At 38.9% G+C, this 136,760-nt stretch overlaps 1 protein-coding gene across 1 annotated transcript; it reads right to left on the reverse strand.

Annotated features, from left to right (window-relative positions):
• Window positions 1-889: 889 nt before the first annotated feature.
• On the reverse strand, window positions 890-112,483 carry LOC124237626 (glutaredoxin domain-containing cysteine-rich protein 1). Its single transcript, XM_046657491.1, has 4 exons — window positions 112,067-112,483; window positions 51,999-52,241; window positions 11,998-12,063; window positions 890-1,080 (listed from the first exon to the last, which is right to left on the reverse strand). The coding sequence occupies exons 1-4, from the start codon at window positions 112,466-112,468 to the stop codon at window positions 901-903; spliced, it is 891 nt and encodes a 296-aa protein (XP_046513447.1). The 5' UTR covers window positions 112,469-112,483; the 3' UTR covers window positions 890-900.
• Between the last annotated feature and the right edge of the window lie 24,277 nt (window positions 112,484-136,760).

Here is a 136,760-nt window from a genome sequence, read left to right on the forward strand (position 1 = left end):
CCCTTCCCCACACCTTGCCCCATCTGACTTCCTGAGTTATGTCCTTTTATAATAAACTGGTGGTCTAGTAGGTACAATGTGTCTCTAAATTCTCTGAGCCGTTCCAGCAAATTAATCAAGTCCAAAAGAGGGGGTTTGGGAACCTCCAATATATAGCTGGTTGGTCAGAAGCACAGGTGATAACATTGCCTAGTACGTGTTCAATCTACATAGTGCTCTCATGTCCAGCTCAAGACGACAATGCTAGCACCTTTTGGGAGCACTTTCAATGGCAATAGCACAAGACAGATGTTTAAAAAACAAACCCAGACAACTCTTTTGACAACTTTTGTATCATCACCAAGAAATCCATCTGATAACATTAATGATTTATCATCAATATCATCAGCTCCAAGACTATGCTATAGCTTTTTAAAAAATTCTACTGCCTAAGTATAAATATGATCATATTCTTCCCCACTATCCACAGATCGCTCTTTCCCTGCAGCTGAGGCACACATAGAAACAAGTCATGCCTCTAGAGATTTGAATCAACTCATTCTAGACAATAGGGTAACATTACAATAGGCATCATTAGATATATTTTGTTTTTTCTTCAGAAAGTCAAACACATTTAGGGAATCAGAATTTGGCTATCTTGTGATGGTACTGGATAGGCCACAAATTCCAATTATACAGACCACAGTCTAGCATGGGGCTTGGCACATAGTAGTTGTTAAATAGATGTTTATTTACTAAATTAATGAAAATAATCACAGCAAAATTCAAAACAAACGCAATTGTAATAAACAAAGTTTATTGATTAATCCATAAACATGACCATTTCTTTTAAAAAAAAGTATAAACCAAATTACTGCCTTCGGTTAACAAAATGAAGCTTTCCCTGGGTGGAAGCTCTGCCTAACGAGCACAACTCTTACAGCGCTGAAGACCATTCTCGTTGCAAGCTGTACACTTCAGGGCTTTGAAAGAGTCTGTAAAGCAGTTTCGAAACACTGACATCTTGCTCCCATGGCACATGGAGCATGGAAGAAAGCCAAAGCCTCCACAGGAGGGGCACTCGTGTGGATGCTGCACTCTCTGTAGAGGGTGGAGGGGGACAAGAGAGGAGAGGAAATTTTAGTGTGAACAACTCAATCAGCCCTTCTGTCCTTCTGAACTGTGGGTAGTCGTAAAACAATATTGGCACAATATGGCTATGGACACGAAATCACCTCCCACTCATATGTTAGATCCAGGGGAAAAGCTGACTGAAATTTCCTTCATTGCCCCATTGATGGCTATTGAAAGCACAAGATTGGTTTGGAAAGGCTGGAAACCCATCATATGAAAACACATATTTACAAAACAAATAATTCAGGAACTGGTTACTTACATTAAGGGAAAACACTGTAACTTTCCCTTTAGCATCTCTTAACAGTTATATGTCTTTGTTTATGTAGGGGAGGAAGACATTTTCTCTACCCTCTCTGGGTTCTTCTGGCCAGAGAACGAATTAAATTCACATGAGACAGAATAGCAGGAGAAAATTAAACAAAGCTTTATAACATGTATACATGGGAGAGGCTCAGGCAAGCTGAGCAACTCGCCAAAATGGCTGAAGATCCCACCTTAAATATAATCTTCAGCTAAGGACAAAGGAGGATGTTGGGGGTGGAGGGGGAGGCAATCATGGGAGATTACCCCAAAAGTACAGTAAACAAATGCAGATTTAAGTCCTTGCCTTTGGCATTAAGAGTTTCTAGAGATAAGGTCATCCCCCTCTTCTTCCTGGTACAGAGAGGGAGACACCTTTACAGATGGAGATTTCCTTTACAATGTAAATGTCTCCTAACAAAGGGCAAGCAAGTTCCACTTCTCAGAGCCTCCTTCCTGTCTGCAGTTTATTAAAAGTAACCAGCCCCAAATAATCCTCATGTCAAAGAGACATATCTTGGGGTGGCCAACTCCAGGCCCCCACATTTATATGATAGTATCACTAATAGTGAGTCTGGAAAATCAGAAACCTAAAAGCTGAAGTGTGGAGGAGCCACTATCAACTGAAGCTCCATTGTTGTAATGCACGTTTGAATAACACTTTGTTTTTTAAAAGCACTTTCAAATGCATTACAGAATAGAATCTTCCCTCATCCCTCCCTTCACACAAGCAGAGACCTTCTGTGAAGCAGATAATTCAAGCATCATTATCCTCATTTTATATTTAAGGAAACAAGAATAGAAATCTCAAGACATTTACCCAAGTCTATAAAACTTCTCACAGTAGCTATCAGCCTTTCTACCTCAAGTAACAGTAGAATAAAAATAACTACATAGTGTGTTGAGGATAATATATTGAAAATTATTCATATGCACTTCTGATTGCTTTTTTTTTTAGCATAGAACCTTTGCCAGAGTCCACTAGTAGCATCCATCAGCTGGGAGGAGATTAGGAGCCTTTACAGAATGAATACAAAGAGAAAAGTGACTTAATTCCAAGCTTCTGATTTGCAAAATGGGAGTTTGCAGCAATGTTTAAAAGCCAGCTTTGTGAAGAGAATAATTACTAAAATAAGATTGGGAAATGTGGATACACACACAGAAACACACTCAGATAAACGTACCTAACATACACATATGCATAGCTTTTCTCAGGAGATTCACAATTGAACATATTAAAGTCTTAAAAAATCCAACTAAAAAGGAACCTGATTAATTGAGTTTAACCCACCATTTCCCCTGTATACATGCTATGAAACACTTTTCCCACAAAACAGCTATAATTCTCTCATTATTAATAACTTATGGAATGTACTTTGGGAAATAAACATTAAGGACATGATTATCTTAAAATTTATGTATTCCTAGACCACTTTTCAGATATGCATTTTCTGTATATAGCAAGACACACTTGCAATTACAGTTTGACTTAGCTATTCTATCAACATCCATGTAATACCTCATTTTTAGTGGCACAGAATTACTTTGATGAAAAGTAGTGGTTGCCAATCTGGATGACACAAATAAGGAATGCTGTCAAGATCGTAGAGATTCAAAACTCTTCCCAAAAGTTAGAGTGAGTTTGTGCAGCAATTTAATTACTTTGTAGGTAGTTTTTTGTCATTTATTTGTGCAAGAATTGACCAAAAAACGAGGTACTAGACTTGCTATTTTTCATAATATTAAAATGCCTTTAGAAAAAACAAACTTTGAGTAAAAAAGAAATCCAGTGATGGAAAAGAGGGTAGTTTAAAAGCAAAATATAAGAGAATTAGTAAGTAATGATGTTCTTATCAAATTTTAGAAAGAATATAAGATAGACAGACTTTTGACATTCACTAGAGCTATGCCAGAAGGTTTTATTAAAAATATTTAGTAATTTGTACAGCAAGAGCACCAACTAGGCAGAATAGATGCTGGGTGAGCCCAGTCCTGGAGGAAGGAACTGCAGGGCCCCTGAGGCCAGGACTTCACCCATTAGTGCTGGATCGTAAATAGTCTCGGTTCCAAGTGGAGAAGGGTTCTCAAATTTTGCAATTAAAAATATGAGATGGCCAGGTAATTTGAATTTCAGATAGGCCACAAATAAATTTTTGTATTGGCGTGTCCCAAATATTGCATGGGACATACCTAAACTAAAAAATTATTCATAATTTCTCTGAGGTTTAGCTGTAAGGGGGCATCCTATGTTTTATCTGGTAGCTCTTATAGGAGAGTTGCTGACAGGGGAGAAGAGAGATGCTTATGTGTCTTGGGGCAGCAGCTGTTTACCAACCAGGATAAACTATTTCAGTATCTTAACAACCAGTACAAACATGTTTCAATATTTTCAATAACCAGTACAGCCGCAAGAGTGCACACTCACTAAATACCAACTCCCGCTGCTAGAACCCAAGACACCTGTGAATGACCAAACTCTTGAATAGCATACAGTTTTCCCATAAGATATATTTGTGATGACAAGCTTAGAATAACAAAGCTGGAATGAATGTGAGTGCTAGGCAGCTTCCTACGCCTGTTTACCAGCTACGTCACTCACTCCAGACACTAGGCTCTCAGCATGGAGAATTCAAAACGGTAACTGAACAACATTAAAAATTCCTTTACATTCATAGACCTCCAACATGGCTTACAGACATTATTTTCAGTGGGTCAAAATATCAAATGTTAAATCTATTTGATGAGTCTACTGTTTCTTAATAATTTATCCACAAGTCCAAACAGATTTCCTAAAATAAGATTAATATATAAATACTAAAAGCTACATTGACATTTTTTCTTTTTTCTTTTCTTTTTTTTAAAGATTGGCACCTGAGCTAACAACTGTTGCCAATCTTTTTTTTTTTTTAAAGGGAATCACAAACAGACCAAGGCCACCTAAAACAATGTCCTCAGAATCTAGACCATGCTCTGATGAGATCTGTCTTTTACTCAGAGGTGTTGAGAGTATTCAACGCGTTAATTCACGTAAGATGAATAGAACATTGCTTGACACATAGTAGCCACTCAATAAGGTTTGTCATTATTAGCCATTATTTCATTAATAAATCCTTATTTGAAGGGATTTTTATTATCTGCTACCTCAAGCTAAATTGTTTGTGGTCACATGACACAATCATTTTCTGTAATTCCTGTAGTCATTTTAGTTAAACATCTCTCCTGTATTTGGCCTTTTGGTGCAAGGTCTTGCCACTGTAAGAAAGGGAGACTAAATGTGTTTCAATTCACATGCCAATTCTGACTTCTTGGAACAGTGTTGGAAAGATTCTGAAGCCACTTCTATTCTCGAGAAAAATTAGCTGTTTCGGCCATAAAATCATGGGAGGAAAATGATGGCTTATAGAGCAAATAGAGTCTATACCCAATTCTCACACTAATCTGATGTGATAGAGACTGCCTCATTTTACAAATGAGGAAACAAGACTTTTAATGAGCAAAAAAATGTTCAGGTCACAGGGGGATTAGAAAATTGGAAATTGGAGACCTCCCTCCAAGAGCAAAATCCATGGTCTTTCTTCTTTAATAGTGATTTTCAACCTTTATTTACACGCATCTTTCCCAAATAATATATTACATGGGATCACCAAATCTAAAACAGTTAAAAGGCTAAATGCTACCATTAAAGCAGAAGTGAGGCTAGGGCCGGGAGTGGTCTTAAGGTCAACCCCTAACACTCTCCCAGTGCTCCATTAACCTCCAGGAATCCCATTCCTCTTATATCATCCATAACAGTCCACTCCACTTGTTCTTCTAATAAAAATAAATAACTCAGTCATTCCTAGCTATCTCCTTCAAAGAGTACTTTTGTTATAGTGGAACTACAGTTGGCTTATATTAGATGCTCCTATGTCCTAAGGTCAGCACCTCAGTAGATAGCTTTGCCCTCAAGGTAAGATGGAAAAAGAGCGAAGGAATTCCCCCAAACTTGGGCAGTGTTCCAGGCTGGAAGAAGAAGGAATAACTGAAGTCAACAATAGTCATTATTGGCAATAAAACAGACTTCCACTTTCAATGAAGAGGTTCACTACAGAAACTTTGACCTTCAAGTAATTAAGGAATCCAGGGTAGCTCTTCAGGGCCCTGGCACCCTGCAAAGCCAGAAATCATGCAGACTTGGTTGAGAATAAAACACAGAGTCCTGAATCTACAGAAGGTTCCTCCTCTGAATAGCGGTTTGGGTAGAGGCCGATTTCTTTAGGGTAGAATTCAAGAAAAAAGGAGTGAGAAATCGTCCTCCTTTCATCTCTTTCTATTCACATATTCTTGGTGAAGGGCTTTTAAAAAATAGATACTCAGTGGGTGAGACTCTTTCACTTATTCATTCATTCCACAAATATTTATTGGTTGTCCACTTGCCAGGCATTGGAGATATAGCAGACACGTCCCTGTTCTGTTACTGGTGGCCCTTAGCCCTGCCATAAGGTCTTTGAATAGGTCCACTCCATACTGCAGTCATCTCAGTTGAAGCACACAAGAAGTCCTGAGTCTCTAACAAAGGACAAGGGACAATGATGCAAGGATGGAGCTCATGAATGATTGTCAGATGGATTTCCTTTGGAGCACAAACTCAAATTTCAGAAATGTAGAGTTTTTCCCATTATCTAATATAGAAACTAGGAAGAAAGCCTGGCCCCCTACATCCAAAAAGATTGGTCATGAAAACCCTGTGAATAGCAGTGGAGCAATGTCTGATATAGCACCAGAAGATGAACGGATGGGGCAAAAAGACCAGGCAGGGTTCCGCTCTGCTGTACACAAGGTCGCTAGGAGTCAGAATGGATTCGATGGCACTAACAACAACAAAATATAGAAACAGCATGCTAAAATCAAGAGTCTTCAGTGTCTTCTTCAAGATCAGGAAATGAATGTACTTCTTATTTTTAACTTCACATCATCTAATCCTATTTCAAAAGAGCTTGAAAGTCTCTTAAATATTCTACCAAAGAGGAATTAACTTATGTGAGTCTCTGTGACCATAAACCTCATCATCCAGATTGTCTATGAAGCAGACTCAATTGACATAACAAACTGTCAGAGTGCACACTTGGCATATAATCATCTCTGACAGTTCGCCTCTATGTATTTTGTTTTAAACTATACTCAACAATTTAATTCAACAAATACTTGTTACGTGCCTGTTAATAAACACCTCTCTGTCTGATCAAGCTGATAATAAACAGGATTTTTCCTGATAATTAAAGTTTCTAGCATCCTCAATTTGCAGGGTTGGGAAAGAAGCCACTGAACAAAATGCAGACACAAAGAAAATTTGGAGCTTATAATCCTAAATGTATAAGCCTGAACCTATGAGTCTGATTCTTGAGCCCAGTGGGATGTACTGCCATAAACCTACTTAAAAACATGTTCAGATTTCAGAGAGAGGCCGACCGAGCACACGGCCTGATTTCCCAGAGGAGTAGGTGGTTGCCTGCTGTTGTAGTCTCTGAACATGCCGTGACCACCCCCCACGGAGAGAGGCTGTCATCCAGATTGGCGCTTCTCCAGGGAGGGTCAGGACAGGCTCTGATAGCTCCAATGGACAGGCAGCCTGTGCCATTTCCAGCATCCTCAGTGTAGCTGGGAATCTTACCTCTGTTCTTCATGAACAACAAATAAGTAGTCACCAGCCCTCAGGGGAGAATCAGGCTTTACGAGAAAACAAGTATAGAAAATGGACACTGTGTTGGCAATCTTACTAGAAATGACAACAAAATGTTTTCTCACATCTTTAAAAAGCATTGCAAGGCAATAGCTTACTTAGAGCTTCTCTACTGTATAGGATCTTTAATCCAGTCTCTGCCATAACCAGGTGTTTGTTAATACATCTCAGGACTCCCCTGCTTTCTCTGTGCGGACACAGCAGGATCAGTTATTCATCTTGGTTATTGTTTTGAAGGAATCCTTAGACACCTCTTTGCTTCTAATCTTTAGCCTGTTTATTAACATAAATAAATACATAAATATATAAATAAATAAATTTTACCAAAAAATGTTTTCATTCATCATTTTCACCCAAGCATTTTCCTACATAAAACAATAATTTTTCTTTTCTTTTTCATCAACTAATTGCTTTGCCTTCTCCAAAAAACCTTGGACCAAAAAGGATTCATTCATCTATTCACTCAACAAATATTTGAGTGCCCATTATTTGACCATCCCTGTTCTAGACACTAGAGGTAAAGAAGAGAACAAAATTGACAAGAATCTGTGTCCACATGGAGTTCGTATCTCATTGGGAGGCTCCCCTGCACACTGCCTCAGGAGCAGAATCCCCATTGGGGCAGCTAGCTCTATTGAACCCAAGCCTCCATACCAGCCATATTTCACTTGCTTCTGCTGCCTTTGGTCAGCTCCTCATGTCTGAGGCCACTGACAATCTTCATCCACGACTCAGGCCTACTCAGCTTCCCAGAGCAATTTTCAGTTGAGCAGGATGTAAAATATGATTCTCGGACCAGAAAACTTGAAATTACTTGTTGACTCCATTTCTGAGGGCCCATCCGCAACTGCCAGGCCTCTTTCCCCATCTTCACTGGGGATAACTGCTGACAATTGGAGCCTGAATTAGGAGGACCAGAGCAGTCATGGTCTACTATGTAGCACCCAAGTAACAAGAAACTAGAAGTTATTGGGATCTGCTTGGTGTCTCTCTAAAGTTATCACCAATTTGCCTATCTTCCAAGATTAATCAAAGCCCAGTGTTAAAACCCAGTCTGTTCCCTGGACCTAATAGCCTGCCCACCTCCCAGGAAACTTCTCACCCAAGCCTTGGGTCTTGCCATGTATGGTCAGATTTCCCAGACACCTACATGCCACTTAATTTGAGTGATGGCAGTATAGACTCATGTTTAAGATCATGAACTTTGGAGTCAGGCTGATTAGAATTAGGAATCAAACGCTATCTATAAGGGTTTGAGCAAGTGAATTCATCCTCTCTGCCTCTGTTCCCTTGTCTGTCAAATGGGGATAATAATAAAACCCATCTTGCAGAGTTGTTGTAAGATTTTAATGACTTAATACAAATGATACTAAGAACATTACTTGCTACACGGTAAGGACTCCAGTGTTTCCTGTGTTATGAATATTTAACTCCTGCTCCATTGCCAAAAGCCAACCAGAAGAATGAGATGGGTTTGGATCTGAATCCTGCATCCCTTACCCGCTTTGCTTGGCTCTTCCAACTTCTCCAGGACTAGTCTCTTTTCCTGGGTTAGTTTACCTTAAACCCCAGTCTCCTCTCAGGTAGAGTTCAGTGCTTTCTTGGGTGGCTTCAAACTCTCTACTAGCTTTGTTATATGGGAAAAGCAGTCCAATGGAGTTATAGCAACTTGCAACTCCTATAACATTAGAAGCCAGTATCATACCATTGTTTTAAACATTAAGAATAGTCTTAAATGTTTGCACCTTATTTGTGTCATCTGTAGAAAGAGACAGACTTAATGAAGAGAACAAAATCTTCTTTCCAAAATTCTTTGAGCTGAGAGAGAGGGAGGGCTATGTTAAGATAACATGGTGATGTTAGTCAAGTTGCAGAATTAAAGAATTATAGACTCAAAAGAATAAAAGTCCATGAATAGCTAAGTCAATTGTCAGTCTTTAAACAGAGCAACAAGGGTGATTCACCCTATAAGAATCTAAAAGTTGCTATTAACCACAGAAATGAAAACAGTATGATATTGGTACATCAAGAAACAGATAGATCAATGGAACTTACTAGAGAGCTCAGACAAAGACCCAAGTATATATGGGGATTTTAGTATAATATAAAATTGGCACAACAAAGCAATAAAGAAATAATAGATTATTTAGTAAATGATGTTAGAAAACTAGCCCACTATATGTAAGAAAACAGAATTGGATTCTGTATGAATTAAAGACCTGGGTGTGAAAAATTATAAAGTTAATGGAAGAAAATGTAGGATAATAGGGTACTTCATAAATAAATGTTCAAAAGCAAGGGATGGCCCCGTGGTTGAGTGGTTAAGTTCACGAGCTCCACTTTCACAGCCCAGGATTTTGCCGGTTCGGATCCCAGGCGAGGACCTAGCACCGCTCATCAGGCCATGCTGAGAGGGTGTCCCACATAGCACACCCAGAAGGCCCTACATCTAGAATATACAACTATGTACTGGAGGGCTTTGGGGAGAAGAAGAAGAAGGAAAAAAAGAAAAAAAGAGTGGCAACAGATGTTAGCTCAGATGCCAATCTTTGAAAAAAAAAAAGTTCGAAAGCACAAAACATAAGGAAAAATGATGGCTTTGATTATATCAAAGGGTTCCTATTGGGTGAATGGCACCAGGAAAGAAGATGAAAAAAAGGGAAGGAAATATTGGCAATGACTAAAACCCACTAAAATTTAATATCTAGAATATAGAAGGATCTTCTAAAAATTACCTGCCCCCCCCCCCCACCAAAAAAGAGAAAGAGACAATTCCAGGACTTTTAATGGGCAAGGCATAAGAACACACAATTTACAGAAAAAATGTAAAAATCTAATAGGCATACAATGAGATGCCCAAACTCAGTGGTAATCAGAAAATTGTAAATTAAAACAGTAGTACAATATCCCTCTCTACCTGCTATCCTGGCAAAAATTAGAGAACTGTAAATCAGAGAACAATGTAAAATATTGTCAGGAATGTGGAAACATACGAAACCTCCTTCTCTACAGGAGGGAGCGTTGAATGGTGAGCCGGAGAGCCATCTGGCACCTCCTGGAAAACTAAGTATATGCACAAGCTAGGATCCGGCAATTTTCCCTCACAGAGAAAGCCATAAGGGAACATGTTCAAGGTTGTTCCTTGCAGCACTGTTTGTCTGAGGAGGGAGTTAGAGGCCATCTGGGTGTCCATCAGTGGAAAAGGGGGTAGATAAAAAATAGTGGCTGGGCTCCATACAGCTGACTGTCCAAAACAGGGGCCACTAGCCACATGTGGCTATTTGACTTTAAATTTAAGTCAAGTAAAATTAAATAAAATTAAAAATCCAGTTCCTCAGTCACACTAGCCACATTTTAAGTGCTCAATAGCTACATGCAGCCAGTGTCTACTATTTTGGATAGTATAGATATAAAACATTTCCATCATCAAAGAAAGTTCTTTTGAGCGGTACTGCCATGGAGAAGTATGCAGCAGTTAGAAGAAAGGGATTCAATGTTCACATAGCAATGAGGCGGTTCTTAAAAATATAGTGCCTAGAGAAAATAATCAGAAACAAAATTAGATATATTACATAACACTACAAAAATTAAAAATGTGCACAGAAAATAATAATACACATTAACTAAGTTCAATCACTTAAATAAAAAGATAGACATTAACCCAAATTAATGGTTTCACGGGATTGGAGTAAAATATAGGAACAAAAGGAAAGAAAGAAACCCATCCACATAGATTTTGAGCTGTAAGGAGTTTTAGACTATCAAATACACACCCTCATTGTATTTGTCCTTCTGGGCAAGATCGCAATATAAATAAAACATGATTCCTAAAACCAAGAGGCATATAGCTCATTTGGGACAAGAGGCAAATACCCACAGAAAAGTAATATGAGGAAAATTTCAATAAGCACCCAACAAAAAGAGGATTATAGGAATTCAAAGGTGAGAGAAATCAGAATAATTTTAGGAAGAAGTGATATGCAGATGGGCCTAGAAGATGCTGGAAGGAAATGAGGAATTAAACAATAGCATTCTGGGCAGACTGAACAGCTTGCACAAAGGAATGGTAGTAAGAAACCACAAATAGTTCTTTCTTTCAAGTGAAGTGGAAAGAACGGTACAGAATCAGAAACGAGATCAGCCAAGGAGACCAGACCAAGAAGAGCAGGTAGAGACATACAGATCCTGGGTGAGCATGTTCACTAGTTCACCTGGGAAAGTCCTGGTTCATGTTTGCTGTCCCAGAACAATTATTAATGCCCCCTTTCCACCCTCAAAGTGTACCAGTTGGACCATAAAATATTTTAGCTTCCTTAACATAGATAGAAACAGGCTGATACAATAGTTTAGCAAAGACTATTAAGGGATTCCTGGTTGCAAACTGATTTGATACATTATATATTTGAATAAGTTTTTCTCTCATGTTGTAATTGTAAGTATTGGAACAAAATTAAAATGTGCGCTTTTGCAGAGATAACTTTTTCTGGAACCTTCAGAAATGATGAGCTGGTCCATGGGAAAAATAAAATAATTTAAACGAAATATTTAAATGTGCTTAAAAGACAATTGCCTCGCTAGAAACCCCTCATCAACATCTCTATTATGGACAATTAGGATCTAGCAAAGCTGATTGGAATTCTCACCTAATAGCATGAGGTTGTTAGAAGCTAACACTATAGTCACTCTAGCTGGAGCAAACCTAAAGGCAGGTGACATCAAATTAAAACTGCCACATGTATCCTGTTACATATTTGTAAGAACACGGTGGTTGGGGAGGGAAATTCAATTAGGAAAACTCAATTACAATCAGAATGTGTTTAACATTTTGATTACTAAAAGTAAGGTGCTAAAAGCACAATTACCTCAATTTTGGTTAAAAGGTCTTGCAGTTCTCCTGATTCATTCATTGACAAAATTTTCTCAGCACCCTATTAACAAGAAGAGGGTAGGGGGGAAAGAAAAATCCATTTTGTTAGTATTTGAGAAAACAAAGTTCTAGCCAGGAAAGCTTAACCCACAAAATACTGAACACAATTCTTCCCTTCAGATCCAAGCAAACTTGCAGCCCAGAGGCCAAAGAGGAGAAGACATTTCTCTCTCCTTTCACATAGTCTCTCATGAGATAAGGTTTACTGCAGACAAGGGAAAGACTGCCAGCTGGAGGTGAGTGCCGGGAAGCCCACAGCTGTCAGATTAAGTCCAGATATGGAAGGTTCCAGCACATCCTTTAGAGTTGTTCAGGGAGCCTGAAAACAGCTCTACCATCCGGGAAAGGACAACTTTGAGCAAATTCCCAGCCTGGGCTGTCTCTGCCCTATTCCAAGAAGTCCTGGACATGGCCCTCCTTAGCCTCACGCCTGTAAAGATAACAGCAGCTGATAATAATAATAATAAAAATAGCCACCAACACTAATTAAACACATATTGTGGGCTAGGCATCCAACGTCATCTAACTGGATGTGGTAGACTCTATTAATAGCAGAAACTGACCCTCAGTGAGATTAAATAACAATCCCAAGGTCACCCAGAGAGGAAGCAGGGTGGGAATTTGAACACCAGGACAGGACTTACTCCAGAGTCAATGTTTTAATTTCTCTATCTTTACTGTGGAAATGAGAATGGGGACAATGTATGTGCTTTTCAACAAATTCATCACGTTTCTTCAAAGTACCTCATTTTCCTTTCTTTTCCAGCCTCTTACTTTCTTCCAGTCTACTTCCCAAGGTATAGCCATAGACGAGGAAGAAGGAAAACTTGGAGTAACTGTTTCTAATCCAAGGCAGAGACCACGTCTGCCTTGCTCACATCATATTCCTGGCACAGAATAACAGTTGCCAGCACACAGGTGTTGAATCCATTCTGATTAGTCAACAAGACAGGGAGAAATATCATCACATAAAAAATACTTTTTGGATTTCTATTTGTGCTAGGCAGGGTGGAAAACACAAGGACTCATGTAAAAAACAAAAAAATCCTAGTTCTTAAGGAGGTTACAATATATTTCTATGTAAACACACATCAAAGTAACCCACAAGGTAGAATGGAAAATAAGTGTCAATGAGTGATGCCAAAGAAGAGTAAGCTCAGGAATGACAGCAGCGGGGAAAGATCTGCTTCCTGAGGCTAGAGAAGGCTTTCTGAAGTTGATAGCATTTGATCTTGACCTTGAAGATTAGGTGAGGTGTCTAAGACAGGGGAGGTAATCCCTGTGGTGAGGTACAGGAACCTTCAGTTCTGAGTGTCATTTACTTCAGTGTATCTTGTATAACCCTCATCAAGAAACGTCGACTTGATATATTTAAACGCACTATGAATGAATGCACAGAGCCACAGAGGATCTATGTAGGTTTTAGTCTTTCATTTGTAGGTGGTTTTGCTAGGAATACAGACATGACGCACCTAAAGTGAGACACTGAAATCTAAAACATGGTAATAACTGGTGATGTTTTACTTTTGCTACAGTCTATTTCTTTTCAGAGTTAACTAAGACAAAATGGGAAAAGCCTCTAGGGAATTTGGTACATGAGCTAAAGCAGCAAGGAGAATATATGACCCATTTTTCTTCAGGGAAAGAAAACACACTGTAATGACTCCAGACAAAATGAATGTACCAGAGACACCATCACAAATCTCTGTCCCAGATCATGTCTTATCTTGGCAGTCAGCGTGTCATAGACAGTTGTTTAGAATTCAACGCATAGGCCGAATTACCCTTAAATACATGAAATTTGCTCTGCCTTGGCCAAATAATTCCAGCACCATCAGTACTACCAAAAGAGACTCCACGTTTTGGGAAAAATGCAGGCTTTGCTCCCATCATCAATGTACCTAAAGACATGGGAGCCTCTGCTCTTCAAGACACCTGGGTGTGTAGAGCTCAGGGGGTGCACTAAGTGCTTAAGGTGGGAAAAATTTTGCTTTGTAACAGAGACCTGAGAGCTGAGCACCTCTGTCCCTCTCTCAACTGTGGCCGCTCAACGTGGCCTCCACCCACAGCTCCACCTGGCTGGGCTTCAGATCAGTTCCTGGAACGGGTTCTCTGGTCCCTGTGCCACCTGCTGAGCAGAAACAGTACCAAAAGTCCTTGTTTCCCCACAGGGACCCACATCCCCACCCTCTACCTGACCCTGTCCTTGTTGAACCCGACAGCAAGATCCTGCAGGGCAAGACAAGGAAATCAGATGGTGCCCTCTCTGCTCCTGAGCAGCAGCGGCAGCAGGAGGGAATCGCAGTCCAGCCAGCAAGTTTCAGGATAGATTAGATTCCCCACATCCTGAGGCTAGAGACATTTACCAGGGTAGCTCTCCACCTGCCCGGCTCGGCACTGCATTTACATGTTCCAAAGGTCTCACTCCATGCAATTTTCTGTCAAGAGCATTCCAATTATTACCTAGCCTATAAAGAAACCCTATGTCCCCCAAAGAGAATGCATTTCCTTCAGAATTAGGAAATAATCTTTTCCTGCCTGGTGTTTGGCTAAGAATACGACATACGAGTGTGTTACTTTTTAAATATAACTCTACCATTCAATTCTATGCAAGTGGAAATTGATAATCATGCTACTATCTGGCGTAGTTTACCAAGACTTCCAGGACACCTACAGAAATATTTCTAGTATATTTTTCAATTGATTTAGAATCATTTTTTTCCAAAAATAATATAATTTATGTGCTTTACAGACATTGGCTCTTTGAATCATCAGTGCAAAGCAAGCAATGTTATCTCAATTCTTTTTCTTTTGAGAAAGATTGGCCCTGAGCTAACATCTTTGCCAACCTTCCTTTAGTTTTTTTTCATCTGTGGGACACTGCCATAGCATGGCTTGATGAGCAGTGCAGAGGTCTGAGCCCAGGATCCAAACCCACGAACCCCAGGACACAGAAGCGGAGGGCACGAACTTAACACCACACCATGCAGCGGGTCCCTTATCTCAATTTTTAAAATGAAGAAACTAAAGTGTGAAGAAAATAAGGAACATGCTCAGGGCCTTTCGGTTAATCACTACAAGTCCTGGCCAGATCTTGAATTCAGGTCACACTGATTCCAAAATCTACGCTCTTTCTATTGTACCGTGCATGCTCCCAATCACCGATATAACACAACTGTTTTAGTGAAAAACAAAATAAACGTACAGATAACTCCTGGCCTGGGGAACACGACAGTCTACAGTTAGGGCTCAGTGTTGACTAGGTGCCCAAGAAGCTCATGTGAACAAAAGCTTTCACTACAATGACTCCAAACAAAACGAATGTGCCAGAGAAGCTACAGAACATCCCCGTTCTTTTTGTATCTCAGCACCATGCCCTATTCAGTTATTTCAGATGTGTTGCATATGCCAGGAAAGGACCTATTTCATTACCCTTCAATACATGAAATTAGCTCTATTCTCAGTCAAATACTTCCCTTCTTAAAATTCTAAGCAGTGAGCTGGGACATGTGAACAAGCCACTTTATTTTACATGTCAAATAAAGCTTCTTAAAGATAAGACAGTCTATATAATTTTTCCTCATATATAGATCACCAAAGAAGAGACTCATACTTTCAAGGACTAAGAAAAAGGTGAGAAAAGAAATCAGCCCCCTGCTGACTAAGACTGTCAGAACACTTACCCACCATTGTTCTCCATGAACGTGCAGTGTGCCACCATGCTCATTCACACTCATTCCAATGTCCCTTTATTCATTTTCACATTCCCCCCTGTTTTCAGCCCCCATTATGGGTTAGGCACTAGGCTAAGTGTTATAAAATAATTTAAAAAAAGAAAACAATATGGTAACATAAACATAATTAAAGAAAAAGATATGCAACAATAAGCAAAAAAATGGCTCCCATCACTGAGGAAATGTAAAATCTTTTGGAGAAAATAGATGATTATACAAATAAATGAAAATTTCTAACTGTCATAAATACTGCAAAAGTGAAGTTGGCACAAGATGCTACGAAAGCATAGAATCGGGTGAATTTAACCTAATCGGGAGAGTTAGGGAAAGCATTCTCCATAAAGTGATGATGAAGTTATCTTTTAGGAAAAATAGTGGTTAACTGAGCATAGAGATAGAGTGAGGGAAGGAAATTAATTAGGACAACAAGGTTACCAAACATTATGTGTACTTGACCCTTTGTTGTCACCACTGCCTCTCATTCTAGATAAGTTTTGTTCAAGGAAACTTCCTATCAGATTCTACACTGTATTTTGGATCAGAGGCCTGGAGAAAACATAGGTGAGATGCCAGGCCACAGTGAAAGCAATCGATTTGATACAATAAGCCGAAGAAAACAGTAGATTGGTATAAATCAGCTTGTATTTAGCACACTCTTCTAGAGCTCTGGGAAGATTGCTAGGTCAAGAGTTTCCAAAAACCATTATAAAAAAAAATAAACAAATACAAACATTTAAGTATTTTCTTCTCGAAAATTATTGAAAATCCCACCCACAGATTTTAGCCATCCCTTCGTTGATATCCAGCTTCTGGAATTCCACACAAAACACTAATGTTTGAAAACTATTAACCTGACATTTCAAGGGGCCTGGAAAAACTTAAAAATTTTCTCATTAATCAAAACCAAACACGAATTTGAATGTATAATACAAATATACATACTGTGTGTCTGTGCATACATACTGTATATATTATTTTATTTTACTTTCTATTTACATTTATTCATACACCGCTTCATCTTACTGTGAAACCAGCTTGCAATAAAAGAGCCATACAATGGTATAATAAAATAAAATCTGAGGAGGAATTCAGGACATAGGAAATGTCCTAAATAAATCTCAAAATAATAGCTATGATAGAGCCTTAAATTTGATTCTGAGTCAGCTCCTCAGTTGAAACAAAATTTTTCTTAGTACATTAGTCTCAACAATGCAATGCCTTGCATAATATTTTAGATGAAGTGGCTAATATAATAAGGTCCTTGCTTTTTCATTAACTATAAAAATATAGTCTTCAGGGGCTAGCCTGGTGGTATGGTAGTTAAGTTCATGCTCCACTTTGGTGCACTGGGGTTCATGGTTGCAGATCCTAGCACCACTCGTCAGCCATGCTGTGGCGGCATGCCACATACAAAATAGAGGAAGGTTGGCACAGATGTTAGCTCAGTCACAATCTTCCTCAAGCAAAAAGAGGAAGATTGGCAACAAATGTCAGCTCAGGGTCAATCTTCCTCGCACATACACACACACACAGAAAATATATGTACATATATAGATAGTCTTCAAATAAATGCCATCACAGACATGTCTCTTGAATCAAACAGTAGAAGTTTTCATCTCTCCTCCTGGTTTAAACCAGGCTCCTTTTCCCTCTCACTTAAGTGCCGCCCTGCCATTTATTTATCTATCTCTGTCCATTTTATTGCATACTCTACACTGCTTGTTGGAGTATCTTCTAGTGACTGGGATGAGACCCACACCCTTTAGCATAGTCTACGAAGGCCTTCACTCGCTGGTTGCACCAACCTTCCCAGCCCTGTCCTTTAATACCATATGCTCTTGATACTCGGAATTTCTCCCCTTCTCCTGAACATACTCGGTCCTTCCATGAGATCACATGCCTTTGCACATGCTCCATTCTTTACTTCAAGTTTTTTCTATCCTCCATAAACTCTGTCCTGGAAAGCTCCTATACATTCTCCCAAACCCATTGAAATATTACTTTCTCAATGAAGCTTCTTCGATGTTCCCAGACAGAATCAGCTGTTCCCTCCTCTGTGCTCTCAGACCACATTTTGCCCCACTGCACAGCAAGCCCAGTGGTGATTACAGGACCCAGCACTTTGTGTGGTGCACCACAGACACTCAATAATAAGTATTTGCTGTATTAAAGTCCTGACTCTTTTTGTAAATACAGTAAATACAGGATTAAATTCCAAATGGCTGTTTCTTATAATGACTGCTGATTTTTAAAGGAAGGTATAAATTAAAGTGCACCTTTATGGAGGGAAACCTGCAAGACACTAAGCTGATGTGATCTGATGATAGAATGCCAGATACCTAGACGAATGAGAGGGACAAACACTGTGTAAATGATTTCCCCTAACCATCGCTTCTCTCGTTTGGCTGGAAAGTGAAGAGAAAACCCCTGGAGGCTGCGCTCTCTCATGCAGGCCAGGAGGCTAGGACTGTCTAGTGCTGGCTGCTAGGATCCTTCTGCTGTGTAATCAGCAGAGCAGATGGCGGGGTTGGCGTTCAAGGAGCTCAACCAGCACCTAGCATAACGCCTGCCAAAGGATGTGCTCAATAAATAAATGTTTGCTGCTCTGGCTGCCATGCCCACCAGAACGGGAGGTTACATCAACCCTGGAGGCGGGCCACCTGGGCCTGCTGACAGTGTCAGAATTTACTTCGGGATTCAGCTCTGGATCTGCTCCAGTACGTGAAAAAATTCCATTGAGGCCCTGGACTTCTACACCAAATTCTTAGGCTTGGAAAATGCTGAAAGCAGGTATAGCAATATCCCACTAGGGTCTTAAAAAACACAGTAAAGATTCCCATGGATAATCTATTCTAAAGAGCATAGTTTTCTTGTTCCTCTGGCAGGAAGAATTAACTGCAAAATTAAGTAAACTCATTGACTTATTTTACCCAACTATATAATACAGACCGTTGGGTGTTAGAAAATGCCTGCCAAAGACAATGATTTTAGTTGTACATAATTAATGCTGAGCCACTTTTTTTCAGAGTAGCTGTAAAGAACAATTTCCTGTGGAAGCCAATCTTGATTTTTTTATAATAAAGCCGTATCATCAAAATAGATGATCATGGGAATATATTATTCTCTTCTCTATTGCAGGAAGTCATCTCTCTTATTCCTTTAAAATTAATATTAAATCATACAAAAGTGGTATCAAGTCACCAGTTAAAAAAAAGATAGTGTTGGAGTTGAACTAGAAGAAGCCAGAAGACTCTTCTATTTAATAGATTTAAGATTGTCTGCTGTGTCACAAAATTCTCTTTGCATAAACTGATTTTCAGAATGCAGTGGTTAAGCTCACCAAAGGTTTTCTAAATAAGACCCCAGATTAAATCCTAGCACCTCCACTTATGAATTAATTTAACTAGAACAAGAAACATAAACTCTTTAAGGCTCAGTTTCCTCATTTGTAAATTGGGTATAATAATATTTACAGTGTTGTTGTAAGGATTACATGAGATGATATATAAGTCTAGAACCTTGCATGACACAGAATAGAAATTTAACAAATAGTATTTGTATTCTTATTCTTATTCTTATTATTAGACTCCCTGAGAGCGTTTATAACTTAGAATCAATGTCGAGCTCACAAAATTCGGTCCACAAACATTTTCTGTCTAGAGTCAATAAATAATAAAATATAAATAGAGATCTACAAAAGTTTTACATTGTTTTTAGATGATATGACCATAAAGTGAAAGACAACGTAGTTAAAAAAAAAAAAAGGAGGGGCTCATGCAAAATATTGGGATGAAAGACTCAATTTTGTGACTTATTAAAAAGAAAAGTTGGTATGAAATTTGAGGACTTTACAGACCATAAAGGTTCTCAGCTAAGTTGCAGAATGGCTAAAGCATTCTTCATTATGGGAAATTTAGCTAGCTTTCACCTAGGGCTCTCTGAAGAGTCAAAAACTGAGGACAGCTAGTGAACAATACTACTGAAGAAGATTGAGTAGATTGCTTTTCTGGGACAATATGGATATTTAATCATTCACCAGGAAAAATACTTGAGGAAAATTCACATCTTAAAAGTAATTGAGAAATATAGTTAGTTGATCAAAATATCAATTAAAATTCCATTAATAGGAGAGAGCTCCAACTTGAATGGGCCTTAATTTCAGACGGGATCCAAGGATGTTCGGACATGGATCGGTTACTGAAGACTCATCACTGCAGTTTATATAGTCAGTAAAAATGACTTTACCTTTCATATTTCTATCTTAGTAAAATTAGCAAAAGATGGAAGACATCACCCCCGGTTGCCACCTAGAAAGATTTCTCTGCAGTGTACTGAAGGTCATGGTCATGAAATGAAGCAGATATTCCATTCTTACAAGGCACAACAATACTAAAGAGTCATGGTTGTCTAATAGTGGTTCTTGTTAAACTTGAGAATCACCCAATGTATCTTTCAAGATCCCAGCAGGACAGAGATGGTATTTATTATTATTGCAGATATTATTATTTATTTATTATTATTTACTAGATGGACCTGATGAAGGGCCCTTATAAAGAAGTGTGGACAACATTAAGTAAACCAACAAGTTTGGTGAAGCACCCAGTGGCTGGCAATAACCGGAAACTGTTACTACCCCAGGTCTAATGTTCATGAGGAAGATGCAGAATCGCAGAATCTAACAAAAGATGTAGCTATGGGAAAGAGGCAGAGAGAAACTCAGCAACTGCCAGAAAGCATCTCAGAATGAAGGGAGCAGAGAAAATAAATACCTCCACCAGATAGAGACTCCTGCCTCGCTCAGATTTCCTACCCTAGCCTCCCCCTGAATGAAGGCAGAGGGTAAAGGCATCTGTGCGATACAGCCTGTAAAGTGGGCCTTCCTGAGGTTCAGACCCAGCCAGAGAGAGTGGATCTGGAAGGGAAAACAGAAAGTAACCAGTACAACCAGCAATGAAGCTGAAGATTTCTTTCATTCTATTGGGGTTGATGCCTGCTTGAGTCCATCTATTATGTATCTTCAGACCAAAAGAATAAGGATGATGAGAATCTTCCTATAACCTTAGGGTGAAGGAAAGTGAATCATGCAGGTAACAAGTTATGTCAGGAAGGCTGCCACGTTGGGGTTAAAATTGTGGGCTTAGCCAAACATCATATCCTCTCTCTGCTACTTTGTGTGTGAGCTGGGTAAGTTACTTAACCCCTCAAAACCTCAGTTTTCTCAGAAATAAAGTGAAGATAAAGATATCTCTATCAGGTAGGGCTGTAAGAAATAAATGAGATAATGCATGTTATATGCTTAGCATGGTGCCAGGCACACGCAGAGCCTTGGTAATGGGAATAATATTTGTTTATTCTTGTTGTTGTTTTCAGCAAACTAGGAGAAGTAATGGATTTTCCATGGAGCCTAATTCCAAAGATGTGTTTTGAAAAACTCATTGGCAACCACTTTCTTTTTTAAATCAACAGTAGTGACCTTCTCTTGTTGGGACTATCCTCCTTCTACTGAGAGTGTGGAGAAAATATTAATTACCCCCACCTCACTGCTCTATCCATTGTCCACTCTCCTTTTTAGTTAGAAAATCACCTGAAATTTATTTGGGAGTAACATTTATGAAATATTTGTTTCCTGACCTCCTGTGTGGTTAGATGTAGCCATGTGACTAAGTCCTTGCCAGTGAGATATGAGCAGAAGTAAAGCATACAGCTTCCAGGACATACTCTTAAAATCAAGCTGATCATCCTATATGTACTCTTGTTAACTTTTAACAAGCTGGAAAAAAATGTCATGGAGCTGAGCCATTTTTAACCATGAAGTGAGGACTCACTCTGAAGGAAGATGCAACAAGACAGAAGAATCATTCATGGGGCAAGACAATCTATACCCCTGGACCACTAACAACTCAGATTTATTTTTCAGACAAATAAATATCTACCTTGTTTGAACCAATAACCTATGATTCACATAGATGATAGATGAATACATAGATACATAGATAAATACATAACAGATATAGCTGTAAAGATACACATATATGTATAGATATATGTATGTATAGATACATAGTTAGATTTATGGAGAGAGAGACAGAGAGAGTGATAAGAAGAGGAGGACATTAGAGAGAGTGAGTTGGAGACCAGCACAAACTCCTGGGTACTTCCCAAAACTTAAGAATTTTTTTTAGGACAAGATTTAGGAAAAGTAAAACAGGGTGGCAATAGTAACCTTGTCCAAAGAGAGTTCTTGTTGATATTTTTAGACTCTTTCCTTCATTCCTCCAGGGACTCTCCCTGCCAGAACTGTCTCCTGTTCGGAGAAGCAAAAGGAGGAACTAATTGTGCAGGCAGGTTCAGGGAGGATGAATACACTCAGGTCTCTAAATCTGGACTGAGAACAAAGCCTGGTGCTCCTTTGTCATCTCCCTTTGTCCTGGCCTCTGTGGCCTCCAAACAAGCAAGGTTGGGATTTTCTGAAAGTTACAAGGTTCCCCTGATTCCTCTCTTGAGGACCTTGGCTGTTTCAGCAGGTAGGACAACGCCAGGAGGACAGTTCTTAAGGAGTGTGGGAGGAAGGAGTTTGAGCAGCGACACAGTAGCTGTCCTAGGGGAAGCCTCTAATAGTTTAATGAGGATCTGGCATTGACGACGTGCTCTACAAGCACCACTCATTTCATCTTCACTGCATCCCTGAAAGTTGTCTTTTAAAATCCTCAATTTTAAAAAGAGAGAATCTGAGACTCAAAGGTTTATAAAAGTACACGTATTCCGAGGATACTTGTTCCAGATCCTCATACAGCTGACAGTTGGCAGGGTCAAGATTCAAATCTAGGTGTACCTGGCTCTAAAATCCATGCTTTCCTTCATTGAACTTCACTCTTTTCAGTTCTGAATATATGTATATTGAAAAATAATATCTCCATCTAAGTGATACTAGGAGAATAAAGCATGATACTAGCACACGTTAAGCCACAGTTTAATGTAGAACGTAGTAAGTACTTAATAAATAATATCTATTACTACTGTTACTTTTATTACCATACTCAAACACCATGATAGCAATATATTATGTTTTCTCTAATGTTCAGTGATAGATGACAAAGAACATAGATTTTAGATCTTATCATTTCATACACCTCATAGACTGTTCCAGCATCTTATTTACGCCATCAGTGTAGGCAAACTTAGACTGTGAAAGTCTGACCTGTTTGTCTCCTGTCTTCCTTCCTGTGAAGCACACAAGCAAATGGACAGAAATAGAGGTCACTGGTTAAAGGATGTAGGCAGGTGTGTTTCAGGGCACCGAGAGTAAATACACAGTCCCCTGATTTAGAGGATGGGGTAATATAAAAACTATCCATGAAGTGATCATTCATCTTACCAACCATTTAATAAGGCAAAGCACAGTCACTGCAAAAGCATACCTGAAGCAGTAAAAAGAAAATAAAAAAGTAAACTGTGAGAATAAAACGAAGTTTAAAATAATCAATGAAAACTAGATAAAACTAAGCAAATAAAATCTAGGAAAAGATACTAGTGAAGTAAAATATTATAACCAAAGCCACAGCAGACTAAAACAATTAAAATAAAGAGAGCCTCAGAAACATTTTAAAAATAAAACAAAATGGGAAAAAATATTGGAAAATATAAAAGTAACCAGTTAAGATATTATGAGGTATGAGAATAAAAGTCAAAGAATTTTATTAGAATGTATAAATGAAGCAGTCTCTAAGACTCAAAACATAAACCCTCATATGGAAACTATCCAGGCTCTTAAAACCAAAGCACACACTTACTAAACTATAAATGGCACCATCAAATAGCCACTTACTCAAATCAGCATTCTAGCAGTTGACCTTGACTCCTCACTTTTCATCGCCCCACATCTAATCCATCAGTAAGTCCTGTTGATTCACCTGTAATGTTTATTTTGAATCCACCCATTTCTCATCACCACTACTGACAACATACTATTCCAAGGGTCCACCACTTCCCTGGTTTTATTCTTGCTTGCTACCAATCTCTTCTCCACGAAGAGACCAACACTGTATAAGACTGCCAGCTAGCATGGGACTAGACTCACATTAGTTTCTCATAAATATTTGCTGAATGAAAGACCATGCTGTAGCATTCCTTTCCAAAGCTTTAGCTCGACTAATGGACAAGAATCCTCAAGATTCAGAACCAAGGAAAGAAAGCAGGATGCTTCGTGTCCATGGCCTTCACCCACGTCTGGCACCTCACTCCCCCAGGCGTACTGCCTGCCTTAGATCGTAGTGTTAGGATAACTCAGTTCAACAAGGTGGAATTCTGTGGCCTGGCTCCTTGATACCTATAGTTTGCAATTTGGTCACAATCTCCCTTCCTCTGGTTGCTCTTTGTTCTGAAATAATATAAGATTGAACAACACAGCACTGCCATCATTCCTAAAAAGGAACAAACAAAGACAATTTGTTATGGTTCAACCTAATAAATACACACCAGTCCACCACAAAAAGGAGCATAGAATTAAAGCTAAAGAATGTGCTACAAATAATAAAATGCATCCAAGCACTCTTTCAAAGACTACCACAACATACAGGTACATTTCTAAATTAAAGATGCCAGAAAACACCGCAGCAACTAAACTCTGCTTCAATACAAGTCTTGTCTACATCAGATCATAAGTATCAGTATCTCCTTTTTCTATGGGACCAGAATAAACTATCATCTCTTTGCTCTGGGATTTGCAATCAGGATAAAAGAGACAGAAAGCAGGAAAATCATAGCATCAGTTCCTTGAGCCCAGCATTCAAGACAAATCAGCTAAAATGTAAGAAGGATATCACACACACGCCCAAATGATGACAAGCAAGCATTTGGAAGCTTCTAGTGAGGTACATACACTGCTGAGGACTTATGTTTGAGAGTTCAAATAAATAGATTTGTCCTCTAGAAAAACTCCACATAAATCCAGATACCTTTCCTCCCAGTGCAGAATAAATAACTGTCACTGATTCCTGAATCCAGTGTTTTAAATTGGATACTTTCCAAGAGTCAAAAATTCAATTAAGAGAACAAGCTGGACACTTTGCAGAGTCCAGCATCAAGCCCCATGCCAAGCTATCATCTACTGAGTGGTGATGGGCCTCAGCCTCTGTGCAAGGTGAATCAAAAACTAACTAATGCAATAAGACAACTGTATTCAGGACAAGCAAAATAAACAAAGTCGAGACTCTCTGCAAATGTAGTTAATTGAGGACCAAGGAAGGAAAATTTGACTGTGGTACAAAGGCATTCCAATAATCTCTGAGAAAGAGGTAAGGGTTGAATTGAAGAAGAAGGGAAACACCTATAGCTATACTTATTGTCCCTAGTTTATGGCTGAAAAAGTTATGAATTTATAATACAGTCCTTGCCACTTCTCCCCATATGTTTTGGTAATAATACAATCAGCATAGGCTTATATATCACAACAGTTAACAAAAAGTACATTAAGTAGAAGTTAAACTCCAGCAACCATCTCACATCAAACCATGTTAGGAATGTAGTGGGCTCATTGCCTCCCTACCAATGCTCACAGACTGCTGAGACAACTATATGCTTTGGGCTGGTTTAATCGTCTATTTTTTAGGAGCTGTTAGTGATTGACAGCTGTTTTCTTAATTCAGTGTATGATAGACTTTATATGAGTTTTTGAAAATTCCTAATCATTGCCTCAAGCAGGATACCTCTAAGGGAAAAAGTTGCTTGGGGGAAATGTCCTGATTTGGGGGGTATCTTGAGGGCAAAAGTGCATCTGAGGATGGGAGAGTGTTGGAGCCCAGAGGCAGTAAAGGAGAATGGCCTCACTGCTCTGTAGAAGACAAAGAAAGAGTCTTTGCTTTTGCTTCAAAGAGAGAGGACAGAGAGGCTGGGGACAAGGGGTGCTGTCAGTGCTAAGTGGGGCAATCTAAGGCTGTGTGGTGAAGACACCTGAAGGGCTGTGCCCACAAAACAACTTTGAAGAAACTCAGATTTAATTGGAAGCTGTCTGTCACAGCCAGTTTGTTTAGTGCAAAGTCCCTCCTTTCTCTCTCTCGCTTCATCTACCCCTCTGAGTCTGAAGTAAATTCTGCTCCGAAGTGCTTTGTAGGTATCGTGTACAGAGAAACCAGAAAGGGCTGAATTTCACAACAAGGGTAACTATGGTGCAGCAGAGAAACTGCAGGAAGAAGAAATACACCTGAGGCAGAAGCTATCGTAAGAACGCCAAACCTCTTTACCCTCCTCCCCCCTTTGCCCTCAAGAATTCATGAAAATCTTGGTGAGGATTTTGGACATGCACCAAGAATGCAGTTTTGCAGCTCACTTTAATGTCCCCCATATCCTAAGTGGTCAGAGGTCCCAGGAGTCATCTGGGTTGTGCTTCTGTTAGGCCATTTGTTCCTAAGTTGTCTGTTGATGTTAAAATACCTTTTGACAGCCCAGGAGAACCTAATGTAGCTACCAAATATCAAGTCAACAACTTGAGGTGTATTTCATTGCCAGGAAAGCCAAATCTACTAATTTGCTAATCATATTTTTTAAGCTAGTTCTCAGAATGTGTCTGTGGCAGACAATATTGAGCCAATGACTGTAGACAAGAAGAAGGATCAGAAAGGTGAAAAACATTTCTTCTGTTTAAATTTCCGTTTTCAGAGGGGATTATTCCTTGAAACAAGACCCTCTACATTATGGAGAAGTCAGGACACGTAAAATGTTTAGATCAGATGATTCTCTGTTGGGAAATGCCACAAATGTGAAATTCAAGCATGCCTGCCCAAATGTGACCTCTGTGGTATCTCCTTTTTTCTTTTTTTTTTATGAAAAGGCACAAACAGACATTTTCCCCCTTATAACAGCTACTTGGATGACTTTTTATTCAATCATTTATATTTTTACAATTTATCATTAACTTGTAGTTCTGTGATATTATCTTCAGAAATTAAAATTTTCCATTTTTTCAGGTACGTTGAAGTAGTCTTCATGCTCTACTTAATTACATGTACATGGAGAACATTGATTATACAATTAAAATGTGGAGCTCTCTTTTTATGGGATAGAAGTTTCAGTATATTCCTTTCAAGTTTATTGCCATATTAAGAAAATAATCAGCCAATGGATGAAAAGTATAAATGGAAATGAAGGGAATGAATTTGCTGTTTTTTTAGACAGAGTACAGCCAGGTGACAGGAGCATATTCAAGCTCGGCAGCTGACAGTAGAGACTAGTCTCAGAAAGCCCTGTTCTAAACTTCGCTCCACCACCTCCTGGCTATGGAATTTGAGTCGCTTTCCTAATCTCTCACAGCCTCAGTCCTTTTATTTGTAACATGGGGGTAATAATAGCATCTATGTCCTAAAGCTAGGAGGATTTAGTGAGATCCTGCACGTAAAGCGTTTGCCACTGTGCCTGTCATAAAGTACTCAATAAATGTAAGCTTTTAAAAAAGTATTAAATTCTCTCCTATTTTAAAATGTAGGCTTTATTATTATTATTCAGATATGGTGAGGCCAACAGATAAGTAGATAAAAGATAGCTGTTACACTCACAGCTCCCAAGAGGAGGGGGCAAGCCAGGCCACACAGGGGCCAAATAGGAAGAGGGGAGTGGGGGACACCTCCATTACGGTTTCCCCACTGGAAAGGCAAGCAGGGTAAGCAGGGTTGGGATTGGCTAATTTGAATAATTTCACCTGGCTGTGGGGTATAGGGGTTGTCTCTAGAGGCCTGGGACTTGGCCCTGAGATGATTAGGGCAGAGGGGTAGTGGCTGAGTGCTATCCCGAAGATGGTGGAGGGTGTGGGCTCTGGACTGTGGCTGGCATAGCAAAGCTGCACTCCAGGGCCAGATGTTTGCTGTTTCTTTCCAGTGTCAGCAAGGTCCCAGATGTCAAAGTATCAGAAAATGAAAGATTCTTAATACATCTTCAGCTACACATTTTTATGATTCTCTTCTGCCATAAATTTTGAACTTTAGCCAGGGCACTGACTGTAAATAGACACACAATGTTCCTGCTCATTAAAAGTGCAATTTGCCAATCTACTCTGTGATCAATAATAACCTTCACCATGAATGTATCAAGATAACATGTTGTACAACTTAAATTTACACAATGTTATGTGTCACATATATGTCAATTTGAAAATTTTTTTTAAATAATTACCTTCACCAAATATTTTGTTTCCCACAGATAGCAAAAAAAAGGAAAAAATATCATATAGATAATCCAAATTCCAACTTTCAGTAATCTATTTTAAGACATCACCTACCCAAAAGGTACCATAATTACAGGTAATAAACTCCTATTACTATAGAATATTTATATACATATATCAATTAAAATATTCATTTGCTCAACAAATTGTCAAAATGACTACAAACTAACCATGGTAAGAGACTGAATTAATGTAGTAGGAATTTAGGGAAAAGAACAGAAGCAAACAACATTCAGGAAATAGTATCCAGAGTACTAACATGGCCAAGGGACTACTACCAAGATGGCGTCCCATTGTGAGGGATGAGATAAAGAGAGGGATATACATGTATATTGTTAGATATTCATATTCTATTGTCTATTTTATTAATATAAAATATTAACATAAAATTTATAGTATTTACTGCAGTTTATATTTTCATACAGTCAGCATGCTGTTTTACCGTCCTTTATAACTGCACTTTGGGGAGTACATTACAGAGTCATCTTCAAAACACTATAATTAAAGATGACAGCTCTCCACAATAAATTTAAACTTGTAGAATTTATGGTTTTGCTGTATAAATTTACAACAAAATGAATAGTGACAATATTTAAGGCAAAAATAAAACTTGGTCACAGGTAAATTGGTTATTTTGCTAGAATGACAAAAATACATCTTCCAAATACATAGATTATTAGTCAAGATTTCTCCACTGTGCAAACCAAAGCCCACATATCAAAAAGCACAAGTTGGAAAAATCAAGATGATTTATTCTCCAAGTAACTTTGGGTCAAACTTAAAGATGATTTATTAGGGTCATAAAATAGCACTGGATGTAGCAAATTTATGGCTGTGCTTTGTTTCCCATCACTCTGTAACCAAAGCCATTTCTACCCTGCCGTAATGTGTATTTTTAATCCGACAGTATTAGCCACAGCAGAGCAAACCACGAGTCACAAGGACAGATGACTGCAACTCTACTTATGCTAGAGAGAGATTTCTGTGACATTGCATATAAAGCAGGATTTATAAACCAAATTACATTTACACTTCATTTCCATAATAATTTTGCTTCTAATGAAACCATTTTGACCCTAAATTTCATCTTTGAAAACATACTTGAAAAAATATATAAATTTTTCTGCAGGTTTCTAAAGTAACAACAGTAGTCCGAAAAAATAATATCTACTCTTTATTGATTAAATAGCGCCCGTGATAAAGTAGGATAATGAAGAAATCTGAAAGCTTCAGGATGTTTATATTTGAGGTGTTCTCCAGTAAGCCCAAATAGCAGTAGGTAAAGTCTGATTTTGTCTGACATCATTCCTGAGCAAGAATACCAGAGTTTTGTTTCAAACAACTGCCAAGTGCTCAGACTCAATGAGACCTTGTCCTGAACTGGCTGAGTGAGCCCCCCAATTCTTCAAAGATAAAACTTTGTTTATTCTGCACATTACCTTAGAAGGGAAGAACCATTAAAAATTTAAAATCTCATTTCCTAACTTACCAATTCACTGTATTGACCTAAGCGTCGCAGGCATATACTTCATGTTCTTTTTAAGGCAAGAACTGCATTGGCATTTTAGTAAGATTTGCACCATATGCGGGTTTCCTCAATACTGCTCAATTCAGCTGTGTGCAGGCGATTACAGGTATAAGCTCCTTACCGTGAGGATGTGGTAAACTAGCGTCTCCTAGTGGTTGGTACATAATTGTGCAAATATCTATTCCCAGCAAAGAAAAGAATAGGAAAAATAATATATATTGCTTCACTCCCTTCCACAAAAAAAAAGAGTTATTGCCACCAGAAGTATTCTTAAATAGATCATTTCTACACATGAAAAGAAAATATATGTAAATAAACATTTTTAAAACTCTATATTTAAAAAAGTACTTTGTAAATTGTCCAAAGCAGGAAAACTAAAATTTATTGAATAATATTATTAAAATACAACTATAGCTCAATAGTCTCACCTTTGGGATTTTGTCCTAAACACATAATTTAATTGGAATGAAAATATATAGCCAACACTATCCACAAAGCAAACCCCGAAACCAGAAACATTAATTTCCAACAAGAGAGAAATGTTTGAAAAAATTCAAGTGTCACCATGATGATATATAATAAAACCATTCTTGAGTTTAATTGTAAGTACTAGGGAAAAATGAAAAACATTTTTGATAAAATATTAGGCTTAACAGAGTAAAAATGGTCCATTTATTGTTTTAGGTTCACAGAAAAATTGAGAGGAATACACAGAGATATTTCATATTCGCCTAGCCCTACGTACACATAACCTCCCCCATCATCAACCTCCCCCACCAGAGTGGTACATTTGTGACAACTGGTGAACTTACACTGACACATCACATCACCCAAAGTCCATAGACTATATTACAGTTCACTCTTGGTGTTGTACATTCTGTGGGTTTGAACAAATGTATAATGACACATATCCATCATTATAGTATCATATAGAGTATTTCCCCTAAAACTCCTCTGTATATTATATATTTTTAATATCTAAAAAAATCCTTCATCTGCCCAATAAAAAAATGTTAAAGAAAAGAAAATATCTAAACTGCAATTTTATTTCAGAGTAACATGTAAAGATAAGCTAATAGTGAACTTTCCAAAACTCAAACCTAATCAGTTCTTTCTCTGCAGCATCTATCATCTTCATAGCTCACCTCCTCTCGCTTCCTCAGGAAAGTCTTCCCTAACCTCCCAGTCTGAGTAAAGGTACCCTATCAGGTATTCTCAAAAACCCTATTCCTTTCCTTCAGAACGTATCTCTCACTTTGTGATTATATACTCTTTAGGGTGATTGCTAAAGTTCATGACTTCCACTAGATTATGAAAGACTGTACATAGGAAACACTCAATAAAACTTGTGAAATAAATTGAATAGCAGCACATACTCAATGAGATACGTAACGTGCGCAACTTCCTTTCCCCACTACTGTAGGAGCGGGAGCAGAGCAAGGCATAGGTGCAGTCCTTCACTTATTTTGGCAATTTTTACCAATCCACATAAGAATTTTGATGATCTTAGAATTACCTAGTATTCCGTGGTAGCGTTCATTGGAATCTCTGTCTCTTAATCCTCATATCATCTTGAACGAGAGACATTGAAGGACTGAGAATTTTTCCCTTGGGTCTCCCTTATCCTTGTCTCCTGTAACTGTTTCTCTCCCATGCACTCTTGCACAAAACTTCAGCCCCTGACTAGTCCTCTCCATTCTTCTTGATACAATCCAAATTGACCAGCAGTTGTTGCTAATCTAGAAGAACAGTAGTCCCTCCTTCAAGAACCATCTTTGGCCAATATTCCTTACAGCTGGTGAACTTTCACTGACCTATTCTTGCTACAGTCGTATAAAACATTTCATCCTCCTTTTCCAAGTAATTAAGCTCGTTCTGAGCCCTCACATGATCCACATTATCAAATAAAGCTTTATGATTACAGCCCTCTGGTAGATTTTCTTCCACACTTGTTTATTTATGAACAAGATAGAGAAGACAACATATTTGTTCCACTCTTCAGAATATATGTAGCATCCAGCACAACCTACTTGGAGCCTAACAATATGTCTTAGTTGAAATTAAGTAAATGAAAACTAGAGTTGACCGTTCAGAAATTGATACAATAGGCTAAAGGTAAAAGTTTATATACCCTCACTATACTTTCCCACTTTTTCAGCTCAAGGCAGAGATATATCCAGGTTAATAACCCAGAGTCTAGGAAAAGCAGGAAAGAAACAGATAATGAAGAAGACGAGGGGGTGTTTCTGAGATGTTACACAAATGAATTGCTTCAATCGGGCCAGGAGCATATTTTCAGCTGTTCCTTTGATTTCATACACGTTTTGCCTGTGAGAGATAAAACACGCTTTAGTTGCAAGAAAGGAAAGGAGGAAGGGAGGAAATACAGCCATTGATTAAAGCAGCATTTGCCATTTTCAAAGCTGAAATGAAGTTTAGCGTGTGTGATGTTTACTAACAAAGGAAAGGAGAGGAAAAAAAGAGCTTTTAAGAAAAACTATATTTTTATTATTTTTCTCCCCAAATTGGCAATGTAATAAAGAAATGTAAGAAATTTTTAAAAATAGATAAACCGAAATAACTACAAAAATTTTAATATCTTTATGAAGATATTTTTAAATCTTTTTAAGAAACCCATTTTAATTATATTTTATATTTAAGTAATTATAATAAAATATGTTAACTTTGTCCCCACCCACAATCACCTCACTTTAATGTTCTGAATGTCCTGACAGCTATGAACAATGTGAAGTCATTTTCTCAGGACGCTATTTGCCTGGATCAAGCTACTAAACGTTATGAGCTTCTGGGTCCCAATATGAAAACAAAGACAAGAATTTTGAGGTTACTGAGGCAATTGCATGATGCACCATGAATTTATTGAATATAATGTAAGGAAATCTGATTTTCCACTCTATTCCACACTAATATTGGAGTTCTAAGCAGGAAAATTGCGACAAGAGAAAAAAAATGAAAATTTTGTATCTGAATAACAGTGTTAGCAATCTTCAAAGGTAGAATAAATAGCAGACAGCATCATACCTCTTCTGTTATAATATATAAAGCACAAAGTCACATTAAGGTAGTCATCTGTGTTCTAATTAATTTGAAGGGTGACTTTTGGTATGCAGAGAAATTAACATTTCCATAAAATGATTATCCCAGGCTTGACCTGTAGCACTCCTTTTTCTTCTGACTACTAATTATCAATCATGTTAAATTATTTATCTCTCTGAAGAAGGACATTTTCTCAGTTTCATTTTAAGGCCATGCCTATGGTTGTATTCTAGAATTTTCTTAGGAAACAGCCATGTAGGTTTCTAGGTAAGATGGTGACAAAAGCCCATGAGTCTAACTCCTCTATTCTCCACTACCAAATTTCCCCTGAAAAGGAAAATAAATGTAAGAGTTGGGGGGAAATTTGATTTAGTGATAAAAACTAGGACAGAGTAACATCCATATATCAGGTGCTTAAAGGAAATGCTGTAAAAGGAAGGGCTGACAGGACTGAATGTTCCACAAACTCCGCCATATCAAGGAGCCGCGTGCCTGGGGGAAAAGTGGGAAATATTTCAAACATATGACCAACACTTGCTCATTCAGGAGTGAGTGGCAGTCAGGACAGCTCCCTATACAGCATGTATTCTCAATAAGGACAATATTGTCTCAAAGGGAGAGAAAATTGATTCTTAGGGGTGGAAGAGAGTGAAAAAAATCCTACTCTTTTTTATATATAAAACACAGATATACACACAGTATTAAGCAGATAAGGGGCAATAACAAAAGATGAAAAGATTGTTGTACAGCATCAACTCCATAAAGAAGAGCTTCTGACACAAGAAACACTGAGCAGTGATGGTGGCATTTACACTCAGCTCACAAAGCTCTAAGTGCTTACTAGCTGCCCATTGAAAGAGGCAGTTTGTTGTTGCAAATACCTCACGAGCAATCCCCCTTCTTATTCTCCTTAGACCGACAAGAAAGCACAGTACATTTAGGGAAAGACAGAGTTGATTTCTTTTTTCAGGAAAACACAAAAAATACACAAAACGTAAAATAAAATGACAACACTAAGGAAAAAAATTCTAGCAAAAACAGTAAATTTAAATGGGTTAATTCTCTTCTTGAAACATGAAGATTCACAGATTATGTCAAATAAAATCCAATTTATGTTTTTGTTTACAAAAGAGATAGCTAAATCAAAATTACTAACCGAAGAAATATAGGCAAACTAAAACAAAATACATGAATGTAACATGGGACATGTGGAGTGGGCCGTGTGAGTAGTAATATAAGACAAGGAAAAATTCAAGCCCAAAGCGTTAACTTATCAAAGATGATTATGAGAAAGGCCATGAATATATCTCTACCTATTTAAATATAGGAAGCCAAATTGATAAAGACTAACTCACTATGAGTATTTGATGAAAAAAGAAATTAAAATAAGAATACAGAGTATTTAAATGATATAATTAAAACACAGTATCATATTTATGCATACATATATACATAAGTATATTTGTAAAAATAGATATTACATATTTTTTCCAAAGAGCCATGAAAATCTTACAAAACTTTATTGTGTATTAGACTACAAAGAAAATATCAATAAATTCCAAACAGCAACCCTCTCATAGGTCATATCATCTGACCACAATGCAATAAAATTAGAAATGAATAGTTAAATGTAAACCCAAAAAAACCAACTTCTTGGAAGTGAATAAATTCCCCCAAAACAATTAGATAGATCAAAGAGAAAAAAAATCCCTGAAATTACCAAATACTTTAACTGAAATAAAAGTTGAAATGTTACAAATCAAACTCAATATACAACAAAAATAGTTTTAAGTAAATTCATATCCATGAGCTTTTATTCCTTAAGAAAAAATAAAAATAAATGTACTAATAATTCAATTCAAGAAATTGCACAATGAACATGAAAAGTGTCCTACCAAAGCAAAAGGAAGAAAACAATTAAGATTGAAACAGAAATTGATTCATTAAAAGGCAGAAAAATCTTAGAGCTGGTGTATACTATGCTCAACTTGAAGTCAGTGAAGTTTGTCAAGCCATATTTTCTCCAATTATTAAACAAAAATTTTACATTATCTTAAAAACATTTAGAACATAAAAATAAAAAGATGGCAAACCTGGCACCAGAGTTTCTTTTAAGAAATAAACTATATTTAGTAAGAAAAATAAGTTGATAAATGCTTGCAGATAGAAGATAATAATTAGTCTAAGAGAACTAAGTATATATAGAACTCTTCTAAGAGACAAGAGGGAAAGCTTGCTTATTGCTCTAGAAAGAGTGGGAGGATGAGGAAGAAAGGGGGATTATATCTTCAAGAAGAAATAAAACTATGGGGTATAATATGACCCTTCTGTATATAATAAAATCTTGACACGGCTTGATAAAATGGATATATAGTGAAAGGCAATGAAGTTCTACATGTAGGATATTACAGGATGAAACAGAGATAGCCCACTATGAATCTAACAGCACAGAGGTAGAAGTAAACTCATGAAATAATATGGAGGGCTTTACATTGTTATACGTCATATAAACGAATAATTTAGAGCAAAGTTTAACTAGATAGCCAAGATGGTGGGCAGAGAATAGCAACAGTTCAAGTCCTGATTACACTAAAATGTATAATCATGCTCTTTGCTCCGAATTGAGTTATATTAAAATGTTCATGCCCTTGGCCTCAATTATTTCATTTTTAGAAACTTCTCTAAAAAGATAGTCTAACAATATAAAAATTACATTCACAAAGATGTTCACTGCAGTATTTTCTACAACAGTAAACCAAAATTCTCAACAGCAGGAGAAAGATGAAAAAAAAATATGTATGTATCCAAAAAACTGCAAAACTATTTTAAACACTTTATCATTATGGAGACTTTAAAATCCTTTTAGGGCAATTCACAGTGTGAGTGAGAAATAGAGGGCATGTTTCCTGATATCTACTTCCACCACAGCCTCGCTCTAGAAGCTCATAAGCAAAGCCAACCAGCTCCGTATAACAGAGCACAGCCTATGAGTTACTCCATCAACTGGCTCCAGCAACTTCTCCAATCTCATTTCCCACAACTCCCTGTAAACACTTGTATAATAATCTCCAATGATGGCCACCCTCACTTCCTTCACTCCCTGTAGATATATGTCACTCCACCCCGCAAAAAGTGGAGTCTATCCCCTCATCTTGAATCTGGGCTGGCCTTGTAACTTGTTTAAACCAACAGGAAGTTGGGGAAGTCATGTTCTGGAGCCCAGACCTTAAGAAGTCTGAGCCCAGACCTTAGGAAGCTTAGCATCTTCTGCTTCTTTCTTTTTGGAAGACAGATGACACATAAAATGTCTGACTACCCTGAGATCGTTATGTTGTGAAGAAATCCAAGATAGCCACCTGGAGAGGCCACATGGAGAAGCACCAACGTGCCAAACACTTAAGTGAAGGGTTCTTGTACTTCCCAGCCCAGTCAGCTGGCAGCAAAATGTACCTGAATGAGTGGCCCTAGTAGATGCCACATGGAGCAGAACACTCACCCAGCTAAGTTCCATCAATCCACGAAATTGTGAGAAATAATACATTGTTTTTTTTAAATGACTAAGTTTTGGGGTGATGTGTTACAAACAATTTGATAACAAACACATTTGATACTCTAGTCATACTAAACTACTTGGAGACTGTTATCTCTATGAGTTTGCACACTCAGCTTTTTGTCCTTGCTACTGCCTTTACCCACTTTATAAACTTCTAGTCAACTTGGCAGATCCAATCAAGCCTTTCATCCTCAGTGAGCCCTTCCCTGAGTATCTCAGGCAGGATTACTCTTGATGCCCTCAAGTCATAATATATTGACATAGTACTGACTGCTTTTACTGTACTTTCACTCTGTGAGACACTCTTGTTTCCATGTCTACCTGGAAGACATTGACTGTGAGGTCCTTGAGATTGTGGGCAGAGATTGTGATGTTATCATTTTTGCATTTCCACTGCTTAAAACAATACCTAAAAAACCCAATCCTGTGAAGCAGATAAAAGTGTTCCTCTTTCATATATATGAAAACTGAATGTACAGAGTGCTAAGTTAATATGCTCAAGGTCACTCAGTCAGAAAGGTGAGTTATATGTATAAACAGATGGATTATGAAAGAATGAAATTCTATGAGCTCAAGGAGTCTTTCCAGATAACTCCATCTTTCATTGATCTTTTTCTCCTCTGACGTCCTATAGCACTTATAGTCTGGAGAAAAAAAAAAAACAACTATATGTCACACAGAGTACTCCATATATACTCTTATCTTCACAGTCTTACTGCAAATTTCTAGTGTGGAAACATCACAGCTTATATTGCTGCTAAATCTTCTAAAAGTCCCGGCACAGTACATAATAGGTTCCCATTCATTTATTAACTGGTCATTTCAAAAGTATTAAACTAGTCAATAATGAAGAGAAGTTCAGGAAGATCTATCAAGGCTTTTTCTACAAAATGAAAATATAACTGAACGTTCAATTGTATTTTCAACCTCAATTTTCTAATAACTCATTATACTATGAATTGCAATGCATTTTTAAATATATGTTTTTGAAACTATGGAAAAAAGTGATCTTGAAAGAACATTTACTGTGAATAACCTCCCTTTAACTTGAGTTCTGTGCTACCCAAAGTGAAAGAGTCGACTGGACTTAGCAGTCTTCCGGAAAAATCATATTGTTATTTTCATTGTCTCCTCTGCCTGAGAAAGGACTGAGATTTGGTGTCACTCTGCATCAGTGCTCTCAGTCAGTGACAGAAGGGAATCTCATTTTGACTTGTAAAACTGAAAATGTAGATCTCACCTTTTTTCCCCAGAGACAAAACACAGTAGACAGAGTGGAGCCAGGATTCTCGGCAAGCATCCCACTGTCAGGACAGCACATTCCACTGTCAGGACAGCACTCTCCAGCACACACAGGCTGCAAGCCACCTTCTCACACCCTTTACTACATGTTTAAACTGTCTTGATTCACTCAAGAGAAATCCAAAAGGCTGAAGCTCAGACTAAGTTCATTTCAAGCTCCAGAGCACAGCACACTCCAAGAAATGTGTGACGTCTGAGGACCCCAATGAGAAGAAGGAGGAGGGATTCCCTTGCCCCCGGTGGACTCTGATGCCTTTGGGGCTTTTGATATGGCCGCCACAGTGGTAGGTGGATGGCAAGGAAACTGGATATCATCAGCATGGAGCTCAGCTGTATGTCACAGAAGGCTCATAAAAACTTGTTCCTTGGGTACTAACATTTTATAGAGATCTAAGTTCATCTACTATTCACTTAGGAAAACCCAATGAGCCCCTAGTTCTTTGACCCTGCATTTCATCACCTAGATCTCTCCCAGAACTGAACTGAATCACACCTCATCAGAAAGAATCAAAGATGTTCGCAAGTTAGGCATAGCACTAGATTTCTCTCTAGAAATCTCTTATGCTAGGAACACATGTGGCATAGAATTAGGGGCACAATCCCACTGCTTCCTGTTGAAATCTTACTCATTTTGCAAAGCACAGCTCAGATGTTGCCTCCCTCCTGGAAACTTGCTCATTGCCCCGATTGAAATATGTCTTTCTTCTCCTCCTTCTAAATAAACTTTGTTTGACCGTTAACTTAGCATTTAGCACAACTAGCTAAGACTGATATAGTTTGTGTCCATACTCCCCCCCGCATCTTCCTCCCAACACACACCCCTTACATTTTGAACCTAGATGGCAAGGACTGCACATTTAAAAATCTTTGAATCTCTAGAGCACTGCACAGTGCTTCGTACAGAGTGTGCTCAGTGTTTGCTCAATGACTGTTCCCCTTGTTCCTTCTCAGCTTTTCAGGGTAACTACTTTTACAATAGCCTGGAAGCTGTGCAAAAAGACAGATCCAAGCTCACCCTACCTGGCTGTGGATCACCGCTCCCACCTAGTATCTTAGCAACATGGCCCAAGTTCCAGAAAAATTCAAATAAAATAACGTTGCTGAAAAGAACTTTAGACCTTTGTTTCTCTGTTTTCCCAAGTCTTTCAACTGACCTTACCATTTATTTCAAATTTTTCAAGGTATAGTTTGACATTGGGAAGAGAGCTTGAAATTCTTCCCACTAGCATTGCCCAATTGGTACTCCTTAAAGTAAGGTTGAGGGAACCTCGAGGGCACCACAGAGAACAATTTGATGATCACTAATTCTGACTCAGCCTCGTCAGTCCCCCAGACAGGCCACTTGAGTCAGAGAGAGCCGCTGAAATTCACAACAAATGGCTGAGCCCTGGCCCCAGAGGCCCGCTGAGCCTTGTTGACTTCCTGCAAGACTGGCCTTGATTACAGCCGAAGAGAAAGCCCACGATGAGCATGCCTCGCTTGGGCACTTCAGGGCTCGGTGCTGGGCAGGTGGTTTGCTTCATTTTACTCATTCTGTTCAATCTTTGAGTCTAGTCCAGAGAATAAACACCATCAGGACCAAACATATGGTCAGGTCTTTAGCTTAATTTTTGTTTTTGGAGAGAGAGGCATCTTGGGCTGAGCTCAACCAAACTGGGAGTCCAAGGAGTGATTAAAAACAAAGCAGAACCACAGCACAATGTATCATAATCCTATCCGAGCATAAGGAAGCCCGCCACCTGGCACGGGAGCTATTTACTTTGTCAAACCCCTTTGTGAGATGTTCGCACAGTTGTAATCATATATAATACCATGGAAACAAAACTAGATGTTTAGAGAAAAAGAGATCCTAAGGGCCAGAAACTCTCAGAGAAAATACTTTCCCTTTATTTTTTTTCCAGTTAAAATACAAATGAATGGTATAAACATTTGATTCAGGATTAGGCCCCCAGAGAGTAAAATATTTGTTACATTAGATTTAAGTTTTTGAATAGTCAATTTAAAATTGTGCCTCCTAATTTTTTCTTGTCCTAAAAGGAAATGTGGATTGGAAACTTTGTTTATAATTCATATATTTAAGACATTTAACTTTGAGCTCTAAAAAAGGTATATCACAAATGACTTCTATTTGCACTTATTCTCTTATGTATTTAATACATTTTCTTATATTGAGAGAGCCCTCTGGTGGCTGAGAGGACACTAAATCTCTATGATTATAAGAACAGAACAAGTTCATTACCAACCAAAGCTTTTCTTTCCTGAGATACTGATTTCAAGTTCTATTAGAAATGGATGCTTATTAAAATTTCTATTAACTTTCACCTACTCATAGAATGGTACATTAATTTGTTTTTGTGCACTTTCTAGGATTAAAAAAAAGAACTTAGGGGCCAGCCCGGTGGCACAGCGGTTAAGTTCGCACGTTCTGCTTCGGTGGCCTGTGGTTCACCGGTTTGGATCCCGGGTGCTGACATGGCACCGCTTGGCAAGCCATGCTGTGGCAGGCGTCCCACATATAAAGCAGAGGAACGTGGGTACGGATGTTAGCTCAGGGCCAGTCTTCCTCAGCAAAAAGAGGAGGATTGGCAGCAGTTAGCTCAGGGCTAATCTTCCTCAAAAAAAAAAAAAAAACAGATCTTAAATGCTTACAACATGTCTTTAAATCCAAATAAAATAACACTGATTATGCACAAATACATTTTTTCTTTTCAATCAGATTGTGTATAGTTGGCAATTTACATCTAAATTGAGAAATAGGTAAATTAGTTCCTGGACCCCTTTACTAAGTGTATGTTGTATGTTTTCTTTTGGCTTATGGCCAAGTCCCAAATAGTCACAACTGTTTTATACTTTTATAGTGCCCAGGTCCAAAGCACCAAATTTAAGACTCAGGTATTGATGTATTGTGCAAATAATTAAACAGTGGATCTACCAGACACTTTATAAGTCTCCTGCCACACAGAGAATTACAGCAGGCAAAACTATAAGAGGCCAAATGTTGGGCAAATGGGACAATGGATTTAAATTTGTGAAATGATAAAGCCAGAATATATATTAAGGAAAGAATATATATTAAGGGTGAAGCTATCTCTTGGGCCTATAATTTAGGAATACTTAATGCCTGTATGTCTCAAAAGTTCCCTCTCTTTAAGTGACTCTAAGTTTTTGGGTGAAAGTTGAATTGTGCCTAAACAGGTTTCAAGATATTTTACCGTATGACTATTCATGTCATTGAACTAACTGTAGCACCCAAAATACAAGATGAAGAAAATGTAATCATAGTACCTCTGCATTTCTTCTCTAAGAATAAGGTGACAGCCAAACAAATCTGTGAAGCTAAAGGCAAAGATTTGGTCAATGGACCAAGGATATCACAAGATGTTATGGTGATGCTACAGGATTACTAAAGCAACAAGATGATGGTGTGGCGCTGCGGAAATTTGCAGGGAATTTGGTACTTTGATTTAGTTCCATACAGCTTTGCTCTGAATGCCAAACTGTTCCACAAACAAATTTTGCAGGCACATGGAGTGTTAAAGCAAAATTAGCTGGCTTTGGTAAATCAAAACTATGCAATCCTGCAACGTGGAAATGTCAGTGAGCATATTTGACTCAGACAAAAAGCCAGGACTAGATGAGGTCAAAGTCCTGCACTTTGGTAGATTATTTTGGCAACTGCACCAATTTGTTCATGCTTCCATTCTATACACACCCTCTACAATATGATGGTGGTGGTCCTCTTATCAATTGGTGGAGTCTGTTCTCTCCATCTTGAAGCTGGACCTGACCATGTGACCTGCTTTAGTCAATGGGACAAAAACAAATATGACTCAAGCAGAGGCTTGAAATGTGCTTGAGCATTGGAGCTTGCCCTCTTTCACTGCTAGGAACCCCTTTGCCATCATTTAACATGTCCCAGCTGGTCTGCTAGAGAAGAGGAAATCCAAGAACCAATCTCCACATATGCAACTGAGTCATCCTAGACCACTCAGCAGACCTCAAAGAGCAGCCAAGTCCAGCCAACATCAAGGTCTATAAAATAATTGTTTTAAGCCACTAAGTTTCAGAGTGGTTTGTTATGTAGCAAGTTAACTGATGCAGCTAGTTCCATTGTAGAGCCCAAACTTTGACTACGGTTTGTTCCAGTCCATGGCCACATTTCTTTGGAGATGAAAGTTGGAGACATTTGATGAACTCTTTGCTTCCTGATCTAAGGAACGATACTAGCACCAGACTGAACCATTTGCAGAAAGATAGTTACAGTCATAAAAAATCACAGGCTATATTTTACAGAAAATTTTCTTTTCTTGTGGTCTTAATAATTGCCAATAATCACACATTCATGGAAAAAAGATGTTGAGATCTAGTAAAATGGATCTAAAAACCAAGGGTGTAAGGAGCTCATCTTGAGAAATAGTTCACATGAAAGTTACATGAGCATTTTAACTGGCCTCAAACTCAATATGATCAATTGTAAGGTACAGATGCTTACAGTAAGCCTAGGCTCCATTATGAGAGGGATAGAGAATCTACTCAAGGAGATAATCATCCAGAAGCTTAGCTCTATGTCCTAAGGAGAATAGTTAGGGTGTGGAAGCTCAGAACCATGAGATAAGAGTAAGAGTTAAGGGTACCACAGAAAACTTGCCAACACTTTTGTATATGAAGTTTTAGTTACGAGGATGAGGGAACGTTTTTCATTTGCGTTGCTCTGGGTAGAAGAACTAAGACCTAGAAGTGGGTGAAGGAAGTTAAAGGTAGGTTTGTTCTTCACACGAGAAAGAACTTTCTAATATTTAAAGGGCTACTACAGTAAAATAGGCTGGCTTGAACCGTAATAAGATTGTCGTCACTGGGTGTGTTCAAAGATTGCTCCTTGTTGCCCAGGGATGTAGTAGAAAGAATTCCTGCATTGAGGGGAACACTAAACAAGATGATATCTAAAGTTCCTTCGAAATCCAAGATTCTATGCTTCTGTATGAAACTTCTATGTGCATCTACCTACCACATTTTTCTTTACAAAACCTAATAATTAAGTCAGTCTTCTGCAGCCTATCTTAATAGTTGTCCCGCCAGTCTCCTAACTTGGTCTTGATCTCAGAGTATACGGGAGAGAGGAGATGCTAACACAAGAATGTAAGAGAAAACTTCTTCACCCTTTCTACTTCTTACTTGGGCACACATGTTGAGTAGCTTTGTTCTAGAAATAAAGAGAAAATCAGATGTCATCTATTCACATTTTAATATAATGAAATTCTTTCTGAGTTGAATAAAGGTAAAATTGGATTTACTATTAAAAATAGAGAGGGGGAAAAAAATCAAACTTTCATGTTGTAAGGAAAAAATGACCAGGGTATAGTTTCTTATAGGTAAGTCTTCCATTTCATTTTAAGAGAAAATAGCTATGTTGTTAATAATTTTTAAACCTCACATGTTATAAACTCTCATTAACATATTTGAAATAGCATTGTTAATTAAAATATTAATAATTTATCTGATATTAAAATGAACAGATATAACATTATTTGAATAATTAGTTTAATATTCATGGAAAAGTATTATGAATGGAGATGGAATAACTCTAATAGCCTACATATCAGATCACATAAAACTGAATGGCATTTGAACTTAATACCTTCTTACTAAAAACACTATCACTATGCAGAAGTTCCAATGCTGTGCAGCATTCTAGCCCCACGGATCAGACCAGTTGGACATTAATGTGTGAGAGTGGACCCAGAATAATACTCTACACCTTTTCTCCTCTTATGACTTATTGATTCAGTCCTATCCTAATTCTATTATTCTCTCCATCTTTTTCCACCTATAGACCCTAAATATAAGCTTTCTCTAAAGCTCTTGCCTTAATAATATTAGCAAAGGGTTTCCTAGTGTGCATCATGTTCCAGGCACTGTGAGTTTTTATTCTTCATCTCATTTAATTCTCAAAATACCCACTCAGAATACTTTATTATCTTCAAATTAGAGAGATAAAATCGTTTGTCCAACATCTATACCAGTTAGTCAAAGAACTTACTCTTGCATCCGGATGTCTGCTTCCACTTTGCTTTGCTTCTCCTGCTTCCCAGGAGGAGCTCCCAAATTGCGAAAATTGAGGCCCCATAAGATACAATCCAAATCTTGGCAAGTGACTAGATATGAGGAAGAGAAAGATGGTGGAGTCAAAGAAAATGGAGATTCTGAGTCTGAATGGCTGGGAAAATTTTGAGGCCATTAATCAAAACCAGAGAATTGGTTTAGAGAAAGTAATAATAAGGAATCATTCTATGGCATTTTTTTTTAATACTAAGGTAAAATATCTGCAAAAATTTAAAATAGCCTACAAGATTGGATGGAGCTGTAAATAGATTTGAAGACTGGAAGAAGAGAAAGGTAATAATGGATGTGAAAAAGACGGAGCAGGAGATGGAATGGGACTTCTGTTTCGGGAAATTAGAAAACCTTGAGAGCAGTTAGTTATGTGGCTCACAATAGAAAATGAACAAGATATTCATAGGAGTATTAGATAACCGGCCTAGATAATGCTGATAATACAACTCTGTGTAGACTTCTTTGCTATGATTTTGAGATTTTTCTCCAATAATGCTTCTGGTGTGCTGAAACAAGAGAAGAAAAAACAGATGGAATGGGTTGCATAGGACTGGGAACTAACAAACTTGGAAAGTCAAGACAGCTTGTCCAACAAGTGGTAATAAACACGATATTACCATATTCCTGAATATAGTAAGGTAGGGAAACAAAATGTACCAAAACCATGACTATAAGCTGAAAGAAATGGAAAGGGGGAAAGGATAAACAATGCCAGTGATGATACAGCAAGTTCAACAGAGAGACAAAGGGAAGAGATTGCAAGATAGAAATTTGTAGCCAGAGCAGGACATTTCTAAGTGCACGATCTTGAGTGGAGTGGTTTCAAGTGATGAAGTAATTCAGAATGTGAATATGCTGCTAAAGAATGGACTTGAAAGCCCTCAAAGATGAGGTTTAAGGAAGTTTGTGGCCTCTGTCTAAACAGTTGAAGCTCTAGAGTCAGACACACCTAAATTTGAATCCTGCCTATGCCACTTGTGATCTGAAGGTATTTAAACAGTTTCTTAACTTCTCTAAGCCTTACTTTTCTTCAGGTACAAAGTTCAGGGTAAGAGAGATGATAGTGGTACTATTCACAGTATTATTTTAAAATGTAAAAGAGAGAATGCATGTAAAAAGCTTAGCAGAGATATCATTCAAGTTAGCTTTCACTATCATTGTCATTGTTGCTATTAAAAACTGTCCTCAGGCCAGCCCCAGTGGCCTAGTAGTTGAGTTTGGTGTCCTCCACTTTGTCAGCCTGGGTTCAGTTCCTGGGCACAGACCTACACCACTCCCCCATTAGTGGCCATGCTGTGGCAGAAGCTTGCATACAAGAGGAGGAAAATTGGCGACAGATGTTAGCTCAGGGTGAATCTTGATCAGCTAAAACAAACAAAAAAAAAAACCTGTCCTCAGTTATTCAGGAAAAAAGGACAAAGAAGAAGTCACACAAGAAAGTATTGCTCAATTTCAATTCCAAGAGCCTGACTTGAGGCTTAAATTTCAAACTTCCATCCCTGTACTTTCTGAAGTACAGTGAACAGGTCAGGAACAAACACTTCACGACTGTGAACACAGAGGTTGAAGATAAAACACTCACTGGGTCTGTTACCAAATAAGACCCAAGATCTGAATGCTCAGGGCATTCTCCTCCCATCCAAACATCTGATGAAACTATTAATGATCAAGAAAATGACAAAAAGGGATGACTTCCATAAGAAAAGGAAGAGAAGATAAAGATCTAAAATTAATCAATTCCATAATTGAATGCTAAAAATCAAAATTAGCTATGATAGTCTGTACTTGTAATGAAGTGGCCACATTACTAGATAAAATCCTCAAAGACAACTAAGAAGTGGGATGCACTCCAGCAGGCACCATCTCCAAAGTAGTCCTTTTAATGAAAAGTTAATTCTCTAGGGAGAAATTCTCAGAGAGCCTGATACTGTAAAGAAGCTTGTACATATGCACAATGAGAAGGTCTGCAACTTTCATCAGAATTTCAAAGAAGCACATGACCCCGCTATTTAAAAGCCACTTCTCACATGTATATAGTAAATATTTTTAGGAGGTTTGAAAGAGAATAGTTTCAAAACCTAACAAAACACTTCAACTTTACATTGATGGCTTATGATACTAGTTATTATTTCATATCATAACATCGCCATATAGCAACACCAAACTTACCAAAGACTCCTTCCCATTAGTCCTCCCACCATTTCTGCAGCCCTCATTAACAGGGCATATACTAGGGAGGTGTCGGGGTCAAGGAAAGAATTAGTGAGAAACCCATAACTTACAGAAGCTCGTTCTAGTCAACTACTCAAAAAGAACTGTGCTTAACGCGCCTACTCAATATCCATGATTCTTCTTTTATTCTAAGAAAAACTTGATTTTTTTTTTTCAACATATCAATGTGCCCCCTGGAAGATCAGTTCTCAGCCCATTTTGTAACTAAGGATGAACAGTAAAATGCAAGTGGAAATTGGTTGAAATTTCTGGAAGAATTCTTTAAAAGGGAGCTCCTTTAGCTAGAATGCATTTCTCTTTTTCTTTTCTTTCTCATTCCCTTCCTGCCAAGGTCAAGAGTTTCAGCAACTATCTGGAACCATTAGGAGACCTTGAAGACAGAAGATATGTGCTAAGAATGGCTGATCTATAATACAGAAAGTAGTCCAAGGTGACATCATGGAACTTTAAACCCTCCCTGGAGCATCTTCCTGTACATTTTCTATGCGAAAAAAAATAATAATAAAATCTCTAACTTTTAAGGCTTCAGGGTTTGTTGTTGTTCTTATTTATTTAGGGATTTTTGTGGAAAGAACAGGAATAGTGCCTGTTCCCACCAACCAGAATGGAAAACCTCATAATTCATGGAACATTGGGTAAAGTTCTCACAAGATCATGCCTCCACACTGGGGAATAATTAGCTCTGGACTAAACACTAACTTGTCCCTTCCCAGAAAATCTTAAAACCAAAACTCAAAAGACCAAACTGTTTCCAAGTAACAACTGAATCCCAGCAAAAGGCTCAAGAATATTTATGAGAAGACAAAAGTATCCCAACAAAGAATACTTTTACCCAACAAGGTAAAATTCACAATGTGTAGAATCCAACCAAAAGTTACCAGGTAGGCAAATAGAAAAATATGACTCACAATGAGGAGAAAAATCGTCAATTAAAACCAACCAAGAAATGACACATGTATTAGAACTGTCAGACAAGGAGATTAAAACAGTAATTATACCTATATCTCACATGTTCAAAAAGCTAGAAGAAATATTGAACATGTTAAATAGAGATATGGAAGATATTTTTTTAATTGAGTGTCTACACATAAAATCACAATTCTGAGATAAAAAATACACTGCACAGGATTAACAGAAGACTAGACATTACACCAGAAAAGATCAGGGACCTAGGAGACAAGGCAATGGGAACTACCCAAAGTGAAATGAAGTGAGTCATAGAACACTTCAAGCAGCCTAATATGTATGTAATTGGAACCTCTGAAAAAGAAGAGGATGAAGAGAAGACATAGATAATATTTGAAAAAATAATGGCCGAACATTTTCCAAATTTGATTTAAAAACACTATAAGCCTACAAATCCAAGAATCTCAATGAGCCCTAGGCAAAAGAAACATGAAGAAATCTACACCAAGCCATCATAATCAAGTTTCTCAAATCAAGTGATAAGAGAAAAATCTTAAAACCATCCAGGTGGGGGTGGAGGAAGACACACATTAGTTATAGAAGAAGAAAGATAAGGATGACAGAATGTTTTTTCATCATAAGTAATGCAAAGGAGTAGAGAAGCAACATCTCTAAAGCACTGAAAGAAAAAAAAATCACCTTCAAACTAGAATTATATACCCCACAAAAATATCTTTTAGAAACAAAGGTGAAATAACTTTTCAGACATAAAAAAGCTGAACAAATTAATCTACAGCAGACCCACTCTACAACAGTAGTGTATAAGAAATCCTTCAGCTAAAAGGAAAATGATGTCAAATGGACAGAAGGATCTACACCAAGGAATAAAGAGAGACACCAGAAATTAAAATTGCAGAGGGTAGAGTACTTTCAAACTCAGCTGATGATGTCATCACTAGGCTGAAATCAATATCAGACAAAGATATTAGAAGAATAGAAAATTGTATTGACAGAAAGATCACTTTCCAGGGCACTTGAGTTGGAGGAAGGAATTGACTGTCAAATGGTACGAGTAATATTTTGGGGTTTATGGAAATGCTCTATATCTTGAACATGTTGGTAGATTCATGGGTGTACACATCTTTCAAAACTCATCAAATTGTGCGCTTTAAATCGGTACAGTTTGTTGTATGTAAATTATACCTCAATAAAGCTGATTAAAACAAAACAAGTTGAATGAAAACCGCATATCTGGTAGATACTGTTGTTTGGCTCACTTGGAGACCACTCCGATCTCCTTTTAGAATGTCTTCTCTACTGCAGAGGCTAGAAAAGTAAAAAGAACATTTCCCATTTCTCCTCACTGTTTTCGTATGTTACTTCTTTAGTAACCCAAACAGAAACTCACTTAAGACTTTACTTAAGGACAGAATTATGTAGAAAGAAGCGCAAAGAACAAATCATCCATTTTGCTGGTATGGGCCATGGCAAAGACAGCAAGTTTCTGGAGCTGATCACTTCCTGACTGTGACAGAAGTTTCCTTGGTGGCTCATTTCTGCAGAGAATTTTTGCAAGTAATCCCTAGAAATGCACCTGGAGCCTATATTTCTAGTCTGTAAACTAGATATGCTAATAATAATTCCTTCATTTTAAAAACGAATAAAACAGTACTCTAAATAGATATGGAATTATCAAACAGTCATATCTCAGTAAAGATAGGGTGAGAGACCAAACTAGATCAACCCTTCTGTCCCTCTCTGTTACCAGAGCCCCTATTTAGGTTCATTCTATGTGTTTCATAGCTCAGTTCCAAAGGGAGTTTTGTGGATTTCCACCAGAGATTTTCATAGTTGGTCCAGAATCAAAACAGTGTTTCTAACGTCTTTGCTACCGGACTTTTTACTTTATGATCCAACTATTGGAACACAATCTTTCTGCGTAAAGAAGATTTTCTGATGCCAAATCAACAAGATAATTGCCCTAGGCAAGTTCCAAGCTGAGCTTGCTCCCCACACCCCTGCCCCCAGCCCCACCAATGGAACATCTCAAGGCAGTGTAGACTTGTCTTCTAATGTAATTTCTTTCCCTTGACTCTTTCATTGCTTCCATCTTCAGTTTTTAGTTTAGGAAAGGGAGTCATTAGGAAGAAAGAGCTCAGCATCCTTGCCAATTGTTCCGTTCTTGCCCATTGAACTCTGTTATCATCCCTTCAATGAATGTAACTGAATTCCTTTGGCACCACCCACCCTGGGTCAGTGGCAATGACAGCAGTAAAATAAAGAAGCTGCTAAATGTTTCCATTCCCTCTGCATCTCATCTCATTGTCAGCCTCCATATGCCTCTGTTTCTGTCTCTGTCTACCTCATTCTCCGGCTTTCTCTGTGTGTGTCTCTCTCTCCTCGTTTAAAGAAAGCTGTGCTGTGCAGATGATTCACACATCTTGACTTTTCTCTCTCATCTAAATTTAAACTAAATCAAACAGTTTCATGTGACTGTTTAAAACATCACAGATGTTGAGGATATTACCAACATCAGCTGCTTTTCTTCCCTAAAAATTATGTTTCACCATGTGTCAAAACCCAGCAGAGGGCATCCTTCCATTTCAGATGCATGAATACTTCAGGAAAAAGGCTCTACAATTCCAGCAGTGCATTCCATTCTCAACAGCGCATTGGAATAACAGAGGGACTACTGCAGTAGGAGGGGAATTTGTTATATAAGTTTTTCTGGAGGCTTAACCTCCATTTTGAATTATAGATTTAGAAGTAATTCTCCTTCTTTAAGAAAAAAAAAAGGAAGAAATCTTCATCTCTGCCCTCTTTACAGAATTGGGGCATTAGCATCAAATTTCAGAAGCAAGAAGGTAGCACCTATGTGATCCTCCCTCCGCTAGGCTACTATGTATGTAAATACAGTGATCACAGAGAATAAGCAACTGAGAAAGAAATTTGCACCCTACCTCTGTTGTCTGTTGCCCTCTCTCTCTATCCCTCAACCTGAAAGACACATAGCAGCAAAGACACTACAGCCTGGTAGACTGTCTCAGAAGGAGGAAGAAGATAAGCATGGTGAAGAGCAGTGGATGGGGTACGGCCAACCTGATACCTGTGTAAGTAGGCAGTTGCCCACGAAGTTTAATTGTGAAGATTCACAGAAATGAAAATTCCACAATGAGAAATATCTTACATTATCAGAAGAATTTTTCCTGAGTTAAAAGGCAAATGCACACAACCCTCATCAGTCATTTTTTCCCTGGTATAGATGAGTTTATCGGATCCTTTCCTTATGGAAGAATATCTTAGGCAGAGAAAGAAAGAATATGAGGAGATAATATAGTATCATTCACACGTCCATTCAACATCTGGTTTTGAGCACGTTGTGCCAAGCCCTGTTCCAGGTGCTAAGAATATATCAGCAAACACACTGTGCAAGATCCCCTTCCGTGAGGTGATGTGCAGAAGAGTGAGGGTTTGGGGAGTCGGACAGACCTTACTTTGAGTCTGGCCCTGCCACTAGCCAGCTATGTGACTTTGAGCAAATGGATTAATCTTTTCTTTTGCAAAACAGGGATAATAATTGTTAATATTCATTGAAAACATACTTTGTTCCAGGCACAGGAACTGAGCACTTCTATATGTATACATGTATTTTATTTCATAAAATCCTCACAATTAACATATAAGTTCTATTATCAGTCTCATTTTACTAATGAGGAAACCAAGGCACAGAGGGATTTGTAAATTGCCCAGAATTACATGGACATATCAGAGCAGGAATGTGAAACAAGGCTCGCCTCTTAACAAGTATGCCGTATAAGAGAGTCAATTTCTGGAGCTGGCCCAGTGGCATAGAGGTTAAGTTTGCATGCTTTACTTCCCAGGGTTCTCTGGTTCAGACCCTGGATGTAGACCTATCACCACTCGTCAAGCCATGCTCAGGTGGCATCCCACGGAGAAGAACTAGAAGGACCTACAACTAGGATATACAACTACGTACTGGGGCCTTGGGGGGAAAAAAAAAGAGGAAGATTGACAACAGATGCTAGCTCAGGGCCAATTTAAAAAAAAGGAGAAAGAAAGAGTCAATTTCTAAGGCTATCTTGAGGATTAGATGAGATGACAGGTATAAACCTGAGATGCAGAATAGTATTATTATTATTATTTGTCATTATTATTACTGCCATTGTTGTAGCTTTCTGAGACCTAAGGGTATATGTTGAAAAAATAATAAAAGAGGTTCAATACTTTAACTAGAATTCCTCTGCTTCACAATGTGGTCTGTGCCCAGCTCCAGTTAAAAGTAAGATTGCATAACGTCATAGCTATTAAATCATGGCTCCGCTGCATTTATCTTTCCATATGATGACAGGCTGCTTCTAACAGCTATGGCTCTAGATGGGATATCAGAATACAGCTTCCTTGTAACAAAACATGAGCATTTCCTGCTCTGGATTTTTCTAACCTCCTCTAAAAGCTGAAGGTTAAGACCAGATGCTGAACAAAACCAAGATCCAAGTATCCATCTGCGGTTTGATGCCGCTCTTTGTTCTCTGATAAGTGATCGTGTAGCCAGTCCCAAAACCCTCAACCGCTGGTGTCCCTTCACTCTTTGCTCTCACTCTTTCCAAAGTGCACTCTCCTCAGGCTTCTCACTGATTGAGTGTGTTCATAGATCAATGGGGGTTAATTACGCTAATGGTATTCTTCAAAGGGAGATGAAACAGACACATTTTGTTGCTGCTCTGGGAGTTCTCTCTGCTTACTGTAAGCCTGAATTTGTGTCTCACATCGCTGCAATACCAAAATCAAGAATAATTTTAAACAACAAGCAGATAAAATTCTGGCTCCAGGCCTCATTTCTTATTGATTTCATTTAAAGACTGTCATCTTAGGTTCATTAGGTAGGAAACTGACTGTTCAATAACGGAGTATAAGAAAATTCACAAATGTATATCTTATAAATATTCCATTTTTCTTGCCTGCACGAAAAAAAATTAGTTTTTATCCCACATGTCAAGCTTCACAATGCAAAACTCAAGTCAACTGAACATTTTTAAAATGTATCCTATTCAAAAAGGCAATTTCATGCTGATTTTTATCTCGCTGTGCTTCTGCAGAGATGAACACTGTAGCAACACACTGTTTGGGGTAGAAATAAGTGCTTCAATCCCCTTAGTTCGAACTCCAAAAAATAGCAAGTGTCCTGGTAGTTACACTGCAAATTGCCTTGTCCTAGGCTTATAGATTTCTATCAACACTGATTGGGTTCAATAAAAAAGATTTTTCTGAGCAGAGAACTCACCCCAAGATAATGGCCATCGATGAAGACCACGGGGAGGGAGGGGGCTTCGGAAACCCGTCGGCATCGTTCATCTAACTCTTTTCCATAGTCACCATTCAGAGCTATATTTTTCTCTTCAAATTTTACTCGATGGTTTTGGAAGATCTTTCTAACCAGTTCACATCTTTCAAAGGTTGTCCGTACCACACGAAGACAAGTGGTATAAATCACGACCCGGTCAAATTCTAGGTCAGTTGATGGTTGCTGAAGGGAAAACATTGCAGTGTCAGTGTGTTTGCACTTACTTTCTTACGTCTTTTTATTTTAAGACAATCAACGTTTTAGCAACTGTCTTATACATTAAAGGCATGCAATAAAAGTTGAGTGAGGGCTGGATTTGTCAATTTTGACACGTCTTTATGTTAGAACATCTGTAATCAAGAAAGGGATAACAATCAACATAATTTAAACGACAACTTAATTGACAGTATTTTTTCTGTTCTCAGTGGCATACCAAATAATGGCATATCTTAAAATTGGTGCTGTCTTACATGGCATGCCATGTGGTGAAATAAGGAACGGTCGAATTATTTTTCTCATGTTATGTAGACGTTGTTCAATTGCTATATCTGCCTCTTAAACCCAAAGTCAAATATGTGGCTGAATAGTCCAGGTTAGTATTTAGCCATTTGAAAATTCTTCTACTTATCAATTTACCAAATGTTATAGTCTTTTGAGCCGTGATTTCCTGGGAACAGCAAGACCTATATCGCAGGATTGTTCCGAAGTTTAAGTAGCACAACATATGTGCACACCCTCTCTTGAGTGACAGGGCTCCCACGTGCAGTGAGAAGGCTCTGCCACAAGGAATAAAACACTGAGTGACTCAGAGAGAGTGCGTAGAAACCAACACCAAAGTGGGCAGTGGATCAAAGCCAGGCATGAAAGGAAACAAGGAAACGGGTACACTGCAACAGAGGCAAGCATGTCTCAAAATCAAAGTGAAGACTCGCTATGTGAGAATCTTTTTTTCTACATTTCCTGCTACACCAGCAATCAGTGACTGCATTCCTGGCAACCCCCGCGCAGCACAGCTAGGGCCATGCCAGGGAGGTCCTGACACCATCAGGAAAGATCTTCTTTCTCCTTATCACAGCCTTACTGGTAAGAGCCTGAACAGAATACAGCTATATCCCAAGACCAAGGGACATGTGAGTCTTCACGGGGCTACAGTTGTTCAAAAACAACTGCACAATTGTAAACCCCCGTAAAGTCAAAACTTTGATTGGAAACCACTCCAGACATCTAAATTCTAGAACCAGAAGGTCAGATACTAAGCTCCATCACTCTGTATTCAAAGAAATCAGAGCGCTCTGCTGGATGCAAATGTACACATAGACCTAAAAACATCTAAACTCTTGAAGATGGCAATGCAATTGGTCTCCATCTCACCAAGAAAGAAGACATTTTTTTTTCCTGATGATAAAATTTATGAAAGATGTAAGAATCATTTCTTCCCTCAAAAGAGTTTAGAGGCTGAGTTTAAAACCCAGAGGCCTGCAGAGGCCAACCTGGTGTCATAAATGCTGGGCCCAGCCAGGAGTAAAGGAGATATTAGTGAGAGGCAGGGAGAGCATGACCTGAAAGGAAAAATGTTACTCAGCTTCAGGCTAGCCTCAGGCTCACAGGCAGGTCACTCAGTGTTGTCAGACATGATTACCTTAAATATAAGCTTGAAATCTGGATTCTTACAGGAAATTTTCCGCTTTCTAAATGGTAGCACCTGATTAAAAACATATTGAGACTATGTGGACCAATATATGGGAGTGCTGAATTTGGCCTGTAGACTGCTAATTTATGAACATGGGGATAGAGAGAGCATCAGAAATACCCAGACTCTGTCACCAGCCATCTGTGTGTCTTTGGGAAGCTAATGAACTATGAAGCCTCAGTTTTCTCATCTGTCAAATGTGATAATAGCAATAGCTACCTAACAGTTTTGCTGAGAAAATTAAGTAAGGAAGAATATGAAAACAATTAGTGTAAGGCTTGAAATGTAGTACTATGCTAAGCTAAACAGTGAAAAAATATTATACTCCACAATGTGAAAATTTTAAGATTAAAAACAAAAGTAAATCAGTGGAAAAAATCTGTGTAATTAATGACAAGAAAAGAAGATTACTGCTATGCATTAGATTAAGAAGCATCAGTCTTCAGAGAGCAATTAATCGCCCAAGAGCTTATGGCCTCTCTTCATGTTCACGATTACGGGCAAGCAGGACTCAAGGAGCTTACAGTAAAGATGGCAGCTTTGGGAAGAGCACCAAAGTTCTTTTTCTGATGATATTATTTGAGGAATTATGCATTGTTCCTCTGGTTTCAGAGGCTGCTGTAACTGCATTTGGTTGTACCAAAATGTTCATTTTCCTCAGTGGATTCAAAAGCACACTTACTTTTGAAATATTTGATAAGAAATACATTTCCCCCATGTGTAGAAGTGGGAAAGTTTAAGATCAAATCATCCTGCTGCCTCATTAACCAATTCACATACAACATATGCTCATACAACAAATGCAGGGTACCACTTTTCTTTATGCCGCTAAGAGACATGTATTTAAAAAATAGTAAAAAGATGAACTCCTATCAGGTGGCCATGTTGGATGCTGTCTCATGCAAAGGATAACAAAAATATCCCTTCACCTACTGTTAAGAAGGAGCTTTGCCTGAAATCAGTGGCTCTCCGAGAGTGGGAATATTAGAATAAACTAGGGAGCTTTTAAAAATCCCCAGAGCCCAGGCTGAGCATATACCAATTAAATCAGAATCACCGAGGGTGGGACCTCAGAAGTGAGATTTTTTTTTAAGCTCCTATGGTGGTTCCAATGTGCAACCAAGTTCTAGAGCTGGTTGGATACTGGTTGGAAATGCAGAATCCCTGGCTTCACTCCAGACCTACTGAATCAGAATCTGCGTCTTAACAAGTTCTCCAGGGAATGTGGATGCACATTACATTTTGAGGAGCCCTGGTGCAATTTCATAGGTGGCTTGACTTGACAAAGTGGATTTATGTCCCTTTAAAATTACTGCTGGTCATTCATTCAGTCACTAGAATAATTTATCTGCCAAACATGGTGCTAGGCACTAGATTTGTAATGGTGAGCAAACAATATAATTCCCGAACAACATGGAGCTCGCAGTTTAAAGTCATAAAAAACCAAAAAGTTAAATAAAGATAGAATTACAAACTGTTAAGTGCACTGCAAAGGAAATGCACAAGTTGTTAGGAGAGGCTATTGCATGAGTGCCTTTTTTTTCTTAAAGGTCAAGAGAGCGTTTTCTGATATTTGAGCTCTGATTGAAAGGATAAGGAGTTAGAGAAATTAACTAGGTAGAGAGCACAGGGAAAAGCACTATGGATAAGTGCAAAGATCTTAATATGGGAAGAAGATGGTGTGCTTGAGACTCTGAAAGGTCTTCTGTTGAAACACAAAAAGGGAGAATTATAAAGTACAAATGATTCCAGACAGGTATACAGGACAAATATCATATTGTACGTTAGAGCCACTTTCAAGATCTATGGGCTTAATCTGACAGCAATGGGAAATTCCTGAAAGTTTTTAATGAGGATGGAAGGGGCTTACATTTAAAAAAAAAATTAAGGAAGCAGAGGCCAGTATGGATATATAGTTGCACAAGATGTACACTGCACAAACCTAGGGAGTGTCATTAGTAGCAGAGTCTAAATGAATGATGCCCTCAAGGTGGCATAGTGCACAACTTGAGCAATCATACTGAATCTCATTCCCAGCTCCTTTGGTCTGGGAACTGAGATTGAACACAGGATATTTCGGGGAAGGAAATACGGTTATCTATTAGAATAGACTGTTAAGTAAAATATTCTAAAAGAGAGCTTATTGCGCAACTTTTTTGTATGATTTGGAGATAGATCTTCCTAGAGTTAGAAAGTAGGCTGAATGATTTCTCAAGGTCTTTTCCATTTTTATAACATGAATTTTAAATGATATTGTCTTTGGCAAAAAAAAAAAAAAAAACCCTCTTCTACATTTGCTTTGAGTTCTTTCCCTCAACAGATTTGTCAAAGCATCTGGCCAGAAATCTAAAAGCAGCCTCTCAGTGGTTAGCTGTCCCTCTTTCCCCATCCAGAGGGTTACCATGGGAATAGCGTAATGAGGGATGGAAGCATCCGAGACAGCGCTGAGAACCCATTGGGATTTGCAGCCGGCTTGTTCTGAGAGAGCCTACCCAGCAGTTAAATAAAGTCAGGCCGTCCCTTCCTCTCCATTGATTAAAAAGGTGAGTTTTAGGCGTGTCCCAGAGCCCCACAACAGCCTGCAGCAAATGTAGATTTGTGGGCAAGGGATAGAAATTGCCGTGAAGGGGACGAAGGACTTACTAAACAGCCGCCGTTTGTCCTCCGCCTGCACCTTGTCCTGCAATAGCCACTGTGAGGCAGCGGTGCTTTAGTCACCTGGTTATCTGGGGACAATTCTGGAGCCCCCACACCCACTGGAACTGCTCTGCATTCAGGCCAAGAATTAGTCCCCACCCCCCCACCAGAGCATCAGCTCGGAGCAGACTCAGCTCCTCAGGCTGGAGCAAATCCTGTGGGTTATTTCGCCTTGACCCTGTGCCTGTCCAGCCTGGCTCTGGTTTAAAGGGCCTCCTGAAATAGGGGCCTCCAGACGAGTCCAGGAATTCAGGACTTAAACAAAAACAAAAAACGCCATGAAAGGTTACATTTCTAAATGTCAGCAGCAGACATAATGCTAATAACTTTACATTCATTTAATCATCATAATAACATGGTGTTACTGTATTTACAGAGCTAGAAACCCAGGCTCAGAGGGGATAAACGTTCTAGACAAGGTGACAGACACTGAACCACTGAACCACGTTATCGTTTGACTGCCCCCTCCCCAAGATAAAGTTGTTGCCAAAACACAGACTGCTAGAGACTTAATTCATTGCCCATGAGAATGTTGGTGATTTAGAGAGGTTTGTCTCTTTACTCAGTTATGCTCCCACATTTAACAGTAACTTAACAGTAACAGTCCAAAAAGGTTCCTTTGAGACCGGCAAGGTGCGGAGATCTTTTCTCCTCTACCTGAAGGCAAGGAGGTGATTAGCTCAGAGCCGTACATCGTGTCAGAAGGCAAACTGGGACTAGACCCAGATTTCTTGATGATCAGGCATTGGGCCAACCTGGCTCGAGGAACCGGCATTTTAAATAGCAGACACACGCCTGTGGAAGCAGGCTGTGGGCCTTTTAAAGAGCAGGGAATTTTACATGCATCTCTCTCTCTCCCTCTCCATGCTACTCTGTAAACTCCTGCAGCTATATGAATATTCTAGGATGCTTCTTAATATTAAATTTAAATAAATAACCCCTTGCCCACCTTGCTCGCAAATCATCTCTTGAATTCTCAGTCTTGCATTTAACTAAGTGATTTGAAAACCCACTTTATCCACACCAGGCTCCTCCCTTAGCTTATTTCTTGGATCTGTTTCCATTCTGACCACACTCCCTGTTCAGTTCTGAGGGTGAATGGTGATGTTCTATGCCATAGCCTCTCCCCACCCTTTGACCACAAAACACGACGGGGAACTTCTCAGTGTCCCTCTGTAAGACACAGATTATAAAAATAATTATAATAACTATTGTTTGCTACATGACTCCTACAAATCTACATGCAGTTCTAGGGACTGAAAAAGGGGACTTTATGTGTGCAATTTTCATTTATCATAAAAGATAAGGATTATTATCCAAATTTTACAGATGAGGAAATTAAAGCTTAAAAATAAATTTAAGGTGCTCAAATATCTCAGGGGGAAAAGGAGCAGACCAGAATTTTAACCTGGGTCTGCCTCCTAAGCCCTTGCTCTTGCTTTAGGAAGACACAACGTAACCCTCTTAAATACAACCAACCAATGAGTCATACCACTCTAGAACTGAGTGGTAAATTGCATCATGGCAGGACTGTCACAAGGACTATCCTAGAAATTCCCATTGCTCATCCCTCCACTTCATTCTAATATCTCTGGTTAGCCGTCACCCCCTCAGGCAGATCTTCCCTCCTCATCCTGTGTGAAATGGGCCCTCCATCCTCTGACCCAATTCTTTCCTTTAGAGTACCTGGTACAGCTGGACATTATATTGTGTATGTTTATTGGTTCACTGTCCATCCTCACAAATATAATATAACCCCAATGAAGTAGGAATTCAGTTTTGTTCACTAGAAATAAGAACCCAGAGTATGAACTGGTACAAGGTAGATGCCCAATAAATACCCTCTGGCCTCTTTTCCATACATTTAATTGAAACTCAATTTGAATCTGTCTCTTAGTAACTAGATAATCTTGAACCAGTTACTTAATCTCTTTAAGTCTTAGTTTTCTTATCTGTAAAATACGGACACGAATTCCTACTTCCTGGGAATTTGTGAGGATTAAATGATTTAATGAATAGGAAAACCCTTGGTGAAGCCCAATGCATAAGAAACACTCAATAAATGGTATTTTTATTACTAATATCATTATTATTATAAAATGTTGACACACACCAGCACCAGCACTATCACCACTATTGTTATAACCAACAAGTCCAAATTCATGTATGTCATCAACTTCATAAGGCTGAATGGCAAAGTTTAACCTCATAATTACACAATGATCAAAAAATAAATCTCGTTAATGAGTTAAATTGCCACTTACATTTGTTTAGATATGCCATTAATTCTGGGTGAAAACAATAGAGTGGAGAATACACACCAGATGGCATAAAAATCCCTCCTTTCCTAAATTCAGGTTCCCCTTTGGTGGCACCAAGAAATGCATGGCAATCTCTGCATGCAAGGATTTCTGAAGAGAGTGTTTTGTTTTCATAACGCTCCAAGATCACATAAATAAATGGATTTCAGCTACTGCCATAGGACTTAACTATTTGTCCAGATCAATTACTGAATTGGACTGGACACAAATTGAAGTCAATGAACCTAATGAATCCTCCATTCAAAAAAAAAAAAAAAGCACATCTGAGTTAATGGAAACGAAAGTGCCCCCCACCCCAGCCCCCACCATGGAGACCTTAAACAGGGACTGGAGTTCTGCCAATTGAGCATTAACCAAGTACAGGGAGGTTTTACTTGAAAATGTAGATTTTCATCTTCTCCTGAAAAAGCAGGAAATCTGATAACACTAGTTTTGTTGCATTCCTGTACAAAAACAATAACTGGAGCTTGGCAGCAGCTACCCCCTTTAGTGGCACATGTCTCTTAATGCCACATTTAATACCATTCCCTTGTATCTAGATAATTTCATTCACTAACATTGTCTGCATTGCTCCTTCAGATCTCAGTTTGTAATGTTGTATCCAGTCTGTATGCACACTTTTGTATGGGAGGAAACTGAGACTTAGTTTAATTATTTGAATCAAGCTATTTTTAGGAAGCAACATGTTGCTGTGGGAAAAAAAAAAACACACACACATCTCAAGCCATTGCTTTGGCACTTACTAGCCACATGAACTTGGAGAAATCAGTTTACTTCTCCGGGACTAGGTTTTCTCTTCTCTAATATGAGAGTAGCTATAATCTAGCCCCTAAGGGAGTTGTCAGATCATGTATAAAACGCACCTGAAGACACACTGTAAATTATAAAACTTTACAAACACACCAGCTATCATCATCCTCCAAAGTCACACAGCTGGGAGAAGAGGAATGAGGCTCTAATGGAAAGCACCTTGCCATGAAACAAAAGCGCCTCCCTTCCAAAATGAATACTTTAGTTTCTACAGAAATCGTCACAAACATTACTTATTGGCATTTGCAATGCTGCTCATCTCTGCAGATACAACTGATATCGAGGTGAATGCCCAAATCACCATATTCAGGAGCATCCAATCCCAAAGCGATGTGCTTACAACAGAGCAAAGCCAGGCAGAAATGAATCCGGAACATCCTGTCAATGGAGACATTGAAAAAATATATTTTTCCTCTTATCCTATGAAAGATTCAAGTTGCAAAACCAGAAGAAAAGGAATTAAGATGTTGAACAATCACATCTGAATAATAAGTGCTCAGATAGTCCTGCCCTGACTACTTTCATAATACCTTTCATCTTTCTACTTTACAAAAACCCTGGTGCTCTTTCTTAAAGGGAAAAGTGCACTTTTTCTTCCATTCTCCCAAATATACACATATCATGAATAAAAATCAAACAATGAAAGATTAAAATCTTCCTCAATTTTCTACATCAAAGAAAATGCCTCAATAATCAGCTAAATGTAGTCAATTCCTTTCAGTGGGTTTGGATGTGATAAGAATCTACTTTAGAAGTTGAAATACCTGCATCTCAACTTGATGCTTTCATAAGTTCCAGTGTGATGAAAAGAAGTGATCTCAGTCTCTGTGGAATTCACAAACAGGCTGAGAACTGAGAGCAACAAAGCCAGGGAGAACTCAGAAGTTGAGAAAATTGGAGCCAGCCTCAGGCAAATCCCTTATTCCCCCTCTTCCTCAGGTTTCCAGACTTAACTCTTATGTCGCTCTGACTATTCTGAAGGTCATGGTCCCAACCTCACCTAAATATGCTCTTCTCCAGATTCTAAACACTGTATTCGGAGGAAGAAACTGCTGGAGAGTATTTGTGGGAGGCTTGGAAGTTGGCACATGAAGCTAATATATGTCTTTCATGAGCACTGGGTCCTTTAATTCTATAAGGAAAGGTGGTACTATCATTATCTTAACTTTTCAGACGAGGAGGCTGAGCTATAGAGAAGCATGGGACAAGCCTAACATCAGACAGCCAACAAATGATGGAGGTAGGATTTGATCTGTAAATCAGAGAACTCAAATCTTTATATGACCCTGTTGGTCATGCACTGACTCTGTTTGCATCTATCTATACCCATCTCATTTGGTAGAGAACAAGAAGATAGAGGGACAGATACAGGAGTGATGAATGCTAAAGTTTCACAAATATACAGGGATTTTAGAAAGACAGTATTAGGTTTCTAGGGCTGCTGTACCAAATTACCACAAATGTAATGGTTTGAAGCAACAGAAATGTATTATCTTGCAATTCTGGAGGTCAGAAGTCCCAAATAGGTTTCACTGGGCAAAAATCAAGGTGCTGGCAAGATTACTGTCCCTCCAAAGGCTCTAGAGGAGATTCCATTACCTTGCCTTCCCCAGCTTCTAGAGATCACCTGCATTTCTTGGATTTTTGTCCCTTTCTCCATCGTCAAAGTTTACTGTTGGAACCTCTCCTCCCATCGTCACATCTCTCTGACTCTGACCTTCGTGCCTCCCTGTTCTAAGGACACTTGTGACTACATTGGGCCCATCCAATAACCCAGGATAATCTTTTCATCTCAAGATCCCTAACTACATATACAAAGTCCCTTTTGCTGAAAGGTAACATATTCACAGGCTCTGGAATTAGGACATGGATACTTTTAGGGGTGGAGGAGACTCTGTTATTGAGTTTACCATAGATACATAGATGGAGTTTCACATCCTGGATCACAGGTATAGGAGTAAAAAGACTTCAAGTTACACAATCTTAAGACAGACAGGAAACTTCGAGATCATCTAGCTCAACTTGAACAAATGTCTGGCAATGTCAAGAAACATTCAAACCTCTGGTCGTTGGACTAGATCTTTCTCATCATGCTTATGGGCTTGCTTTATAACACAAAATGAGGCTAATTTTAGTAAGGTAGGCAGAAATAACGTTGTTCTTCCAAGACCTTTGACACAATCACTTGTGAGTAGGACTTCTCTCCAAGTTGCTACTGAAGGAACAGAAAAAGATATAAAAAACAAACAACTGCGTTAAAGAAAGATTTGCCTGATCTTTATCAATCTAGTGCGTCTCTTCTCTCTTTTCTACCTCTTACCTTGCAATACGCTTCCATTTGTCAAACAAGCCTTAGAAACTTCTCTGAAAACCAGACAGTGAGCATGACCAAATGAGGGAGGTACTTTGTGATACATGAAAAGGAAAATACAAGTGAACATGTTTGAAATTTCTGCCTAAAGCCAGAGGTTGATTTCGTCTGTGTGCTCCACAAAGGATCCAGCTAATTTTTCAGTTCAGCTTCAAAGAGAACAAACAAATAACCATGAGATTTCAAAAGCAAGAAAATGTTGCCTTCCCATGTCTTATGAAATTTGCCCAAATTAGGTTGTTTTAATAAAAGCAACTAAATTGTGAGGCACAAGAAGCCTACAAAATCAGATGTGCAGAATGCTAAAAACCTTAAAAGTCTCTTTTTCAAGTATATACTGTACTGTTTGGGATGGCCAATGCGATTTTGTAAAGGAAGTTTAACACTTGATTTTGATTATATGTTGAAGTAAGAAATGAATGCCAGGTGTTTTCAAACAAGATTGATCACAGTATTATCAGAAGGAAGAAAATAAGATTCTTTCTGGAAATGTTCTTTGTCAGACTCTGCTTGGTTTGATACCAAAGCTCCTTGCTGGAGCTGATTATTAGATTTTGGAGATTCAGTCATTAGGAAAGGAATCTAACTAAATTATTGAAAGAAATAATAAGTCCCATTAAGTGGAAGATTTTATTGTGAACAATTTATCAGTAACCCAATCGACATTGGAAAAAGAAAAAATACTCATTGATGAATTATATGTTCCAGGCATTATGTCAGATGAATGCATTTATTGTCAGTATTATCCTCCCAATATACAATGCAATAGGTGTTATTATTCCATTTTCACTGACAAAGTAAATGAGTCATAGGAAATTGCAAACTTGCTCAAGGTCACAAAGTCATAAAAATCTTTTCCCACTGATGTATATAACATCCCTCTTTCCTAGATCTTCTCTTACATGTCTGTTTCTTCTCCCTATTCAGCTAGGGTCACACCTCCCCTAAGCAGTCTGCTTTCCATGGGCTCTCAGCTTGGTCTACTGCCACCTCCTTCTCTCTGGATGACCTCATACAAAGTTTCAACAGCTAACTGAAGGCTGATGAACTCCCAAATGTACGTCCTCAGCTCAGACTCCTCTCCCAGCAATCCAGATCTGATATCCTGCTTTTATGAAACATCTCCACTTGGATATACCTCCTCTACCTTGAATTCAGAATGCCGGAAGTTCACCTCATCACTGCCACCAAACTTACTCAACCAGTTGCTTGAAATCTGAGAATGGTCCTGATTTCTCCAGAGCTTTCTCTCAGTGTTCTTCATGTTCTATCAATCAAGTAGTCCTATCCATTCTTTCTTTATATGCTTCAAGCCTGTCTTCTTCCCTCTGTCCCCACTCCTATAGCTTTAACTGAGGTGCCCTCAGTTCCTCACCTAGATTACAACAGCATCTTAATTGGCCTCTCTGCCTCTAAAATAGTCCCTTTCTATGCATTCTCCAGAGTGCAGGTAAGAATCTGATCATGTCATTTTTTTAAATAAAATAATAATAAACAATTGCTTCTCATAGCTTTTAGAATGAAGGCCAGAATACTTACCAATAAAGGCATCTGTGATGTAGCTCTTACTTTCTCCCCTAGCCTTATTTCCATAGCACTCTTTGCCATGCACTGATTATTTATTCGCCTAATATTTATAAGTCCCAACCAAGTGCCAAATTCTCCAGACAGACCAAAACATGTTAACCAAAACATGCATGTCCTCTAGTGTCTCTGACCTTCTCTCACGTAGTCCTTGTGGCTGGAACACCCTTTTCGCCATTGTTCACTCTTCTTCTCAACTGACACAATTCTGGTCAAGCAGCACCTCTCCAGGGAGCCTCTCCAACTCCTCCTTCCAACGGGATGTGTGCTGCTCACCTTCTGCATCCCTAGCACTTGCTTTGTACCATCTTCTCGTCTTCTACCATGAGACTATGAACTTCCTGAGATGAAGGGTTTGTGTTATTTAACCTTGTGTCCTCCACACTTAATAGAATGTCTGGAGCATAATCAGAGGCATTAAGCACGTGTTTACTGAATGAAGAACAAACCAAAATTTAAACTTAAGGCTGTCATATCCTAAAGTTTATGCACTTTCCACTATAATATATGCACTTTCCAATAAAATAATACAATATAGAGTGATAAAGGGAAAAATTTTTAAAAAGAAAAATCCCAAAAGTGATGTTTTTAATCCAAAATAAGGAAACCAAGAAAACCTCACCAGTGTATCATCGAACTGATTGTCACTTAAGGAAATATTTACTGTGGATATTTTTCTATCTTATTAACAAATTTTTCATATAATAGTAATGACAAATTTGCTCTTAGCAAAATACCCGAGGTGAACATGCAGGTTCTTGCTGTTGCTGGGCCACACCGGTAGCTGTATATAATTCTGGATAGGATCATGTTAAAACAGTTCTCTCTGATTAAATTGAAACCACTTTACCGGGCCAAAAGCTACAGACTGAGGTTTGTACAGTAGCCAAGAGGATACAAGCAAATCACCAAAAGGACTCTCTACTTGTCCTTGTTTTATCATTTTTAATAACATATGGAGAAGAAAAATACCAAAAGACTTGTGTTTAAGATTAAAATGAAATAATGTAGTTTTATTTAAGTTGATGATTTTAGAAACACTGGAGAATAAGATTGTGAAGTGATGTTCAAAAATATGTATTCGTGAAGTGGGAGGTAGGATAAAAACTGGCTAACCACCTCTAGAACAGAATGGAGAGCATCAACATTCTCCAATATTCTCCATCAAGACGTCACTAAATGCATGTGCAGATGATAGCCATGCCTCAGGAAAGCATGTTAGCCTTTATCATCATTGAGTAGTAGCACCTACTAAAATGGTACATAAAGATTCTGTAAGAAAACAACCACCCTCTGAAGGGGTCAATTTACAATCCCAAACCTGCATGTCACAGTCACATCCTCAGCCAGCATTGGGAGAGGGAAAGGATCTTTGTCTCTGATTCCTAAGCTATGAGAATATAAGTGTAGAAGATGCTAGACATGGTGTTCCCACCACCCCAAAATGTGGAGAAGGAAGAAAGGAGGAAAGAAACAGAAATGAAAGAAAAGGTCTTGAAATATTTCCACTTTCGTTTCCATCACCATCCCTGCCATTGTCATGATTTATTTACATGTCAATAAATAAATTTCTCTTTCTGTGCTTTTTGGATTTTTTGTTTAGTTAGTCATCTGTCTGTCATGACCAACCAAAGATGCTGTTACAATATCCAGGATTTCATCAGATTCGATGAACTTTATTGATTACGTTTCTGCTCTCCAGAAATAAAAACCTTTCTAGAAACAACATTTTTGGGGGGAAATCAGTCTTTTAGCAATTTTCGTGTGTTTGAGACATAGCCCATTTCTACACTCATGCACCACCTGGGCTTGAATAGAATGAGTGACTGAAGACCTCAGGAATGCCTGGGTGATCTTCCTCTTGATTTCCTGGCATTAAAATTCTGAATTTCAAGTTATGAAACTTAAGTTGTGAATCCCATCTCTGCTACTCCGTAGTAAAATGACCTATAACAAATTGATTCCCACATTCATAAAATAGGTGAAATCCACCTGCACCATGTCACCTACCTCTTATGAGGATCAACCAAAATGGATGGCATGCCTATATTTTGTACAACCGTGCATAAGTCGCTATTGTTAATTACTGGTATTCCCAAGGCTTAGAGTTTGAAATTTTGATACCTTTTCTATAAATTCCCTCCCATGAAGGATTAATCTATTTGATTGCTTTCAACTACCACCTTCCTGCTCCTGGCTCCCAGGTTAATACTTCTTTTCCTTCGCACCTGAGCTACAATCTAATAGATATTTTCTTCTTAAAATCCTGACATAACTTCAAACTCAGCAAGTCTAAATCAAACTTTTCCCCAAATCCATGTTCTCTCTCTTCCTCTCTCCTTGGGTTTGTTCTGTCCATGTTCTAACAGACCCTGGAGTCACCTTCCATCCATTCCTCTCTATTGATAAGACCCAATTATAAGTCAGTTTCTATTGAGGTGAAGTCCTTATGAATTTTCTCACATATCTGTATTGCTCTCTTCTTACTGCCCCCATGCAACGATAAACTCTCTTCGTCTTTTGACTAGATGACTATATCCTAACTGACCTGTCTAATCTAATTCTATTTTCTCCCCACTACAATGTCTCCTCTCTACCAACGTCAGAATAATCTTCTTCAAACCTTCCTCTCACCAACTTACTGATTAAAAATATATATATAAATTTATATGTATACGTTGCAAATTGGCAACGTAAATTTTTTATTTTCTAGAAAGATGTGGAAGCTGACACTCAAAGATAAATCGACTTGCCCTAGTTCACATAGCTATGATGTGGAAAAATGGAATTGAACCCTAGGCCTCTACCTCCCAAACCAATAATGCGATGCTTTCCACTAACTTGTCATATCCCAGCCCCTCCACCGAGGGCTCAGTGACTTCCTCTTGCTCTCAAGCATCTTCCTATTCTCCCCTTACTCATCAGTATACGTTTTGTATGTCATTTATTAATCGCATTATGTCTGCCAAGAAATGGTGAGCGTCTTGAAGGCAAGATTCAGGTCTTCAAGTCTTCCATCTTTGTATTATTGTCTGCTCCTAAAATAAAGCTGAACATAGTGAAAAAAAGAAAGAGAGAGAGAGAGAGAGAGAGAGAAGGAGGGAAGAAGATGAAATCTTCTAAAATTCTCATTGGAGACAAGGTGCAGTGTCATCATTGCTTAAAGTGTGGTCCATAGATCACCTGCATCAAATCTCCTGGGATGTAGGTCCGAGGCCCCACCCCCATGGTTCATAGCAGGTTTGCCCCTGCCTAAGAACCCCAGGTGATTCTCATGCACGCCACAGATTGCAAATATTGAAATACAATGCAAATCACTGACGTCTCTCAACGTTCTTGCCATAAAACAGAATTTTTAAACAGCATATTCTATTTGTGCTCCATCGAGAGTAAACAAACATTCTATAGGAAGTTTGCCTAATTCCTAAGACTGTCAACAGATGAGACTATCACCTTTTTCTTATTTTCTCAGTCTTACTGAAAGAAGAGTTCCTAATTAAAACCTCCCCCTGAGCTGACAGTAAGTCAGCCTCAGGTACCCACGATGTCTTATTTTTCTTTCTTGACTTTGCAAAGGTAAATGTGACGGGAGATAGCGTGAGTCTTACAGAAAAATCCATTCCTTGTTAAAACACTCATCTCATTTTAAATAAAGCTCAACATCCCCAACTTTTCTACTTGCATATGCTTCACGTTGCATCCAGTTTACCAGACCTAGAGTATTCAAAATTAATTTTTTTCTTCCTTGTAAATTTTGTAGAAATGATTTCATTGTTGTTGCCATGCCTACGACCAGAAGACTTTCCTATTATAACGCTCTAGTCTCACCCTAGTAATTTTAGCTTTACTCCCTCCAAAGACAGCACAAAAAACATGCTGTGAATTGAAAACCTCGTGGGCAGATTTTGAAATTTTGTGCTCAAATTTCTGTTTTAGTTTTGGGTATACACCAACTTAATAAGAAAAAAAAAAGCCTCTTGATGGTTTCCTAACTTGACCCATATATATCATTTTAAAAAGGAAAGGGGAATATTGCCACATACCTTAAGTTTATTGTGTTTTATTTTTCAATTGTGAGGATAATTTTGTCCTCAAGAATTTACACACTCTCCCCACAGACATGTATTATAAGATGACTGGTCTATTTTAGGCCCTTCAATCTACTGTCATTAAAGAGAGACTTGATCTAAGCAATTCCAACTAAAGCAGACACCATGGTGTCATGAGGATAACATTGGCCAAGGAATCAGAGGTCCCAGATCTTATTTCCAGTTTGATCACAACTATGGGCCGTTATATAATCCCTCTGGAACTCATTGGCCTCTCTGTCAAATGAGAGGAGTAGACTAGATCAAGGGCCACAGGTTCAAAGGGTTTTCAGGAGCTAAGTAGGTAAAGCAAACGTGGGAAGCAAAATGATAATATAACACAACAGGGAGTAGTGGGGATTATGAGGATCTGGATTTTTAAGCCCTCTCAAAAGGCATTCAAATTAAAAATGCCATTTTAAAATACTGTGTTAAACCAAACCTCTGAAAATCAAATTCAGCCCACAAGCTACTTATGATCCCTGAACTAGACAGTTTTTCAAGTACCTTCCAGCTTTAACCATATATGATTCTAAAATAGCAAGTGATGGTACTTGAAACCATCTTATTGCAAAGATACTAATAACTGTTAACATTTATCTGGTGCTTATCATATGCCAGGCTCTTATCTAAAGACTTTTTTTATAGTAACTCATTTTAATCATCACAACTACTCAATGAGGTAGGTATATTGTTATAATCCCTATTTTCCGGAGGAGAAAATTGAGGCATAAAGAATTTAAATAACTTGTCCAAGCTAATCCACTTAAATTTCTGTGTGAATAAGAGTAATAATAGCACCATACAATAGAGCAACCCAGGCTCAATCAGTTTCATAATTGATTAAATATTCAACTTATAAAACTTAATCAAGAGCCTTAATGAAAGATAAAAGTAATATTTGAAAGCTAGAAACTATTTTATATGGCAACATTGTTTAATGTTCTACTCTGTTAAAAGTAATAAATAGTCATTTTTGGTGTCTCTGTGTTACTGAAATAGCATTGTGTGCTTGGAAGACTAAGTGTTATTACAAGCTAGAGAGTAAGAATAGAGATAAATTTTTATAAAAGGTGAATGGCCTAAAATGTTAATAATTACTAAAATTAAAGAAAAAGTGTTTTACCAATGTCATTTGAAAGTTAATATAGTCACAGAATCAGAATAATAAAACTAGAAGAGATTTCTAGAAACCAATGGGTACTGTTCTTTGACCCATTTATTGAACTATACTATAATTTCAATCTGATCAGAACTAACAGTTTATATTAATCCAAAATACCAAATAATAGATAATCATAATCATAAAATTATGAGATAATCATAAAAATTTAATAGTTTGGATTTCTGGTTTTAACTCCAACATGTAAAAAAGCTTGGAAGTTGTCACCTCCATCCTTACAAGAAAAATCTGGATAAAACTAAGATTCCTGACTTTTTTGGGTCCATCAAAGAACTGAGGCTGCGGGGCAAACTGTCACCCTGAAACCGAGAGAGACAGATGCATTCAGAGACCCAGATGAGCTCGGCTCACCTGGAGGTGAAGTCCTTGGAGCCATAAACAGGCAGGACACTTAAAGGGTAATTTTGACAAACTGCTGGAGGCTAAGTGCAGACTAGTATGACAGGGTGAGAGCCCAGGGGGCCACTGTTTTAGGTGGGTCGCCACACTTTCCTGAGTTTTACTTCCAGGAACCTCAACAGGTTCTCACAGTGAAGAAGCAAGAAAGATCCCCCTGGGCTCTGGCAGGAGGAGGGGAGAGTGACCCCCGTGAAATGTGCTCAGAGGTAATTTCCTGCTCTGACTGTGGGCTGCACACAGTGACCTCCTTCCAAAGAGTACAGTACAGGAAGTAGGGAAAGAGAGCAACCGTACAGGGGAAGAATCTGAGAAGCACGACCGCAGCCAGGGGACCAAGTTCAGCTTTACCTGTGATAAGTCAGGTTGACAGTACATACCCTGAACATGATGTGATGAAAATGGCGCTTTACCTCTGTGATCTTCCTCCCCAAACACCTGACCTCAGTCTAATCATGGGAAAAACATTGAACAAATCCCAACTGAGGGATATTCTTTAAAATACAGAGAAATACACCCCAAAACTGTCAAGGTCATCAAAACCAAGGAAATTCTGAGAAACTAAATATAATGTGCTCTCTTACGTGGGCTCCTGCAGCAGAAAAAGGACGTTAGGTAAACACTGAGGAAATCTGAATAAACTGTGGGCCTTAGTTAATAATAATGTATCAATATTTGCTCATTAATTGTTACTAATGTACGAGACTAATTTTAAGATGTTAATAGAGGAAACTGGGTATGGGATATACGGGAACTCTCTGTATTATCCTTACAACTTTTCTGTAAATGAAAAACTATTCTAAGGGCCAGCCCTGGGACCTAGTGGTTAAGTTCAGCACGCTCCACTTCGGCAGCTCAGGTTCGGTTCCTGGGCGTGGACTTACACCACTCATTGGGGGCTGGGCTGTGGCAGCAATACACATACAAAATAGAGGAAGACTGGCACAGATGTTAGCTCATGGCAAATCTTCCTCAGCAAAAAACAAAACAAAAAAAACTATTCTAAAATAAAGCATTTAATTTTTTAAAAGCAAAGGCTAGTAAACATGAAGAAATCTAATACTTTAAGAATGAAAAGTTTACAAATTAATGTAAAATATTAATAGTTTGCTATAACTCAGATAATTATTAATCAAAAATAGAGAATTGGATGTTGTTCCTTCCTTAAAGACCAATTGTCAGCTTGATATGTGGTCTTAAATATAAGCAAATTCTGGTCTCCTGTAATTTTTATTGAAATGATATTAGAAGGTAAAATTACAGTCTTGTTTTCTAATATTTATATCATTTGATAAACACGGTCACTCCAAAAAAGGATACTTCTCACCCTGTATTTCCCCTCACCCAAGAGAAGAGCAGGAAATACCTGGTAGAGCATTTTCCAAATTGAATTTCATAAAATGACAATTATTTTCCCACAAGAAAAACAGAAAAGTAGTATGGGAGTTCTTTAATGAAACATTACATTCCTCTCTTGAAGAACCACAGTGAACTTTAGCATAAAATTCTGGGAAGTCTGGGAGTAGAGAAACTTTGGATGGCCATTGTATAAATTTTCACGAAGCACATATTAACATCCAAAGCAACACTAGCCTTCCAAATAATACAGTGCATTCGGATCATTCAGGAAGAAGAACTTCAGTCTACGTAATTTAAAATGCCTTTCTTAATCATGCCGAATGACTGGCATTAATACCCCTCCACTACACAGCCTATTTAGTCTTCATCGTGTGTGCGGCCCACAGCTTGGACACCTTCACCACTCTGCTACTACAAAGCTCCTCTCTCTTCATCTGGAGATTAGTTTCGTTTCTGAGATTTGCTGAGATGTTGTGTGTCTCTGACATTCTGAATGCCTCCTTCCTTCCCTCCTCTAAAGTCCATCTTCTTTTGAAGACTAGCTTAAATCACACTGTTGCACAAAGCCCTCCCCGATCTCTCCTGGCCCTAACCATTTCTGTCTTTTCTTTCTCCCCATAGTTCCTACTGTCTGTGATACTTCCTTTGCCACTTATTGCACAATGCCCAATTACCTCTCTCCATGTTTCTCACAAGTGGTCCACAAACCACTCAGTTTTTACCTGGTTTTGTTTTTCCTGACCATATATTAATACTAGAAATCCATATATCTCAACGGAGAAAATGCTAACTTTGCCATTGTTTGTGTGTCTTTTTCTCTATATAATTCTTTGAAAGCAGAAAATAGGTCTTTCATTTGATGGCAACCTACCAAATGCAATGTTTAACATATGGTGCATGATAAATACTTGTTGTGTTGACATGTTCCTGAGCAGTCAGGGTTTCAGGCATTCCAAAATAATCTGCTTATTCAAGGAATTTGTCTAAGAATCTTTCTCCCCTGATATGGAGTCCCCACTGCAATCTCCACCCAAAACTCCCATCCCAGACTCAGACCAAGGAGACAAAATGTTCTTCACTAAATTTATTCTGTCTTAAAGAAAAGTGTCATTAACCATAAGAATAATCTTTGTCCAGGCTCGTGAGCTTCTTTGAGCTCATTGATGGGTTCTCATCATCACCAATCAGCTCTTGCCCAAGGCCTTATTTGTACATGGATCGCTACAAGGCACCATTTCTAGCTGTTGTGCATGTGCCTCTTAATCTTGAAAGCTGATTCACATAGCAGGTCTAACACAAACACGGAGAACAGGTAAGCGAAAGTATTTTGTAAAAAACAAAACAGAAGTCAAGTAAAAAAAAATAACTCTACCACGTAATAGAGCAAGTGCAGGACCAGAAAATGTGTAGTATCCTGTCAGCTCAGATGGAGAAAGAACGTGTTCCTTTGAGAGCAACCTCAAAACCCTCTCCATAGGAGATTAGTACTCAAGAAATTACATGAATTCATTGAAAAGAAGTGCTAATCCATGTATCCATGTGTTCAGACGTAAAAGAAGAGAGAGACTATGTCTGGGGGGTGGGGGAGGAGGGCAGACCCAGGGTGTTAAACTGACTTACCATTTGTCTTACTACAAAATTGGTCAATGCATCTCTTCTGCCCATTTTTATTGCTCGTTTTCTCTATCATTAAAATAGCACTTAGGATACGCTAAACTGTGTGGGTTATTTTATATATCTGTGATATCATATCATATATATTTACATATGTATATAAAACAGGTATATTATGGAGTCTCAACTCAGCACAAAACTGGTCTATTTCTTCACTTAACTGCCCCTGACTGTGCTTTATCAAATCCCATTATGAAGAAGAAGCCTCCTTAAGGATTCTATTAATTTATCTGCTCCTTTCTGATTGAGAATTGCCTCATTTGAATATTTAAAATAATACTATTAATTTTAAAACTTCAGTCTCAAACCTGAAGCCGATTCTCCTGTCCCTCCTCGCTGTTCAGCTACATCTCTCCATGTTTCTAACTCACGTGGGAGAAGGAGGCGGAGCCAGACGGTCTGCTCTTTACTTGCCTTTTCCCCTCTCCTCCTTCTCAAGGTGAGGAAGGGGAAGAAGGTAAAGGGTGAACATCTCACTTCCCTGAGTGAGATGCTGTCTTCCCCCTGATGGGCCACAGCAGCGGTTCTAGCCACACGCCAGAGGGTAGATGGGATGGATACGAATTCCAGGAGGCTCATGCAACTCCCCTCAACTTTGACAGTCCCTTGTAAGATGTAATCACTTCTTCCAGCTGATCCCCAGCTGTGGATTCAGGCAACAAACCTCTGAGGGGGTCCTTTCTTTCATACCTATTTAACCTGAGAACTAGATATGGGGTGTGTGCTGGCCTCCTCTCTGCTGAGTAATCTCTCACCATGCCGACACTCTCTAATTCTCTTTTCCTATGCTTTAACATACATTGGCAGCTTAGAAGGTTCTCTCATGAAGCCATGTCATGGTCTCTCCTTCTTTGAGGCTCCCTAGAATCATAGATGCTCTCATCATTTGCCCCACTGACCTTCATTAGCTTAGGAAAAAAGAAACACCAGCCACCTTTTGCCCTCTCCATCTCAAGGGGGAGGACAGTGGTCAGTGGAGGGGTTCATTCTCCCAGCAAACTCTGCTGGGACATAGCCATCCCCAACCGCTTCCAGACCTCTGAACTCAGGAGCACTTAACTCCCTTTATTCTTAGCTTTGGTCTTGGTTGTAGTTTCAGGGTAAAAGGAAACAAATTCTCTCTGAACAAATAAGCTGCAAACACTATGGTGACAGAGACGCTTCACATTTCTTTGAGGCCTTGCACATAGCACAGTGCCCTGGACAGACTGTCACTCAAAAAAAATCATTTATTTGATTTATTATTTAAATGAGAAGTAAATAATATTACTCATGAGAAGCAAACCTTATCTAAATGCTTTACAGGCCAGAGAGAGACTTTGATCCATATTTAAATTTGCCTTTATGAATTTTAAGATGCCCTTAACAGCATTTGAAGAGTCTGTGAGTGATACTGAATGAGGAAGAACGAATTGGAATCCTGTCTGGATAGCACAATACAGCAGTATCTCCACCTTCTGAGTCAGAGTAGGCATTCAGTAAATTTTAGCCAACAGGCAGATAGAGTACACAGATAAGAAACTACTCATGCAGTACAGCAACATACTTAATAGGGTTTCCCGACCATTGTCTCACCATTTGACATTGACAGAGTGTTGAGATGAGACTCTTTCTGTCACAGTTTTGACTGTGACCTAAAGAAGGAAATAAATGAAGAGGTACCAAAGGACTACTGTATCCAAAGCGCACCTGTCCCCTGTATCTAGGATGAGTAACCAGGGTGGTGCATGAACAAGCAACAAGAGCATCACCTGGGAGCTTGTTGGAAATGCAGGATCCCAGGCTGCAATGCAGACCTACTGAATCAGGCCCTGCATGTTAACAGCATCCCCAGGTGGCCTGCAGGCACAGCACATGCAAAAGGGATAATGCCAGCTTTATCACTAACGTGCTGACCTGAGGTGTACGAGGTGAAACCTCCACCGCAACGGAGAACAGCAGCATGAGCAGGGCCACCGCAGAAAGCAACCGGGCAGGGCTCTGCTGAGCTGTGGGGATGACGTCGCTATCCCAGCAGGTCTGGAAGGCAGGACTTCTGCCCCACTGTGTCTTGAAATCACAGCATTAAACCAAAGAGGATTATGCTCAGGCTTAAAGATATCATGGAGCTTGCCCTGCTAGGTTTCGAACATGCTTGGGACCCATCGCCCCTTCCTTCTTTCCTACTTCTCCCTTTTAGAATGGGAATGTCTGTCCTACGCTTGTCCCACCATTGCATTTTGGAAGCACATAACTTGTTTGGTTTCACAGATTCACGATTGGAGAGGAATTTTGCCTCAGGATGAGTCTCATATTCTATTTAGAAGATATTTAGGTGAAACTTTGGGCTTTGTACTTTAAAGTTGATGCTAGAAAGAGTTAAGGCTTTGGGGGCTGTTGGGATGGAATAAATGAATTTTGCTTGTGAGAAGGACGTGAATTTTGAGGGCCAGGGCAGAATGCAATGGACTGAATATTTGGATCTCCCCTAAATTCACATGTTGAAATCCTAACCCCTAGTGTGATGGTAGTAGGAAGTGGGAAGTTATTAGGTCATTGGGTGGAGCCCTCCTTAATGGGATTAGTGCTCTTATAAAAGGGATCCCACAGAACTCCTTTGCTCCCCTTCTGCCATGTGAGGACACAATGAAAAGAGGGCTGTCTATGAACCAAAAAGTAGGCTCTCATCAGACACCGAATCTACTGGCACCTGATCTTGAACTTCCCAGCCTCTAGAACAATGACAAATAAATGTTCATTGTTTAAGGCACCCAGTCTATGATATTCTCTTATAACAGCAGCCCAAGTAGACTAAGACAGGGGTCTTAGATGAGTACTTGACCTCTTTATACTAGTTTCTTTGCCTCTAAAATGAAAATGATAGAACTTACTCCAAGGAGTTATTATGAGATACTATATGTAGCAAGAGTATAAAAATGCCCGGAACTCTTTTGTTGTGGTGGTGGTGGTTGTTGTTGTTGTTATTATTATTATTGCTATATGGATAATTATTCTGAGGAATTGCCAGTTCCTCAGAACCATTCATTGGATGGGGGTTGAATCATTCTCTTTAGAGACCATATGAAAATGTGACCTGTATAATGCAGAAAAAGTTTGAGATGCCCAGGTAGCCTACCCTTATGTTACTATAAGAAACAGCATTCCGGGCCAGCCCCATGGCCTAGTGGTTAAGTTCAGCAGGCTCCACTTCGGCAGCCTGGGTTTGGTTCCCAGGTGCAGACATACACCACTCATCAGCAGCCAAGATGTGGTGGTGTCGCACATACAAAATAAAGGAAGACTGGCACAGATGTTAATCAGGGAAAATCTTCCCCAAGCAAAAAGAGGAAGATTGGCAACAGATGTTAGCTCAGGGCAAATCTTCCAAGAAAGAAAGACAGAAAGAAAGAGAAAGAGAGAGAGAGAGGGAAAGAGAGAGAGAGAGAAACAAACAAACAAACAAAGAATTTCTCTGCTTTCTACCTTCTCACATCCCCCACCACCTCCACCACCCATACACCCAGAGTCAATTTCCAAATCCTCCCCAGAAAATCTAGGAGTTTTTAAGGGAACTCACATATGTTAATGAGTATGATGCTCCAGCAGCCACCTTGAGCCTGCCTCGTTTCTCCTCTCCAGCTTCATCTGTCTCTCCTGTCTACTGACAAGGTTTATGCTGAGAAGGCTCCAGGAAATGACGGTTGCCAAAGGTTTTAAAGCTGAGACTCACTGGTGCCTACTGAAAGTGCCCTCCTCTTACAGTTCTCTGCTCCCCACGCATGCTGGTGTACGCCACTGTACAAACCTCCCTTTGTGCATAGGTTTGCCTGCTGGGATGAATCCTTCTAAATCCTTGCCATCCAAGATATAAATGATGGCTCTTGCTCATAGACTGGTCATCATTTTCATAGTTGCAAAGTGACTGCATATATGATAGCTGGTTGTTATTATATAACCAATGGACAATATAGTAAGAGGGTGCTGGCAGCATAGTAAGAAATTATATCCAGAACCCAGACATCAAGTCCAGGTGAGCAATTTCTGCTATCAAATAAGGAAGTATCTGAAGTTCCAGCGTGTATTGAATATATATTTTTTTATTTTTCTCTATATTATAATGTTTTAGAATCTTAAAAAAAAACTTCTGGCTAGAAAGAGACTGCCCCTTCTGGGGCTAGCCAGTTTTTAGAGACAGCAAAAGATTCCACCAGGAGCATGCCTTGGCTATGCAAACTAACCAATCCAGAGCCCCCTCTCATCTATCTGGTTGGTGCAGGCCAAGAAGCAATACTCTTTTGCTTTAATCATCCCAGTGCCAGGTACCAGACAACTGGGAACTGCTCCCCCAGCATAGAGCCTGCGGAAATCATTCAAACTAGCCAATCCTAAACTGTTCACCCTGCCCGCCTTACCTTTCCCATGAAAACCCCGATAAAGTTCGTGGCCCAAGCTCTCCCCTCACTCCTGTCTTCTGCCTCATGTCCACCCTGCAGGCTTTCCCATGTGGCCCTGCATGGCACACCTGCCTCCTGTCTCTAGGACCTGTCCGTCTAATAAACGTTGTTTTCCTGAGCCTCTTGTCTGTCTTCTCTTGTGGCCACAGCTGACGACCATCTCATAAAAGAATCCAGAACACAGAGTATGCAGTTACTGGTACAGGAGTTGCAGTCAGCCTCTGCCCAGCAGGCCCTCACTCCAGGGAGGCAGAAGACCACTGCGACTAATACAAACACATCTCTTAAGAGAAAATGGAGAGACATAAGAAAGCCAGCTTCCTGACATATCCAGGAGAAATATCTTCATGCCATTTGCTGAGTGTGTATCTTTTACATTTATTGCAGTGAATTCAACTTCTAACAGAATTAAGTATCAGAATGCTTTTAATGCTAAGCCTGGAAGGCCTCTGCAGGACTATTTCCCCATAGACGTTCCAAGAGTAGGAGCCCGGCTATATCCCCAGGGTGTGCAGGTCCACCAATCCTACAACACACACCTGTGACTCTCTACCTGCTGCTTTCTGTCAGCTGGACGTTCCAGGGAGTTAACAGCCCCCTGGAGCAGCACACAGCCAGTGACTTATGGGAGCTGGAGGATGACTACCCGGGTTCCTTGTCCCTCTGAAGTGTATTGTGTGTGGTTGGATTGGGCACTCATTGTCACAGGAGTAACTTGCTCAATAACATCCTATATTTGCTTCCTTCCCTTTGCTATCTCAATCTCCACTCTCCTAATGGGGCTTCCTGAGATCACTGCCCAAATACATTACATACACTCAAACCCTTGTCTGGGGAACCCAATCTAAAACAAACACTTACCCTTGATGGGAAAATTCTCCACCCCACCAAATACATTTCTACTCTATTTTCATTTCCTGGATTTCAAAGCAAGGTTATCTTAGGTCTTCAAGCTTTCCAAAGATCTTAGCAAAATGGTTCTTTTTCTGTTTACCTACAGCCCTTTCTACCTTGAATCCAGGCAATCAACCATCTTTTGCTATTACTGTTGTTTCACATGTATTTATCTGTCCCTTCCAAGTAACAGGAGAAGAACTTGGGAGAAGGAATTGAATGTTAAACACCTTCCTACTTCCTTCCCCAAACTGCCTGGCATAGCCTTTAGCACATAAATGTGCAGTAAGTATCTGTACATAAACTTACAGCATAGTTATCAAGCATAGGTTGAATACTATCAGGTGCCAGCCTCAGAGGGATTCCTTTCAGATCTAAGGAACTACAGCCACACGAAGGGATTTAGAGTACTTTCTCCTCATATTGGTCTCATAAACTACATGTTGGTACCAGCAACTCCAGCATCTGTCTCTCATATCTGGTTTCACTGTAGATTCTTTGATCATGGTACTCAGCTCGCAGCAAGATAACCACATCCTACCATACAATATATTTCATACTAAACTGTAAAACCTAGGCAACTCTGCAAAGTCCTGGTCTAAAACTACTAGCTGGTCTATTCTGATCCTGCAAACTAAACTGCACACAAAAATTAACTCAAAATGGATAAGAGACTTGAACATAAGACCTGAAACCATTAAACTCCTAGAAGAAAATATAGATGGTAAGCTCCTTGACATTAGTCTTAGTGATTACTTTTTGGATTTCCTGCCAAAAGCAAAGGCAACAAACACAAAAATAAATAAGTGGGACTACATCAGACTAAATAGCTTTTGCACAGCAAAGGAAACCATCAACAAAATGAAAAGGCAACCTACCAAATGAGAGAAAATATTTGCAAATCATATATCTGATAAGAGGTTAATATCCAAAATACATAGGAACTCTTATAACTCAATAGCAAAAACACATACAATCTGATTTTAAAATGGGCAGAGTACCTTAATAGACGTTTTGCCAAAGAAGGCATAACAGATGGCCAACAGGTACATGAATAGGTTCTTAACATCACTAACCATCAGAGAAACAGAAATCAAAACCGTAATGAGGTATCACCTCACGTCTGTTAGAATGGGTATCACCAAAAATACAAGAAATCCTAAGTGTTGGTGAGGATGTGGAGAAAAGGGAACCCTTGTGCAATGTTGGTGGGAATGCAAATTGGTTAAGCCACTGTAGACAATAGCAGGTAGTTCCTCAAAAAGTTAAAAATAGAACTACCATATGATCCAGCAATTCTTCTTTTGGGTATTTATTCAAAGGAAACAAAAACACTAACTTGAAAAGATATATGCATTCCCATATTCATTGCAGCATTATTTACACCAGCCAAGACATGGAAGTGTCTACTGATAGATGAATGTATAAAACAAATGTGGTATATATACAATGAAATATTATTCACCCTTAAAAAAGAATGAAATTCTGCCATTTGAAAAACATGGATGGAGCTTGTGGGCATTATGCTAAGTGAAATAAGTCAGACAGAGAAAGATAAATACCATATGATCTTACTTATATGTAGAATCTATAAAAAAAATATACAGAGAACAGATTGATAGTTGCCAGAGGTGGGGTTGGTGGGGTGAGCAAAATGGGTAAAGGTGGTCAAAAGGTACAAACTTCCAGTTATAAGATAAATATGTCCTGGGGATGTAATGTAAAGCACAGTGACTATCATTAATAATACTGTATTGTGTATTCGGAAAGTTATTAAGAGAGCAGATCTTAAAAGTTCTCATCACAAGAAAAAAATATGTGACTATGCGTGGTGATGGATGTTAACTACACTTATTGTGGTGATCATTTTGCAATATGTACATATATCAAATCATTATGTTGTACACCTGAAACTAATATAACGTTATATGTCAATTAAATTTTTAAAGAGAAAAAATTGAAAAAAGAAAAAAATTGGAGCAATTAAAAACATCTCCAAACACAAGGTAAGCTATCAGACCCAATTAGAGAATAATCAGCTGGAAGTTTCAGCGTCAAAAATGATCTTCAGCTGGGGTCAGCCTGACAGCGTAGTGATTAAGGTCCCGTACTCCACTTAGGAAGCCTGGGGTTTGCTGGTTTGGATCCTGGGCACAGACCTACCTATCACTTGTCAAGCCATGCTGTGGCAGGTGTCCCATGTATAAAGTAGAGGAAGATGGACACAGATGTTAGCTCAAGGCCAATCTTCCTCAAAAGAAAAAAAATGATCTTCAACTAACAAACCGTCAGGAATGACTTGCAATTTCACAAAACAACCCAATGTGAAATACATGTAATATTAGTTTTGAACACTAAAATTGTACAGCACAATACACTAAAGCATTATAATCTAACAGAAAAATCTATATTATCTTTCAGTCAATGGATTGCTTTCCAAACTTAAAAAAAAAATCACAAAATCTTGAAATGTTAAGTTTCAAAAGCATAAATTGGGTGATACCAGCTCAACAGTCCATTTATTAAAAAAAATATGTATTATGCATCTGCTGTATGCCAGCACTCTTGTGTGATTTGGTGATATAGCAGTAAATAAAACTGACCGAGTAATAATTTCTGCCCCTGTGGAGTTAACATTCTAGTGACACTTTGAACATTTTTTACCCATAGTCACCCCGAGTTGGGCTCAAAGAAACTCAGAATGAGGGAAATATCAAAGTAAGTTTAAGTCTCTACTAGAAGTAATTTCACTTATTTTTTTTTTTTTTGACTTTATGAAAACTTAGACTAGAGTGCTGACATGCTGAGTCACTCCTCGTTCACACAGCAGCGCGGCAACTGGAAGAGCTAAAGTGTATCAATTATGTATCTTCAGGTGGAAAGAGTTAGAAGATTAGAACTCGTTTGAAAGAAAGCTTTTCCCTCAAGGAGATTTGAAATGTTCAGTCAAAGCAGTTTATCCCATGGCAGTATTTAATGAGGTAATTAATGGGTCAGAATTATCTGAACTTCTCCCACCCAGAGGTGTTCTGTATTGAAGTTCTTGCTCATTTACTTCCAGAAGGGTCTAACTCAGCTTCAGGGTCTAGTCTTTGGAGGTGATGAAAATGGTTGGGGGATTAAATGAACCAGCTGACTTTCAGGACAAACCCCCCCTCCACTTTTTGCCTCTTATCAAAGGAAGTCCTTTCTCTCCATCTCCTCTCTAGCCACCTCATTAAGTCCCCTGCAAAGCTGGTGGAAGGCACAAGTCCAAACGACTCCACTTCATTTATCACTGTAAAGAAGGAAACAGACTGTAAAGTTTTGACACACACAAATTCAGCATATTTTTTCAAAGATAGTTATATCTGAGAATGTCATTCTGAGAACTGTATTAAGGAAATTGTTGAAGTAAATTACAATGATAATCAAATTCCTTAACAAAAAAATAGGTGAGTGAAATCAGCAAAATTGGGTTAATTGGTCTGCTGCAATTTATTCTTAAAATTAAACTCTGGGTGCTGAGGCACTTGGTAAAATGACTCACTTTTTATTGGCTTCTAGTATTGAATTATCCCAAGCTTTATATATTCCTTGATTAAAATAGAGTTGAGGTTCCCGTTTTCTGATCTGTAGTTCTCACATTCTGTTTCCATTAGCAATTTGCCCTTACTAATGCCCTCCTAAATTCCTCACTGACCCTCTCCCTTCCATCTAATTTTCATCCACCTTCCAAAACATTTAATATTGGTCTCAGTTAAAGGGGCTTTCAGGTAGGCAGGATCTGTAGCTACTTGACATGTAAGAACTTAAAATGTCCTTAAATATACTCAGACATATTCCCATGCTTTTAGAAACGTCTCACCAACTTTTTTCTCTAATGAAGGATGATGACAGCAAATGCATCCATCGCTACAAAACAAACCATGAGCTGCAAACAAATTGCAGAAAGCAACTTGCCCAAAGTTTCTGCTGACAAACGCATATTGTTCATAGAGCCATGGTGGAACTTAGATGCCTTGTGAAGAGCATCAGTTTTTAGACTTCCTTGCCCTCCATGTCTGAAAGAACATCCTACTCCCGCTCCCACCTCTTAACCCCATCCTTCATTTTCAATCTCCTTACCTTTTGGAGTCTCCTTCAAAGCATTTCTCACCACCTAAAGATACGTTATGTATTACTTTACTTACATCAGTGCTGGATTATTACCTGCCTTTTCAAATAGATTGTAAGCTCCAGGAAGGCAAGAACTTTGGATTGTTCCTGCTGTATACACAGCACCCAGAAGCATACCTGGCACATAATAGGTGCCCCATACATTTCTGTTAAGTAAAGGAAGGAAGAAAAGAAGAAAGATAGAGAAGGAAATAGTGGTTATGAAAACTGGTTTTGGAATTAGAATGTCCTGAATTGCAACACAGCTTCATTGCTTCTGTTGTTTTGATTGGCTCTTTTTTCCAGCTTTATTGAAGTATAATTGACAAATAAAATTGTAAGATATTTAAAGTGTACAACGTGATGATTTGATCTATGTGTACATTGTGAAAGTATTCTCCCCATTGAGTTAATTAACACATCCATCACCTCATCCATTGACCTTTTTTTTTTTGGTGAGAACATTTAAGTTCTGCTTTCTTAGCAAATTTCAATTAAACAACACAGTGTTAACACCTATAGTCACCACGTTATACATTAGATCCTCAGACCTTATTCATCTTATAGTTGAAAGTTTGTACCCTTTTACCAACCTCCCCCTCTTATCCCCACCTCCCAGCCCTTGGCAACCACCTTTTTATTCTGTTTCCATGAAATCGACATTTTGTTTTTCTAGATTCCACAAATAAGTGATACCATGTGGTATTTGTCTGGCGTATTTCACTTAGCATAATGCCTTCCAGGTTCATCCATGCATCAATGTTGTTGCATATGACAGGATTTCCTCTTTTTTTTTTAAGGCTGAGTAATAGTCCATTGTATATATAAACCACATTTGCCTTACAGATGGACATTTAGGTTGAGGGGCATTGAGGCTGTTTCCATACCTTGACTGTTGTAAATAACGCTGCTATAACCAAGAGAATACAGATATCTCTTCAAGGTAATGATTTCATTTCCTTTGGATATATACCCAGAAGTGGGACTGCTGGATCATATGGTAGTTCTATTTTTAATTTCTTGAGAAACCTCCATACTGTTTTCCATTGTGCCTGTACTAGTTCATTGCATCTTAAATGTATGAACTTCGGCAGATTTTGTAAGTTCTGTGAGCCTCTGTTTTCTTATACTACATCAAATGGAATTAACTTTGTCTCTCCCAGAGAATTGCTTTAAGGTTTAAATGTGATGATACAGGTAAAATCATCAATCCATCAGTCATTTTCCTGATACATCACATGTGCTCACATACACACACACAACAAATGTTTAATATACAATTCTTACCTTGGTTCACATAAATATTTCTAAAAGTATGATAATTATGTAAAAGTACATCAGTAGTTAAAGAATGCTTGTTGAATTAAACATGAATTACATGACCTGGCCCATGTATCTAGGGCCTTCCGTAAATTACAGTCCCTCTCAGGAGTCAGATCCTCTCCCTTTGTTATAACATCCTGCTGTCTATTGCTTGTCTACTTTAGATATCAAGGGACTCGCTTGTCAACTTTAGTATCACAATCAGTTGAGCAATTTGTGACATGTAATTTATTACTGATAATAGCAATGACGTTTGTAAGTGATTTACCTTTTAATATAAAGTAGAGTGAACTCAAGATTATCCCCATAATAACTTCATGCTCACTCACTAGTGTTCTGCAATGTTCCCTTGAGTGAGAGAGAATGGAGGGAAGGCACCATTTCAGAAGCTGTATATCACCTGGCCATGGAATGATGCTTGGTAAGTGAGCAATATTTATTATTTATGTCTTGAAGAAAAAAAATGTTGGAGCATCTTTGGAGATTTTTAAGGAATTGGTGCTTGTGGGAATACTGTGTATGTGGATCGCCTAGCCTGGTGACAGATGGAGATGTAGAAGCAGGGGGCGGGACTAGGAGGAGAAGAGATTAAATTGGTCATTTGCATGTTGCCCAGAACACATTTTTTTTTTTTTTTTTTTTTCCTTTTTCTCCCCAAAGCCCCCCGGTACATAGTTGTGTATTCTTCGTTGTGGGTTCCTCTAGTTGTGGCATGTGGGACGCTGCCTCAGCGTGGTCTGACGAGCAGTGCCATGTCCGCGCCCAGGATTTGAACCGACGAAACACTGGGCCGCCTGCAGCGGAGCGCGCGAGCTTAACCACTCGGCCACGGGGCCAGCCCCAGAACACATTTTTAAGCCAAATTACAATTAGGCTATTTGGATAACTGTGAAGTAAAAGAAAATTTCTGTACACAAAAGCAAAGATCAAGGCAAATATTTGGCTGAATAGTCCTGTGTTTCTTTTTAATTGGCAAAGTTGCCTACTCTAATAGGAGAAATATTTTATTTGCCTGTATGTTAGGATATTGAGAGATTTTCTTACTGACCCTGGAATGAGCTACTGAGACTGTAAGCTGAGAACACGAGAGCATAAATTACCTAATAATTAGGGACTAACAGTCCCTTCTAGGTTTATTAAAAAACAAATAAATGAGATCTGCAGTATCCTCCAACCACCTCCCCACCCCACTTCCAACCCCCCTCCCCCACCTCATATCAGCAGGAGATAAAGGGGAGCAGAGGATCATCAGAGTCCGTAGCTGTTAGACCGCTCTCTAGAGGACCCCACTTTTGCCCTCTTACAGCCATGCCCATTGCTACCAGATGAGGGACAAAGGGATGTGCCTATCTGAAGTTTGAACCCTCTTCTAGATCATGATCTCAGTACTCCAGAATTCTCTCTCCAAATGGTCCTAAGTCTGCTTCCAGAGCATACACAGACTTCTACCTTGGGTCCGTTCTCCTGAGGAACACAACCCCTACCCCCAAGGAGTGGCCAAGGGCGGCTGTTTGTAGCAGGTGGTAGGAGGTAAATCAGAGCTTGATCATGTTGGCTGCAGTGACTACACACAGGTGTACAAGGCCACTGTCAGTGTGAGACAGGTGCAGCACTGGAAAGATAAGGATAATGGGCTTTGGGCCATGGATGGGGAGGAGGGCAGGGACAGTTCATCCCATGCCACCACGTTAATGTACAAAATTACAAGGAGTTCAGGAATTCTAAATTCCAACCTGGCCTTGAAGGTCATTATGAATATATATCTATCAAGATAAGCATATGGAATATATTTATTTAACACTTTGTAAGCTTGATATATAACTCCTTGTTATTTAGACATAGGATGTCTGGGCCTCCATCTGTGCTCATGCCCCAGGCCCCACAGATGTTATGGCAGGCAACAGAGAAGCAAGACGTAAATGAGGAACACTCGTTACTCTCAATCACCATTCTCCTTCCTGCAGCACAGGCATGGGGACCCAGGAAAGAGAGGGGTGTGAGGAAAGGAAGGCAGATGGTATGTTCTAGGAGCAGACCAGACCCCCTCATGTCTCTAAGCCTTTCCAGCCCTAAGTCAAATCAGCAATGGAAGAAATAAAATCTTTCAATAGGATAAGAGAAGGAACGTTTTAATAGAAAGTTTGTAATCATGATGGGATTTGTCTGAGATGTTGATGAAATAAAAAAAGAGATTGGATGAAACATACTTAAAGACATTGACTTGAAAAAAATAAAACCATTTACTGTTTGAATCTCATCAAATTCAGACTATTCAATAAACTGCTTAGAGACGAACTGAGTGTGTATCCATGTGTGCAGTCACAGTATCCCCTGTGTACAAGATGTCTCGCCCTTGAATTCTGACTAGAAAATTACCCACTGTCTTCTATTGCAGTATTTCTTGAAGCAAGGTCTTCAGTAACCAAAAACATGATAACTGTTCTGAATTCCCAAATTTACAAAATCCTTAGGAAAAAAAGGAAAATCTAGCAATGGGTAATAGTAGGGATGTGGGTATAAATGGATCCTGAGTGGAAAGCTTATTAGCATTTATTTTCTGGATAGAGATTTAAAAGGTAATTATTGCAGGCCTGAATGATAACCTCACAGCAAAGGCTGGGAATGGTTTATTGACTTCTGCTTGCTACGGAAGATTAAAGGAGAAAAACAGAGAGAACGACTATCAAAGGCACTATCATAAGGATTTCATCAGGATTAGCATAACGGCTCAGTGTAGGAAAGGTGAGAAGAGTGAAACACTTGATTTCCCAAAACTTATTTTTAAGAAATTTTATAGGAAATAAGGATAGAAGGAAGGAAGAGAGGAAAAGAGGGAGGGAAGGGAGAAAGGAAGAAAAGAAGAAGAAAGGAAGAAAGGAAGGAAGCAAGGAAGGAAGGAAGGAAAGAAGGAAAGGAGAGAAATTTAGACCCTGCAGGATTTATCCAGTTTGCTAGCGAGGGGAACTCAGTCTCATGCGCTGCCCAGAGCTGGGATCTGAACCTCCACCCCTTTTAACGGGTGCTCTGCACATACCATGTCAACACATTCTCTAAGCTTCAGCTCCTCTAGGCATGGTTACCACACATTACACTGCTGTTTGCTATTTCTATGTGACACCCTGTCCCAATACATACATCATAATTTCATGACTGGTTTTGAATGCCATTCTTCCTGATGTGTGCATTACCTGCAGATGGCAGGGGGGAGCAAATTAGTTCTCACACTAGGTCATCATAAGCTGTGAAATAAAAACCTTCTTGGCTGAATGGGCAAGCATATGATTAAAAATATTAAAAGGTTTTCTTTAGTTGAGATAATTGCCAAGAAATATACTCACTGTCTGTACTCAGTGCTCACCCCCCAACCAACCTCCTTCACCTTTCCAATTGCTGACCCCAAGTAAGGCCGCCAGTTCTAGAAGCCATTTGTCAGTGTGTCCATTGTCCTACAATAAACTCTCTCCACCAGTGATGCAGAAGAAGCACACTGTGGAGCCAGCTCCGATGGCCTAGTGGTTAAGCCTCAGCGCTCACTGCTTCAGCAGCTGAGGTTCACTTCCAGTTGCAGAACCACACTACCTGTCTGTCAGTTGCCATGCTGTGGTGGTGGCTCACACAGAAGAACTAGAATGACACAACCAGGACATATGACTGTGTACTGGGGCTTTGGGGAGGGAGAAAAAAAAAGAAGCAGCACACTGTGGAAAAGCTCTGCCAATGGATGGTTGGCAATGCCAAACTCCCTGCCTGTTCCTCAGACATAGGCCAGACTTGTTGCTTCCCTCTCTGAGGTCTAGGATCAATTCTCTTGTGCCACAGAGGTCATAATGCTTTGCACAGACCAGACACTCCACAGGCAGGCTGGTGATATACATGATAATTTTACACATCCCATTTCTCCCAAAGCAAACCTCCTAGTAGGATGCATCAGACTCCTTGAGAGATGTAGAAGTCAACTGATAGATTTCCAAATCAATAATATAAATAAAGAGAACTATTTTAGAGATTTACATGTCTGTAAATTAAAATTTTAAGCTCTGGATAGAAAATAAAGGATAAGTTCTGGGAATCGATTTTTTTTTTCTTTTTTCTTTACCCAGTACATGATGTGTTCTTGGAACTGGCCTTGTGCCCCCTGGTTCAGTGTATTCTGAGGGATCCAGTGAGAACAGCCAAGAAAACATGACATGGTGGGTTTCCATATCTTCCAAATGTATTCCTTTCACATTCTGTCGATCTTTTAATTCTGAAGGCACTGATCTGAGAGGTCCAAATCCTTCTATATCTGCAATCACAGTAGCCCAGATTTACCCTGGAAAGGAATGAAATTTTATAGTGCACCTTTATAAAATGTCAAGCAAAAGAAAATGGCACACTTTAAGAACACCATGTCCAAGAAGGTAAACTAAGAAGCTGCCCATGGCCTCAAATTCAAATGCCCACAGGAGATAAGCAGGCAATGTAAACATGAGGGACTTGGTCCCAGTATAAGAAAACAATAGAGTAAATATGAGGATAAATACCAAGGACCCCTGGACTTAGAGTTAGGGGAATAACAAAAAGAAGTAGGGAAAGTGGCATATTGGAAGGAGTTGACCCTGTCTGACAGGCCAGCAGCTACACAGCTCTGACTGATATCACTTGAGGAAATGTGAGTCAAGATTTGTCAAGATACGCTACTAATCTATATTTATATAAAATCTCCTGATTTTAAAATATTAGCGACCAATACGGGATGTTTTTAACCCAGAGTATCATTAAAACATTATGAAAGTCATTATTAAAATGGCAGCTAATGGAGCTCCCAGCTTGTGCCTAAGATAGATTAACCCCAGAGTTTAGCATGCGTGAAAAATGTAAGGGGGAGAGTCTTCTAGTGCTTTATTCATATGAGTAAACTGAGGTGCCTTTTGGGAAAGAACTCTTGTATCAGAAGAGAGATGGCCAAAGTACAAGAATTTCTTACAAAGTCAATGGGAGGCAGCAAGGATGGGAAAAAGCATCCTTTGGTTGTCACCACTCCCTCAACACAAAGCACAATGAGCTTCAGCACAGACCACATGGGTATGTACAGGGGCAGAAGCAGGGGTGTTCATGTTTTTTGCTGTATTTTTTTTTCACTTCTCACTTTTCAATCCGTTGAATCCATCAGTTACCCGATTACAGACAATAGTTACTGAAAGCCAAGTATAATGGTGCTCTGGCAGATAAAAGGCAAATATAACCTGCTCTTGAGGAACATACACTCTAGCAGGGGAACAAGGCAGACAAACCTGAAACATTAAGGGACCATCCCTGAGACCAGCCACAGTGGGAGGCAGGAAAGGGAGCTGGAATATAGAGGAGAAAGTGGAGAGAGACCATCAAGTCGATGCGGAGGTCTAGCCTCCTCAAGCAGTGCTTCCCAAACTTTCATTTGCAAAGGAATCGCCTGGGCATCTTGTTAAAATGTAATTCTGATTCAGTAGGTCTGGGTGGGACTTTTCTATGTTTCTAACAAACTCCCAGGTGATGCTGATGCCCCAGGTCCTTAGATGACATGTTGAGAAGCAAGGTGGCCTTGACTTTTTCCAGGAGTTTTAGTGCTCCAAGGAGAAAACCTAAAACTTTATTAGAACTCCAATTGCTCAAGAAATGCATGATAGTGATCCCAGGTCTACCCTTTCATGAAGGTGAGGTTGGTGTGGCAAAGGAGACACTCACCAGGATGGTTTTGGAGAAATATTATGTGCATGTAAAAGTGATTTCAAACCACTTTATACTCAGGTATAAGTGTGTGCTGACTGTGCTGGAATCTTAAATTGCATATTCACCAGTCAGGTTCCATAGCAGATCTCATAATATTGAAAAACTAAAGATTAGGGTGAATATTTCATGGCCTTCCTTTCTTCCTATCACTTTGTCTAATTCCTATCTGGATTCCCTATTAGAGGACCCTGGCTTGTGCTTCATAATCTCAGTTATTCTTGCTCTGCCCAGAAATGCTAAGGTGGCCTTTCTGCCCAGGGCAGCTTCTTTCACAGCGAAATGCATTCACCCTAAGAAGGTCTTATCTAAGAAGGCCTCTGCACCTCCTTCATCCTGACTGGCCACCTGTTTCAAAGACTATTTAATTAAAATGGGCGTCAGTGGCTCCATTTGTCACTCTCCCCAGGAAAGTGAGAGTAATCATAAAGTCCTGAGTCGCTGCCAGTACAGCCCTAGCTGGTGAGCCTCAGCTGAGCTGCAGTTATAGGGCATTTTCACTGGCAGTTCTTCCAACCCTTCATTTGGGATTAATTACTCCGCAGGAGCAGGCTGCCCAGGACGGCAAAACAATTTCCATTCATCAGCTATAAGTGTGAGATTAATGAAAGCCACAATCTCATTGAAATGAAACACTAAGCTCTCATCTGTGCCATCAATACTGGAGGAAATGGGACACTTTTTTTCGCCTCCATATATTTCTGCTTTCAGCAATAAAATCAGATTAAACTATCATAAATGCCAAGGATTGCACATATACATACATATATAAAATGCCAAATGTATTGGGAAAACATTAGCAGCCTCTGAAGGCAATGCATAAAAGCAAATTACAGAAGCCATCCTCCTCTCAGTGTTCATTTTAAGGGCGTGATTCTTGGCTTTGTTTCCTCTTAAGCTGCCTTCTTTGACCCTAAAGCAACCACACGCTATTAAAGTGAAAGATTGTAGGGAGATAGAGCATAAATTTCTATTATCCAAGTTTTCATCAGCACATACATTAATTCATTGAAAATCTCCATTTACATTTTGATTACCCTGGAGACTGAGAGTGCCCTGGATAAGAAAGATACCAAAAAACTGGATCTCAGAGGTTCTGGGCAGCCCTCAGATAACGGCGGCTTCCTAAATCCAAATCACTCCACTCATCCTTCTCCCCAAAATAAGATCAACAAGGAGCAAAAGTCAAATCACACATGTCCCCAGCCTTCAGCATTACTAGGAAGGAGAGAATAGCATGAGCTTCAAATTCATGAGAGAAATACATGCCAAACTACAACAAGTTCCCTCCACCATTGTCATTAGCTTTGATCACTGAAAGGACTAATAAGTAATGACATGCCAACAGCAGTGAGCAAACCCACTACCCAAATTTCAGTTTCCTAATACCATTCTGCACCAAAAGGAACCAAGGCTTTTTGAAGAAATGGTTAATTCCTGGGATGGGCAGGAAAGGTATAAAGTGAGCCTGGAATACCTTGTGCCAAAAAGTAAAGAAATGCTCAAAATATTGATGCAAGTATGTCAAAAAGACACCAGCAACAGTTTTAAGGAGCTCCCAATGGCCAAAACAGGAACATTCAGATCACTAAAATAAATAAGGACAGTGATGGATTATAACTCAGTGAAAAAGAATTCATGAGTCTACATACTGATAATAAATAGATGGATAAATAAGTTTATAAACAAAGGAGAAACAAAGAATCTTCCTTACAGAAAAAATGCTAACCAGTAACTACAGAAAAAAATCATTTTGCAAACATAATTCTAAAAATTGATTCAGTCAAAATCCACAAATGGGTGCTTAATCTTGAGTGTAGAAGTTGTGAAAGATGACATGAGTGGAGCCATATTAAAATAGAGCTGGAGCAGCAATTTGAGAGGAACTGCCTTGTATATCTAGTTGTCTTTATCTTCCAAACTGGACCCAATCACCAACATTCCAAGAAGTCAGTAAGGACAAGAATATCCTGTTTGTAAAGACTGATAACACCTGACTTTGCTGATGACCAAATTGCTAACCAATCAATGAAGTACAAGTCTAGCCTTTCCCCTGATGATCCAATCTCAAGCCAATCTATGAAGTACAAACCTAGCCTTACCTCATCAGCACCAATGATCTTTTCCTTAATACGACTTACCTCGTCTCTCCTCTTTTTTCCCATATAAATCCTGATGCCCTCTCCTGTAAGCAGACCACATTTCAGTTTCTACTCAAATCTGTGTCTCCCAAATTGCACTCTTGAGACCCCAAATAAACTTTTTCCTTCTCTTGGAGTTTATGTCTCTTATCTGCTGACAAACTTTGATAAGTAACAAGATAATTACACAGCCTCAAAGTATCTCCCAACAAATTATTTGTTAATTAAACTAGGAAAAATGACTCTACAGTGGAGAAATTAGACAACACCATAATAAAGTGATCAAAATTAATATCACTAGTAGAGAACAGATGGATATCATGTGTCTTCAGATATGATACCCCCAGAAGGATACAACATCTCTTACATAATATCCCAGCCAAAAATGAATAACCTGAATCTAAACATGAGGAACATCAGAGAAACCCAAATTGAGGAATATTCTATTAAATAACTGGCCCATATTCTTAAAAATGTCAATGGTATGAAAGACCAAAAAAGGCTAAGGAATTGCCATCTCAAAAAATGACAAAATTTCATTTGCTACATATTTGGATCATGACCATTTTCCAGCTTGTGTGGTTTTACTGGACGTTATAATTTACTTTCTTTTCTCTTGATTAATGTGTCTATGTATCTCAGGTGGCCCTCTTTGTGACTGACTTCCCTTTTACTACCATTTATCCTGTTAATCCAATCAGGAGCAATTGCTCTCTGGGTCAGCTGAAGACTTTTATCCTGGGATCTCCCTTTCCTGCTTTCCAGAACTGGATCCAGTGTTTCCTGAATCCCAGATCTTCTCATCTCTTGGTTTGTACGATTCTTTTTTGTAAAAGTACATATTTAAGTAATTTTGTTTCCTGAAATGATGGGACGAAGGTAAATTCTCTTGAATCTTTGCACATTTTTGTTCTATACTTACACTTGATTAGTAGTTTGGCTGGGAATGGAATTATCTGTTCAAAATCATTTTTCCAAGAGACGTTCAGTCAAGATGGCATGGTAACTTTAGGTTTATATGTGCCCCAACTCAACGTTCCAAGCAGTATGAGAGACTAAAATGAAAAAAAGTAAATTTTTTTTAAAAAAATCAAGACAAGACATTCATGTCAAGGACCAGAAATAGAACAGAAACAATGTGGTAGGTAGGAATGAGGTCATATAGCTCCCACAGCAATGGACTGAAGCCAGACTCACTGCTGGAAAGGTGGCTAGGCTAGCACACATCATCTCATGATGGATACATAGGGAAAAATAGCCTCCTTGGCTGCCTAGAAATATAGCTTATATGAAGTGTGGAAAGACACAGAGCTTTGCAGATAGAACCTGAGCCAAGCTACCCCTAGCTTTATAACTGGATGTAAGACATACCCAATATTACCAGAGAACAAAAGTCTTCAGTAACCATTTAAGATGTGGTTCTAGACTGAGGTGGCAGCACCGAAAACTGCTAAGTGGAGAAGTGGAGAGAGAGAAAGAAAAAAAAATCCTTCCCTGCACACACTAACCTCAAATGTGTGAAGAAAATGAACTGAACTCTAAGAAAAAGTCAGTTCAGGTGAAAAGAAAATACTAGTGCAATCTGAGAACGACTTCGTATTGACACCTCTCCCATCTGGCTTCAGATCCTTAAGGTCTCACGTCTCTCACATCCCTTTCCCCACTGTGTGACAAGCTTTGTATGAGTTCTGACCAGCTTCAAGTGGGTATAAGCTAACAGGATTCACTGAAGGTCTACCTCGCATCTCTTACTACTGCCCAGGGAGTGGACTCAGGTCCACTCTCAACACTTGATTGAGACTAGGGACTTGCTTTTCTGAGCACAACTAACGGTTTCAAATTTTGCCTTATTGAAGGGGTGAGATCTATATTTCATATCCCTGGTATCAGGACTTTGGTTTCCCAATTTCCCAATTTTTTCCCCCAATATTAGATAATAAGGGCAAAGTGCAGAAGTATGTTGAAATCACTGCACAGACATTGCTGTAGAATGGTGTTATCAATGTCCCCCTAAACTATTGACTAAGGTGTTCAACTCCAAATCTGGCATATGGAAATAGTCAGGGCTGTCATTTGAATACAAAGTAAAGGACTTCCCATCCACGTGAGCTCTATGCAGTTTATTTACAATGAACTTTGACTTCCTCTTATTTTTTTGTGTGTTGTTTGTTTTTTGTTTTTTGTTTTTTGTTTTGTCACAAAGAGTTCAGGTTCACATACGTCTTTGAACATTTCAAAATACATTGAAAGCAAATGACAATGTGTCAATATAAAAAACCAAAGAAAAATTCTACCAGATTATCTCCAGGTCCCTTTCAGTACTGAGCTTTTACAATTTCAAATAAGCATGCAACAACCGTTACAGGTGCTACCAACCTGTAAACTGCTCTTCTCCAGCGCACCTCCCACATTTATAACCAATAATCTCCACAAATCCCAGGACCCTTGCTTAAGTATCATGTTTTTAGGTATCTTTTATCCAAACAAGACACTTTTGAAAGTGAAAGATGCTCTAATAATTATACCAGACAATAATTAAATCATAATTATCTGGGGGAAACCAAGACATATGGCCATCTTATCTTTGTTTGTTCTCACTGCTGGCTAGAGCTGACTTTTTGGGTCCTCACTAAGAATCCAAAACAGCTTTCCAGTTTTAGCTCCCACCATTTCCCCACATAAATCTCTGCCACAAATAAACTAATGCCTGGCTCCCAAACATATCTTATGTCTCTGCTAAGAGACTAACCTCTTCATTTTTCAAGGTAAGCATATCATATATAATGGAAGTGTGTATGCCAGGCACTGCTCTAGTCTCTGTTGTATTAATTATTTTAATCCTCACAGTAACCACATGAATTAGGTATAATTACTAAGTCCAATTTATAGATAAAACAACTAAAGTTTTCCCAAGATTACACAGCTAATGCATGATATGTGACCCAGGAGTTTGAACCTAAGAGTTGTTTTCCAGAGTCACTGCTGCAAACCATGACACATACTGCCTAGTTCAGATCTTATCTGCTTGTTCTTCTGTCCTCAGAAGATCTCTATGAGCTCTGATATCATAGCAAACATATTTCCTGCTAGTTATTTCCCTATTCACTCATACTACCTTATAATATTTCATATCTCAGTGTATTATTTTCCCTTCTTTTATTATTATCCATCATGTTATATGTCTGTAGCTAAGCTAATTCTTATGAGTAGAAAGCATATGTTCATTATTATTGATTTATTGCTTGATTTTCTTACAGTTTCATTATTATTGCTTTGTTGATTATATATATGAGACCTACCTCTCTCTACATATATTTATATATATTTATATCTCAGAGATGTATTTGGATACCTAGTAGGCATCTTTCAAAATATATCTATATTTCAATTGTTTTGGAATGGGCTTAAATTAGATTATGTTTTCTTTTTTGGTAAAAGAAGTCCACTGCAAGATCAATATGTACTCATTCATTTAGTCCACAAGTATTTATGGGACATTTATTATGTATCCAAGTACTATGCTAGGCACTCAGGATATGGAAACTTAAAATAGAGTCTCTTACAGTAGACCCATGCAGAAGGCGGGGTAGTAAACAGACTTCTGTGTCAGAGGTACAGTGTGTTGTAATAAGGGCTCTAGCAGAGCTATAATAAGGGTGTTTCAAGAGCTATAGAGGCATTTAACATTAACTTGGGGAAGTATGGAAGCTTCCAGGAAAGAGTCACTTCTGAGGTTAGCTTAAAAGATTGAGTTAACCAAGAGAAGAAGGTGGCAGCACTTCAAGAAATCAGCAGGTACCAAAAAAAAAAGAAAAAAATTCAGGTTATATAAAATGGCAGAGTATGGTTAGGGTACCTGTATTGGTATGTACGGGCCATAAGGGATAGCATATCCAGGGATGAGACTGGAAGAGTAAAATGGAAAATAGCGGAGAGCTTTATATGCCATGTGTAACAGCTGCCTCTTTTGTTCTGCCTCACAACCACAGCTTCAAGAAACAATTTTATATGAGCCTCAGGTCATTTTATACAGATAGAAACTCACCTCAAGCTTGTGCTATGCATCTTTTGCTTTCTGCTCTGGATTTTCTCCAAATCCTCAGTGTGGGGCATTGGAAGAATATTACTCAGCTCCCAGGCATATGTAGCCCAGAAATTGGGGAGGATAGAGATCTTTTGGGTCAACCCCTACCAAGGGGAAAGAGTCCACAAATGCTTCTCCCTGTTAGTGTGGATTCTGCAAGGCATCTTAGACACTCCTCAGAGGCCCCAAGAGGATCCAAGATGGAAGGAAGTTGCCCATGGCAGTAATCAATGCACCTTCGTATTGACTGTATCTCCTTCCCTCTTCTACTTTCGTCCATCTCTCCCTCCTGCCCTGAGATTAGCTCCCCAGTAAACGACCTGCACTCGAGTCCTTATTTCACATTCTGCTTTTGAGAGAAACCCAGGCTCATACACCAGGACAAGAAGTTTGATTTTATATGTAAATGCTGCAGAGAATCATTGGTTTGTTTTTAGGGGAGGAACATGATTAGATTTTCAGTTGTAAGAGGAAGGGATCTACCGGAGGCAAGCCTGGAGGCTGGAAAATGAAATAGGAAGTTTCTTCATGTCTATGGCAACACGAAGTTACTAAGCAAACCCAGAGAGTAAATGGATTTTAATGAGAAAATAACACTAATGACCTTAAAAAGTGGCTAACCAGATGGCACTTTCTGATTGCATTTTAGGAAAAGGAAAATGTGCACAGGGATAGCTCTGGCTCCAGGATAAATCATTAAGTAGGTAGAGTTTGGGGAGTGTTTTTGGCTCTCTTGCTCTTCATCTTTGCCTATTTTGATGTTCTTTTCAGAAACTTTTCAGCAGCAGTGATGCGCTGGTAAACTACTTTCAGAGGGAGGAAAAAAGCCCTAATGTATAGTATTTGCTGATTTCTGTGGTGGGAATACTCCCACCATGGTCCATTTCAAATGCCAAGGGCTTAACTAACTTGCAAATTTTCTGACTATTTAACAACCCTCTCTCCACTCCACCACTGCCACTTCCCACTGGAGAGGTCCCTGGCTACTCAGAACTCTGGCAACCAAGGCTCTCCTTTCTTCTCTCTGTTGAAATGGAACTGCCTTTCACTGCTTTTCAATGCAATGCTTTAATGAGAGCCTCGTATCTTGAATTTTGAGCCCTTCCCCACTCACCACCACTCCTCCCTTGTCTCCAGATAGCGTCATTTTATGTTTACAGGGTGTAGTGGATGCTGTGGTGTATGTCCACAACCCTTCCTTCCTTTCCCCAGTATTGCACACTATCCTCAGCGGTTGTGAGTGGTGGCTTCTAACTGTTCTCAGCTGCCTCTTCCTCCAGACAGAGAATTGCTCCCCCAGATGAATGGGAGCCACTTCATCCAGGAGACTGGAAGAGGGAAAGGGCAGCCAATTATGACACTACACAGAACCTCACACTGGTGTCCACCAGTATTAGTAACATCATCATATTAAGACCTGATGAGCAAGAAATACTAAGTGTCTGGATGTAAGACACGTGTGATTCAGAATGTGGGAGAGAAACTCCATAGAGATCCTAAGAAAAATCTAAGAACTTGCAACCCTGGTGAATTATTTAAGAGTCTGATGGTCTGGGGCATGTTGGAACCTTCTCTCAAAAGGAAAGCAAATTATTGTATAACACTTTCTACTTCTAAGAAAGAAGCACAGTGTTTGGTGGGCTTCTTCAGGTTTTAGGGGATGCATATCCACTTACTAAGTGGCACAGAAGGTAGCTAGTTTTGAGTAAGGCTCACAAAAAGAAGGGCTTTGCAACAGCTGCAGACTGAGGTGCCAACCCTGAAGTGTGGTTCACACAACCCAGCAGATCTCAGGTTACTAGAGTTATCAGTGGTGGAGAAGGGCACGACATCAAATCTCTGGCCAGCCTCAGTAAGGAAGACAGCAACAGCTCCTAGAGTTCTGGATCAAAACCATGCCATATGCAGGAGATAACTACACAGTATTTGAAAAGTAACTTCTGGCATGGCCTGGGCCCTGGTAGAAAGTGAGCATCTACCTTACCAGACCATCACAACTACCTGTCAGTACCCATCTGATGTATACTATCACACCATAAAGTCATAAGGTAAGGTAGGTCTGGAAGCAATTCATCATAAAATGAAAGTGGTTTCTCTAAGATCAGGCTCAAGCAGGTTCAGAGAGCTCAGGTAAGCTACTTGAACAAGAAGGAGCGCTGGCCCTACCACTTACCACACCATCCATAACCTACCACCTGATAAGCTTTATAGTAGCAACTTGGCATAGCTGATGCATCACCTTGGATATGACACCTGTAAGAAAGGAGCATCATTCTTCAGGCTGCCACTTATACCTTAAATCAGTGGTCATTATACGGTGCTATATTGCCAATAGCTAGAATTCATGGGCTCAGGAACCAATGGGAAGATGTAAGAATGATCCCATTCACCATTACTCCCAGTCGCCCCCTTGGGGAATTGTACTTTCCATCCCTGCAACTTTAGGCATTATTAGTCTAAGTCCTTCATCCCAGAAAGGAGTACTTCCACCAAGCAACACAGTAAGAGGGCCACTAAACTTAAAGCTAAAGTTGACATCTGATCACCTTGGGTTCATCATGTTGGTAAGCCAGCTGGCACAAAAAGGGATTTCCGTACTGGCAGGGGTAATTGACCTGATTGTCTCAAGGAGTAGAACTGCCTCTACGTATTAGAGGCAGATAGAAAATATGTTTGGCATTCAGGTACCTGCGTTGATACTCACTTGGTTTTATTTTTTATTTTTTTCTCCCCAGAGCCCCAGTACATAGTTGTATATCCTAGTTGTAGGTCATGCTAGGTCTTCTACGTGGGACGCCTCAACAGCATGGTTTGATGAGCAGTGCTAGGTCTGCATCCAGGATCTCAACTAGCGAACCCTGGGCCACCAAAGCAGAGCGTGTGAACTTAACCACTCAGGCATGGGGCTGGCCCCTCACTTGGTTTTAAATGTAAATGGGCAAGTATAGCAACACTGCCTGATGTGGGCATAGTGGCCAGAGGCTCAGACTCCACGGGGACTGAGGATATGAGTCACCTAAACATGCAAGCCACCTGGATGAGCAGAAGTGCTAGCCAGAAGGAGGAGGGTCTACAGTGGACAGTAAATGAAGCAGAAAATAAGCATCAGTTATCGTTTCACAGCCTGCCAGGGTGTGGGGCTTCAAGTGACCCCACTAACTGTGGCAAGGCTGTGCCTGGATGGACTAAATCTAACGGGAGAAGCAAGTAAATCTGAACAGTGCAAGAGGTGGACTGTAGTGGATGCTCCCAGACTCCTTTCACAATGCTGGTTGACCCACCCCCAGCTATTGTGAACATTGGCTGCTAAAAACTCACAGCTTCTCCCTTCTCTGGATAAATGTCTCAGCAGAATGGATGACGCCTTGACACAGAGAGACATAAACACACACACACACACACACACACACACACGGACAGCCAACGGCCAATGACAGACTAACACAGGCTTAAAAAATCCCAGGCTGTTGCTATAAGGTGAGAACCAATCCATGGTACAGTTCGTATTGCAAGTGTCCAGGTTGAAGCTGGTCTCTAGCCAAGATCACTCCCTTGCTTGGCTTTCTTCCCCCACCCTGATGTGCTTCCTTCTCTCTCTTTCTTCTGAGAGCGCTCCCTTATTCAATCACTTTCACAAGTATCCACTCTCAGGTTCTGCATCTAGCAAACCCAACTTAAGACAAAGGAGATCTCTAGAGTAGGGGAGTAGAGAAAATAATACAAAGAATTTCAGGCAGCAGATCGAAATAAAGGCCAAAATATTTGGAGACAAATGTTTTTTCATTGTTCTTTAAATCACATCGGGCTGTTGTCAGCTTATATCATGTAAAATAAGTTAATATCCACCTTGCAAATTTGCTGTAAGGATTAAAGAAACAGTATTGTAAGAAAGGTACCTAAGATAATTTCTGTCCCATGTAGGCATTCAATAAAGGGTTGCTCTTATTACTAATACTAATAGTGTTCTTTTAAGTAATATTTTTTAAAAGCTTGTTTATGACTACTGAACAGGAAAGCTGGCGCAGCATTGCTAAAAGGCTTGCTGAGAGAGGGTCTGCCCTGCTCTGCATGTGGAGAGCTTTTCCATCATTGTTCTCCTCTAATGTGAAATGAGTTCCACTCGCCAACTGCGGAGCCCCTGAGGGGATTGGCTTCCGAGGCCAGAAGTGAAAGAAGAAGCTGTGGGGATGATTGCCGAGACTCTGTGGTCATTGGGTTTTGTATTTTATTTTGTTTTTGATTTAACGTAGGCAAGCAGAAGGGAAAAAATGAAGCAACACGGACTGTTTGGGGGAAGTTCTTTTCTGCTTTAGATTGCTCAGTTTAAGTCAAATGTGGCATGCACCTTTTTTAATTATACAATTAGTGCGCTACTATAGATATAATACATAACTAATACACTTCCATTTTTACTGCTGTTTGTTAATAATAAATTGTTTACCATCCCTAATGTCACTTGAAGTTTCTGAAGTTCTAGTGTTAGAATAATTAAACCCATCAGGTAAAAAGCTCTAGGCCTGAGAAAATATGGATGGTACCCAGAAATCAAAAGGAACGAATACTGAAAACAAAATTAGGAAGAAATGAACCTGTAAAGACAGGAAAAAACAAGGACAGGCAAAATAAACGTATACAAGATATGAAATATAATCACTGATAATGTGATTTTGTAATTGAAGTAGCATGATCCAATGTGGGTTCAATTGCATAAAATAAAAATTGTCTTATCTAAGTTCTTGGATAATGGTGTGGCAGGCACTTCTGCTTACTTATCCAACAGCTGTTTACAAGCCCATGCTCATGCTCTCTTCTGCCATAGAAGCAATGCCAAATACTCACATACCCAGCCTCCTGTTACAACAAGGAATGGCCATAAGACCCTATTCTCATGGATGATATGTAAGAGAATGCTTCTGGGAAGTTTCTGGAATTTTCTTTTCCTTTATGATAGAAGAGGCACACCTACAAAGAATGTTCTTTTGTGCTCCCCCTCCCTTTCTGTTTTGGACTCTGGCCTGGCTTGAAGCTATGGCAGCCATCTTGAATCCATGATGGAACATCACAAACAAGCTAAGGATGACAAAGCAGAACAGGAACTGGGTTGTTGATCAGATTATCAGGCCACCAAACAACCTCAGCAATAGCCTTTTCTGAATTTCTTCTTAATTGATATAATAAATGTCTGTGTATTTTAAGCCATGTCTAGTAGTCTACTCTGTAGCTTATAGCCAAGCACAACCCATGTAGACATAAATAATTCCCTGATTAGGGTTGAAAGCAAAACAAGTCAATCCAGGCTATTACTAAAGAAGAGACAGAGTCTACGTCTACCCAGAAGGAGCAAGCCAGGCTTTCAGGACGACAGGTGATGTAGAGGAATGCTCAGACAGAAGGCACGTGGGTGGCTGGCTGAGCTCACAGGTATAGAGCCAAGTGCAGCAGAGCCAGGCTGGCAAACATGTGGCCAAGTAGCCACAGGAGCTTAAAACTAGAGAATCCAAAACAAAGGGCCAGGTAGGGGCTGGAGCCAAGAGAGGATCTTGAACAGAGGAATCCGCCTCAGGAAAACAGGTGTGTGTGGCAAAGGCTAAGCTAAGTTTAGAGGCAGCAGCTGAGATTTCCCAAAGGGAAGTGAGTGCTACCAATAAAGCCTGCAGTACTTTTACTGCATTAAGGAGTGGCCCAGGACTTCCCACATAGCCCTAGTTTCAAAAGACGTTACATGTAGGGAACAGGATCTCTATAAGATTTACAGAACTGGGTCAGATGTCCTGCCTCTGTCCCCCAGTAAACTCCTGAGTACTTATCACATTTAACAGTAACTATGAGTTTGTCCTCCTCATAAGGAAGAATTCAGCTCCTCTGAGGATAGAAACCACACTTTATTCATCTTCGTAGGCTCATTGCCTAGCAGAGTACTTAGCAATAACAAATTCACAGTTCACTTGAGGGATGGATAATAAAAATAATAATGGTATTTATTGAGCACTTACAATGTGCTAGGCATTGTGCAAAATGCTTTATACTCCATAGTTCATTTGTTTCATAGGAAATACTGTCATTATCCCTTCTTTACTGATGAAGAAACTGGGGTTTACAAGAGTTCAGTAAATTTCCCCAGAACACCCACCCAGGACATGTCAGACTCTGTATCTAAAACCAGGTCATCTCCCTCCAGAGAATAGTGCTCTTACCCATTAATGGAGAGAAAAAGAACGTAAAGTCGTTTAAGACACTATTAGAGAATTATGGTATTTGTCTCTTCTTTCTCTCACAAAGAAAAGTGGGGCTTTGATTCTTAGAAACTTGAGTCTTGCCCCTGTTAATAATTGATAGAGCTATGTTTTCAAGAACGTGGACATAAAAATGATGAAGTTGGGTAGTTCCAAGAATCAGAAGACGTAAAATTGGACATTCTGAGAGAGGACTTGCGTGACGGGCCTCGTGAGCTGCCTGCAGGATGGGTGCAGCATCACGGGCTGGAGTGCAGCGTAAAGATGGAGCTACTAGGATGCACAGACCAGGACCATCTCTAGGTTTTCTGGCCCCTTGCAAACCTGCAGTGTTTTGACAATGAGTAGGGAAAAGAGTCCCAATGATAACTAATATAGAACTTCCTGTACTCCCTTACAAATAGGAGCCGAGAGTCACTTTTAATCTGATGTGGAAAAAATCAAGTCAAATGATGTTTTCTGTAGTGGTCAGTTATGCCTCACATTTATACCTCCAACAGAAAGAAGAGAAGGGAATGAGAGAGGAAGGGGCTGTTATGCAGGCTGAGCAGGCAGCTACCCAATTTCCAACACAAGCTTTGACTCTTCTTCAGTTCTCATAAGCTCCCACCATCAAGCCACTTCTTTGGGGGTACAGTTTTGTCTCCAGAAATCTTTCACAGAAACATAAAAAACACTCCCTGAGAAGGCTGACTTGTAACTGAGTAACTGAGGCAGGCAGCACTGGCCTTGGAGGATGCTGAAATAAGCAGAAACTAAGAAGAAGGAAAAAATAAATAAATATAGATATAGACATATAGATATACATAAAGGGAAATTCCACCATTACTGGAAAAGTCCTGACAGCTGTGATTAAGAGACTCTATGAAGCTGGGTTCCCAAGTTCCATTGTTTAGTTTTCTATGTGGTTAGAAAGAGAGGTGGTACCCTCAGTAAGGGATGGTTAGTTTCTTTGTGTTGTCCTGGTAATAGAATTTCTAATACTTTCTTTTAACTGAAAATGTGCATAACTGTATGCATTCGACTTGCAGTTAAAAGCACCAGGCACTCAGAGAGACAAACCTTCAGCCTTCAGGCTCCTGCTGCTTCCTTTGACCGTGAATGAAGCTCCGTGACTCTAGAAGCCCAGTACTGCTGAGTGTCGATTCAATTGACTCAACATACGATGTTCGTGCCATGACTACAAGCTATCAGCTTCCCAGAGATCACAGTTATTGCTCTCGGATTGTAGGGATTAGGATGCATGACCCCTTGGGGACAAATGACGCCCTTCCTAAAGAAGAGTTTCTGTCACTATAAGAGTAATGTACAAGGATCGTTCTTAAAGAACCTAATAAGAGGAAACCCATGGAGTCCTCTGAGGCTGACATACTTTGTGTCACAACCACTTACACATCATTTGCCTCCCTCCTCTTTCTGTGTTAGAATAAGACCACTAGTTTAACTTTATTGGTTTCCAATACTTACTAAAATATACTTGCCACTTTATTAGGGATATTTATTTCCTTTAAATACATTTTTTTACTCACTTGATATTATTCCATGCTGATAATTTGCCATGATCAAAACTGTTCCATTGACTTAATAAGGTACTAAGGTACAGTGAGATACAAAACCGGAATCCAAAAGGATGTTAACAGCCTGGACTAACACAATAAAATTAAATTTTGTTGAATATAGAGCCCTGTACATATATGCAGAAAGGAAACTAACAAAATATTACTACATTAAATGAAAAATTGATGTTTTATGGGACTGAAAGTTTTAACCTCATGAATCTCTTGATTGAGAAAATATGTTTAAATGAATCAACAAGCCAACATCATACAGTGTGATGTGGCCACCAAAAATATTAATTTAATCTTTAGCTGCATTCATAGAATTGGATGACATTTTGTCTTCACTGTATCCTAGTACGATCAGTTTCAGTAGGTCAATATCCATAGGATGGTGAGAAGACTTGACACCCAGTCCTGCCAAAGACCCTAAATCTCTTGTCCCTAAAAATCCCCACCAAAGGCTTGATAAGGCCTTGGCAGGGATATTGTAGAGAAAATTCAGGCATCTGATAAGTGGTTGTTTGGACACTAGTTGCTTAGTGGCTAAGAGCCCAATATTTGGAGTCAAATGTTCTGGAAGTTGTATCACTTAACATCATGTGACTTTGAGCAAGGTACTTGATATCTGTGAGCTTCAAGCAGTTTTCTTCTGCTGCTTAATGAACAACCCCAAACTGATTGGAATGCAACCTTAAGCATTTATTGCCCACTCATGAGTCTGAGGGTTGGCTAGCAATCGGCTGATCTAGGCTAAGCTATTCAGGCTTTGGCTTCAAACTGTCAGTTGGGTCCAGGCCTGTTCTCTGCATCTCTCACTCTTCTGGGACCAGTCAACCTCCTGCAGCCTGTCCTTCTTTTGGAGATGGAAGGTGTACAAGAGGGAAAACCCAACCATGCAAGCATATTTCAAGCCTCCACATGTGCCACACCCACTACCAACCCATTATCCAAAGGGAATCACGTGGCCAGGATGAAAGTCAAAGGCTTTAGAAGTACACTCCTGTCCTCAAAAGGGCCATGGAAAAAGTGTGTCAATGTATAATACTCCTAACAGGGAAATGGAAAAATGGATCCAATAATTTATCTACTGCAAGGCCCTAGTTTTCTCATAGACAAAACAAGCTTACCATACCTGCCAGGTGTGCTAGGCAGACTATTAGCCACTCAAAAATGCCCATGTCCTAATCCCCACAACCTGCGAATATGTTACCTTAAATGGCAAAAGGGATTTTGAGACACGATTACATTAAGGATCTTGAGATAGAAAGATTAGCCTGGATTATCTCCGTGGTCTCAATGTATTCACCAAAGTCTTTATAAGGGAAAGAGGGAGGTGAGAGGGTTAGAAGAAATGCAACAATGGAAACAGAGGTTAGAGTGATGCAGGACCATGAGCCAAGGAATGTGCAGCCTCTAGAAGCTGGAAAAGTCAAGGAACATATTCTCCCCTAAAACTTCCAGAAGAAACATAGTCCTGTTGAAACCTTGATTTTAGCCCCATAAGACTCCTTTCAGATTTCTGACCTCTAGAACTGTAAAGGGATAAATTTCTGTTGTTTTAAGCCACTAAGTTTGTGGCAATTCGTTTCAACAACAACAGGAAACTAATACAGTAAGTGAGTAATTGTCATCATTCAGTCCTTCGTAAATATGGATATTGCAGGCTTTATGTTTCACATAACCATCATGATTAATTTGAATGGCAAAGGCCCTGCTTTTTATTTCTGGGGAAAATCATGAGTCCTGTGTCGTTGAAAAGGGGAGTATTTATTTAGGACAATTTGGAAGGAGTTCAGCAGAATCTTGGGGCATGAGAGGGCATCGTTTCTGCCAGATGTTCACAAGCAATGTGCTGATAGCTGTCAAAGGAAGGTGCTCATGAGACAGCCAGGAAAGAATATGTGAGCCTGGCTCCACACCAAAGGTAATGCACAGGGAAGGATAGGTGCTCTGCCAGCATGGGCTGCTTCTGGGCCACTCGTGGGCAGCATTGCCCGCAGTTTCTCCTGCTGACTGTGCTCTAATCCATGAAGCCCCCTCCCCCAATCTCTAGACCCACCACCTTCCTCTATGGTCATAGCCACCCAACTCTTCTCTTCCTAGGAAGACTCTCATTTCGTCTCCACTGGTTTGATACTCTTTCTCCCGATTCTCTTTCCACTGACCTGTTAGAGAATAATTCCCCAGTGCCTTCTCTTCAAATGAAAACTGTCTCTTGCAGATCAATACCTTGGCTTTCACTGCTCTGGCCACTTTGTGGACTAGTCGAGCTTTCAGAGTTTTCATATAACAAAGATCTTTAATTCCATACCATTAGTTACATATAAGATACAGAAACGAAGCAACTTAATTCTTTCATGGACTAATTTTATTGTTTAAGAATCCATAAAATAAGGAATATACCTATAATTTGTTCTTTTAACATGAACAAAATGTAGATCTATTTCTTTCCTCTTAATGAAACGTTCTGAGACACAAATAATTTGTCAGCAATTGGTGAGATAACGAATTATTAGAAAAATAAAATTAAGCAAAGAGATCTTATATCTTCGTTAAGTAGATTTATGCACATAAATAAATTCCTTTAACCAAAACTTTCTGTATGACATTTTATTCTGTTTATAATCTTAAATTCCCTTCAGGTGATAATGATTGAGTGATTGATATATTTCTAAAGTGTGTAACTTACAGACTAGTAAATGTATTTATTGTTTTTATGCAAAATTCAAAATACTGGGTTTCAGAGAAACTATCAGAAACTCTGCAAGCTTGAGCAGGCCACCCAAAGAATGTTTGTCTAGTCCTACTGTTATATTGCTTTTATAAAGTTTGGAAACATCAGGTGCTAATTCCCTAATTATGTGGTAACCATAGGCTGCCATTAAGAGTTCATTAAGCAGTTTCAAGTCATCTTGTGGAATCTGTGGGATTGCTCAGCATGTTGTTCTAAAGTCAGAATTCAGACAGATTCATAGGGTTAAGCTTCAAGCAATTAAACACAAGCTTCCACAAATTAAAATGTCATGATGATACAGGGGTTCTGATGAATAGGGGAGAATGAGAGATATTCCAATTTATATATTCATTGAATTAAAGAGAGAAAATTTTAATAGGATTCACAGAATGTGGATATGTCAGCGCTCATGGTCAGAGTCACCATTACTGACTTCTGGAGACCTGTAGGATCAAGATACAAAATACTCTTCAGTTTGGGGACCTAGACACAGAACTAAATCAAGAAAGCAAGCAAAAAATGCTGAAGAAAAGGATTCCATATAATCATGGTCTAATAAGAGAAAGACTAAATGGAAAAGAATATAAGCATTTGAGAAATGAAGAATGATTGGCAGAGACTATGCTAGGCCAAAAAGAAAACAGAAAAGGAGCCTCTGGAGAGGGGAAACAAAGTCAAGTGTCGTATCTGAATTCTTCCAGGAATTCCTCTACACAATCATTCACAACACACTACTGAATATTCCATGAAGGCAGAAACTGGGCTTTATTCATCATGTTATCTAGCATAATGCCTACTGCATAATAGATATGCAGTAAATGGTTATTAAATGAATGATTGAATGAATATTGAAGATAACCCACAACAGAAAGAGTTGAATGGAGCAAGCTACCAACACTTCACCATGCAAACTCCATTCCTATCCAGCATGGTAAATCTCCAAACCCAAAAGAGATTGAAAAGGGGAAAATAGCCACTGTCTAAGAGAACATCACTTAATTCATTAACTCAAAGTAAGAACATGTATTGAGGTCCTAATTAGTATTAGTGTCAAATGCTGTGTCAAAGAGTAGCAAAGGGATGGCATGTGGAAGGTGGTCACAGGACTCCAAGGGCTATCAGTCTGCAATTCTTTAATCGTACACAAATAATATATCAGTAGTACCAACTTATTTTTGGTGCTTTCTTTCCTCTGCTTCTTAGATGACAAGTCACTTAATTTCTTAATGTAATTTCTTGCATTGTTTGTAATTGTATCAAAAATCCTAGAGTTTCTTGCCTACTTGCTGATTGCTAAAAATGCAATATTTGCATTAGGATGCTTGTTTTAATAGAACGTTACATGAGAATTTCTCCGGATAAATGAGATTTTAAATCTTTCAACTTGGAGAGTTTGGAAGATGGCAGTATAGGAGGACTCTGAACTCAACTCCCCCCACAGACACAACAAATCAATAATTGTGAAACAATTTCCTCTGAGAGAGATCTGGAAACCAGATTTTTAAAAAACCCACAACAAGAGACAACACTGACAGACGTGCAAGAGGCAGAAATATACCTCTGCTTAGGAAAAATCCACATCCTAGCCTCGGCGATTCACAGTTGGCTGCCATCTCAAAGTCTACACAGAAATCGAAATATAGTGATATACACCTGAAATCTATATAATGTCATAAACCAATGTTACCTCAGTAAAAAACTACATAAATAAATCCTCCAACTTAATATTTCATATACAGAAAAACTCAAATTATAATTAGTTGATTAATAATGTTACTACCTTATGGTGTTGCTATAAGGAATAAATACGTCAGTGCACATAAATACTGAGAACAATGCCTGGCATTCCGTACATACTGTTATTGTTTTTCCGGAGTGGCCCAAATAAACCCACTGGGACCAAACAGTCATCAAAAGTATTGCCTCGTTTTCACTGAAATATTTTTCTACTGCCAAAGCTAGATTCAGTGAACCATGGATAGATAATAAATATGGCCAGAAACTTCTATTAATAACCATCCATCCTGAAGTTAATAAACAACATCGAGCAGTGGCCTTCCTTGAGTTAACCACATCATCCCCTTCCAGTCTCAACCTTTGCAATCTCGTGGCAATTTAATCAAATAATGTGATAGAAATTATGTTTTGATAAATTTTAGAAGTACAATTTAAAACTGAATAGAAGCTATTTAACTCTGCAGAAAAACCTTTTCTAGATGAAGATCAAACATTGGATAAATGACAGACTTTAAAATCTGCTAACCAAATGTTGAAGTTCAAAAGACCAGACTATATCAAAGCACGATATATTTACTCCTATAAATATCCGTATTTGTCATCATAGCATTTCGAAAGCTAAAATTGGGAATTTTTATACAGAGCATTTTACTTTTAAAAACCAAAACAGCAAAAAGCAGAGTTCTTGTATTATTAGTTTTGATCCAGACAATCGATTTCTCTGACACTCAGTTATCTGAAAGTAAGAATAATAATAATTTTCCTGCTTATTTCATAAAATTTGGGGTACAATTAAGTTAAACAATATATATTAAAAAATTTTACATAATGTAAATTGTTCTGCAAATGCGTTATTTTTACATTATTTTATTTGTGTTGCAATGTTAGAATGCTCATAAATACAAAGACACTAACCAGAGACACGCATGTACATACATAGACGGAGGTTATACGTTATATTTGAGCCCTTAGAAAGGAGACACCAAATTACAGTAGGTGTTATAATCATTTTCCTTCTTTGAATCTATTTTTCTCTAATATAGTAATTTTAAATTTGTAGAAAGAGGGAAAATAAAAATTATGGAAACTACATTAGAAGATTCTAATAGCTTCAACTTAAAAGGTTGAAGATAAGGTCAAGAAATGACTACCGTCTGAAATTTAATCCCATAAGAATAAATTAGAAAAAAATTAATGATCTTAATTATCTGCATCATTGACCCACTCCAAGAGACTTTGGAAATAATGTTGCTGCTAAGAGTAAGGTGTATCTCAAATCCAATCGTGCAAACTGGGTGATGAAAGCCATGAGCTATACAGTGGTTTTGTAATTTGTCTTGCATGAGATAACAGTGAATAATTTTTTTAAATAAATAATAATTCGTTTCTAAAATTTTTAAGTCATGAGGAGTAAAATTATTTACCTAGATAGAAATAGCCTTACTTACAACAGAATTTCTTAAAGAGAACTAAAACAGAACACGAACATCAGAGTGTACTGGTAGGATTTCTGGGCCTGTTCCTAAACCAACTAATTGACGCATTAGGATACCAACAGGAAACATGTCTGTCAGGATCCATCTTTGGCTCAGGAAAGACCCTCCTGGTGATCTAACCTAATCAGAAGCAAAAGTCATAGATCAATACATATCATCTTCATTTTCCTCGTTAAATACTGAAGACATAAGAACATTATGGAAGATTTTTATTAACTCTAGGGAACTAGATGAATTTCCCTTTTACAGTCTATGTCAATAATTCTCAAACTTTAATATATATAAGAACAACCTAAACAGCTTCTAATAAATGCATATTTCCGGGCCATGACTAGATTCTAGGTTTTCAGATTTCCAAATTGGCCTCTCTTGAGCATTATATTCTTGTCACCTCTGGAAGAGAAGAAAAAGTCAAGCACCTGGATCTGAAGAGCCATAATGTAGACCAGCTCAAGGCCTTTGAGTGATTCACCAAGGAACCAAGGAACCACTCTCTACACGGTCCACCTGAGCATCCAGGTGATCTTTCTCTCTCTGCCTCCTGGTTTATCAAGACCCTTAACAACCTTGATTAATATTGAACATCCTCAATTACCCAGAATTCTGTAGGGCAAATTAATTGACAAATGAAATAGAAATTTATTCTACTATCCCTTTTATAGACAACTTTCTAAATAAGCGGTGCTAAGAAGTAAAAATGTTTGAAGCAAATAGTTTCAATGACTATTCTCTTCACAGTTGAAATTTTTGCAAGGCATATGTCAATGCTTTATGAGACAGGAATAACAGAATGGGAAACTAATAGAGAGGAAGCAAAGTGATTTACAGAGTCTTTGAAAGTTTTTCTTTATATTTAAGGTTTCTTCTCAAGTTTCAAGTTGAGTGCTTTAAGATTTTGTAATTTAAAATAGGGAGAAAGACCTGACTGTTTCTTCAGTCACAGTTCCTTCCTTCAGTAAGATTGGCTGTGCTTTGGAACCTTAATCAAATATCCAAGATACAACCCTCCATTTTTTCCTCCCTGAGAGAAATTGCTACATTCTAGTTACATCTTATTAAGCTTGCTCCTTACTTTCCAAGGGATATGAAAAATATACAGACATCCAGGGAAGACTCACATCTGGTCCCATACCCATGTATAGGAGTAATCGAATGGTAACTTCTGCTTTTAGCCCCTGGGGCTTCTCTACTACTGCATGCTGGGATGCCTATGGGAACTTACTTAGTCATCCTAAGACATATGCCTAAGACATATGTCACCCTTTATGACACACACATCCCTTAGCAAGTAGCAAGCATCCAAGTCAGCTCTCAACATAATGCTAGGTAGACTGTATTGAACAACTCCAAGAGGTGCTGTTCACACAATGATGTGAATGGAGGCCACTTAGAATAGTCAATTGGCAGCTCTGATCCAAGGTAGGAGCTCCTTTACCTTATCTTTTGTCCTAGAGAGATCAGAGAATATTCCCATGATGATGATGATGATGATCAAACTAATGATGATGGACAAAACTTGTGAATATCTCCCATGGGCTGATTACCTATATTGTAAAGAAAGAAGGACTAGCTGGAAAAAAAACTGCTTAAATATCAAAAACTTTGAGGAACGTTTACTAGTAACCATTATTGTCCTCTTAAAGCAGAGGGTAAATGGAATGAGGTTAAATTATTAGAAAATGACAGTTTCATTGGATTTTTTTCTCAAAAAAGGGCTGATGGAATTATGCATAGAAAAAACACCCAGTAAATGTTGTAACTTAATCTAGTACAAAAATCTGACTTTGGAATTTCCTCTGTCTCCTATTTGTGAATTTATAGCACTATCAGAATAAAGCCATAGGGAGGAAAAGCTCTTCTCTTGTAGACTTTGAAGATTTAAGGTATTTACTCATAAATGATAGTTTTTGGAGAGATTTGAACAAACGAATTCAAATCAAAGTACTAAAATTAGTACAGCAGTTTTGTAAATAACCCTGCAAGTCATAAAGCAATTCAAATCACGACAAGCTAAATTAATCACAATGAATGCAAACATTTTTAAATTTAACTGTTACAGAGTCTCGGTCTACACCTTGGCAATAACAATTTCTGCATCAGATGAAACACAGAGGCCACTGAGATTCTCTCAACCTAATAGTCACATCTTGAGAAATCTATACAAATGTTACCAACCTAGTCAAACATAATCATCAGTTTCTGATTTTTTGGCTCCCTACCCCCAAGCGCCCAATCTGTGAAATCCTTCACGGGTAAGTTCTACATATGAAAAGAACCTTTGATCTTAACTGCTTTTGCCCTTTAATTTCTTTTTTAAATCCTCATGATGCAATCTTTCCAAATACTTCCTTTGAAATGAAAAATAGTCAACTAACTGATTAAAATCCTTTCTCCCCACCACTCTGGCATCCTTACACAACATCAAGGCACTGAATAATTTCATCACAAGAAATCATTTTATTTACATTGAAAAAGATATAAAATGGTATTACAATGAAAAATATTGGTTTGCTACCTTAATGATAGTGATTATGAATTCCAATCCTGAATTAACGATGTCTGTTTTTAACAGAAAATCAATTTACCAATGCTTCCAGGCAATTTCAAAAACTTGTCTTAATATTAGATCATTGCCAAAGACCCCAGCACCTGAATTATACATTTGTACATTACTGTGCAGGATCTATCACATTTTAAGGGCTCATTTTTTACTATAAGATCTGGCTTTCAGTCTGTACATATATGGAGGAATAACTTTTTCAAGTGCTGCTGTAAAGTCCTTAAGGGCAAATGAATGGAGAAATGCACCTCAGAGGAAACAGGCAACCTCCGCAGGAATGGGAGAAAGTCAAAGGTTGCCTTTGTATCTTCCTAATATTCCAGCTGAATCCAACTCCACTGAACACAGCACTCAATTTTTCCAGTTTAAATATTATACAGTTGATGATTAATGCTAAACTGGTGTCTTCAGGATGATAAACCAGAAATTAACTTCTAAGTTTTGCTCACATGCTCTGACCACTACAGTCTGTCTTTTTCTTGGCTAAGAAATAGACATATTGTCTTAGTCATTACATACTGGAAGAAAAGACCACTTAAATGTTAGAAATTTGACTTTGAGAAGTCAATCTAGTTTGCTTAGTGTAATGACCTTATTTTTAATCGATGGATGTTGAGACAATATCTTAGATGGGGGAGTGACTCATGAAGTATGTAGGAGTCATGAATAAGAGAGGCTTGCCTTAAACCGGAGAACAGACTGGTGTTGAGATGGTGAGTTAGGAACAAGTTTCAAAAGGAGCAAAGTGCAATGACTTACCTGTAATACTTTGGGTAAATTGTTAAATAGAGCTTGGCCAGCACTCACTTTGTATTTGACGCCTCTCACTGTACCATTTTTGCTTAAAATGTTGACTCTTCTTGTACCAAATGCCTTCTCACTGGCAGCCCTTGCTAACACCAGCAAGTTATCCTCGTCATTCTCATGCTCATCACCTTCTGATCCTATGTGGCCATTTTGCTGTCCCTCAGACTCACTTAGTCCATCTATGCCACAGATACTGGCACATTCAGAATCCAGAGAGCCTGCCGGTTGCCCATCTTCATACACCTCCTTCAGAACTCGCCCGCTGTGAGATGACGCGATCCGAAACCGGACTTTCCGTGGCCTGTCATTTTCTGGTTTCGTCTCCCTTTTTAGCATGGTCACATCCACCCCCATAAACAGTTCACATAATTCTGGATTCCCTTGCTATTACGTTAGTTCACCTGCCACATGGCAATATTAGAGCTTAATTCTAGTGACAGCAGCAGTCACGAAACTAACATTGAAAGGAAAGAAGATTCCCAAGAACTTACAGTGCATCTGTGCTATTAATAATGAATGTGTGTGTGTGTGTGCTATGGTTACCTTTAAACTAAAACCTGCAAAATGATCCCAGCCTTTAAATATTAACTAGCCATGGTAGATTCTTTAACAGGACAAGTGCAAGAAAGTGGCATGCAATGAAACAGAAAATAAGTACAGAACAAAGAAATGAAAGACTCGAATTTTGAAGCCAATGGTGAGTGAGAAAAGGATCTTAGCAGCAGAAATAGCTTTACAGTTCATTGTCCAGAGTGGAGGCCAGAGATAACATATGGAATCAACTGTGTAGGAAGGGAGGTCCCAGACTTCTCACATTGCTCGTTTCTCCTGTCTTTCTCTCTCAATGGGCAATCTTGATAAAGGGCAATGAGCATGCTACAACCCTGCATAAAGCTATCAATATTGGTTCTTATTAAAGCATCAATTACACTTTACCTACATTGTATAAGATGAATTTTCAATCTACATCTTCAGGTACAAGTAGTTTTGCTAAAGAATAACTTTTTAACAGACTCTCAAAAGAGAACTTTGGCTTTGTGGCTTTCCCACTTCGGCTAGCAGAAAATGTTCTCCTCCACAGAGGGAAAGGTTTTGGAAAGGAAACATATGGAACAATGAGGGAAGAATGGAAAATCCTCCAAGCCAGCCAGATCAGCCAAAGCAATCCAAGTGATCAGCACTGATAAATACTCCATCCAAATCACCCATGCATAGAGAAGTTTCCTCCTTGCTCTGTGCCTGTGAATTTCCTGTCACTTTGGCAAACACTTGAAGAACCTCTTAAGATACAAGACCATATTGAAACTTAGACTATAGGGAGTACCCCCACCTGTCTGTACCTCCAGAGGGAGCATATATGCAGCTGGCCCTCACAATGCATGTCAAGTTTTTTAATGTTTATAATTTTATCTGGTTATGAACTTAATTTTTACTTATTTTATAAAATTCAGAGAATAGCACAAAATTGAAAAAAAGTCACAAATAATATCACTAGAGATATTAATAATTTTGTGAATTTTCTTCCAGTCTGTATGAAGATGAGATGCTCTGATGCTCACAGAACTACATTGCCCAGCCTCTTGCATTTAAGAGGAGAGGGAATAAGTGCCTAGCGTTTTCTGATGGGATGTGAGCAAAAGTCATGCATCATTTGTGGACTAAGGTGGTTGGGACAGAGACAGTGCCTTGTTCATGCTATTTCTCTTCCTTCCCCACCTGCTATCTGGAAGACCCCAGCAATGTTGAAGCCAAATACTGAGCTTGTCAGAGTCACAGAGAAATTCACAGCTAACACCACCCTGAATTGGACTATGGACTATGCTATGAGCAAAAGTAAGCCTGTATTGTGTTAAGCAATGGAGACTGAAGTTTAAAGGCTGTTTGTTAGAGCAGCTATCATTACAGAATTTGACTAATGTGCTCTCATATATAAAATCATACTGCACTTATTTAGTTTCTTGGTTTTTCCATTCAGATTTATATAGCGAGTCATTTCTTATATCTTTATTTCTGAAAAACATGAATTCAACGTATATACTAAAAGTCCTTCTAATAGCTATACTATGTTTTATTTTACTCTTTCTGGATTACTGGATGTTAAAGTTATTTAAAATATTTAGTAAAAAAAATGCTGTACTGAATATTCTTGCTCATAAATCAGTGTACATATATCTAAGTAGTTCTTTAGCACAAATTCCTTTGTGTAAAGTTAATGGGGCAAGAATTTTTTTAAATGTAGAGCTTTTGATACAAACTGTGAATTGCTTATGAGAAAAGTTGTATAATTTATACTTCTACTAGCATGTGAGTTACTATTTTACTGTACTCTTGTTAATGCCAACATTGAAAATTACCAGTTTTCAATACTTTTTACTTTGCCAAGTTGAAAAGCAGTGTTTCATTGGTGTTATATTTTCCCAACTTTGACCACTATTTTTTCTTTTTTTATGTGTTTTTTTTTTTTTTGAGGAAGATTAGCCCTGAGCTAACATCTGCTGTCAATCCTCCTGTTTTTTGCTGAGGAAGACTGGCCCAGGGCTAACATCCGTGCCCTTCTTCCTCTACTTTATTTGTGGGATGTCTGCCACAGCATGGCTTGACAAGCAGTGCATAGATCAGCACCAGGGATCCGAACCAGCAAACCCCGGGCCGCCAAAGCGGAACGTGTGAACTTAACTGCTGTGCCACTGGGCTGGCCCCATGACCACTATTGATAATTTTCATTCTGAATATTTTCTTCCTATAGAACTCTCACTGAAGAGAAAGATGGAGAAATATGAGAATCTCTACCACATGGCTAATCAAATTGGCAATCAAACATTAGAGAATTCTATATAATGCCAAAAAAGAAACGGGGGAGGAAAAGAGGGAGAGAGAGAGCACTATGTCAACTATATCTAAGTGACAATATAAAGTGGCTTTAACTCGGCAAAGTATAAGAGTATATAGTCAAAGTATACAACAAGAGAACTTAAGTGAGGAAATATTTATTGGGGCAGAAGAAAAATAACAACGAAATTTTACATCCAAACGTCTAGATCTTTCAGAATACACAGTAATGAGTGGGAAGGGCAGGGATATTAGCTTAATCAAGAAAAAAATCAGGGGCTGGCACCATAATCGATTGGTTGGGTTCCTATGCTCGTCTTCAGCAGCCTGGGGTTTCACTGGTTCAGCTCCTGGGCACAGACACGGCACCGCTCATCAAGTAATGATGAAGCAGCATTCCACATAGCACAACCAGAAGCACTCACAACTAGCATATACAACTATGTATTGGGGGGCTTTGGGGAGAAGAAGAAGAAAGAAAAAAAAAAAAGACTGGCAACAGATGTTAGCTCAGGCGACAATCTTTAAAAATACAAATCAAAACTTTGTGTTTGTCCAAATTATTTCTCTGTCCTGAGCTCCCCACATAATCTACCCCAGCTCCACCTTTCTAGGCTTTTGAGTTGGAAACAGTGTACTGTAGCACAAGCAAGATTTTGGAGTCAAAGGAATCTTGGTTCCAATTCCAGCATATCTAAGTGAGACTCTTCTTTTCACCACCCAAATCTTCAATTTTCCCAACAGTAGTATCGAGATAACAATATCTACCTCAGGAAGTTGTGCTTGCAAAGTATCTGGAACACATTATTCAATGTCTGTGATGGTGTGCATATATACCATGTGGATAGATAACTAATTTTAGCCTTAATAAGGCAAGACAATGGTTATACAAGACCACAGTCAATAAATATATTTGAAGAATAGAAAAAATTCACTAGAATGACAAGAAATTTTGTGATATTTTAAATATGTATATTAAAAATATATATAGTGTATATATATATGTACCTATATACATGCATATATATGCATATATAATATTTTTAAATAATGAGCCTAGCTAAGAGTCATCTCTCTTTCAAGGATGAACTGAAAGTCCACCAGACTGGACAGCAGCCCACCACAAGTATGAGGAAGTATCTGCTAGTGTGAGAAGTTTTATATCTTGATATATAATATATCCTTGATAATCATAATTCACACTTCTATCTTAAGCTAAAATAAAAATTTAGCTGTTCTTCTCAGTGGATAAATCTTTGCAATTCTTCTTTCATTCAAGCAATGAGTATTCTACAAGTATCTATTGAGTGCCACCCAAGGATAAGACATAGCAGACACTACAGTAAATATAAAGACACATAAAAGTATGCCCATGCCTTCCGTTGGTAACATATGCTTAAACAAAATAGCTAGAGTTCAGTACAGTATCTTAAGCTCATATAGAATCCCTCTTCCTTGAAATAACCAAATTTGTAGTCATCTCCAATTTAAGACATCAACACTATTCTCAACATTCTCCACCCTCATTCTGTTCACAATTTGTTCCCAGCTGCTTCATGTCAATAGAGCAACTTCTAACTACTCCATTTGCCACTTGTTGCCAGTACCAGTTTATTCCCTTTATTTTAGCAGGTTAGCATAACTTCCTTCAACAAGAATTTCCTTCTCTTCCTTCAGATGTACTCTTACAATCATTCATTCATTTAACAATATTTATTGAACACCTACTGAACGTCAGAGAGTTGCTAGATCTATACAGGTGACCCTAATGAGCATGTACCCTGACTTTAAAGGTAGATAGATAACATACAATAAATAAATATATAATAAAATTATAACAAGAATTACTAAGAACAAGTAGCTATAATGAGAAATAATAAAAGAAGTGAGCCTACTTTAGAGCAAATAGCCACAGTAAGCCTCTCTGAAAAGGAGACATTGAACTAGAGTCTACCAAACTTAAAAGAGGTTGACCACGTAAAGATCTGAGGTGGACAGGAGGAGCTGGAGATAGTCCCTCAGTGCAGTGACATATGTAAAGGTCCAGGGGCAGAAAACCAGTAGGTTTGTTCAAAGAGCTAAGAAAAGGCAAAGTGGCTGAAGACAAGTTGACTCCCATTCTACAAAGCTCTTTTCAAAAGAGGACAAGACTAGCAAGACCTCTCCTTCCTAATCTAATCCTTAATTTATGCAACCCCCTCAAAACATGAAGAAAAAAACCTATAAACCATATTACCAATATAGAAATATTTCAAACATTCCTAGATTTGACATCAGTGGCCATCTATTTATTTAAAATAGTAAGTTACAAATTCCAGAAGGTATTTGGGCTTAGAATGCTGCATTAATGAAACTAGAACTATTTTGGAACAATACTATTAATGATGAATTCAAAGAAAAAAATTACCCCTTGGTCAATTCCCAGTAGAAATGGTAATCTACAGCTAGACTTAGGCCTGGATATTTCTTGTCAGTGTCAGTTTTTTAATCAGACTATCTAATTGTTTCCGTATTTGTAGAGGAAGCATGACATAAAACATAATGATTCTTTTACTCATCCTGTCTCCAAATATTGCTCCACATACAGTTTTGTGTCTGATTACGATTGTGTGGTAATAAGTAATTTTATCCATATTCCTGGCTTTTGAAGCATAATTGTTAAAAGTCCCCTGAATCATAGTAAATATGTACAACATGCCTCCAGTTTTATAGCTATTTTATAGCTATCATATTCACTATTTTGTTTTTTGGTCTTGAAAACACTAAACATTGATCATTGAAAGTGAAGCAGAAACTCTGCCAGTTGTTGGCAGAGTAAGTGTCTTTACTCCAGCAACACTTGGAACTGGAGAAGTGATAAAGCATGACTCGCTCCCCAAGCTCTGTTCCCAGAACTTCTGTGGATGGAGAGAACCTATCGATTTTCATTTTCTAACTACACTGGTGATTCGAGGGGAAAAAAGATTTACCAACCACCAGTGAAATAGAGAAAATAAGCTATCCCTGAAACTTTTCGGCTTATAGAATATTGAAACTTTCTTAACGAACACAAATACACAAATCAAAATTCACAGCTCAATTATTAATTTGAAGTGCAGAGAACTTCTAATCACAAAAGAAACGGAATGCATTACAGGAACTATTCTTTGAAAACAAGACTATTGCCTTATTATATATCAAGAAAGATGAATGATTTCTTAGTTTATAGATTAGTGGTTAAGAATGAGGGTTGTGGGTACACACAATGCTGGGTTTGAATCTTGGGTAGGCCATCCTCTATGTGACCTGAGCCTCAGTTTCCCCATCTGTCAAATAGTAGTTCCTATTGCATAGAGTGTTTGGAAAAATTAAATAGAATGATGTGTATGAAGTATTTAGCATGCTGTTCAACAAATGATGGCTAGACATTCTTATCAGTTACTTTAACTAAATACACACACTGTTTGGAGGACAGTGAGAAGAATGGGACTAGATCAGCACAATTAACTGGCAGGGAATCAAGGCAACCACATTCTGTTTCTGGTCTGATTCTAGGGCATCAAGGCTGAACCACTCTGTCATCACGTAGATCCTGGAGAAGGGCTCCAGTTTCCGGCAGCCTCACTCACTCTATATCTCCGGACTGAGAGGTTATTTCATATTAAGTGCTGCACTGTGGGGAGGTGGTTTCAGTGCCAGCCCTATGGATTCTGGGTAGGCACAGCTGTCTCAGACTCCTGGAGCTGCACAGCTGTGGATTCAACATGCACCAGCATTTCCATTGGGTAAGTACCTAAACTCTCTAAAATTAGCAAAATCACAGATGAAGGAGGATCCATAAAGAGCCCCCGGAGCAACAGTTTCCCCAAATAGACTTTTACAATTAGGTTTTCATCTTTGATTCCCCCGCTGTATCTTGTAGAATGTTTTGCATATAAACAGTGCTCAGAAAAATGTGTGCCGAATTAAAATTAGCTAAGTTAGATTTTAATGTCAGAACAAACTGACCTTATATTCAGGAGAAAGGTAAATAACTAACATGATTACTTCCATCTCTTTCTGTCCTGCTTCCAGTCCCTATGCAAGGTGGGACATAACATTTATTTACTTTTCAGGCAAAATATTGGAGTCATATAATGCTGTTGGTGTCATCAAGGCACCATCTACACTATATTAGAAATTGTTGAATGCTGGAGAGTAAATAGTGTACTCTGCCTATAGTCCAAGAAGAAATCAAAGAGCAATAAATCAAGTTTACCTATTAGGTGTTGAAAGTTGACTTGGCTGCCTTAAACTGATAAAAGCCATGTGATTCAAGCATCCAGTCCACTCAGTACCAGGTAGCTATAGGCTCAAGCTTCATTCTCGAGCATGAAAGGAGGATTTTGCTATTTCCTCTTGAATAAGAAGTTTCTTGTGTATTGTGTGGCTAAGGTTCTTCAAACTGGAATAAAAAAAGAAATCACTTTTACGTCATTCTTCAATCTGACTGTCACTATGTAGAATACTTATAAATATGTCTTATGGTAGAAAGATTTTTCAACTAACTGTGTTATTACTCCAGGATATTGGTGTATGGATTTGACATTTTTTAATACCTAATAAAGAGACTATCAATGGATAAAATTACACTTATATTTATCCTACACTTGGGAAGTTTACATCTCAAAAACCTATTTGAAACCATGCCAAAAACAAATCCAACTGGCGTGGAGAAAAGGGCAGACAGGATAAATGAACATGGCACTCAAGAATAAAGATGAATGAATAAAGCTTTTAAAACGCAGAATCAGACCCAGAGATACTCAAAGTATCTTACTAAATATTATAAAGACCACAGTTTACCCTTGAGATTTTTCCAGAATCAGAACAGAAGCAAGAGAACAGAGAAATAGAGTCACAGTATTAGAAACATCAGCCTAGGAAACTAAAAGCAGTGTTCCAGATCAGCAGCAGATCTCAGCACAATGTCAGTGCTCAGTGTGGCAGCTTAAGACTGGAAATCTCTGGAGCATGAATTTATGTTGCCCTAGTGAGAATGTGCTTGCAGAAAGTGTAAAGATCCTTAAGAATTTTCAAATCTACTGAGATAAAATGGCAATGCTCTCAGCGATGACCCTGCTGATAAATTTTTCTTAGTCATTATTTTTAAATTGATGAAAAGGTAGAATGTCAAGAGAAACATGCCAGCTGACTGGAAAAATACAGATTAAAGAAATTCTTATTCTGAGACAGACTCTGTCTTATTCTTGTGGTTGAGTTTTTTAAATCACTGAAAGTTTAACATACATTATCTTTTACCAATAAATGGTACAAATTTAAAATGAATGGGCGTTGCCTCTTTAAAGTATCACAAATGATATTTCATAACCATGTTACCTTTTTTCTTCCAAGAGCAGGATGCTAGAGTGGAGCCCTGGGACAACCTAACTCTATTATCCTATCATCGTTGCCAAGGTAACAGGGGACTGTTGATTCTACTGTCTGAGATGAAGGTTAAAACTGGCAAGGAGAGGAAAAACGGTGAGCCAGCAAGACAAAAAACCTGTGTTCATTTAGAAATCTAGAGATTTTGTTTGTTTGTTTTTCTGGTGAGATTATAGTTTTGAGTCCACAAACAAACTAGAAAGTTTCTTAAGAGCACACGAGTGGTGCCCAAGAAAGGCTAGGAAAGTTCCCTTGAAGAGAAGGCATGATGGGTTATAAATTATGAGCTCTGTGGCTGAAAAAGCACATGACCCCAGAAATCATGCAGTCCAGTCAAATCTCCCAAAGTAGCAATTACACATTGAAGAGGGGGCTTTTACAGTATAGTTTTGCATCATCTTTCACAAAATGAGTTAATGCAATTTCCAAAGCTTTTGCAAATATTAACTTGGAACTCTAAGATAATCGGACTGATTTGTCTTTGATCTGCTCTGTTTGCAAAGAGAATCTTTTTCCAGTATGAATATGTAAGTCATATTAGAAACGAAATAGAAATTCATTAATCACTTATATCGACTGCCCACCATTAGGAGAGATGCACAAAGGATGTTTGAGATAATCTTTGCTCTCAAGAAGTTTATCATCTTCTTGAGGGGAACAAACTACAGTTAAAATTAAATTCCTTACAAACGAGGGAATGTGTGTGCAAATTGAGTAAAAGATCATTCCTGTTGGGCTAAAATAGCATAATAGAACATGGATCATTATACTTCTTCTGCCTCTTCGTTTTGCACAAACTGCAGTGTTTAGGGATCACTCCTGGTTTGTGGCTGAAAGAAATGTGAGTGTGGCGGGGTGGGTGGTGTTATCTGTTGTATTTTGTCAGGATCAGGGAAGCCGAGAGTGAGTAGGTGGGTTGTGTGAGGGAATAATGGCGATGACATCTTGGTGTCTGTTTCCCTCTTGGAACCTTGGAACGGTTTGAAGCCCTAAGATTGCAGAGTGACAACCAGAAGCTGGGAGTCGCTTAGAAGACTCCATGGGCTCCAGGGATAAGCCTTGCTGCTTTGGAACCCAGGGGATAAAATGAGATGAGGAGTTGAGAAAACCATTGTCCCCACTTCTGCACAAAAACTCCTACATCTCTGACACCCTGGAGATTAACCATTGCTCGGAGCATTAGAAGACAGCACCCTTGATGTGGACATTGTGGCTTCTCAAGGAGCAGGGGCAGCAGTTGACATCTGTAAGGCCTCTCCAGGCAGCTTCAGGGTGGTGGGTATTGATAAGAAGGAGCCAAAGGGGGAAAGCGCACCACATGGGGCTGTATTGTTTTCCCTGTGAGATGCACGGAACAACCCTTTCCTCAGTTCTGCAGGCTTTGGAGTTCGACACTGAGGTCCACTATCCATGAGTTGAAGGCTCAGAGCCACTGTAATTTAGGAATCATTTGTTCCCTCAGGTGGTGGAAGCCTGCAACATATGCTCACCACTGCATGAATGTGAAGGGCCCAACCTAGAATGCTGTTCAGGTAGTTAAAAGAGGAATCTGAGGATCCTACCACTTTTGAGTATTTACTACCATATTTTATCAATTCTAAGACACATTTTTTTTCACGTTAGCATATTTGAAATTGGTGTGCAGCTGACCCTCGGATCACTCAGCAACAGTCAGAACATAGCTCTCGTCGCCTGCACATTAAAACCTGCACACTGGTGTCACTGGCTTGGAAGAAAATCTGAGACAATAGCAAAATACACTTTTAAGAAACGCTACACCATCAATGCTCTGGATTGCAGGAAGGAGCGGTCGCACTGTGTGAAAAAGCACACACATCAATGACTCCAAGTGGAAAAGCGATTAGCAAGAGTTAAACTCTGCCTACAAACACATTTAGAAATATCCTAATCAATTTATTTTATATTTATTTGCCTTCATATGTATGCTCAAGAGCCATATATAAGGGCAATCTATGTATAAATACTTCTAAAAGAGTTTTTTCCATATGTTTAAAATAACAATTTCAAGTCACAATAAAATATTGTGCCATGGTTAAATTAGCAGGGTTTTTTTTTCTTTCTCAGTGTTTCATAAATAAGGATGCATCTTTCAGCTGATAACATCTTAGATTCAATGAATATGGGTGTATGTGACAAGATGCACACACACGTAACTTTTATTTAACACTGTGCAGCAGCCAAAGGGACAGGCAAGAAAGAACTTCATTACCAGAAAGGATGCATTCTTACCAGAGGTCTGTCAGGAACACACTGGGATCCAGAGGATTGGCCATTCATTTATTTGTTATCTCTGTAAGGGCACCTTTCTATCCAATAAATTGAGTCTCAGAGGGGCATCCAAGATTTCCTTCTCCCCACTCCCATCTCCCCCCACCCTGTCTTTTCTGCTTCTCTGCTCTCATCCCAGGAGCCCAGCTCCATTTGACTGTCGCTCTGCGCAGTCAGAGCCACTGAATCTGGGTCTTGTCGCCCCTTTATGGGAACAAGCTCAGGTCTTTCAAATATTTCAGAAAGGAGCATCTCTGAAACCACCAAGATGTTCTACTGCGTATACTGATTACATCTCATGGCATAAATGCAATGTGTTTTCGCCAGCAGGGTGAAGACGGGAAGGAATGAACCGGGTGAAACAGACAGAGAACACTGCTTGTTACTTTATTTAATCTCATAACATTTCTGAGATAAGGGATAATGAAACAACCATTTTACAGATGGGAAAATTGGGAGTAAATGGTGAGTCAAGCCCTAACTCTAATGTGGACAGACAGAGTGAGGAGCTAGAGCAGCACGTTAGCTGTAACTTCCGTTGGGGGAAATAATCTGATATTTTCCTTAAAATAGTAATAAGCAGAGTGTGTGCTAACATGACCCTTCATATATGTTTACAAATGTTTGTTTATGAAGAATTTATGAAGACTTACTTATAGGAAATCTAATTTGATGTAAGACAAAACAGCTGTCATTATTTCAAATTATATTTACCCCACTCAATTCTTATAGGAACTAAAAGAAGGCTACAAAAGTGCATACGATATAGCAACATAAAATAAATTTAAAACATTTAGGAAGGAGGCATAAGAAAAATAAAAATAAGAGGTAAATATTAATATATCTACTTCCCAGATTGAATAAATGGAGGCACAATGAGATAAAGTTATTCCTGGTTCATTGTTAATCCCACCATCCTGTGTCCTATACAAATGGAACATTTGAGCTGAACTTGAGTGCCAGCAACCTTTCAGAAAGTCAGAAAATCAATAGCCATCTTTATACTTTCACTTTTTCCCTTACAAACCCAATTGCTTAATTTCCCAACCCATTCACTTATTCAGGAAATACTTTTCAGCATGTTTCGTGTACCCAGCATTGCCCTTGGCCCTGTCCATACAGATATGAACAAGGCTACTCCTCACCCGCGCAGAAAGTGGCCTGCTCTCCTTCCTCTTCAAGTCATCCTCCAGTTAAAATATCAACACAGAATGATTTGAACATGAATATTTTAACCTCCAAAAGTTCCCAAGCTACCTGCAATCACGTGTGTTTAAAATGGTAGTACTCTGAAAGTAGCATTCTTCACAGAAAATAATTCTCTCTGTTCCAAGTAAGTAAACAAGAAAAAAGTGAGACGTCTAGTACACAGTCTGCTTTGAGCTCCCTTAATTAAGGAATAAATTTGCCCTTCGTAAATGGCTAACTTAAAGTTTACTGTCTGGATACAAAGCACAGCACGTAGTGAATAACATCCTATCATCAAAAAACAGCATTTTCATGGAAGGTTATTTCATCTTTTTCAGAAGTTTTCCTCGCCCCTACACAAAAGTCTTAGTAAATCTCAGACAAATGCAGAAGGTTACATTTTAGAAGGGAATCATAATCAGCACTCCTGTCTTTCCTTTTCTTATGCTTGGATTTCTGTAATTCCTTTTACATATATCATTTTGTACTCTATGGATAGAAAATCTTCAATCTAAAAGGTTGAAGACTCTCTTTAAAAGATGTCAAGAGTGAATTCTCCAAAACCAATTTATGGCAAGTCATTGATGATCTGAAAGTATCATCTTAACCCTCGATACAAACTTGCAGATTTGTATCAGAGATGGTGTGGGGGAGGGGAAGAATAATCAATATGTACATCCTGAAAAGACTGAATCACTGTAGAATGTAACATAAATGTTGGCTTCGTTTTACTCAACAAGGAAACTTGCAAGGAAGTTTAGCATTATCAAAAGTAAATATATTGCTAAAACTGAGGGGTTTTATTTTTTTTAATTACGTTCTATCCTAAGATAATTCTGGCCAGTGAGTCTAGGCACTTGCATTGGTCTTCCTCTGCATAGGGGACATGACATACCTCATAGTTGGTTTTTACTTCCATTGACTAAATGCGTGCCCAGCAACGTAATTGTCAGAGCATATGATGTGTAGAGTTGCTCTGGAAGCGAAGTTTCCATTTCTTTTCAGTTTACCCTTTAATTTATTGAATCATTTCTCTTAATACAGTCGAAGTTTCATTAGTTTCCTCTAACCAAAGAGTTACACTTAGGAACACTCCAAGATTGGTAAGGAGTAGATTCCTGACCATGTCCAAATGTCAGTGATGCAATTTATTAATTTGAGTTAATTCAAATTTATTATTTTGAATAATTAGTTTTTTATTAATTCACATAATTAATTCAATTTCTTAATTTGTTTATGTCCTATCTTAGAAGCATATTTTACCTGAATGTCACAAAATAAGATATCAGTTAAACAAATGATGACAGTCCAATAATGAAAGTCTAGTTTTAAATATAAACATTAGAAAGCTATTTTAAATTATGAAAAATGTCCATGGTAAAACAGTTTTAGAAGTAAATTATATAACAAGAGAATTTCTATTTTTTTAAATATAGACAGAAAGCTAATTAAATACATAAACGTTGGTGGATGTGTGGCAAATTGAGAGCCTTCTAAAATTACTCAGGTTATGTACACTGAGGCAAACATTCTGGATCCCATGACCCAGCAAACCCACTCAGGCGTATATAACGTTACCTCTCAGGTCCACGAGAGGACGTGTATGAGGAAGTTTATTTCAGTATTGTGTGGAGCTGTGGGAAATGAGAAGCAATAGCCCTGCCAAATGCCATGTAGAAATTGGGATCAATAAGCTAAATTTATGCATAACCCTGATATACCTTTAATGCATAGTATTAGTGTTGAGTAAAATAATTTAGAAATAGAATGGGTCCTATAGACAATAATATATCATACAAGTAGAATAAAAACAAATGCATGCACAAACAACATGACATATTTTGCCACGGTGATATAAATTGAAGTGTATTCTACAGGTGCACATAAGGTAAAGGATGGAAATGGGAGTGGGAATAGAGGAGGAAGGAGGAAAGAGAGGCTTTGCATGGACCGGTGGTGACAGAGCACCATGATGGACGGGTTAATATGATTAACTCAGCCCACTGTAACCAGAAAATAGAGATGTGATTATCTCGTGGTTGAAATGTTATGACTAGTTTTTTACTTTTTTATGCTTTTCTGTATTTTCAGATGAGTATGTGTTATCTTCATATTTTAATAAGTAAAGCATAGCTATTCCTCAGATTTTTATAGTTATATTTACACAAGTTTAATTTACAAACAAAAAAACTCACTTTCGAAGCTACAGATTCATGATTTTGACAAACATGTACCAAACTCAGATTTTTAAGTGACTTGCTTGAACCAGATTTTCGATACCAAAATCCAGTGCTCTTTCCACTACATCAAAATACTTTTAAAAATTACCCAAAACTTTCATTCATTTCTGCTTGTATTTCATAATACATCATACCATTTTTTTTGCCTTGAAAAATTAATTACTATAATAAACGCTTCCATAGAACCGCACATGAGAGGACATCATTAGGCGAGCCCTTTGTTACGTGAAACAATGGAATTGAAAGAAAATAATTTTTGGCAGTGAAACAGCAGAGACCAGACAGGAAATCAGGACACCACGAGCCTGACATTTACTTTGGTGAATTTTAATGACTAGCCTTTCTTCTGGATAGCATTTGACCCACCTTAAAAGTATAAAAAGCCAAGACTGCATACATTTATATTACGCCATTCTAGAAAGAGCCATAACTTCCAAGTCACTCTCAGTTTCCTTCTTTCCACCTGCCACAGATCATTTTAGGGCTTCAAAGGAGTTCAAAGAGAAATTAAGAGCAGAGGTAAGCAGCTAGACAGGCACATATAGTAAAACTAATGTTGAAGAGTAAGAAAAATGAGCTGCTGGCGTCCAACTGACATAGCACAGTGAGTCTAGACACAGGAAGATGGATACGATGTGAGGTCAGCCACCCAGACGACGGATGATATGCCTACAGCTGTTAGGACATTGTTCCCAACTAGACTGGCAACAGCTTGTAGTCTAGGTTAGAAATCAGATCTCCCTCTCCCAAAATAAATTAATTAACACCTACCACTCTGAATTAAATAGCCCTGTCTACCTGCCCAGCTTCTGTCAGCATTCTTTCTTCCTTAATGCTTCTGCCTTCTCTGAGCTTTCCAACTGCCCTCAGAGCTGCCAAGCAGGCAGTTCCTGTTCTTTAATTCTGTTTTATCATGTCAGGAGATTGCAATCAAGCCTTAATAACATTCTGCAGCCTGTGGAGACATTAACCGTCCCTAAAGCCCAGCTAAATTTTTGTTACAGGCATCTGCTCAAGAGATCAAAGTCTGTCCAGGCTCAGCCAGCACAATACACACACTCCAAAGGAGTATCAATTGGGAGGCACAGAAAATGGACTAGTATCTTTAAATGTATTCCTTCATCAGCTTTCTTATTCCTATTCGAACTACTCAAAGATCACCATGTGGTATTCTGTAATCTAGAAGATGACCAAGGAGAGTTGAGACTTAAAATCTTGAGAAGCATATTCTACTAAGCTGTCCAGGTGGCACTCGACTCATGAAGTTACTTTGTAAGTAACATTTTGCAATCCTTTAGTGCTTTAGCTTCCAATGGCTCTCACATGCGGTCTAACACATCAGATCGTAAAAATGGGATCTGAAGAAGCTGATTTTGCAAAATGATCACCCAAATAGCTTCTTAGTGACCGAAAATTTTAACTTTCAATCAGATGATGATGTTGGCAGCCAAAAAGGTCAGATTTTCCATCAGCAATTATTTGCAAACTCAGACATCTATTACCCGAAGCATAGCTTTTTCTATATGTATAGCAGAGCAAATTTGAGCTTTAAAAATTAAAACAAGTGAATGAGTTTAAAACTTTATGCCCAAAAGATATATTTGTGTTGCAGGAAAATGTTTAAAGATATCAATCTCTCTTTTGCTCTCTCTGCTTTGGGAAACTGTAAGCAAAGCCCATCCTTTCATTTTTCAACCACCAAATGAGCCCTCATAATTCTTATAGGATCCTAAAGAGGCATGGCCCAAAATAATACTCTAATTAAAGTTTTCCAGTGCAGGGGTTCTAGACAATGGACGATGATTTAGAATCTTTCTAGTCCAATGTGTGGTCCTCAGACCATTAGCATCATGTGGTTTGAGAGCTTGTCAGAAATGCAGACCCTCAGACCCCACCTAGAGCTAATGAATCAGAATCTGACTTGTTTTGTTTTGTTTTGTTTGGGTTTGGGATTTTTTGTGAGGAAAATTGGCCCTGAGCTAACACCTGTGCAAATTCCTCTTTTGTATGTGGGCTGCCACCACAGCATGGCTCGATGAGTGGTGCTAGGTCTGTGCCCAGGATCTAGGCCTGCAAATCTCAGCCAAAGTGGACCACACAAACTTAACCACTATGCCACGGGGCCGGCCCCAGAATCTGACTTTTAACAAGATCCCCAGGGGATTCCCATGCATCTCAAAGTTCGAGAAATGCTTGTTTAGAGCAAGTAAAACAGAATTTCTAACATATCTATATGGAATGTTCCTTACATCTATACATTGTGGAATAAAGCCATATCTGCTAAATCTGGATGTTTATTAAACTCAGTTCAAAGAAATACATACTTTTTTAAGCTAGTATAGATTTGCAGGGATAAACAATGTTTATTAACCCAATCACTTTATGAGGAGGAAAGGAAAATAGCCTCCTTTACCCTCCATACCTACTCTAGAGAGATAAACCAGGCATTCTTTGTCTGTCTAGGGTCACCAGTAGTCCCAGTTTGCCTGAGAGAGGGGTGGGGTGTTTCCTGGGACCAGGGGTTTTCAGTGCTAAAATGGGAACCATGTTGGACAGAAAAGGATGGCTGATTTTATATCTCTCCAAATACTTATTTTCTTGCAAATTTTAAGGGATTATTCTTTTTAATTTATATGCCCATAATCTTTTTTTAATTTTATAGATTATAGCCACTCCTCACAATACCTAAGGTCAGTACAAATCTTATTCTAGAACCAAGACCCCCATTTATTAGATTTACTTCCTACTGGAAATTTTCAGAGGAGCCCCAGGGGAGCATGGAAATAGGACATCTCAGCCTCTTGTGTCATGGGACGGCTCGGGAAGAGAGAGGGCAGACCCCAATATTGGGGTAGGCTGTGAAGATTCCTGTGAGCACAGACATGCCAGAAGAGAAAAAAGCATGAAAGCAAACTTCTCTAGCTTCTCAATTCGGCTTGATGCCAAAGACAGCAAACATATCGGTGTATATATTGTACTGGATGCCTCTTTAGGGCGTGTGGGTGGAGCCTATCCCTGGCTTCAGGAGACCTCTGACCCACCACTGATCATTTGGCTTGTCTCTCCAGGAAATCACTAAATGCATGCAGTGATTCTCTCCAGTCTTTGTGGGCATGGAATTTAGGAGCATTCTTAGAGTGATTATTTTTCACCAAATGCACAGAGAAACTGAGAAATCTCTTTGTAAAGAAGGGAAAAGAGGAAATACAGTTGTCCAGAGGAAAACAGAAGCAGAGTTTGGGGTGGAGGACAACAGCAGGAGAGACAGAGAGATATTCCTTAGTTCCTGGTCTCATTCCTGTGCTGGTTCCAGTCAAATTGCAGGAGAATGCAATTTCCCAGCCTATTTGGCTCCAGGCATTTCTTGAGGTTCATGGGATTTGAGGAACCCCCATTGGGAAATGGTTCCAGCTTCCGGCTTCCACCTTCCTGCAGGCTCCTGCTCCACATGCGGACCACAGCAATGTCCTCACAGGTCCTCTTATCTGGACTCTCTCTGAATTGACTATTTTGCCCATTTCTCTTTTTGATTTCTGACCTTGCAGTGCCTTCTTAGTGTTCAAGAGCTTGAGTATTAGGGTGTCACCCTCTGGTCCAAATGTCCCAGCACTGGGTCAGTGCTCTCCAGGATTAGGGGATTTTGTAGGCTCTACAAATCCCTCTGCATCTGTGTATTCTAGCCTGAGCTCTCTCCAAATAAAGAATCAATTAATCTCCTTTATACAGGATCCAGCAGTAGGTGAGATGCCGTGGAAGGACCACGGACCCAGGAGGCAATGGCCTTGCATTAAAATACTAGCTGAGCCAAATTGTGTGACTTTGGTCAGTTGTTTTTTGTTTTTAATTTCCCTGGACTTCCCTTTCTTTGCCTGTAAAATATTAGGTCTAGCCATATGAAATTGTCATTTCTGTAGGTCAAAAGTGTTAGAGTATAAGTAACTTCACATGGATAAACCTAGCAGTACTGTATCTGTCTCACTGGTGAGTGAAGATTAAGATTTTTAATGCTTAGTGTTTTTAAGTATCTGGCAAAAGTACTTCCCAATGAGTAACAGCTATTAATCCTAACCCTAATGTGTTGTTGCTATTGTTTTCCAGCATGAGGTCTTTGTGCCCATGGGTACTTTATGACGAGGAGGAGGAGGAGGAAGTAACACAGTGCAAGCCGTCCAACCTCCCCAAGCTGCCAGGCTCGCCAGCTTACTAACCCCAGAGTGCAGTTTCTTGACAGAACATGGTCTGCTGGGCTGAGCAGGGCACGTGGAGAACAGGTGGCAACAACAAAGCCGCTGCAGGTGCTCAATGAACTGAAGTGTGACAGCCAGCAGCAGCAGGGTGAGCGGCCCAAGCTTTCAGAGGATGTCTAGAAGCAGAGGGTTGTGTGGGGGCAAAGGGCAAACCAAGAAAAGAGAGGCAGCAGTTCATCCTACAGCGGCCATCAGGCTTTGGTTGAGTCAAGTCTCCAGACAAAAAGGTTTCTCAAACTAGAGCCACAAATTGAGTCCAGCCTTTTACAAAGCAAACTCACCATAACACCATCTTTCTGTGACCACAGTGTGGGAAAGGCTGCCTTCGGACCAGCAATGCTTCTACTCCACACTGACAATCACCTATATCAGTGGTCAGGCTCTGACGGGGCAGGTCGGCCAGTCCTCATATGGCTAGTGCCTAAGGGGTCCTTCCTGGGAAAGGCAATGCCACAGCAGAGTCCACTCCTCGTTTCAAAAATTCTAAAATGATAAACACCCAGGGCCCAAAGTCTGTGTAGAATGGTTCAAGCATTCCCTCTTTCTGGACCACGTCCTCTTAAATAAATACATCACCCGCTCCCCAACTTCCCCAATGTCACACTATCAGTAGGGTGACTAGCTTGCTGTTCAGGTTGCCTGAGACAGTCCCAGTTGATGTCTACCCAAGAATTACTAAATAGTTCTTGTTTTCATACTCATGGTATCTCCATTAGACAATAAATGATATATTTATGATGATATTCCCTGACAGATAAAACCTATCACTATTTTCCTTAATCTACTTTATCCTTTTTATTATTTTTTATTTCTTTATATTATACATATTTATCAATATTATTTATTAGCTTCATATTTTGCAATGATTTGTCTCCTATGGTCTATCTTCCCTATGTTAACTTCTCTGGAGCAAAGACTTAAACAATTTTGATAAATGCTATATCCCAGCATCTAGAACAATGACTGTCACTTGGAAGGTCTTCCAAAAATGTCCGTTGAATGAATTAAAAAATGAAGGAATAAGATAAATTTCCCTCCTAAATATTAATATTTGTTTTAATGCTCCAGTGAAATAATAATAAAGTTAACTAAGTCAATACCCAGTCCTTTCTTAAAATGCCTTCAACATTCTTACAAAGCAATATGTTTTCACAGATTTGTTGTCTTGATGTATTTCCACCAACCTGCTCTGGACCCCCCGCTCTCCACATACTCAGTAGAATACCTCACCAATGACATTTGGCAGACATGTTTTCAAACTGCCTGCCTTGGCCATGCTTCTTCATAGTGTCCATTCCAGCAGCTCTACCAAGTGGGTAGTGGGTCATATGACCCTGTCCCTTGAACGACCCAATCAGATGACTTGGAATTAGAACACAGCAATTCTATGTGCTTCAAAGAGAAAAAAAGATGGAGAAAGCAGCTGACTTGATTCCTGGGGATTTCCATCTCTCGGCCCTCATGAGGCCTGGCAAAATGTCCTGCCATGGACACCTCTAGCTTATCCTGCTGTGAATAGCTTTATATTGCTTACAACCAACAACCCTGAGTCACTAGGGAAAATTCACCAAAAGAGTTGCTCCTTCTTATTACTACAAAGCACCATCCAGGCATAAACTCCCTGTTGCTCACTTCACTGGGACCTGAAACTCCTTATGGGAAAATCTTTAACTCTCTGGATCTGATATGTACATAGATTGGCTCTAGGAAAATGGAGCATTTGAGTGAAAATATATTGAAGATTTAAAGCAACTTCATGACTTTCCTTTACTCCACATGCCCACCAGGCATTTTCAACAAAGTGTGATTTTATTACCTAAGCATAAAATATCTAAAATAGAAGTTCATTATTCCTCATCCTCCTCTTTCTAGTCATCTCCACTTCTGCCAATGGCACTCCTCTTTTTAGTAGATTTAGAATTTCTTCTCTCCAAACCTTCCCTCTTCCTTTGTCTCTCTCTACATAGTTACCAAATCCACAAAACTACTTGTGCTCCCTTCTAAACACATCTCAAGCATGTCCTTTCTCATTCTCACAGTTTCCAGTGAAGCCCAAGTCCTTAGGTGTGGAAAAAACTGCACTCGTAATTGGTAGGTCTGGGTTTATCCCAAACTTCCCTACTAACTGGCTTTGGGTCCCATATTTTTAAATGTAAAAATATAAGCCAGAGAATTTGAATGGCTGAACCTTGAGCAGCCAATCCAACTAAAACAATTAGGTGGATTAATGATCATTTCTTATCCAATAAATCCACTCTGTTTAATAAAATTCTATGTGCACTTTACCCCATCAAAGTATTTCCATATGGACATTTTTTCTTTCCCTTCTGCCTTTTCATTCACTTTCTTTTCATTTACCTCTTTCCCCATTCCCACTTCTTATTTTTATTTTTGAAATATCTTGCTTCAGCTTTCTCCACGTTTGATTTTTATGCCCTGGCACCTGGAGAGCACATGAATAGGTTCCAATTTTAGAAGGTGGTACAGCTGGGCTTTTATGGGAAATGGAAAAGGACAAAACCTCTTTTTAACAACCTGGAGAGCTCATCTGGCTTTTTTGACTGTCGCTTTATGTTTCATTTTTAGAGGACTAAATAACATTCTCATAACAAAGCACCAGTGGCCCTGAGCACAATCCCTTGTTGTAAAAGCGGATCAAGATAAATAACCGGGCTTGTGCATTTCAATATTTTATGAATGGACTCTAGCCTCAGGGAACCATTTCAGACTCAAGTTTAGGTCATAACTTAGTCAATAATTCACTGCATATGGTTATTTAAAACTCTGACTTTCTTCAACTGTAGCAATGGTTCCTAACTATATCACATCCCAAATCTCCTTCTATATCAAATATTTTAATTCCCCTTTACTATCCTAGAATGAAATGCACAGACACTATAATCCTATGTATAATCTACACAGAGATAATACATTCATTCCACAGTTTCCTCTCCACAATTGGAAAGCCCGATAAGCTCTGAAATCTGAAAACTTTTATCAAAGTTTGGTGCCTAACCTCACGTGGCTGCATCCCCTGACCTGAACTGATGAGAGTAATTTATTCTATTTACCCCACCTACTATGCATATTTGCTGCAGCAAAGTTAAAGTGTTTGGTTACAGGGGGCGCTCCCATATTCCCTGAGAGTGTTACATCATATCAGGTGTATGTACTTTATTAGCTTTCAAAATATGAAAAAGACTGAAAACACTTCTGGCTAAAAGATTCAGAGAAGGGTTTTTGGAACTATAGAACCTACCTTCCCACCCTGAAAACTCAATATAATACCCTAACTCTAGCATGAAGAAGAAATTTAAAAATACTAATTTATAAGAAACAGTATGTACTTCATTATGTAAGCCCTGAGACCTGAATAGTAGAATGTGGATTGAAGTGATCTGGTGCCCGCACCAGTGCATAGAACCACCCATCACTGGGTATGACAGGCATACAGGCAATCTGACAACAGCGTATCAACTACCCAATTACATGACCAGCACAGTGACATAATTTTCTGAAATGGTGAATAACTTTTGATAAATTCCCAAACAAAGCAAAATACTATACTCTCAATTTACACCTCAGTTGCATTTCCTGGAAAATAAACTATATATTGAAACTATATTAAAAAGCATATGTGTTCATATGTCACATATAGGTGTGTTCATATGTCAGATGGAGTTGATTCTGAGGGTAAGATAATATGAAACTTGTTCAGGATATATATACATTTGTCGTGCAGGGTTCTCCTACACATGGCATGACAGCTAGAATCCCTGGATCCAACTTCACTAAATGACAGTGGAGACCCCTCCCCAAATGCTTAACAACCAAAAAAACACTCCCCCACCATTTCCAGAATGCTCCCCGGGGAGGGTGGAGGGGAGTACTTCCCTTCCTGAAAACCATGGAACTAATTTATCTCCAGACCACATTAGCCTTAGGAGGATTTGGTAAATAGATTAAATTGGGACTGAATCCTCACCCAGGCCATTCTGATGCTCTAGAATGTTCAGATACCTCCCTTCGCAGTAAGTCCTATCTAAATGGAATCCTGATCCCGCGGCTCTTAGCAGCACTCCCTCTGTGGGCATCCATGTCACCCCTTCTCCTTCCCCCAGACACTTGTTCCATTCATTTTCAACTGTTCATTCAACCCATTTGATTGAGCACATGTCATGTTAAACAGCAGGGATCCAAAACCCATTGAGCTCCTGCCCTCAAAGAACTTCCCGTATAGTCTGACAAGCAGTTTAATAGAGACAAATGAATATGAAAGAAGGTAGAAGTGATGCCTAGGCTCAGACATAGAAGGTCAAAGAGAGCTTCTGTGAAAAAATTAATAGCAGTTGCTGCTGTTATCATTCACAAGAATGTTGAAGGAGAGACTTTATCCAATAAAGGGAATTAGAAGTCTTGCTTGTACATTCAAAGAAAAAGCAACTTATTCCTTTTCTTAGTTTCATGCTCAGTGGAGAGAAAACTGGATAATAGCACATTTATTCAAAAACATGGTTTTTAGAATACCTGTAAGTACAGGTTTATTGAACATCTGTAAGAGCCTTTAAATTGTCACATAATTTTAAGTCATTACTGTCATTATTTTTCTTCCAAGCAAAACTATAGATTAGAAAACCTACCCAAGTATTCCTTCTCAAGAGTTCTTAATATTCCACACAGGCTACGTGGGTTTTCCTCTCTTTCTTTATAAAAAGGATATATACTTTTATAGCTACAGTTCAGAGCATGTGTATCCAAAAACACTAATTTGTCCAAAGACCTGTTTTACCACTTCTATTGGTTGTTTACTTAGTTTACAAACAAAACAAAGTGAGGGGGAAAATGAAAAGCTCAGCAGTGGTGACTTACTGTTCTATAAATAGCAGTAGTCCTTTAAGCAGAAATGTTCCTGCAAAAATCTTTTTTTTTTTGACTTTACAAATAATACCATAACTGGAACATGAAACTAAGAAGATATAAAAGTATATTCCTTTTTCATGGTCTATTTAGATAGTTTAGACTCTGCTGCCTTGAATGTGAAGATATTCTCATTTTTTTCATTGTATTTGTGAGCTACATTTTTCTTAATTTCTCGGAAATCACATTTTGCAATTTTAAATTGCAACGTCTAATTGAACTTGGATACTTAGTGTAATTTGAAGTGAGGAACTCACTTTAGCCTGTCCTTGTATACTTCCTACCAGACAGTCTCCATTTTGGATGCTTCATAAATAACAAGTAACGATGATAAAAGTAACACTTATTATTTCCTATATTTGCCAAAAAGTGCTCCATATGTTACCTCTTTCAGTTCTTCAAATAAGCCTATGAAATATGTAATGGTGTCCCCATTTTACATATGAAAAAATTGAAAGAGGCACCAAATGTCCTGCTCAAAATCATTAAGGCAGAGCTGGGATTCAAATGCAAATCTGGTTGAATCTTGCATTCTAGATTGTAGACAGTATAGTATCAGAACTGAAAGACAAACTTGTTGATGTTCCTTTCTCCCACACTGCTGGCTGGAATAAGGTTTCAGCTTCCATATCCTGAAAATGCAAAAAGCTTCTTATCTTTAATGCTTCCTTATTCTATGACCTGTGCTCCCCAAAGCCTCTGTGAAGGAGAAAAGTTTCACTCAAATATCCCTTAAGAACCTTTTGGAAGCATCACGTGGGGAAAAAATCCCCAGAGGGGAGCTGGCAGTACAAACTCACTTAGTAGTGGTAGATCTTTCATGAGCTGGATGGCAAAATGTTGTGATTTTTATGAAACCAGAAATTAAATACTTGCACAACAATGACTAACGTTTCACAATTGATGTAGCTGGCTTCATATACCATCATCTCCCAACAACTATAAATTTTCCTACATTTCTGGGACGTGTATTTCTTTAAAGAACCTGAAAAGAGCAGTTGGCTGAACCCGTAATGTACAGGCTCAATTGTGAGCATTAGCCATGAGCAATGCTCACAGAATATCAGGACCGGAAAGAAACTTAGAGATAAAATCCACTTTCAGTTTCCAAGGAGAGAATCAGGGTGGTCGCATGGATAGTTAGGGACATCACTCAAACCAAGACTGACTTCCAGTGGAGACATTGTTCTATTACCATTGTTCCATGGTATCAAGTCTCAATAATGCCTAAGAGATCACATTCACTCTGTTGGGTTAAGTTTTAAGTTCACTTTGTTTATTGCTGTGCTCTGTACATTGTTAAATATACAGCCACCTGAGGCTATAAATATTGTTATGGATCCTCTTTCCTATTAGTTTCTCCTGATAAATGCTGATCACCTGCTTCTCCATTATTTTCTCTTCTATTCCACACCTGTTGGGCTCCACAGCATCTGGCTTTACAAATTTACCTTGGCATTTATTTTCCTCCATTCTCAAATTTCAGTGCAAAGCTTTTTTATGTGCTTTTATTTGGGACAAAAAGAATGA

Source organism: Equus quagga, chromosome 3 (genome assembly GCF_021613505.1).
Source record: "Equus quagga isolate Etosha38 chromosome 3, UCLA_HA_Equagga_1.0, whole genome shotgun sequence".
In the NCBI taxonomy this organism is placed as follows: Eukaryota; Metazoa; Chordata; class Mammalia; order Perissodactyla; family Equidae; genus Equus; species Equus quagga.

What these genes read in the sequence shown, in the direction of transcription:
- LOC124237626 (XM_046657491.1), bottom strand. Translation starts at nt 112,468, where the DNA reads ATGGGGGTGGATGTGACCATGCTAAAAAGGGAGACGAAACCAGAAAAT. An exon ending in TCGATGGCCATTATCTTGGG is followed by an intron (nt 12,064 to 51,998) that starts GTGAGTTCTCTG and finishes TCTTGTTAATAG; the next exon opens with GGTGCTGAGAAAATTTTGTC. An exon ending in ACCTTTTAACCAAAATTGAG is followed by an intron (nt 1,081 to 11,997) that starts GTAATTGTGCTT and finishes CACCCTCTACAG; the next exon opens with AGAGTGCAGCATCCACACGA.